This window comes from Tachysurus vachellii, chromosome 20, assembly GCF_030014155.1.
Source record: "Tachysurus vachellii isolate PV-2020 chromosome 20, HZAU_Pvac_v1, whole genome shotgun sequence".
Lineage (NCBI taxonomy): Eukaryota > Metazoa > Chordata > Actinopteri > Siluriformes > Bagridae > Tachysurus > Tachysurus vachellii.
Window position 1 is genome coordinate 6,184,291 of NC_083479.1, and position 144,179 is coordinate 6,328,469.

General features: G+C 38.1%; 8 protein-coding genes across 12 annotated transcripts in view; 4 read left to right on the forward strand and 4 right to left on the reverse strand.

Annotated features, from left to right (window-relative positions):
* pi4kaa (phosphatidylinositol 4-kinase, catalytic, alpha a) overlaps positions 1-6,378 on the forward strand; it is a 41,037-nt gene extending 34,659 nt beyond the window's left edge. For all 3 annotated transcript variants that reach the window (XM_060896767.1, XM_060896769.1, XM_060896768.1), the window contains exons 48-55: positions 486-595; positions 687-791; positions 1,026-1,151; positions 2,070-2,190; positions 3,418-3,577; positions 3,754-3,843; positions 4,663-4,746; positions 5,255-6,378. In XM_060896767.1, the coding sequence (XP_060752750.1) occupies positions 486-595; positions 687-791; positions 1,026-1,151; positions 2,070-2,190; positions 3,418-3,577; positions 3,754-3,843; positions 4,663-4,746; positions 5,255-5,306 (848 nt within the window). In that variant the 3' untranslated portion in view covers positions 5,307-6,378. The remainder of the gene's footprint in view (positions 1-485; positions 596-686; positions 792-1,025; positions 1,152-2,069; positions 2,191-3,417; positions 3,578-3,753; positions 3,844-4,662; positions 4,747-5,254) is intronic.
* A 4,898-nt stretch (positions 6,379-11,276) lies between these two features.
* hic2 (hypermethylated in cancer 2) lies at positions 11,277-23,378 on the reverse strand. Of its 2 annotated transcripts, none has more exons than XM_060896074.1 (2): positions 23,147-23,378; positions 11,277-18,154 (listed from the first exon to the last, which is right to left on the reverse strand). In XM_060896074.1, the coding sequence occupies exon 2, from the start codon at positions 18,124-18,126 to the stop codon at positions 16,435-16,437; it is 1,692 nt and encodes a 563-aa protein (XP_060752057.1). In that variant the 5' UTR covers positions 18,127-18,154; positions 23,147-23,378; the 3' UTR covers positions 11,277-16,434. The 2 variants fall into 2 exon arrangements, with proteins under 2 accessions (XP_060752057.1, XP_060752056.1); XM_060896073.1 differs by lacking the exon at positions 23,147-23,378 and adding an exon at positions 22,844-22,896.
* A 2,693-nt stretch (positions 23,379-26,071) lies between these two features.
* On the forward strand, positions 26,072-29,159 carry ube2l3a (ubiquitin-conjugating enzyme E2L 3a). The gene is made up of 4 exons (XM_060896249.1): positions 26,072-26,132; positions 27,264-27,359; positions 27,895-28,081; positions 28,261-29,159. Exons 1-4 carry the CDS (start codon positions 26,106-26,108, stop codon positions 28,413-28,415), a joined length of 465 nt encoding a protein of 154 aa, XP_060752232.1. The 5' UTR covers positions 26,072-26,105; the 3' UTR covers positions 28,416-29,159.
* Positions 29,160-35,282: 6,123 nt separating this feature from the next.
* rasgrf2a (Ras protein-specific guanine nucleotide-releasing factor 2a) lies at positions 35,283-66,591 on the reverse strand. 2 transcript variants are annotated; one of them, XM_060896101.1, is made up of 28 exons: positions 65,989-66,591; positions 60,368-60,474; positions 59,750-59,897; positions 59,468-59,557; positions 56,247-56,500; positions 56,003-56,082; positions 55,241-55,434; positions 55,050-55,159; positions 54,445-54,563; positions 54,122-54,282; positions 53,635-53,701; positions 53,234-53,370; positions 52,421-52,503; positions 51,600-51,848; positions 49,754-49,846; positions 48,977-49,377; positions 47,918-48,055; positions 47,682-47,777; positions 46,900-47,006; positions 45,502-45,614; positions 40,807-40,867; positions 40,402-40,505; positions 39,530-39,614; positions 39,234-39,431; positions 38,239-38,318; positions 38,020-38,137; positions 36,564-36,632; positions 35,283-36,443 (listed from the first exon to the last, which is right to left on the reverse strand). In XM_060896101.1, the coding sequence occupies exons 1-28, from the start codon at positions 66,265-66,267 to the stop codon at positions 36,345-36,347; spliced, it is 3,840 nt and encodes a 1,279-aa protein (XP_060752084.1). In that variant the 5' UTR covers positions 66,268-66,591; the 3' UTR covers positions 35,283-36,344. The 2 variants fall into 2 exon arrangements, with proteins under 2 accessions (XP_060752084.1, XP_060752083.1); XM_060896100.1 differs by lacking the exon at positions 47,682-47,777.
* Positions 66,592-73,914: 7,323 nt separating this feature from the next.
* On the forward strand, positions 73,915-82,970 carry ankrd34ba (ankyrin repeat domain 34Ba). Its single transcript, XM_060896710.1, has 3 exons — positions 73,915-74,005; positions 74,232-74,404; positions 78,406-82,970. The coding sequence occupies exon 3, from the start codon at positions 78,467-78,469 to the stop codon at positions 80,075-80,077; it is 1,611 nt and encodes a 536-aa protein (XP_060752693.1). The 5' UTR covers positions 73,915-74,005; positions 74,232-74,404; positions 78,406-78,466; the 3' UTR covers positions 80,078-82,970.
* A 5,152-nt stretch (positions 82,971-88,122) lies between these two features.
* Positions 88,123-107,024, reverse strand: zfyve16 (zinc finger, FYVE domain containing 16). The gene is made up of 18 exons (XM_060895420.1): positions 106,877-107,024; positions 106,142-106,240; positions 102,569-104,598; positions 100,727-100,823; positions 95,934-96,110; positions 95,641-95,786; positions 95,212-95,422; positions 94,597-94,719; positions 94,349-94,504; positions 94,013-94,237; positions 93,049-93,131; positions 91,717-91,821; positions 91,476-91,626; positions 91,294-91,374; positions 90,861-91,026; positions 90,024-90,129; positions 89,750-89,926; positions 88,123-89,522 (listed from the first exon to the last, which is right to left on the reverse strand). Exons 2-18 carry the CDS (start codon positions 106,209-106,211, stop codon positions 89,364-89,366), a joined length of 4,263 nt encoding a protein of 1,420 aa, XP_060751403.1. The 5' UTR covers positions 106,212-106,240; positions 106,877-107,024; the 3' UTR covers positions 88,123-89,363.
* Positions 107,025-111,769: 4,745 nt separating this feature from the next.
* On the forward strand, positions 111,770-130,956 carry LOC132863675 (MARVEL domain-containing protein 2-like). The gene is made up of 16 exons (XM_060896620.1): positions 111,770-112,014; positions 112,104-112,166; positions 113,632-114,809; positions 115,739-115,771; positions 115,867-116,015; positions 116,296-116,467; positions 117,165-117,215; positions 117,811-117,919; positions 124,712-124,766; positions 125,003-125,663; positions 125,836-126,003; positions 126,798-126,925; positions 127,526-127,708; positions 129,789-129,960; positions 130,113-130,154; positions 130,316-130,956. The coding sequence occupies exons 3-16, from the start codon at positions 113,649-113,651 to the stop codon at positions 130,412-130,414; spliced, it is 3,183 nt and encodes a 1,060-aa protein (XP_060752603.1). The 5' UTR covers positions 111,770-112,014; positions 112,104-112,166; positions 113,632-113,648; the 3' UTR covers positions 130,415-130,956.
* An 863-nt stretch (positions 130,957-131,819) lies between these two features.
* Positions 131,820-142,043, reverse strand: erap1a (endoplasmic reticulum aminopeptidase 1a). Its single transcript, XM_060896009.1, has 19 exons — positions 141,832-142,043; positions 141,163-141,700; positions 139,403-139,541; positions 139,137-139,271; positions 138,917-139,037; positions 138,566-138,720; positions 138,360-138,473; positions 137,954-138,085; positions 137,735-137,866; positions 137,376-137,459; positions 137,037-137,194; positions 136,872-136,951; positions 136,604-136,787; positions 136,357-136,513; positions 135,064-135,248; positions 134,808-134,969; positions 134,542-134,682; positions 132,589-132,670; positions 131,820-132,473 (listed from the first exon to the last, which is right to left on the reverse strand). The coding sequence occupies exons 1-19, from the start codon at positions 141,926-141,928 to the stop codon at positions 132,324-132,326; spliced, it is 2,946 nt and encodes a 981-aa protein (XP_060751992.1). The 5' UTR covers positions 141,929-142,043; the 3' UTR covers positions 131,820-132,323.
* Positions 142,044-144,179: the final 2,136 nt, after the last annotated feature.

Below are 144,179 nucleotides of genomic sequence, written 5' to 3' on the forward strand. Positions count from 1 at the left end.
TTTTTTTTGTGGAAAAAATGCCTTGGTTACCTTGTTTCAAGCCATTCTCGATTTGCGCCAGTTCTCATGAATATTCAAATGAGCTATGCTGCTTGGCTCCGATTGGCTAACCGATAGGAATGACTATTCATGACTATTCATTCACCCAGCACAATAAGTAGCCTAGGCTAGAGGAAATTTGTTTACGATCACCTTGAATTGCGGCAGAATGGCTTCTTCACAAGCCCGTTGACGTTCAGCCATCCTTGTTGTATATGAAACTCACTGAGCTACACGAATTCTGGGGGCGTGGTCTCACGACACAACACAAACACATATGGACCGAACACATATCAAAAAATACAAGTAAAAACGGTTTTGTGTGGAAGGGCACCTTTTAACATCAGACATTTTCTTCATTAAATGTAGTTAATAACACTCACACTCGCACTTTTCTGCTCGACTCGTTGATCACTGCCAGCATGCGTTTATCGTGATTATTCCAGGTCTGCGCTGCCCCAGCGATTCTGTAGAAGATGGCGATGAGAACTCCGAAGCCATCCAGAAAGTCTGCTGGCAGGCGGCCATCTTTAAAGTAGGAGACGACTGCAGACAGGTTAGTCATCGTCCAAAATATTTTCAAGCTCACAGCTCTTTGGTATACGATGAGGATGGTTTCGGATGATAAATCTTATCTGTTGTTCCAGGACATGCTGGCGCTGCAGATTATCGGGCTCTTTAAGAACATCTTCACACTGGTGGGACTCGACCTGTTCGTATTCCCGTACAGGGTTGTTGCCACGGCGCCTGGAGTGAGTTTTTCATTTTTCTAATTTTCTGTGAATGAGCGCTTATTTTTTTTATTGTCTGATTATAAAGTTCCCATGCAGCTGCAAATCAGGTGCAAGAATCAGTTTGTTCATGATTTTGTCATTTTACAGTCACAGTGCATTTTAAAGTCCCTTGTTGTCCTCCTGGAGGCAGTAAATAAATCAAAATAAAGATAATTTGTGTGTTAAAAAAAAATCTCTTTACGTCTCTTTCAGTGTGGTGTGATCGAGTGTATCCCAGACTGTAAGTCTCGTGATCAGCTGGGCAGGCAGACCGACTTTGGCATGTACGACTACTTCAGAAACAAATACGGCGACGAATCCACTCTGGCTTTCCAGAAGGTGACGTATTTCACAACGAACACTGATTTACTTTCATTTTAACCTTAACAACTGGTAGAAATCAAACACGACAGACCCGCTGTTGTTGGAAAATAATCCCTGGGATTGTGTGATGTCACTCTAAAGCTGATTAGTTTCCAAATACAGCATATTCCGTAGTGTTTTATTATTTATTGTGGAACGTCTCTGGGGGAAGGAAAAAAAAAGTCTTTTTCTGTTGGTACTGATGTCATAACAGAAACAGCTTTACAAAAATGTAGATTGTTACGTTACTAAGGAAAAAATAAAGAAATAAACTACAGTGATGCTAAACTACACTGTGATAGAAAATGAATCGGAACGTTCTAACCAATCAGAATGAGTATTCAGCATTACTGCTGTGGTGTAATAGATAAAATAATTCATAAAGCAGCATCACAGAAATCTGGCTAGAGATTTCAATTCTTCTTTAACGAGAAAGCCCAAGGCGACGGTGGTCCAAGGAAAACCTCCATGAGACGACCTGAGAACATCAGAAAAGAAACACTTTTTTTTCCCTAGCACACACCAGCGCAATAAGGAGTCATTTCGTATTGACTCTGAGTCACTACAGAGTCACCGAGTGCTACGTGTGAAACGTGTCATCGTAGCTTTGTGAGTAATGGTGTGTGATAACTGACAAGATTATTGTAGGATTAAATAACTGTCAGAAAGCTACTACTGGGCTCTTAATCCTCAACTCGCTTTATCAGCTATATCACCGGATCTTATTCTTGAGTCCCAAACAGCTTTCGGTGGAAAAAAAAAAGGCTTCTGTCAAGTGAATAGGTTTCAGCTGTAAAAACGGTTCAGTTGCATGCGTTCATGACTGATGTCTGTTCTCTTAAGCAGACAGCCAGGTGTCCTCTAATGCATTGCCTGTGCTCTTGTGTCCACCAGGCGCGGTATAATTTCATCCGCAGCATGGCAGCCTACAGCCTGCTTCTCTTCCTGCTGCAGATCAAAGACCGGCACAACGGCAACATCATGCTGGACAGCAAAGGCCATCTGATTCACATCGGTGCGTTTGTCTCTGTCGTCTTTTTTAAAGCACGGCAAGAAAAGTTAGGCCAAAAATCTTTTTTTTTTCTTTTCTTTTTTTTTTCTTTTTTTTTTTAAGAAAAAAATATAATAAAATAGTGCAAGAACAGATATAACTTGAAATATAACAGAATATAGACGTGGCATATATTGTGGAAGTTCCTGAAATATATAGAAATAATTCTGGATGCATTTTGCATCATTTTCTAAATGAACACAACAATTTGTCTTTACAAATTTTACTATTGACACTGAAATTAGAATCTATTAGAAATATTGACACGAGTTTCTCAGTATTTGATTCGTCCCCTTTTTTGACAGTGTGCCCCAAGCTGGCACGGACTCCACGAGTTTGTGTAAAACCTTATGATCCATTTTATATCAAAGCCATCAGAGTGTCGTCTGAACAAATGCTTCAGTAAAAGGAATTAGATGGCAGGAAATATTGACCTTTTGCACAAAGCAGTTAACACGGTCAATAACACACCTGCTGAGATTTAAACTGGAACCTGGAAATAGTGCAGAATCTTGAATATGAAAGATATTGAATTTTTACTTTCTTTGTTTTTAATATGTACAATTTTCACTGTGGGTGCAGATTTTTAGATCCCACTGTACTGTATATGTACTTAAGCATGCTGTGTATGTGTGTGTGTGCTCGTGTGTGTGTGTGTGTGTTACCATTTCAATTCATTTTAAAAGCTTAATTTCACATCGTCTCTAAAGAAATTTCAATATTTCAAGACTTTTTTTTTTTTTTAACTCCATAAAAGCACTGATTTGCTCAGAAGGTTGCTGATTAATTCTTGGTATGTTTTCCGTAACCAGTAAATCACAGGTTTATATTAATGAGTCATTATGAAACCAAGACTTAGTGTATAGCTCCATTGTCTAATAGCAATAACGTTTACTTTGCAAAGACGAACATAAAATTAAAGATCTAGGTTTTTCTGGAAGGAGTCTCCAGTTTTAGTACTTCAGTCACAGTTAAGAACTGTATAAAAGGAGACATCTGAGGCTATATATTTACAAATGTAGACCCTGGGTGTATAAATGTAACTACAAATGGCTAAAAATGGTGAATTGGTCTTTAATAAATAAGAAGAGAAGAAGGAAGAGGAGCATGTTGTTACATCTTTATATAGGTAACATCATCACAGCATGAAATCGTTGATTCATTTATTCTTATTATGTTTGTTGGCTGTAGATTTCGGCTTTATGTTCGAGAGCTCTCCTGGTGGAAACCTTGGCTGGGAGCCAGACATCAAGCTGACCGACGAGATGGTGATGATCATGGGGGGCAAAATGGAGGCCACTCCATTTAAGTGGTTCATGGAGATGTGTGTACGTGGATATCTTGCTGTAAGGTGAGACGTGCACCTCGTAAATATTTCACCATGAGGGATAAGGTGTAAGGCCAGGACACAAGGGTTAGAGTTCAGCCTGATTTTGAGGGAGCCTTGAGAAATCTATGTACAGCGCAATTCTTTCATATTTGCACTCTAACCTGTTTCTGTTCGTCTTCCGTTCTGAATATTCTAAGGCCGTATATGGACGCTGTGGTGTCTTTGGTGACCTTGATGCTGGATACTGGCCTTCCTTGCTTCAGAGGACAGACCATAAAACTGCTCAAGTATGTTGGGTCTCGTTTCACTTTTTTAACAGTAGACATTGTCACCATCATCATCATCATCATCTTCAAGCTGCACTCACTGGGTAGTGGGATTATAAATCATTGCCGTGTACAGGTCTAGAAGAGCATTAGAGCATTTTCACACTTGGGTTTCAAATCCTTGAGTCTCACCACAACATTGCTATTGTATACAATGTACAAGCTTCATCTATTTGCAGTTTTTTTTTGTCATTTTGGTGCCAGCATACAAGCTGAGGAGAAGAAGAACAAGAGCACCTTTTAGATATGTGGTGTGTCCTCGTGCAGGAAGGGATTTTCAGTATAAGTACATTGTGAATAAGTGTTCTGGACTGAGCACAAGACAAGTCTTTATAATTACAGCAGCAGGTCCAAATCTACAATATCCACTGATACAATCAGGAGTTTTGACCATAAACACTTCTTTAATCAGTCAATATTTCTTCTAAATAAAAAAGAAAAAACCACTACAAACTATTGTAGAAATTACATTATTTACTTTGACATTATTTACTGTCCAGTGTCACCTAAATGAGGATGAGGTTCCCTTCTGAGTCTGGTTCCTCTCAAGGTTTCTTCCTCATATCCTCTCCGGGAGTTTTTCCTCACCACTGTCACCTCAGGCTTGTTCATTAGGGAAAGATCTTAGAGATAAACTTTAACTTAATTTTTATACTTAAAAATGTTTTTATTACGTTTCTATATTTCTGTAAAGCTGCTTTGAAACAATGTCCGTTGTCAGAAGCGGCATTCAAATAAATTAAATTGAAATTGAATATTTTGTTGTTTGTGTAATTGCAGGCAAAGGTTCAACCCCAACATGAGTGAAAAGGAAGCTGCTGCATTTATGATTAAAGTCATCGAACGCTGCTTCCTCAGCAGCAGGTACAAGCTTATTATTATTATTATTATTATTATTATTAGTGTTTGTAGAGGTAGTTCATATTAAACCAGTCTGTCAGTATAGGAGACTTTCGGGTTTTGAAATAGTGAACGCTGGCTCATTCTAAACTCTGTGGTAATGGAGTCCTGGGATATCTTTTTTCACACTACTCACACTTTACCCGGGATTAACAGTTTTTTTTATGCTATATTATCAGACATGACTGGATAAATAGAGCAAGCAACCGCTTTTAAATAACGGCTTGTCTCGCACGCTGCCACATCAGTGAGGGGAGAAAAAAAAAAGTCACCATATCATTCCTTCTTTCTGTAGCTATGTAAAGTACACAACTGTGGTTGCTTCAAAAGCTTCACGGTTTTTGCGACAGCAGGTAGAAATATTACAAGAGCGAATCTGGCTTTATGAGAACATCAACACCGGTCAATTTTAGTAAGTGCAGTCGGTAGCCATGTTGCAGTTTGACTAACGAAACCCTTTTTTGTGTTTCAGGAGCAAAACCTACGACATGCTACAGTATTACCAAAACCAGATCCCGTACTGATGTCGCTCAACTTTATCTTCATTCACTCCCCACCTCCTACCTGTCCCTTTTTCCTCAGAGATTAATGAACGTTCATATACAAGAACAAGCACTTTACCTAATTCTTAGCTTCCTCATAGTGAATCGACGGTCATTTGTTTCCTGCGGAGCTACTGCAGTGTCCTCTGTAGTCCATCTGCTGTACAAAACGTTGCATGTGCAATGAGTCGGTTTTGATTTCCGTCATAACCCTTATGCTAACATCCCACTGTTGAATCTGCAGGACCAGCTACTCGGTTTGTTTACTAGCACAGAAGCCAGCTTTGTCACGTCGAGCCACATCGTACTGCAGTTTTGCTATCGTGCGGCACGTCTACCTGCAAAGTCTTGTGATTTAAATAGTGCACTGGATGTTTAATTATTCTCCAGATCAAACCACTACTGTTCTCTTTAAAGACTTAACAGGAGTGCATTTGCATTTTACCTTGCACTCAGATCTGTAAAGAATAGGCTTCGCTTTATTTATAATCGATTTCAGAGAATTTATTCGTTGCACTGTCCGGTTGAAAATCATCTGTTAAATGATTTTAATAGATTGTTTTAATAGGCATTATCCAGAGAACTGTTGTAGTATATGGAATGTAAAGGTCAACTTTATTTCATGTGTGTGTGTTTATAAAGTCTACTATACGTGTGGGGAAATGACGATCAATGGCTAAACGATGACCTAGAGTTTTATTTTTTATTTTTTTAAACCTTAATGTTCCCATTAGTACACTAATAGATTCTCACCCTCTGTACCTATCAGATATTTTATTCCTTTGGCGTTGATTTATTTTTAGTTTTTATTTTATTCAGCTGCACATTAACCCGCATGTTACTGTAGTATCGTTAAATGCTTGGTTGGAAAGGTAAAGCTGCGACGGTAAGCTCTTTTGTGGTGAGCTCAATAGGCTGAGTTGGCGTTTACACAGGCTGCATGGATGTGGAATGGGGATTAACTGAGCGCTTGGCAACCCTGATGTACAACGGTGTGTGTTTTAATTGTTTAAATATGTTCTTATGTCAAAGAATATAAACGGATTAAAAATAAGTGTGTTGTGTTTTTTTTCTTAAAGGTGGATCACTGTAAAAATGTTTTTTAAATGCATTTCTGATCGGAAATAATTCAATGCACCATATTTTTCACCGTAATGGAATTGAAAAGACATGAAGGAAATATAGTAAAAAAAATAAATAAATTTGAAAGCCTTATCTGGATGGCTGTTTGGCCATTCTGAGTCTTGCTTTCATTAATATTTGAGTAGTTGTAGTGGAACAGAAACACTGAGGTGATCCATGGAGAGCTTCGTGCTACTACATGCAGAAATTCAGGAGATCTCATTAATTCACCTCCAGCCTTCAGTATCTCCAAAGATCACCTTTTCTGTTCTGTTCTTTCCCTCTCCTTCTCTTTGTCCTTGAACCATCACACACACACACACACACACACACACACACACACACACACACACACACACACACACAGAGAGACAGCAGTTGTTCCAGCTCAAGATTGTAAGAATAAGGTAACAGTGTGTGAGTGTATCAGTTCGTTCTTCAGAAGCCCACTCTCTCTCTCTTGGAATTCCATGTCCATCCATACATTAGGCCAAATACAGCATTGCCATGGTAACTGGCTCCCTTGGTACAAAAGAGGGGGTGGGAGTGTTCAGATTGTGTGTGCAGCAGTAATTGGTATTGCCACAGACTACATACCCTAACACCCCCCACACACACCCCACCCCACCCCCTGAAACATGCCCATTCATTCACGGGAAGCAATTTTCAGAAAACATCCACTCCCCAAACCGTCAGCTTATCACGTAGCCTGCTATGTTTATGCAGCCCTGCAGAGTAGATGGGCCACCACAAGTTCCGACAGACAGCTTCAGCGCATCTTGACAAGTGCTTCGGAACTGTACTGGGCGAATGTTCGCCGTTCTGCTGTTTTGCAAACAGAGCGAGCTGTAGAACACATCTCTCTGAACTCTCCCTTAGGCATGCAACTGAGTTGAGATCTGGTGACTGTGTAGGCTCCGGCATGTGATTTACATTATTTTCATACTCAGTGAAGCATTCCATGTGGATAGCAGAACATCATACTGGAAGAAAGTGCTCTTCCATGAGAAATCCACATTTTTAGAAGTATTGTAATGTTGTAAGATAAAGAGGATCAGGTGATCAGAAGAACTTCATGTTGCCTTGAAGTGACACTTGAATGCCTCCAGAGCTATATACCCAACAACATTTCCAACATTTATCAGTCATGTTGGATTTTGTCAAGCCCTATTACCCCATCATACAGCAATGTTTCCCCACAATTGCTGTTGCATAAAAATGAGATAAAAATGTAAGTCGCTCTGGATACGGGCATCTGCTAAATGCTGTAAATGTAATACCTTTTAGCATTTTCCCTTTTACGCTTCCTTTCTTTTAATTCTAACTAGCTTGGCTTATATAAAACCTGACAAGTTATCTCAGGCTCAAAGACATGCCTGAACTTGCAAGCTGCAGCCAGACCCTCCTAAAGACCCTCCGTTTGACTGCATACAGTTCAAAGATCAAATAAATGATTTATAATCGCAGTCTCCGGTGTCAACCACATGAGGATAGGTTCCCTTTTTAAGTCTGGTTCCTCATAATGTCTCAGGCTTGCGCATTAGGGAAAGCTGTTTTGAGACAATGTCTGATGCTATTCAAATAAAATTGAACTAAATTCAAAATAAAGCCCCTAAAACTCCAGGTTTACTCTTCAGGGCACCTCAAAGTGAAAACATTTTATAGCTATAACAGATTAATAGCTACACTGTTTGAGATTCCTATTTTTTGTAGGTCGTTAAAAAGAATCTATAGAGTAGCTGGCGGCAGAAACGGATCTAAATGCTTTCTAAAAATAACAACCAGTTACATTGTTGATCCAATTGTGTGTTAGTAAACATGTTAATGAAGTGGGAGCTAGCTAGTATATTACTCTACCTCACATTAACCATAGTAAAGAATTTATAATGTGCCGTTCTCGCAGCTTAGTGTCTCTGCAGCAGAGGTAGACATGGAGAATCTCACCACGGATTGATTTTAGGAACAGAATCCAACTGTGTCCTGTGTGAAATAATATTTTGGGAATTTAAGCCATAGGGCATTTTCTTCTGGAACTTTCACATCAACACGTCATTAAATAAACACATCAGGTCCAAGTTGACATTATTATAGTTTTAATTGTTTTTTAGTTCCTATGTAAAATAAGCAGTCAAAAAGAAACAGAATAATGAGATGTTGATAAAAACCTTGTCTTATATGTACTGATGAAAAGAACAGTGATCCATCCAACCATCCATCCTACCTACCCTTCCCTCTGTCCTTCCATATCCTTTCTATTCATTCCCTCCATCCTTCCCTATCCATTCCTATCCTTTTCATTCCATCCCTTCCCTCCGTCCTTCCCCATCCTTTCCATTCATTCCCTCCGTCCTTCCCCATCACTTCCATCCCTTCCTCCATCCTTCCCCATCCTTTCCATTCATTCCCTCTGTCCTTCCCCATCACTTCCATTCCTTCCCTCTGTCCTTCCCTTCGGGGTAAAACTTTGAACCAAATTTAAAAAACTCAATAATGATATTTCTTAAATGAGCTTAAAGGTTGGGTTCATCCTGGGATACCATTCGCCTTAATGTACCTCAACACATTCATCTAATTTGCAGAAAAAAAACAAGTTATAAATCCATTAAAAAGAAGGATAATAATACAACTGAAATGCATCTGAAATGCTTATTAATCCTCTCAGGACTAATCTTACTCCAAAAGGTTATGATTAAAATATAAAAGGTGATCAGAACCAGTAGGTATGGTTTATTTTAGTTAGTAGTTCCAGTGTTGGTAAAAGAAGGCGCTATGGAGGACATGGGGGGAAAAAAAGAGAGAGAAGCAAAGGCTTGGGGTGGCACAGGTTTTATAGCATCCCCTGCTTTCTCTCTCACACACTTGGGGCTAATACAAGCTGACAGTGATGAATGGGCTTAAAGGGGATACTGAATTGGGATGCAGCACTGGTATATTTATGCATGTGGGTGCTGAGATCGTTTTTTGTTGTTGTTCTAATTCTGCATACACATAGCAGCTTGGTCTCAGTAACCCATTATGGTTAATCAAATACAGCTGACAATCTTTGAAAAAAATTTGTACCAGGAGAGTTCGCTTATTACCACTACACGGCACACCCTGAGATAGAGCGCCAAATTATACACTTAGAACATTTTTCTTATCTGGTTCTTATCGTTGCTTTGTTTCAGTTACTAGCTAATTAGTTTAGCTAACCAAAGTGAAGAGATTCTAAAAGTCTAAATTAATTGGACTTTCAGCCACTGCAACATATTCTTCCAATAAACATGTCTAGTGATGACCTGTAGAAATGTTTGGCATTGAAAAAGATGGTGGTGAAGGTAAAAAAACAAACAGATGTCAGATTTTACTTTGAATCTTTTTTTGGGGGGCCTAGTCTTTTGTGGCCTGGTCCAAAAAAGAAGCTTATTATGCCTAGTCCCAAAGCTTGCTTTTCTATAGTGCCATGGCACAGGGCAAATGGAGGGAGGAGTGCAGGCCCCTCTCTCTCTCTCTCTCTCTCTCTCTCACTCACATTCTCTATAAGCGAGCTGCTGTACTGTTCCATGTGAAAGGCTCAATATGCTAAATGTGCACCCTCCTTGTGCCAGCCACCTGTAGTGCCATTTCTTTTAGGCTGTGGCAGTCAGCATGGGCAGACTGGACCGTTACATTCAGCCCAGCGCAGAAGGGATGAAAGAAAAGAATAGAATAGCTTCAATGCTGCTGGACAGACTCGCATGTTAACCCCCTACCCCACCCCTCCTTTTTTTCTTTTTGAATTAATCCAGTGTTTGAGAGGCAGCTGCTGTACTGATGTAGCAGACACCTGGTGAAACACTGCGTGTTTTCAACAGAAAAAACAAATCACATTTTTTATGCAAGCTTAGAAATGTTGAAAAGGAATTGTGCCACTGTGTGTGCACACCAAAAGCTCCCAACATCAGGCGAAGGGAAAAAACAAATTTCTGTATGTGTCAATTCGTCAGCTATGGCACCTGGTTCGATTTGGTTGTTTTCAGATGCGTAGTGCAAATTTGCATTCGGCAGCAGATGCCATGTTTATAAAGAGAGAGAGAGAGAGAGAGAGAGAGAGAGAGAGAGAGAGAAACACAAAAATCATAGTCATCAAGGGCATCTGACAACTGAATTGCCTTTCATGCATTCAGCAGCTTCTTGCAAGATCTGCATGTGATTTGGCCCCCCTCGCAGATGTGACTATAGTTAATCTATACTTAGCAGATGGGAGGAGTGTAGGGAGGGGGACGCAGCATCAACATACTAGTCATTGTGCCTGAAACTGACCCCATTCAGGGTCATTTGGCATGTGACACCACTCGAGGCGGAGCTAAATGGCCCCATGGAATCAGGCACACAAGGGCCATAAAAATGCCAACCCTCTATTCCCCTGGGGTAGGGAGGTGCTCGCTGGCCTCTTGACACACACTGGCAAGCTTGAGAGGAGAGACAAAGGGAGAGGGCTGGCCTAAATGGGCCACAGAGGATGGAGGAAAATGGCGCACGCTAAGAATGAAGCTATGGAGAGCAGTGAAGTGTTGGCCCCTTCATTGGTGAAGCTTGGAGAGAGGCTCCCAGATGGCAGACGAAGGTTTGTGCCATGACTGGTTTGGGGCGGCTTCCCTCTCACCCGCTCGTCATCAATCACTGGTGACTCCCCAAACTGCCAGTTTGAGCCACATGCTACAGCAGAAAAGACTCCCGAGCCGCTGAGACAAGACTTCCCTCGTGAAGAGGAAAGAAGCATCACCCAAAAATAAATGAATAAACAAATAAATAAATAAAACAAACCACCACACACCCTCAGTCAGAAGAAAGAAAACGGGCCACACCGTATGGAGTATTTTGATCGAGATTTTAATGATTCTAAAATGACTTCTCATAGCTGTACATTAAGACTGTCGGGAGATAACATCACCTCTGTACATCGTTTTGTGTTCACATGACACAATTCGAGCTTCAAGCTTCGTGTAGCTCGGCCCTGAATACAAAGATCTCTGAGGAACTGAAACGTAAAACCGTGCTGTTGTCCGCAAGCCATGTTCAAGGCTAAAAAACGCTAATAGTGACAGAAATTGAACAAATAGTTGTAACCCTTGTGTGGGAATGTACACTCTCACACACCCATATATATATATATTATTATATATATATATCGATAAAGTCAAAGAGACACAGACAGTGGAATGCGCAGAGACTCGCTAATATACAGTGGACTAAATGGTCAACTAGGCAGCAGGAACACAGTATTAGGTGCAATATGGCCTCGAGCAAAAAAAAAAATAAAATAAAATTAGATTTTATTAAAATTTTAAAAAAAAAGTATATGGAAAATGCAGAGGCTTGTAAAGCTGGCTTTGGTTTACTTGGGGGTTGGTTTGGTATACTGAGGTCCGAGTGGTTGGGTAACATTTAGCAGTGTGACACTTGACAATACTACACAGGAAATACATAGCACTGCTGCAACAGGCTACAAATCATAGCAGCAAATCAAAGATCAATCTTTTTCAGTCTCCAAATGCTGATCGCATGATCGTTAAGATAACCGAGCAAGCTCTCTTGATTCTTAGGGGACGTGGGACCTTGCCGTCAAATCGCAAAGTGCATTTTTATAAAGCTTATTATATATTCCGTCTCAAACTGCACAACACATGTTGCATGCCACTTGCTGCTTTTTTTTTTTTTTTTGCTGATGGACTTAGTGAGGTGAAGGTGAGCAGAAAAGAGTAGAGTTCATTCTTTTTTTAAAAAGCTTTGGCTTTGTTGGTCATATGTAAATAGGACACCCCCACCACCACCACCACCACCACCACCACAACCTCTAAAGAAATAAAGGAAACGCAATCGACTAGGAGCCTTGAACCATGATAGCGTGACAACACCACGGCTTTCAATAAAGAACACAAACAAGACAAGAGTGCTTGTTCAATTAAAAAAAGTCCAATAGTGTATCAACAGACAGAAGCAAACAGGGAAAATGTTAAAACTAAAAAACAAAAACACAGCCTTCAAGTCTTTAGTACAAGAATAAAAAAAGAACACATGATCCAGAGCACATGCATGCCTTGAGTGAGAGAAGGATCAGGATGGAGCCAATCCAGCCTTGAACAGGAACACTTCATGGGACCACATACATTCCTCACGCCTCCAGCCTTGTGGGATTTGTTTTGTCGTCATATTAAGCAATAAAAAGTAAGACCCTGAAAACACCTTGTCTCACACAAAGTGAAATCTTTAACAAACGTGAAAACAGGATCAAAAAATAAATACATTCATCACTTGACAATAGATCTTTGATTAAAAAAAACAAACAAAAAAAAAAAACATATATATATTGAACACTGTCAATAAGTGTTTGCACCAATGTGGTTCAGAGGAGAGGCCAGTCGCATGGAAGCTGCTTCTTCTATGGTTTCAGCAAATGGCTCAGATTATTAAAAAAAAAAAACAACAACACACATTTGAATTTGAATAAAACAAAGATTAAACGGATAACAAGACTCCTCTCTCTAACAACCCCACTAAAAATGGTCTGAGGTAAAGTCGTGTTATGTAGCTTCTATTCATACTCATGTAGACATCTGAAAGCAGCAGAAACACAGAAACAACCGGATGCAATAACTGCAATAATACATTAAGTAAATACACACACACACACACACACACAAGGGTGGGATGGACATTGTAGACATTTTTTTCCCCCAGTTTAAGACATCTCTACAAAGAAGCATGCTCAAACTGGCCTCTCCTCTCCTGAGGTCGGAGACTGTAAGTGTTTATGTAAACAGCGAGATATACACAAGAATCATTACATCAGACAAGCTGTCAATCATTCGGTATGTGCTTTGGTTTAGGAAGAGTGTCTGAAATTTTGGGTATGAGCTTTATCGTATTTGTTTATACACTTTATGCTTAATAATTTTTTTTAGTTCTAAAACACTCTGTAACTTAAAAGTAAAACTTTCACGTACATCTCTGGCTTTTATCTTTTTTTTTCTTTCTTTTTTTTGCCTTTTTCTTTCATTTCCATATTTTTTTTTCTTTTTCTTTTTTACTGAAAGCATCGTTTGAAATGGGAACGCTCTTTAAAATCTATTTTGTAGGAAACTAGTGTTTTTTCATCATTAAAATACAGAAATTGACAATAGTATTGACACAGTCTTACAAATGTTGTTTCGAAAGTTCCACAGTTCCAAAATATGTAGAACTATCCCTGAAGTCTGAAGTAGAAACATTATTGTCACAGTTTGAAAATTTTGCCGTCCTTTTCGTGCTCTTTTGGACTACAGCTTGGAATACTTCGGCCACGCATCACATCTCTAAAGTGACGCTGATGTACTGCTTAAGTGCTGATAGGTACACAAGAGCTCAAATTGCAGCTTTTTCCTGGAATCCGCTGTGGTATATGGAAGTGACAAGGAAGACACAGTAAAGTCTCCCTGAGCTGATACATGTACTTCAACACCAGAATGTGTTTCCAAACATGTGTTGCCCAATGACTGAATTGTGTGTAATAAATTCTTAATTATTCCTACTTTACACCAAATGTAGCTTCCATAATGGGATGTAGGACCAAATGGGACAGGGCAAGATGTTATGAATTCAACAATGCCAATTAATTGTTTAAAAAAAAAACCTGGAAGTTTCTACCGTGTAAGAACTTTGATATGTTTGGTGTTTGGATTAAGTCTCTGGAAAGATGGTTCCCAGATTCCAGGAAAAAGGACGTCAGTGTACATTACTGTATAGTGTATGACGATAGCTGTACCTAATGATCATTAGTAAGCACTTGCACTGGGCTTTGGATTAAAAAAAATAAATAAATAAAGGAATGCCAGTAAAATGTGCATTGAGAAGGGTAAAATTTACACATGGAATGTGATGCACTGAAACTGGCTATAAATCAAAAAAATGTGTAAATAGAGGGTATTTTAAAAAATTCCACCGTAAAATAGGAATACTCCAACCACTGTGTGATCTGATAAGGTAACAGTGACCCCCTCGAGTCAGTAACCGAAGACGACAACTAGGGTTTTGGAATAAGTCGTCATTCATAATGCAAAGGATTTCTACAATACTTAGCAACTGAATAAATGACATTAGTTTGTGAGACCGAAAAAAAAAAGCCCAAGAGAATTTCTGTTAAATGTAGAGGCAATCCAGTGTATTGATTCCTCATTAAATGACCTTCTGCAAAATTGTGGCCATGTAACACCATCATCCAGATTCTACTTCTGCTGTCTTACTCCTTTCTTTCTTTTTTTTTTTTTGGTCTGAACTAAAATAAATTAGTCCTTCTACAGTCCTTCAATAAAGTCCGTCCGAAGACAAAATTAACGACAAACCAAATCAACTAATGTAAACTTCAAAATTGAAGAAAAAAAAAAAAAAAAAAAAACTGCCAGCCCACCAATCAGCAGAAGTTTTACAAAAGTTGTTCATTGGTTTTTAGTACAATGTCCAGTATAAACTAACATTCCCACATCATTCCTCTTATTACTGAGAACTAAAAGTAAAAAAAAAATCTTTATAATATTATTTCTCCTGAAATGTTATTTTTTGTATTTAATCTAAAAACTTTGGTAGTGACATTCTACAGAAAAAGGTTTGTTCATAAGCAATCATTTTCCCCAGTACTAGTTTTCTCTTTGGATTTCTTTACATAAAACTTAAATACATGCACCCAACAAGCTACGTTCTAATTTTACTATGTTAAAAACAAAAACAAAACCAAAAAAAACCCCAAAACATTAAACCTTTGTTGAGAGATGGGCAGGTTAGGACCATTCTGAAAACCTCAAATTTTATACAACCTTTTTGGGCAAGCTACATCTACACCCCCCTTCTTCCATCAATGAATGTACTGTTCTTAAGAATTAAGAGGTAGTAATGTGACAAGACTATAAAATAGGTTTTTAGAGAAGGAAAAACCTTAACAATCAAAACTGAACAACAGTACCGACAGAATGAACATTCAAAACTCAATAAAAACAAATCCTACCCATCACCCAAATCAATCCACCCCAAAGAAATATCAAAAGAACGTCCAGTTTAAACATTCACTAAAGCATGACAATAAGTTATCTAAAACAAGTACCATTACTTTTGGCTTTTTGTATCAAGAGTAAACCCCTATATATTATATGAGTAAACATTAGAGTTTAAAAGAACACAGAACCTCTTTTTTCTATACCCCCCATTTGCCCATGCCAAAGCACAGAAGGAGAACAGGGTACATCCAACTCTGCCTATTTTTTTCTGGCCACTTTTTGCCACAACTGAAATGGTTAGCCAACTAACAGGCCATTGAGAGGGCTAGCAAAAAAGAAGCTCTATTATGTCAGTTTGTTTCATGTAGCAATTACAATCCAAGCTGAATTAAACTGAGACTGTATGTGCTATGGTATAGAAATAGGCAATGGGCATATAGTACAGACTAAAGCTTGTGAACGTGTTTGGTCAGATGCACAAAGCTTTTAAGGAACACCATAAACATTTCTAAAAGCTCTCAATCATATATTTCAATCTATCTTTTTGGATGAAAAGAATAAAAAAGTTTCGTAACTATTAGTTAATCAATTAGTGTTTTACATATTCTGTGGTCCAGCTCCTGCCCTTGCTTTAAAGGACCCAAGGAAGTGAAATTGTATACTTAGGGACAATACCTAAGAGATGCAAATAAAGAAACCAATGCATAGGCTGGTCTGAAGTGATCTGGAGAGCCCAAGGAATTCTGAAAACAGCATTGGTACCCGAGGCATACATTTGCAGCATTAAGAAAGAAAAAAATGCCACAGAATCATACCAATTTTTGAAAAATGTTAGTCTTTTAACTGATGGGGTTTTAATATTTTGAACTTCTACACACATCACTCAAGCCGAGAGTGAATCCTCCATTGGATCGCCCACTCATAGCCGTCATCTTCACAGAATACAGGTGTGCAGTGTACTGAAATCTTTTTGCGCTAGGTATTCCATTCAAAGTGTCTTTGGCTTATGATGGGGAGGTATGCATTCGAAGGTGGCTGATGAGGTTACGCTGTTGGGTGAACTTGCCCCCGCAAAGCTGACATTCATAGGGCTTTTCCCCAGAGTGTACCCGCATGTGCTCGGTGAGTCGGTATTGGCGAGTGAAACGCATGCCGCACTCCTCACAGGCAAAGGGCTTCAGACCAAGGTGGCTGCGCATGTGCCGCGTCATGGTGCCGCGCTGCGTGAACATCTTTCCACAGATGTTGCAGGGAAAAGGCCTCGTAAGCCAGTGTGTCTTCTCATGCTGCCGAAGAGTGGCAGGATCTTTGTAGCTTTTATTGCACACTGTACAGCAAAAGCGTCGTGAATCTACGCCACGCACTTGGACCGTCTGTGATGACAGGTCCTCGGCTTCAGCCTCGTCTTCCTTTGGATAGGCATCGTCTTCCTCCTCTTTGATGTAAAGCTCTTCCTCTGTATGGGTCTCCACATGGGCATTTAGTTCCTCCGAGCTAGGGAAACCTTTACCGCAGGGAATACAGACATAAAGGTTGTCTCCGAGGGCAGGCTCAAAGCCTTCCTGCCGATACACGTAGTTGGCACTGTTGCGTCCACCTTCGTTCTCACTCTGGCCGCTCTCTTCGCTCTGCTCCTGGCCATTCTCCAGTCCTTCTTCCTCATCCTTACACTGGTAGGACAGATCAGAGTTTCCTACACCCGAGAGCCTTTCTCCAGCCACATTTAGCCTCTTGGCAACTCCGTTGGGCAAAGTAGACCTTTCCATTTCTTCACCTTTGTGAGCCTCACCCTTGGTTTGTCGCCTGGACCGCGATATCGGGCGTGTAATTTTTTGTTGGTCAGGGTCTGGAAAATGCTGGCTCTCGTCACATTCCTCGGCTTCACCTATGTCCATAGGCTCTCCAGTGGTTGGAGGGTTGGTGGGGAGATCATCAAACGAGGCACTGTTGGCTGTGGATTCTGAGGCAGACTGAGGTGATTCTTGTGGTATACTGCTTGGACTTACTTCTTCAGTGACTGTGCTTCCTGAAGGGCTTTTCTTAGAGAGATCCAGGCCAAGCTCCAAGAGGCCACCACTGCTGGTAATGAGGCCATTGCTCCCATTCTTACTAGTAGAGGGACTAAGAGAGTTGGCTGGGTTTGCACACTGGACATTCCTGACAAAAACCTCATCCTCTGACAACTCATCTTTGAGTAGCTCCTCATGTCTCTTTGTTTTTTCACTGTCCTTAAACCCTGAAACTTGGTTTGGAGTAACAGGTGTGGAGGACAACCTTTGGTTCCTAGTAGTTCTTCCATTGGTAGGAGTTGTGGGTTTGTTGTGGAGGGATCTGCCATTGCGTTTCAGCTTTTTTCTGCAGAGAGCAGCTAGGTCATGAAGTTGGAGGTAGCTTGCTGCCGTTAGGAGGGCATTAAAATTGTGGTCACTGACCTGATCCGAGGACAAAAGCTTGCCAGTGTAAATAAAGTCCAGTACCTGCCGAAAAATCGACGGGTTGACCATATCTGTGTCGAGGTTAATTAAGTTGTCATGAAGGATAAGGGACTTAAAGTAGATACTACTGGCTGCCAAAATGTTCTTGTGTGCCCGGAAGAGGGCATTTTCTACAACTATAATCACATCACACAGATAACCTTTGGCTCTTTGTTGGTTCAGCTGCAGCAGCAATTGTTTGGCATGATTTGGCAGTTCCATTTCCAGCTTTTTTTCTTCACCTAGAAACCTGTAAAGACACAAAGGAAGATCATGAACAAGAAAGAAACTGAAAGAAGACTCACGTCTCAATTTTCGGATATCACCGAATATGTATTTTGAACAAATCTAACCAACATGAATTAGCTCACAATTTTAGCTGAAATAAGAAAAATAACTGTAATTACCAGAAATTCCACAATTAATACACTTTCAAGCAGAAACCTGCACAACAAAAAACACCCTTCTTTCCAAATGTATCTTTTCCTGATACAAAAAAATTAAAAGCACACCAGTCCCAGTGCAAAGTAGATAATGTAGTGCAAGCAAAACTAACATTCAACATTTTTCTTGTTTTAAGCTTCTTAACGTTACTGCCACCACTCATTAATGCCAGCCTTCAGGGTCAGTCTCTTTGTTGAAAGATGGGGGTTGGGGAAAGGAGACCAGTGGATGTTTCTGGCTGGCTTGCATGAAGGACAACATGAAACTCGAGCCAGAGGGAACACCAAGGGTGTGGTGGGAACAGGTAAGCCTGCAGTCCCTCCACTGGATAAGCAGGCCCTGACTTGTAACAGAATCTTTGCAATTCCCAAAATAAAGGTTCAGTCATTCAGCAAGGAGTGCTGGTATTGTCTGTGGAATCTACTGAATATCACAACACTTGTCACCACTAATCAAACTGCTACAACAGTATTAATAGACCCAATTATATCTACTGTGTTTGTCTACCTTCTTCAAGAGTTCATACAATGCTTACATGTCTATGTTTACATGTGTAAATGACTTATAAGCCACTTAAATACCAGCCAAACACGTGGACATGTCTACACACAGACCATTGTTTTACATACTTTAGAATAATCCTAGAGGCAATAATAATAATAATAATAATAATAATAATAATAATAATAATAATAATATAGAATGATTATAATTAATACACTTTGCAGTAGCAAAAATACCATTAAAATGGCATTTGCTGTTTACCTTGCAAACGGAGTTCCCTCAAGTGTCAGGATTTTCGACATTTATTTAATTCTAAAAGAAACATGCTTGTACCTTGGGAGGAATTGATTTCAAATTTAAAAGGTTAATAAGATCAACATGCACAAGCTCTATAGCTTCATTATTTATGGCCTATTTGACAAGTATCAAATGAAAGCTTGTCCTTAAAAATTATCACCCATACATTCAATCAGGTGGCTCCAGATTTTTTTCCATATTGTTTGATTATCCTACAGATCGGCAGAAGCAGTACCGTAGGGGTTTTTTAAAAAACAACAACAACAAAAAAAAAAAAAAAACACAGCTACAAGGCTAACAAGTACATCCTTGTTATCATTAAGCAGTGGACTTCGTTTACATGGATCATGTGAATGGAGTGTTACTTTTAACAGCATCTCCACTTCAGACATATCTGAATTTAGACCCAGCAAGCCACAGCACTGTGGTTTAGAATGAAACCTCATTTAACACAACTGATTTATCTCACCTGCTCCTTAAAAAGGACTTCTATAGGTTGAATCCTTTCACACACACAATACAATACAATTCACAAATGACATTTTGTACTTCCAGGATTGCAGTCTGACACACCCGGTATCTCAGACCTCAGCAAGTGAGACATTTCCGTATGCCAAAGTAACTCTGGAACTGTACCAACACGTAATAGACTGATTTTATGATTCTCACCTCATTATAAATAGTTTTGTGTATTTATATTAAAAAGCAATATCCAGGTAAGCTTCTGGGAGGAGAACATAGTCTTTGCCAGTGTCTGCATCAATGCATGTAACATTGCTGTACAGAAAGAACTTTTGTTACTAGATTATGTAGAGGTTTTTGTAATTAGTTTACCACCAAGATCAAAGCCCACCCTAACAATAAATCTAGTCGGAGTGGTACCATCTCTCAAACGACGACAATAACGACCCATGATTGTCTGACCAAATGTCTACACCCCCAAGCTTGCAGCCCCTAAAAGAAAACCCACTGGCAGGAAAATAACTCAAAAGCAAAGGTAATTAGAGAAAAGAAGTTATCTGAATTGCATACATGGGTTGATAAGGTGCTGCTGACCCTTTTTATTGCACTGTAGACATTCCTATCCATGAACAGACCTGCGCCAGCACTGAGATGAAACAAGTGGCCTAATCAGCAAGATTGCTAGAAAAAGCCAAAGTGCAGAAAAAAAAGACTAGCTGTACTATGGATAACATTGCCTGTCAAACTCTAAACAATTTCTCTGGATGCCACAAACATTTCAGAACTTTAATTGTGTTTGTTCTAAATTATTTGGACAACTCTTTTATTACTAGAGATATGGCTAGTAATGCCTCCAACATATTTAGTCTCTCGCAACAAAACGTATTGCCCTCTGTATTACTAGACAAAATGCATCAAAACACAAACTTTAACAAAGACCTTTTATACAGTCATAATATCACCTTAACCACTGAATGACGGAGCACAGCAACATTCAAGGTGTGAAAATGTAAATAACGTCAGACCAGACCATTTGTTTCCCCAAAACATCGATACTGAAACCCACCACCGTTCTTTTAGAAACTTGCAAAGCATTCTGGAAGAATTTATCTTTTTCACACCCAGATTGATAATCTGCTCCTGACCCTTTTTACTTCTCTGGAGACATTCCTATCCATGAACAGACCTGCAGCAGGACAGAGATGAAACAACTGGTCTAATCAGACAGATTGCTACCTGAAGGGGGGGAAAAAATCCTAGAAAAAAACTAAATCTTATGTGGGATAATTTTATTGTGTTCAATAAAAAACACTATGATTAAGAAAGTATATCCTGGCTAGAAATGCAACTGATATTTACTATAACTGTGTAAATGGTTATTTAAATAATAATAGTAATAATAATAATAATAATAATAATAATAATAATAATAATAACTACACTATATAAGAGGATGTTGTTAATATTAAATGTATTTACAAGCAACCTTACAAGTTTCATTCCTATGACAAAAACACAGACTTGATTTGAAAAAAAAAATTAAAGCTCAATTTAATAAATTGAGGTAAAAATGTGCATTTAAAAAAACATATCTATCTTCAAAAGAGAAAAACATTTTCCCTAATCTGTTAAGCAGTTCAAAGACAGCAGTTTTCCCTCATTTCAAGAACACTAATTTAATCAAAATGCCAGTTAGAACCAAGCGCATGTTATCTCAAGAATGCAAGACATCCTCCTTTCACTGCCCAAACCCATTTTCCTTCCCTATGAGAGACAAATCTTGTTTTTTTGTTAAATCTAATCACAAGGGTTTCAAAGTTTTTAGTAAATTCCACTCAGATATGCAGAAGAGAGCTTACAGAACGTCGGGTCAACAGGTTGTCACAAACACGGCTGAGTTGATTGATGGCTACGATCGAGCCTCAGCTGGGTGTTTGTGGACACAGAATTAAGTCAGCTAATTAAAACACTAGCTGATGGAAATTACACGTTGGGTTTACTTCGTCCTCAGAGTGATACAGAGATCATTTTTTGAAACATGTGCCTGAGATTAACAAGGAAACTAAAACGCCTGAGTCAAGCTCTCTCCACTTTGAAAGCTGGCTGCTGGTGACAGGGATTATCATCACAACACTGTGGCAAAAAAAGAAACGTTTCAGAAGTAATTTGTTTCCATTGTGGACAAAATAATGACTCAAAATGAAACATATACGGCAAAAAAAAAAAGGAACAAATTCTAAAACGACTCAAAAAACTGAACGCAGTTCCTCAAACACCCACCCCCCACCCCCCAAAACAAGATACTGTTAAAACACACAAACATGCCAAGCAAGATTTCAGACACGGGCTGAACAGGGTTCCTGTTTCTTAAGATCACTGTGTTCTAAACACTTCACCAACCAAAAGACATCTCCAGCATCTTCATTTCTACAAGGAGTACATTTCATTTGACTTCGATTTAAAATCAATCATTTATCGTGCAATCTTTTCACCCATTCCTGTCAATGACATATGACACAACGTGTGCATATCCTTTGGCAGGAAACCTTATACATTAATGTAAGTGCAAGGGTGGCATGAAAAGCCCTTGGGATTGCACTCATTCAGGGAAACTGTCACACACATGAGGACCAGTTCCACCTTAACGACGTGGACTAGATGGTGCAGAAAGACCACTGTAAAACACCCCCTCCCCCAGTCATTAAAATAGATGAGATAAAAGATTCACACAAGAAAAACGGGTTCAAAATATAGATTTTAAAAGACACTATAGTAAATATTGGTAGGACTTTTTGTTGTAAAACTGTACACAGACCGGATAAGGCTAAAGCTCAAACTATTGTAAACGCAAAACAAACGCAGTTTCACATTTACACCTCAAACAACGTGAGATTCAAACACACCCGCATTCGGACTGATAAAACACACACTGGGTTACAAATAAATCTATACTATTAAAAAAAACCACACAAATCCTACTCATTCTCGATATTTGCCCCGACAGAACCCCAAATCGCGAATTTGCCCCGACACACACACACACACACACACACACACACACACACACACACACACACACACGAAACATCCAGCTAATCTAAAAGTCAAATAAAAGCTTTTTTTTCCCCTGCACTGCTTCAAAACAGGGCGATTTACCACGTTATTATTAACAAGAACAGAAGTGGTATATTACTATTGTTATTATTATATTAATGAAAGAAGCATATTTTACCTAAAAGCGAATAAATCCAGTGAATGAAGCACATTGCCTCTGGCTTGCCAAGCTTGTACTGGCGCTGTGGAGGAAAGCACTAAACAAGAGAAGCCCCCGTGGGCGCGCGCACGCGCGTACACACACACACACACACACACACACACACACACACACACACACACTCTCTCCCTCTCTCTCTCTCACACACACACACACACTAATATGTTTTCAGCAATCCGAGTTTCTTTTATGACCCCGATCGCATTAGCGTTAGCATTAGCAGCTTACTGCCTTTCCGCCAAGAGATAGAAGAAATGTTACCTCAGTAAATCGACCGAAGCTCTTCACACAGCCATCCTGTTTTCTCATCTCACAGCTCTGCGAGCGCCATCTTGCAAGCTTGTGACGTGAAGAATCCTCACCCCTGACCCAAATTTGAATAAAAGCCTGGACAAGAGGGGGTGAGAAAAGCGAAAGAAGGGGGTGAAACAGAGGGAGCCACCAATTCGCTTCAGTGCTCGAGGCATTTGGTTAAATTCAGCTACACGATCTAGTCTCACACACTCCAGAGCTGCCCACCTACTACTTCACTGTGAGCACAATTAATGCAGCAATAACAAATGAAGAAAAGGCCTAAGTATAGTCAATGCAACCTTTTAATAGTCAAGGTCTGGCCTATTAAACTACCTGAGCTAGCTATATATATATATATATATATATATATACACCATTATTATGAATGAATAATGTTCATAATATTATAATATGTGCTTTTGAATCTGCATGTTATTCACATTATTATGGCATATTGAATCCAATCAATATATATATATATATATATATATATATATATATATATATATATATATATATATATATTTTTTTTTTTTTTTATTTGAACAAATCATGTATATCATTTGTTTTCATCTGTTTTAAATGACTTTTAATACATTATATTTATTTATTTTGGACTCAACTATAAGAATGAATAAATTACAGATACTGTGTTAAGGAATAGTTTAAACCGATACTTAGCAACATTTACTTATATATACTTAGAATTATGAGTATGAAGATGATTTATATCCATATGCTATGGGTTTCATAGCCAAAAAACCCAACACAACAGAACACTTATGGAAGAGAAATGCTCTCTGAAACCATGATCAAAACACAAAATCTGGGTATATTATTTGGACGAATAAAAGTTGTTCAGTCATCTTGAGGTTGCCCAGCTTCTTAATAAAACACTTTATGTTGGTATTTATCAGACATAATTATAAATATGAATCAGAGAGAAAAAGAGAGTTTCTTTATTTACATTTCTGTGGATGATGACAGGTCAATTTCATTCCTCTTTTCTGGAGTGCACAGTGTACATGTTTTAGGGGTTTCCCTGTGTTTTAACACGCTTGATCCAACTTGTTAGGTAATTACACACACTTCATAAACAGAATCATGTGTTTGCCAGCACAGCTTTTCACCAGGACTGGAAGATTTCCAAGGATATCAGTGCTTGCCCGCCCACCTTGTTTTAACAACCCTGTCTGGAACTTTAACATGTTGAGAGAGAACTTCATGCTGTGTACTCCTGTGCCACCCAGAGGACATTGGGAAAAATGAATGTTTCCTTTCCTTAAAACTTTTCTCTTTCTATGTAAACGTATACTGAGGGGTTTCACCTATAATTAGTTATTTTATATCATCATATTATCAAATCAATCAAATTTTATTTGTCACGTACACATACATAGAAGTCTTCTTCTTCTTGTTCTTGTTCTTCTACTTCTTCTTCTTCTTCTTCTTCTTCTTCTTCTTCTTCTCATGACCCATTAATGATGGGCCAATGAATTGTTGTTGTTGTTGATGTTGTTGCTGCTGCTTCTGCTGCTGTTGTTACCCTTCGGCTGTTCCCTGTTCCAGGTTGCCATAGCAGACCATAAGATATGCGGTACATTTAATATGCCGCAGGTTTAAAGCCAGATCCTTTCTGAATAATGGCTACAATACAATGGTTTTGATCAGCATGTGTTAAAAACAACTCTCGTAAAAATGATTGTGCAGGTATCTGTACCACTAAGGTCTAGAAACAATCCTATAAAAGATCATACAGGTGCCTGTATTAGTAAGGTTTATAAACAACCATAAAGGTGCTACAGCTCTGAAGGACTGAAGGAAGAGCGTCTTTATATGCCTCTTGCATACACCTTTCACGCACTTAACACACGAAGAAGCTGTTGATGCTCACATTGTTGTCTATTCCTTCAATGTAAAGTATTAGGGATGACAAATCAGTATTTAAACATGTAATAAAGAATGACTGACATTTTAAAAATAAAAAACAAGTTGATTGAGATCTCACCACAATTATGACCAGATAAAAGAATGACAAATTAATTATTTCGAGTAGTCGTGGTGTGAAGGAGAGAAAAACGGGTGGTCATTTAGAACTGTATAAAAACAAGGGTCCTGACTGTACTTAAATTCAGATGATCTGCTGACACAACTTTGTTGTGTTTTTAATTAAGCCTGTATTTTTGACACACTAAAATGTCAAAAATACACAAAATATACAAAACCCAATGCTGAATACTGGGGGCACAGAGGCATAATGGTTAGCATGTTCTCCTGACACCTTGGAGCTGGGCGCTTGATATCTGTGTGGAGCAACCTTATGTTTTACGTTCCCTGGAACAAAGTAAGGCCGGTGGGATGCGGCCCAAATGTTTCAGTTGATTATTTTCCTATTACGGCATGTTTCGAAGTGCTTTGCTCCTTATACCACACTGATTATAAATGAATGCAGCTTGTCATGTTGGAGTTAATCCATAAACCAAAAACTCTTCTGTGTTTGAAAAGCAGCTCCTGTGGAGGAAAACTCGATACTCTAATAGTCTAAAGAATGTTTTTAAAGAAAGATTGATTATATCAATTATTGCACATCGTTTTTCTTTGCTGTAATTTGTAAATAGTATGTATTTTTCTTTCTTTTTTTTTCAGTAACCTTTTCTGTTGTCAGTGGTGAACTTCACACTGAACTATTGTTATGACTCACAATGAGATTTAACTGCACTGGGTTTTTTTTTACAAAAAAAAAAAAAGTAAACGTATAAATGTAGATTGTAGTGACGGTGTCATGTTATACAGCTTGCTACTCTATAGTTTTGTATTTCATGGTTTCATTTTTGCATTTCTGATGACATATGTGCTGAGGGGGGTTTCCAGAAGAATAGTTATATATGTCGCGGTGCACTGTGGGTAGTTAGTCAGCAAATCCAAGATGGCGGCAAGCAGGAGGCTGCATAAGGTAAATGCCCTAAGTAATCCCTAATTATTGTTGTTAAATAAGAATTATTCCGCTTTCTGCCTAGTCAGGTATATATTGTGCGTATAATAAGCTATTGTAAATTAAAAATGTCCTTTCCTCCTGGCTTATGTCTGAGAAACGTGATAATGGAGAAGCTAACAAGTTAGCCAGTTTCATCGTATTTAGCCAACAGTCTTGCTGAGTAGTTAGCCTGTTAGCCTGTTAGCCCGCTTGCTAGTGAAAAAGCGCTGTAATAGCGAATGAACACATTCGCTAGCTAAAGGCCGCCGGCAAAAAAAGAACCTAATGTACTTTGGGCTAAAGTGGTTTTAATGGCGGTCGTGTTTTATTTAATCGTAGTTCAAACAATGGTAAAGAAACCGAGTATTAGGCTTGTGTCAACTGTTTGAAATGGTTTTGAAGGGAAACTGTTAAAAGGTTTAGAAGAGATGAAGTCAGCTAGCCGAAGACTTGAATGGCCTAAGAGCAAATGAGCTAGTTGTGTGATCACTGATGGCTTGTCAACTTTGTAACCTTACTGCTGGGCAAAATGTTAACCAGCTAGTTAAGGTTATACCTATGTAGCTCTGACAGGAGGGTGATTTATTCACTATATAGCAGTTTTACCAGTGACCGTGAACCATTCGCATCCACCGATTTAAAATGAGTGTTAGTTGGACAGAAGCAGGAAGTCGGTGAGGTGTCGAGTGGGTGTAGCTTTGACTTTGAGTAGTTAAAATGTTCACAGTTCACAGACATGTTTTTGCTTGATAATCTCGAGACCTGTTTTGTATTAAATCCTAAACGTGATCCCCGGTTTATTCCCCTATTTTCTAATTTGCATTAGATTATATTTTAAACATTTATCCCGTCGATAGTGATTCAGACAGTAAAGAAGTCGTGACCTTTTTCTTATTAGCTTTTGTTTAAAGCTGGAAACGGAAACCTTGATCCCATCTATATGAATTATACATCAATTCATACAAAAGTGTTTATCTTATAATCTCTTGTTAAAGTGAAAGTGATTGACTGGTCTTTTGTGTGTTTGTATACATTGTTACTATATAATCCAGATGTTTGGACTGAACTCTCTGACAATCATATCTTGGATCTCTGTGATTGTTTTCACAGGAACTTGATGAAATCCGCAAGTCTGGAATGAAAAACTTCCGTAACATCCAAGTTGACGAGTCAAACATTTTGACTTGGCAGGGGCTTATCGTTCCTGTAAGTATAACGGTCCAGTTTCGTTATTGCCTTGTAAAGGCCTTACTTCAGTACATTCAGTGGATATTGCTACAACTTGTGTAATAAAATGCTTGTTTTTGTCTGGACCATCATTTTACTGACTTTGTCTTGGAGGTTACTAACAGAGAGCATGGTGAACTTACTAAAGGGTCTGACGGTGTCATTGTTTGAATAATGCTGCAGTTGTAGCGAAAAATACTGGCCTGCATTTCCACCCACCCCATGTATTCAGAAGACTTTAATGTAGCACTCAAAATATGACTGTAATCAGATTGAGTCTATGCTCTGAAGATAGACTTTTCTTAATGGATGGTGTAAACAGCAGGGCTTAGCCTTATCCACTGATCAAGATTCTAGTTATTTAAGCATTAAGGCATTTGGCAGTGTTGGTTGGTGCCTCAAAATACTAGTAGACCTTCCAGGCTGTATACAACTATAAGTGGTATTTTCTCTTCCAGAATGGTGATATTACACAGATGAGGTTAAAAAATTAAAAATGGATGTTTATTTTCAGGACAACCCTCCATACGATAAAGGCGCATTCCGGATTGAGATCATTTTCCCAGCTGAGTATCCATTTAAGCCACCCAAGATCACATTCAAAACAAAGATCTATCACCCGAACATAGATGAGAAAGGTCAGGTGTGCTTGCCAGTTATAAGTGCTGAAAACTGGAAACCTGCAACTAAAACTGATCAAGGTAAGGTGTCGGAGTCTGCATTAAGAACCGGTAAAGTAAATCTTGTAAATATGATTTATGTTGAATATTGTAAAAATTTATATGATTTTACCTCCTTTATAAATGTGTTGAATTTTCTCATCCAATGTATTATTTCCTTCTTCCTCATATTTTTTTTTCCCTCCCCTCCTGCAAATTAGTAATCCAGTCTCTCATCGCCCTTGTCAATGACCCTCAGCCAGAGCACCCGCTGAGGGCCGACCTAGCAGAGGAGTACTCAAAAGACCGTAAAAAATTCTTTAAGAATGCAGAAGAGTTTACAAAGAAACATGGCGAAAAGCGGCCGGTGGACTGATAAGACGAGTGTGACTCCCACTCTCTCCTTTGCCCACCACTCCAGATCTTTAAACCTCTGCCTCTACCTGTACCCTCACACCCAAACTCCCAGCACCCACTCCGAACTTGGAGCCGAGCATCCCAAAAAGCATTTCGATCACGCTACAGGACCTTTATGACTCCGTTCTACTTGCCCTCTGGGTGCCAACTGGATGGCTGGTTTTTCTAAAGTGTATAAAGCAAATGCGATCCAAATACGTGTGTAAACGGAAACTCGGACAAAACGGCAAGATATGGGTTGTGAGGGTGGGGGTCAGTGCTGTTTCTTTTAATTTGTTCTTAATTTGCACAGAGCTGTGTTACTGGTCATAAAACCTGCTGTGCAATGAATCTTGACCGTTCTCTTTTTTTTTTTTTTTTTTTCTTTTTTTTTTTTTAGTGTTTCTTTTTTCCTTCCCAGAGCAGATTACTACAGTGAAATTCATTATTTTATGTCTTTTCAGTCTTTCTCTTCCACAAATTTGTATTTGTTCTGGCAAAAATCCATTAACTAAATGGTAGGTGACACTTAATGTATCATGGTTCTAAAGGTGTGTGGCATACGTTTCTTTTTCATTTTTTTTGCTTAGGTTGCACTGTATTCTGTGGATCAAAGTGTTATGTTCGACATAACCTCTGTAATTCGTCCAATATTCAAAACTTCAGCTTAGTCACTGTTACCAATATAATGATTATGATGTTATAAAAAAGGAAAAAAACCCAACCATTTGTGTCTGATTTTAAGAATCAATGTAATATTTGCTTTATTTAGAATTTTAATTTAATATGATTTTATTAGAGATGTATGTTTTTTCTGGAAAAATCACCTAAGCAAAACTCCATTCTACATCTAGAATTGCTACTTCTTACAACCTTAAATCCACCATCAGAAAATCTAGGAGTTTTTTTATATTTTTATTTGGGGATTTATTAATTCAGCAGGTTACAGTAAGTCTGGTGTATTTTTATTTTCATTTTTTAAAAAAAATATAACCACAAGGTGGTTTTAACCACTATGAGAACCCACTTTCAAATTTAGTCAGGATATGAAGTGGGTTTCGGTTTCTTTGAAAGAACGATACCCAGACAATAACAGCATAGTGTTACTGTCTGACTGAACAATACCAAGTGTTCGTCAGCACTATACATTGACCTTATGGTCCTTTGTTCCAACAGTCCAAAGTTAAACCCTACACTGTTTCAGGATCTTATCATTAAATGTTCTCACTGAGCATGTTATTAGGAATACTACTAATACTGGCTTAATACAGCCTCGCTTCTTTGTGGTGTGGATTCTACAAGATGGAAACGTTTCTTTGAGATTTCTGTATGGTTTAAGTTGATCTGACCATCATATGAATACTGCAGATTTTTCAGGTGCACTTTCATGCAATGAATCCAGTTGTACTACCTCTGAAGATGTTCTACTGGATTTATATCTGGGGACCTGGAAGACCGTTTAAGAACGCCAAACTCCTTATCGCATTCATGAAACCAGTCTGAAAAAAGTTTTGCTTTGTGACATTAAAAGATGGTAAATTGTGGTCACGAAATGATGCATGATGGTCAGCAGCTATACTTAGACTGCGTTATTCCATCAATGAAACCGAAAGGTAAAAGGGCTGCTTGGTAAAAATGTTGATAAGATCCACATCATAAATTTGCAAGCTGGACCCCACACCCAAATGTGACCTTGTACAGTAAGTTATGTATACAATGCTGAGGTCCAGTCCTAATATTTTACATTAAGGCTGCTCGCAAATACGTAATAAACTTACAATGTGGCCAGTTTTTCACTTTATACATATTGCACCTAAAGAGACACCCTGCAGGACATCCACTGAGTCCTCAGGCAAATTTGTAACCCAATTGTTTTACGGAGCGAAGATTAGCTTTGTGTGATATACGTCACTAAGCAGCTCTGGGATAAGAAATTAGGCCCCCATGGATTAATTTGTCTAGGGACAGAAGCTTTAGTTACGATAAACACAGTCATTAAGAGAAGACAGTGTTATAGTTTACAATGATAGTTCTGCTCATCAGAAACACTTCATTTGAACCTCCTTTGAAATAAACCTGCATCATGTTGCATTTAAGGTTTACAGCTGGCACATTCTTAAACATGACATGAAATTGTAGAAAATATTCCGTGTTAAAAATCATTTGAAATAAAGATTTTTCAAACAGAAATTGTAAGACTGATTTTAAAGGTAAAAAAAAAAATACTGGCTTCCCATTTGGACAGAGTAGTTCTTAGCTTGTGACTGGTACATGTAAAATGGGTGGGGTGTGTGAGACATCATCTCTTAGGTGCACAGCATACAATCAAGAGGATGGAGTAGAATTCTGGTGTAAATACCATGCAGCCACATGTAGATCCTTAAATACTGCAAATATCAGTTACGCTCTATCAAATTTCAGAGATACTGTAGTCTTTCACTATACCGGAGCCTCCGCGCATCGGGGAAGTTCCTGGCCATCACTGCTGCAATGAGCAGGGGTGATACTGGCTTGTCATTGATGGAGTGTTTCTGATCCATTAATGATAACCAGTTGGTAGTGATTGTGCAAAGGCAACCCAAATACAGTGTATCCATTAGAATATGTAACCCAAAATAGCTATTCCAATAACAGATTATGGAGTGTGTGGTAAATCTGCATAGACTTGTAACTCTCTAAAAGGCTTTGGACCATCTATATTCTATGACGTCTAGTTACAGAGAAGAAAATTATGGAATCATGGCTCATCCACACACACATTAGCCATTTTGTGCAAGAAGCGTCCACTCAGGTCTGACTTCAGTCACATTATCCCTCTCCAGCCTGTTCTGAGCGTGAACAAACAAGTCTTAGATCCATTATGCTGTGGCCCATGGCTTGTGGCCATCCCTACACAGGATGGAAGGATGTACTCATCGTAGCAGTCACCTGCTTTAATATTAAATTAAAGAAAAGGCTGGAAACTGCACATGCAGAGGACTAATCAGAGGTTTTCTTGATATATAGATACAATTGTATTTTTCTACCCCTTAGATAAACTCATGACTATAATAACCTACATAACCTTGGATGTCCATGGTGGTTTAGGTGGCATAGATGGCTGTAGTCAGACCATAGGTCATAAAATCAGCATTGTTGGGATGCAACATAAAATATTGTGTCATTCTTGACTGCGGTGTTGAACTAAGTGATCAATTCTGAGCTGAATTCCAATTTATCTGCATTAGCTGAAGGAATAGTTTGGTGTTTTCCTCCTTTTATAAAGCTTAAATGCAGTATATTTCAGCAAAGACACAAATCAGAGCTTGTCATCGTAGACCCGTAGTCCACTGACTCATATAAAAACAAGAAGACAGTAAAGGGAATTCTCCAAAATCAGAAAGCAGTCTGTGAAAGCAGACAGACATTGAAGTATTGCCTGACCTCGCTGTAAGATAATCATCAGCGTAACAGATTCTGATAACAAAGAGAGACTTGTTGATTTAAAGGCAAAACAAAACTTAAAAGAAAGCATGATATAGAAAAAAACTACTGTATTGTAGTTGGAATTTAGAATAAAAAATAAGACTTCAAATGAAATCACAACAAAAAAGGTTAGAGATTTACATTGGATTAAATGTATCCATGAATCTAGTTCATAATAATTGGGATGTGTTTGGTCCTGGTTTAAGGTTTAGGTTATTTATCTCTCCCCAGAGTTTCTCTACACAAAATGTTTCCATTCTATTTGTTTAGTAAAGATTACTTTAATGACATAAAGCTACCTCCACCTATTGGCACCCTACATGATAATGAGGAAAACCATTTTTTTAACATAATGTTTGTTTTAAGGCCTTTTTCTTGACTTCCAGGGTGTTTTTCTTTGAAATGAGTGGAGTTTTCCCTTTTTCCAAGTACAAACAGCACATTCATCACATTATGACCCTAACTCTACATTACACTTTTGAGAGACACAAACAGCTGGAACCAAATTCCTTGTGTGTGTCAACACACTTGGCCAATAAACCTGATTCTGATTCATTAACCTCTAAAAGGTCGATGCTTTATCACTCTTTCCATACATTAGTCTTAATGAGGTTTTAAGGAAGTGAATTTAAATTTCATCTGAAAGGATTGCTCTAATCATTCTAATCATAACAACAACAATCTTCATGCAAACAGTAAGCAAGTGCCCACGTTGATTGTCTGTCAGTTCTATATAACTGGACGACATCTTAAAAACCGGATCTAGGTTAGTGAGTTTCCACAAAATGTGGAACAGTAATGGCAAAAAGTTGAGCCAGAAATTATTTCTGGCCAACAGTAACAACACTAAACCATGAGCTAACGCAATCGGTCACAGGTAGAATTAACAGATGGAAAAAGTTTAGAAGTATATAGCCTATGCAGCTGCAACAGCTTCCAAATAGAAGCTTTTTCAGGTGCATTTAGGACTGTACAAACATTATAGATGCTCTAAGGCAAACTGCACTCACATTTTAGTTGTTAGAGTTCACTTAAGAGATGGAATCTGTACTGGTAATATATCTGCTTATATAGTTACAGCCAGAATGGGACAGAGTATGTCTTTATGTCCTCTTTGTGTAGTAGTGCTTTGCCAATTGGTTTGGGTTGGACACATTAAACCAGGTGAAACTGTAAACCCTACCCAGTGAACAGTGTGATCTGATGATATCACACTAATGTTTCACTTGCAGCACACCTTTAAATGTGGATTTACTGGCTGTTGCAATGGCACCAACTAGACCCACACTTTGTTGGAATAGTGTGATGACAGACACTGGTGTCTAAAGGTAACCTGCTCCCTTAAGTGAATAGATTGTTGCTTCAGACAACAATCTACTGTCTCCTGAACCTCCTGATTATTTGAGTTAAATTAATAGACCCAGTGATTTAACACACTCCACTGGCTACTATTGTTTGTAGTGCTGTCTGCAGGATCTCTTACTCAAAGCATTTCATTAAGTACCAGGTACCATTAACTGCAAATGTATCGGATACAATCCTCATTCGCCAGTGTGTCAAAGGCTTTCTCAGCCCAGGGAGTTTGTCCAACCAAGTCCAAGTTCATGAGTAGTTTCATTAAATCAGCATGCCGGCATGTCAGCTCTTTTATATTCAGACTATATGCAGTGTGTATTTATCCGTGGAGCCTCATCAACCTTTATACTATTATTACAGCTAGCCTAGATAATAATTATGAACGCTTTGTGTTGTTAGCACCAATTGTGTTACAGGAAACCATCCTTTCTGACTGTTTTAACAACATAAGTCACACATGGGGAGAATATGTTTTCATGTTTAGACAACCAGAAGCAGATACAGATCATATGCCATTGTATGTGTTTGTATGTGCCACACCTGCGCTAAATTCCTTCAAACTCTATGACAACATCCAAAAAAAGGGGCCTTTCAGAACTGCTGTTTATAATGAACGTCATTAGTGTTTATAACATTAAGAAATAATGACCATAAATCAGAAATATATACTCATTGACTATTTTATCGGGAACACTTACTTGGACGTCTGCTCCTTAATACAATTTTCCAATCAGCTAATCATATGGCAGCAGCACAATGTATAAAATGAAGGCAGATACAGATCAAGAGCTGCAGTTAATGCTCAAATCAAACATCAGAACAAGGAAAGTGTGATCTTAGTGACTGTGGCGTGGTTGTTGGTGCCAGTGGGCAGGTTTGAGTATTTCAGAAACTGCTGATGTCCAGGGATTTTCGCACACAACTGTCTCTAGACCTAGACACTGAATGGTGTGAAAAATGATCAACACATAATATATTGCAGTTCTGTGGTAGCCAGATTAGTCACCAGTAGTCACCGATTCTGTGATACAGGACTGTTTCAGTGAACCTGAGCCCATTATATCCTCAGATTCCTGAATGGACTCAAGGTTCATTACAAAATATCCAGTTACGTGATTACGTGATTACCAAACACTTCCTGCAGCTCTAAACAGTCTAGCCATTCTCATATGACCTCTAATAAGTGCTTTTCTTCCAACAGAATTGCCTGGATGTTTATTTGTTTCTATGTAAGCTCTGCTGTCATGCTGTGACATGATTAGCTGATTGAATAATAACAGGTGTTCCTAATAAAGTGGCCAGTTGGTGTATACTGTATTCCACTACTCCACGATGCTTACTTAGCAAAGGGATATATACGCGTACAGATCATTTGAAACTAGAACCACAGTGATGTATGATGTATAAAAGTAAAAAATGAAATTTAGAATTGATTAAAGTTTGTAGTATTTCTACAAAACCTTTGAATTTTAGCAAGTGAACAAGGAATAAGCAAACAAAAATACCTTAATATAAATACACAGTTTTATATTAACGTACAAAACTAAAAAAGAAAAAAAGACACACAAATCAGACAATGGTCTCATGCAAAACTATTGTTCTGTCTAATATTACAAAAAAGGGATTTGTATACAGTAAACTACCAAATGTGGAAATCAAGCAAATAAATAATTACAGTAAAGCGGCATTTCTGTTTATTTTCTCTTATGTATCTATGCATTCACAAATAACTAAAGGTGCTATTTCAGGGTCGAACCCCTGCCACTGCATGATGTTTCACCGTCCTCAGTTAGGTGGCGCCATTGTTCACTGTCACACATTACAATGAACCACCTTCAGAGCTGTTTAAAAACAATAATCCGACCCTGTTTATAAAATTTCAATCGGTCATACCGTCAGTACCTTATTTCACTTATTTCAAGGCAATGTGTTTCAGCATCTCTACATCACATCCTGTTTTAGTATGTATTTCTTTTATAAACTTTTAAGAAATTCCACATCGTGTCTTTAAATAATAAAACAGACATTTCTGGAATTATACAGATATTTTGAATTCAGATAAAAAAGGCACAGTATGACCTGAGTATTCGAATAAAAAATATTCTAAATCTAACATTTTACAATTTCAGATAAATGTCACCTCATAAGAAAGATAAGAACAGTATTATAACATTGATTTATCTATGTGTAGTAGAAGCCAAAAGGTTACATACACCTAGGATAAAGCGTTCAAACTTTATACATTTCACGTTACTATACATTTCCTGTGTTAGGGCAATTTGTGTATATCTTTACTTTATATCCATAAGAGGTCATAGCACAGACAGATTTGTTACAACCGTTACTTACAGTAATCAGATTTTCTCAGTATCACCTACAAAACTTCAGTGTAGCTTTTTAATGACAGTCTTGGGGTAGACATTTTCTTCCTTGTACAGTAATGTAATGTAGATTTACCTACACTAATGCTATAAACTCCTCCACCAGCACTGATAGTTTGTTTATGCCTGATAGTTCATCTGTGCCTCATTCCTCTATAATACACTAATGTCAATAGGGAAAGCCTCTTGTGCAATCAGGGGTGTGATATAGGGGTGTGATATTCCGGTGTACATAAACCTTTGGCCATATAGTGTATCTACAGGAGTAAAGAAGAATCAGATTGTGGTGGTGTAAAATTATGTTGTTTTTTTTTGTGGACTTGGCAGAGTTGCACGGATTTTCTCACGCTATAGTATACAGCTGCTCTCACAGTCCTTAAATCAGTTTCTGGAATGTTCCATACTGTATAAAAAGACACTGAATTTATTGATCTGCTATCTAATCAAATGTTATACATTAAGCTCTAATATAAATAAAGTAGATGCCTTAATTGACTAAGAGATCCTAAGCCTAGACGTATTAAACTTTTGGCCTGAACTGTATAAAAAACGTGTGCTGACTTCCTAAAAAAAAAAATTTAGAGAAGATTAGGCTTTGTCATCATTTCCACATTCACTTAAGCATTCACTGATCTGCTGCCAAAGTCGGAAGTATTGTCCATATGCTGTGTTCCATCGTGACCTAGCAGACATGCTGAGACGTGTCTTTAGTTGGCAGAAGCGAGTCTTGGTTCAAGCCTTAGAGACAGATCGTACAGAGTGTCATCATCCATAACGAGCGATTTGTCAAGTAGGAACTGTGTCACCTGGTCAGAAAGAGTGTAAATTGCAAAATGTTTGGCAGAACACTTTCAGTCAGAAATGCTACAAAATAAAAAGTAATGTCTTTAATTTGGATTTGGTCCAATGCTCGTTAGTTAAAGTACCTTGGGTTGATGATCTATCCTGTAGGAGGCTTGCTGAAATTGTCGAATCTCTCTTATGATGAGAGAAATCTGTAGATTACAAACAGGGAGAAATACAGAATTATTTTGTCCATTACTGCTCACACTCACAATCCACATATAAAATAGCATCTATATCTACCAACATAAGTAAGTAAACCAAAAAAAGTTTGGATTGAACATAACAGAGAAGAATGATATACTTTTGTGACACTTATTTTCAATAAACAAAGTGCAGCAACAGCGATAATAGGAGTTTTATCCACAGACTCATTAGACATTTCCCAACCCACTTTTGTTCTGAATAATGACACACAACTTCATGCATTAGTATCGCTTATGCCACAAAACTTTACATTTGAAATATACTGTAACACTGGAATAAGTGTCGAATTTACCAAATGTATCACTGTCAAATTTACTTTACCATTCATTCATTCATTCATTCATTCATTCATTCATTCATTTTCTACCGCTTATCCGAAATACCTCGGGTCACTGTGCCTATCTCAGGAGCCTGTGCCTATCTCAGGCGTCATTGGGCATCAAGGCAGGATACACCCTGCACGGAGTGCGAACCCATCGCAGGGCACACACATACTCTCATTCACTCACGCAATCACACACTATGGACAATTTTCCAGAGATGTCAATCAACCTGCATGTCTTTGGACCGGGGGAGGAAACCGGAGTACCCAGAGGAAACCCCCGAGGCACGGGGAGAACATGCAAACTCCACACACACAATGCGGAGGCGGGTATCGAACCCCCACCCCTTGAGGTGTGAGGCGAATGTGCTAACCACTAAGCCACCGTGCCCCCCTTGACTTTACCAATAATATCTTAACCAACAAAGTGTTGTCTCTTTGTAATTCGGGTAATAACCTAATGCAGGCACCCTAATGGACATTACACATATGTCTATAGAAGAAGCAGCCTATTTTTTGTCACATATACATTGAAGCACAATAAAATTATTTCCTTGTATATCCCAGCTTTGGAAGGTGGGATCAGAGCACAGGGTTAGCCATAAAGCAGTGCCCCTGGATCAGAAAAGGTTAAGAGCCTTGCTCAGAGGCCTAACAATGGCACCTTGACAGTATTGATGCTTGAACCCCAGCCTTCTGATCAATAGCCCTAACCACTTGAGCTACCACTGGCTCTACTTTTAGTATTTCTAGTATGATAATAGTTAACCTGATGTTTAACTAGCAACTTTCTTAGGCTGTGTGTTTACACAGCAATTTAATTTAGCCTAATGTTTGATACCCTCAATCACGCTTGTTGGTTTACACAACACTGTACAATAACTGTTATTACATATTACTAATATATACAGTACTATGTGTATATTAGTCTGACCTACTAATATATACTATGTGTATATGTGTATATAAAAAGAAATGATTGTTGGGAAAAAAGCATTCTTTAAACTCACCATTCTCATTTTAGAGAAATTGACCAGCCCCTCTTCTGTGAAATTTGGTGTACCTTCTTCAATAAATGCCAAGTCTGTTAGGTACATGCCCAGATATGGTACACATGGAGGATTGCAGCTGTGGGTGATAAACAACAATGACAATAAAAATATAGTATAAACTATTCTAGAAAAATCGAAATTTATAAAAAAAAAATTAATAATAAATGACAAGCTTACTTTTTTAGGGTTTCTCTTAGGTTTTTAAATCTCCCTTCAGAAGACACTGTTTTCTGCAACCTGTCCATTACTGCTTTGGTCTATTGAAAAAAGAAATAAATAAAAAACGAAACAACTTTTCATTCACCTTTTTTTTTTTTAACAAAACAGAAGTCTATACAGACCAAACTGCATTATTTTTCACTGCTTTAAAATAAAATGCATTCAGCGACATCTTTTAAAACCCTTGTCATTTGTACAAATCACCAAATGCTTTCAAAACAGAACGTTGGCTGAATTCTTGCAGTAACCATATTGAAATATATGAAGTTTTTGGCACAGGTTTTACACCAGATGCCCTTCCAGGCACATTTTATCTGGGCTTGGGACCAACACTGAGAGTTAAACCTTCAGTGGCTGGGTTGGTTCCCATGTTTAAAAGTAATCATTCCCAATGTTAATTACAGTTAATTACAGTTTCACCCGAAAGCCCACTCAGGTGTCCTGTTTTTACTTTAGTCTTTCTCTGTAATCTTTTAGAAAAATGGTATGATTCTCTTTGGAAACATTGATCAAGGAAAACAGTAGGTGGGGAGAAGAGTTGCACAAAGAAGGATAATGATATATTTCCGTAAAGATATTCACAAAATAAAGGATATTTAATCAAATTGCAGCATTTCTGATTCATTGTTGTTACAGTATACATACTTTTAATAATCCAGTCAATACAATGAAAAGAAAATAATTTATGCAAAACAAAAAGACATGTATAAAGTGTTTTTTTTTTTTGTTGTTTTGGAGACAAACTGTTTGGAAGTGATTCATGTTGCCGGTGGAGACTTTTGAAAAAGCGTCTTCACTGTTGACTGATACTTGTTAACAGTTGAAAAGCTGTAATAGTCAAGACAGTTATATTCTTTCACAATGAACTAAACATCTAATGAGAAATAATTTCTCTACCTATTCCTAAAATGTACAAATTTAGGTTAATTGAGGTCAATTTCACGTTAGTGTACCTGCTTGCAGACTTTAGCCCAGGTCTTTTTCAGCCTGTATATGGCACTGCGATTGAGAGCAGATGTGATCTCCAGCACGCCGTTGTAGTTGTTGAGGCAGCGACAGATATCGGCTACTGCCAACCATTTCTCGATTGAGTTGGCACGGGAGCTCACCTCTGTGTGAGACATGATCTCAGATGCCACTAGATTACTCATCTGAGAGCGAGAGATCCAGAGAGAGAGAGAGAGAGAGGTATTAGCTGAAAGAACACAGTCAAACTTGCTTCAGTGCTTTTTTCCCCCTGCTTGCTTACATCATTGAAATGCTGACTAGTCTTCATGATGTATGGAGTTCTTTCATTTTTGTCCACTTTCATCCATCCTTGGCCAAGAAATTCCCTGATGAAAGCAACAGGCATATTACAATGGGCAGGGCTGTACAGTACAACATATACGTCTGTGATCTGTACGATTAATAGATTTACCACTGTAGCATGGGTGCGATACAGATTTGCATGTTCATAACACAGCTGCTTAATAGTGTGATTGTGCTTGTTTGTGTGAGTGTGTGTGAGATTGATGGAGCACTACTATTAAACTTGGTAGTTGTAGTCTATTGTATGCCAGTCTATTGTAGTCTATTGTAGTCTATTGTATCCCACAGTTCCTATAGTAACATGGCAATAATTTCTAGGCAGCTGCTAGTTGAGCAAGTTGAAGGGAAAATGAAGCAGTATTTTCGTCATCCACGAAAACCCCAAACAAGCCCACGAGGAAGAAACGTCAGAAGCAACTTTACCAAATAAAAGTAAGGGAAAAACAAAAAAGAAATTTTATAGATACAACCCTGAGTGTTTTATTTAGAGTTTTTATTTAGTGACGTCTGCCCACAGATCTGTTCTACTTTGATGTGTAATGTTAAGGTGTAAGAGGTGTTATAAAACTAAATAACGAGAGTTCCTGAGTTGAATTGGGTGTGTTAGATCAGCAGGACCTGCCATGCTCCTGTCACATTAACATCCTGGTGAAGAAAGCCCAGCATCCTCTTAGACACTTAAGGGATTTTATTCTGCCTTCTAATGTGCTAGAGAACTTGCACCATCAAGGGCGTGTATGCGTGAGTCACGCTATTCTTATGTACTTTGCATTTTCTACTGTTCAGCAGGTTCGACTGCAAGATACTCACTCATAGGGAATACTTCTGAACACAATATGGTCCAGTAAGGTGATCTGCTCAGCCAGCTCCATGGCAGACAGAGACTCAAAACACTCCATTTTGGAGTATTCAGCCTAGGAACCACATACAAACACATGAAATCTACAGCGGTATATTTCAGTGTTAGCTTACAGTTATCTCCCTACACTAATCAGGAAATACTAAGCTGTGGCTTGTATCTGTATAATTCTAATTATTTATCTGACTGATTTATGTAGTTGCTTACAGAAGAGATGAGATAGCAAGGAGAAACTAGCATTGATTCTTTATTAGATTGTGGCTTGGCTGACAAGGAAGAAAGCATTTTAGCTCAATAGTTCACTCTAAACAATCAATACACACTAATTCTGAGTGAGGCACACAGATCATGCTCACCATATAGAGGATATCTTTGATTTTAAGCTGCGTGTCATCTGGTTCTTCTTGAGAAATGGCACTGAAATAGAATAAAAAACAAGCAGGTTAGATGGATATTAGTCTTTATTTTCTGTCAGGATTAACACAGAGTGTTTATTTCATTCATTTTGTTTATTGTAGATGTAGATATAAAAAACATGCTGGTACACTGTGCAGGATATAATGGATGTGAATCATTGACATGTCAGGAAAAAAAAAAAAATCACACAAGAGAAGCTTGTGTGTTTTCGTATCTTAAGGATCTTCATGCAGGAGTTAATGGGAGGGGAAATGTGTTCACTGTTAAATATACAGTATCTTACTAAAGTGAGTACACCCCTCATTTTTTTGTAAATATTTTATTATATCTTTTAATGTGACAACACTGAAGAAATGTTATAATGTAAAGTAGTGAGTGTACAGCTTGTATAACAGTTTAAATTTGCTGTCCCCTCAAAATAACTCAACACACAGCCATTAATGTCTAAACCGCTGGCCACAAAAGTTGAGTACACCCCGAAGTACAAATGTGCAAATTGGGCCCAAAGTGTCAATATTTTGTGTGGCCACTATTATTTTCCAGCACTGCCTTAAGCCTCTTAGGCATGGAGTGTCACAGGTTGCCACTGGAGTCCTCTTCCACTCCACTTCCACTCCATGGCGACATCACTGAGCTGGTGGATTTTAGAGACCTTGCACTCCACCTTCAGTTTGTGGATGCCCCACAGATGCTCAATAGGGTTTAAGTCTTGAGACATGCTTGACCAGTCCATCACCTTTACCCTCAGCTTCTTTAGCAAGGCAGTGGCTGTCTTGGAGGTGTGTTTGGGGTCGTTATCATGTTGGAATACTGCCCTACAGCCCAGTCTCCGAAAGGAGGGGATCATGCTCTGCTTCAAGATGTCACAGTACATTTAATTCAGTTCAATTCAATTTATTTGTATAGCGCTTTTAACAATTTCCCATTGTCTCAAAGCAGCTTTACAGAAGTATGGAAACAGATGAGAGAAAAAGAAATAAATATATACTAAGAAAAAATAAGGATACAAATAAATAAATGAATATATACAATTAAAGTTTAAAATGAATTTAAAAAAGATTAAATTAAAATTTATGATAGTATATATCTATCCCTATCCCTAATGAGCAAGCCGGAGGCGACGGCGGCAAGGAAAAACTCCCTGAGATGATATGAGGAAGAAACCTTGAGAGGAACTAGGCTCAGAAGGGAACCATCATCATTTGTTGAGGAACTCCTGAGGAACTAATAGGTCATCGTCATCAGACAGCTGACTGACACAACGGTGTGGTTCAAAAGAAGGCATGACAGTCTCTGGGTGGCTTCATACACAAGAATCCCATGAGACACTGGCTGACCATGCAGATCAATCCCTGACAAGGTGACAACCGGGCAACGAGACTCCAGCCAGAGGTAGAACATCGACTGACGAAGTAGCTCCGTAAGAAGAGACAATGAGGCTAGGAACTCGGGAACACTGGGAGTGGCATATATAGCTCAACAGAGAGAGAGAAAAATTGTTAAGTATGACTGCACATAATTTACATTGTCCATAACCTGATTACAAAGTGCAGACAGGGACTCCGGCAAGATTAGCTATGACAGCATAAACTAAAAGGCTAGAGCCTGAAGGCATGACAGATATGAGGGTTTCCTGGGATGTAAAGTGTCCCACCACTCCACAGTCTGCAAACCCGACTTGCGAGGGTGGTAAGCCGACAGCATCCAGACATCCCTGTTCACCAAACACTCTATGCCCATGAACCACCCAGATCTACTCCTTTACCTAAGAAAAGCTATTCATAAAAAGCTAGACAAAACAAATGTGTTTTTAGCCTGGACTTAAATACTGAGACTGTGTCTGAGTCCCAAAAACTAATTGGAAGTCTGTTCCATAACTGCGGGGCTCTGTAAGAAAAAGCTCTGCCCCCTGCTGTAGCCTTTTGTACTTGAAGTAGGCATGAGGGATCATAAAAAGCCAAAAGATCTCTTAGGTACTGTGGTGGGACCATTAAGTGCTTTATAGGTTAATAATAGTAAGAGTATTTTATATATATATTGCAAAACTTGAATGGAAGCCAATGCATTGAGGATAAGATAGGGGTGATATGTTCATATCTTCTGGTTCTAGTTAGGACTCTAGCTGCTGTGTTCTGGACTAACTGCAGCTTGTTTATGCTCCTATTGGAACATCCAGACAGTAAAGCATTACAATAATCCAACCTAGAAGTAACAAATGCATGAACTAGTGTTTCTGCATCATGATGCATCATAAGGACATCTTTCTTATCTTAGCAATATTTCTGAGATGAAAGAAGGCTGCCCTTGTGGTATTAAGCTGGGCTTAATACCACAGGGCTTAATAACCAGCTGTGGTATTATCTTATTAAGCTGGTGACTCACATCTGACAGCTGAAACATATAGCTGTGTGTCATCAGCATAACAGTGAAAGTCAATACCATGTTTACGAATAATTGCACCAAGGGGTAGCATATATAGGGAGAAAAGCAATGGGCTTAAAACAGAACCTTGCAAAACACTGAACATTACCTTAGTTTGTTTACATGTTGGCATTCATGGTTCCCTCAATGAACTGTAGCTCCCCAGTGCCGGCAACATTCATGCAGCCCCAGACCATGACACTCCCACCACCATGCTTGACTGTAGGCAAGACACACTTGTCTTTGTACTCCTTACCTGGTTGCTGCCACACACGCTTGACACCATCTGAACCAAATAAGTTTATCTTGGTCTCATCAGACCACAGGACATGGTTCCAGTAATCCATGTCCTTAGTCTGCTTGTCTTCAGCAAACTGTTTTTCTTGTGCAGATTTTATTGTGCATCATCTTTAGAAGAGGCTTCCTTCTGGGACGACAGCCTCTGCAGTAATGCTGGCAGCATTCATACGTGTATTTCACCAAACACAACCTCTGGATTCGTGCACTCAACTTCTTTGGTCGATTATGGGCGAGGCCTGTTCTGAGTGGAACCTGTCCTGTTAAACCGCTGTATGGTCTTGGCCACAGTGCTGCAGCTCAGTTTCAGGGTCATTTTATAGCCTATGCCATCTTTATGTAGAGCAACAATTCTTTTTTTCAGATCCTCAGAGAGTTCTTTGCCATGAGGTGCCATGTTGAACTTCCAGTGACCAGTATGAGAGAGTTAAAGCGATAACACCAAATTTAACGCCCGTTCACACCTGAGACCTTGTAACGCTAACGAGTCACATGACACCGGGGAAAGAAAATGGCTAATTGGGCCCAATTTGGACAATTTCACTGAGGGGTGTACTCACTTTTGTGGCAAGCGGTTTAGACATGAATGGCTGTGTGCTGAGTTATTTTGTGGAGACAGCAAATTTACACTGTTATACAAGCTGTACACTCTCTAATTTTACAATGTAGAACAGTGCCATTTCTTCAGTGTTGTCACATGAAAAGATATAATCATTTTATTATCTGTTAGTAGATGTGAAGTTTAGTAATATTTAGTGTGTGCAGGTAAGCCATGTTTTTCATGATACAACTGAGCTAGTTTGGGCATCTGTCACATTAGCCTAGATACTTTTATGTACAACAGATTAAAAAACTTTTTAAAAATGCTTTTTCACTCCATTCTCGTCTAATACTGTGAGAACATGTGTTCAAAAGTCTAATACACCAATCAGGTATAGCATTCAAACCACTTATAGGTTAAGTGAATAACGGTGATTATCTCATTACAGTGGCATCTATTAAGGGGTGGGAAATAATATTCAGCAAGTGAACAGTCAGTTCTCAAAATAGATGAGTTAAAAGTAGGAAAAATGGCAACTGTAAGGATCTGACCACTCACGTTGTTTCATTGCCATCAAATAAGTTCAACGCCCAGCAACCACCAACCCCACACTCTCAGTCACAGGACTTTTGATTATGTTTACCTGTTCCAAATTTTGTAAGGTTGTCACTGTGTTTAGATGTTCACCGTGAGGCATACGCCCCTTTTTTGAGATCTGTGATGTTACTGAGCTGTAATTTTCCGTTTTTTTATTTTCTGTTTTCTATTTTTTTTTACTCTGTTTGACAGTTTTTTTCCTGCTTTCACAACATTTGTTGAAAAAGTCTGTATTTATTTATTGTCCTTTATGTGTCCATTACTTTGGATCACAGGAACAAAAAAAGTACATTAACTTCTCATTCTCAGACACAACAAAGTTCTTGCAATTTAAAGCTTAAAAAATTCTTTAAACAAGTGTTATGTGTTTTGGAAGTTTTGAATCTGTAATGATTCAGAAGTTCAGAATTCTCCCAATTTGCAAAAATTAATGGCCTCAGTGGCTCAAGATGATTTAATCTGTATATACAATCTAAGGCCTCATGAGGATTTTAATCTAGATTTATTATTTGTTTTGAATTTTACAATCAGGTAACAGTTATCATGACATACGCTACAAAATCTATATATGCTGATATAGTGTATATACAGAGGGCATTGGTGGCTCAAGTGATTAAGGTACTTGATTGGCGGTTTGGGGTTCATGCCCCAGCACTGCCAAGCTGTCATTGTTGGGCCTTTGCTCCAGGGGTGCTGTATAATGGTTGAACCTGTACAATGAAACCAGCCTTCAAAGTTGGGATATATGAAGAATGAGTTTGATGACTTCTGGTACAACCTTAGTATGTTGGTTATGGCTTTTCTTTCCTGAGGTAGCAGATCAGGATCCCTTAGCACTTCCTCTAGCAGAGTGATCACTCCAGCCTTCAGTTCCCTGTTCATATCAAAGTCCTGTGCAGGACACACACACACACACACACACACACGCACATTAAAAAATATTTGTTTACACTTAAGAGTAAAACAACAGCACGTTTATAACATATACAGGCAAGAACAAATAAAATGCTTCATTTTGAAATGGCTTCCTTTTGAAAAATCTCGAATAGTTTTTCACTATTTGTTCCTATCCAGTTCCCAGCTGTAACTTTAGGATCCAGATAGCCCTGGCAAGCTTGTTAAAGAGTCATGGCAAGCTTTATAGGTGTTTCCCTATCAGAAAGGTTTCCAAGAATACACCCTTGATGCTACTCCAGTCTATCACAATATACACATTACCTCACTTTTACAAGAAAAACCCCACACTTCATGGCAACACCCAGCCAGTTATTCTGATAAAAACAAAACGTGTCATGTCCTTTCTTGGCCCCTGACACTTATTGGGAGTGGAGGCAGTGATACAGAGCTGTAGGGGGCCTGCTGACATTTCACTGCAATCATTACCAATTGTGTGGAATAACTGTGATGAACAGAGCAACTCTGACAGAGGGATAAGTCATAGGAATCCAGAGAGCCAGCGAACAACACTTTAACAATAGTAGACTGTTTAGGTTTAACACACAAAGTTTGCAGTGAAACAGACAACATGTTGGGTTGTTTTAAGCATTCTTGAAACAGCTGCTTTTCCTGATCAAGAATACTTTATTCTTTGTTTCAAGACCTTGATCTTGTCCAATTGTACCATGAACCACTCAAGATTATTGTATTTCATTTACTTCATGAACGGTTATATTATTTCAGTAAGTGCTTTATCCTGGTCAGGATCGTGATGAATCCCAGGAATACTGGATGAGACACGAGTTCATGTGCATTATTCACATCTACATTCACACCTAGGGGCAATTCAGTGTCGTCAGTTTACCTACTGACAGCTTTTTCAGGAGGTCAATCTGGAAATTGGTGTATCATAAAACTCCACTCAGATGGTAAACCAAGCTAAGAATCAAACCCAAGACCCAAAACTCTAGGAACTCTACTAAGAATCTACCATTTACTATCGTCCTTACATTAGATTACTCAGGGATTCTCTTTAATTGTCTGACTTCTGTTATTTAGCTGCATTTTTTAATGACCTGCTTGAAATGTACCCAAAACTATATAAAATGCACTTGGTTTACTTCCGGGTTCAAAGTTACTAAAACTATACTGTAATAGAAAATGAAGTATTTAGCAGTAATTTTGTGTTGCCTGTAAAACGCATATACAATTGATATCCATAATATACTGTAGAACTGACCTGCGAATGCTTGGATACCCAGTGTCGCAGGACATTGAGAACCCTGTTTGTGGCGGCCCGGCGGATAAGAAACTCCTTGTCGTATGACTTCTCTGGGCTGGTGAAACCTAGTGAGAGTGAATAGCAAGTATTAGGCTATCATACATTATATGACCAAAGGTTTGTGGACATCTGACCATCACACCCACATGTGCTTTATGAACATCCCACTCTAAATTCTTTCCACTTTACTGTTCTAATATTCTCCACTGTCCTGGGAAGGCTTTTCTTTTTTGATCAGAAAAAATTCCCATTAAGGCACAACAGATGTAGTGAGATCAGACAGATCTGGGGTGCAGACTGCATTCCAGTTTATTCCAAAGCTGTCCAATGGGGATGAAGTCAGGACTCATTGTTGGCCAAAATACTTGATAAACATTGCTTTGATTTGTACACAGGAGCATTGTCATACAGGAACAGGGTTGAGCTTCTTAGTTCCAGTGAAGGGAATCTGTGATGTTACAGCATACAAAGACATCCTATAGAATTGTTTGCTTCCAGCTTTGTGGTAACAGTTTGTAAAAGAACCACATGAAGATGTGATGGTCTGCTGTCCACATACAGCATTTTTAGCCATATTAGTCGAGACATACTTCTCGACTAATCAAGATTCCAAGCATAAGAGAATGATTAATATCTCTCTATAAACCAAAACCAGCTGCCCTTTGGGACCTTGTCATGTTGGATATGGCCCAGGGAGAGCTTGATGATGAAGCTCTCATGGCTCATAAGTACTGTCTGACCTTGAAGGCCACTATGACTATGTCCAACTGCTGCTGTGGCAATGGCAATGGTGGAGGCAGGAGACACCTTACAGCGCAAATTCTCCATGGACTGACCTGTCAGATCCCGGGCAGGATATGATGATTGTTGGTAAACAGCAAAAAAACAAATATAACAGCACTGTGTATGGATCGGGTGCTGTTGTTGACGTTAGAAATGAGAGATGTGAGAAATTGGAGAAATCTAAAATCTTTACCTCCTGGCTGTCTGTAACGTGGGTGTCGTGGGGTGGAGGAAGGGGTAGAGGACAAGCTGCACAGAGATAAGTCTCCTGACTCAACAGAGGTAGGAGTCTCTGGGATGAACTTGTCAAATGACAAAGACTCTAAGAAATCTGTCAAGAAACAAAATAACTAATTACAAGCTAACACAAGCAAATATTTAACACAAGCAGCCTCAATTGCTGAAATGTTTCACAAAATATACATAATGTATGAAATGTTTCATAAGATCGTTAGGCAAGTTCTGATTTATAAGGTAAGTGTAAAATGTGAAAATATACACTTATCCTCCTGGTGGCAGCAGAGCAAATGGAACAGTGAGATAAAAATCTCTAATTAGGCTGCTTGCAATGTCTATAAATCCTGAAGCTTGAAATGAAGAAAAGGCAGCCATTGTGTACCAGAACCTGAGCCATCTAAATTTTAATTAGACATGATTTTCCTCTCAGGACAAAGATGATTCCCATTCCTTACACCATGTTAGATCACAGAAAAGCCCTTTCCTAAGCTGTTTTTAAGGATTCCTCTGTTTATATGCCTCTTTGTGTGTGTTTGAGAGATTTAGAGAGAGAGAGAGAGAGAGAGAGAGAGATTGTGGCTGAGTATTATAGTGGTTATTTTTTTATGATAATTAAGGAAGTCGATTAAAGTCATCTTGGTCTCATCTTTCAGGTTTGGTGTGAATTTATATGCATATTTCTAGCACACATGCAATTTTTAAATTAGAATTTTTCAGAAGATGTGATTATGTATTTAATTGTGGTTAGGATTATTTGAAAATGTAAATGATTATTTATGTGTCTAATGAGGCAATCCAGATTTTAATCTTTTCTAAGCCAGTGCAGGCTGGGTAACCAAAAGGCCAATCAAATAAGAAGATAAAGACAAAGTTAATCCAAGTAATTCTTCTATGTAGGATTTAAAAATAAATTCACACAGTTTGGTAATGCACTTTTACGCTGACATTGAAAATTAAATAATAACTCTAAGGTCATTGTATTTGAATGGGAAATAGAAAAAGTCACATCACTTACTCCGCCTAACACTCCTTAGCTTGCCGCATGTTGTGTCAGTACGTGGGAGTTCCCCACCTTCCTCTGGTGTGCTGGGGCCTAGCTCTGGGGAACTGGGGCCCTTGCTCAGGTCCAGTGGAACCTTAGGACAGTTGGGGGGTGGAGAAGAGATCATGGGGTTGTAGGTGGATGTGGGACTACTGACTGTCAAGGACGAGGCTGAGAGATCCAGAGCCATGGCTTTCACACCACTTACAGGTGAGCTGAGTGACAGTTTACGGCAATGCATGGGTGAAGATGTCCATGAAGGTATTGAAAGAGGAGGAGGTGTAGAGAACTTGCGTGACAGACGGGGGGACTTGTTGTTCTGTAGATCATTGCCCCACGGGCCTTGGTTAGTGGCAAAAAAGAGCTCTAGAGACCTGGGAGACCAGAAGAGGTGCAGAGGCGTAGAGATGGGGAGAGTAAGCCGAGAGATTAATAAATACATAGCAACACTGTTTTCACTGAAGCAAGAAGCATGGCGGATTTACTCGGAAAACAGCTTTCAAAACGACTTTACAGAGTCGAGGGAATCCCTGTGGTCCCCAGGAGTTTAACACTGGGTGTTATGGTTGCTGTGATGATGTAAGACATACACAGCGCTAAAATTAGTCTATAATTAACAGACTGAGATCATTAGCTATGATGCACAAAAAAGATAGAGAAGTGTGAATAAGAGGATGAAGATGAGTATGAGTATGAGAATGGGATGAGAGAGAGGATGAGAAGGACTTATAAAAGTCATGAGAGATTTACTTAGACTGGTCCAGGGCAAGCCTTGTGATCTTCAGGCTGTAGTCTGGACTGATGGAGGAGATGGACAAACGGTCAGTTGAGTGGTGCTGAATCCTGAAAATGGCAGTGATAGTGGAGCAGGGAGGAAGGTAGAGGGTTTGACGTACAGCTCAATTGACTGTACACACCATCATTACACAACAAACACAGAATGTTTTTTTTATGTATAGGTACAATGCATTGCATAAGTGTAAAACTATGAAAACCAAGAAGTTATCAAGACAAAACAGAGACAAAATATTGGTTACTATAAAATGCCCCAAAGATGGTACATCCTACAGAATGCCATTGAATCCTTTTCAAAAATGGAAATATTCTAGAGTCCATCTACCAAATCTCAGAGGCTGGGTAGGGAAGGCATTAGCAAGAGAAGCAAGTGAAAGGATCCAGGGTAAGTGTCATCATGATGCTGCTACCACCATGTTTTACTGTAAGAACAGTTTTCCAAGGGTGATAAGCACTGTTGTGTTTCAGCCAAATAGAGCATTTTGTGTCAAGGCCAGATAATTTTTCTATTCTATATTTATTCTACACCAGGGGTGGTGCCAGAGAATTTTGAACACAGGTGCTGAGGACATGCCAGTTTAAAGGGGAAGCCAAGCCAATACAAATAATATTTGCAAAATAAGTCTTGGGCTTATGTTTTTAATCATTTTTATTTTATATATTTTTTTTAATTTTATGAAATTAAAGAAGCACTCAGTTTACAAAATAAACTTGAATTCAATTTGAAATAATTGAAATGAAATGAAATAATTTGGCATAGACAATCATTGAACACTTCAGAATTTCAGTCAATGGTAATATAACAAACACCAATAGCACTAGGGTTATATATATTTACCAGATACTACTTAATAATAGTTACCAGTACGTATTTTGAGTCTCAAACCACCAGGACAGTGCAACTTAAATTTGATTATTATTTTATGAAATTAAAGAAGATGCTGTTTCTGCATCCGTGCAAAAATCTTCTTCAGATTGCTTCGTGTCCAAACAATCAACATCTGAACCATTTTGTACCTCAGGCTGAGGTATGTTTATATTCTCATTTTCACTAAAAGCAGAATCTGAATTAGAATTACGAGGCACAATATTATTTATTGAATATTAAACATTATTTAGCACAAGAAACCGCTCCATTTTTAAAATGAAATGTAATAATATTACACCTATGCCAGCGTAGCTGCAACTTTTCATGTGACGTTATGTTACACATGCGTAATATGTAAATGTTTTTACTTTATTTCATTTGTTCTGGGGTTGCTATGTGGGAGCTTTGTTCTTTCTTGGGGATGCTGAAGCACCCACTCTGTCACCACCTATGTTCTGCACCATACCATTTTTCAAACTTCAAAAAGAGTTTCATGTGGCTCAAGACCTTTTCATTAACCCCAGCTTTGTGGCATTTCTGGGCTCTAGTTATCATGTAAACAGTGTTTCTGATTGGAGCTGTTCATCTCCCCAGCTCCTTCAGAGTTACACTTGGACTCTTTGTTGAATCTTTAATTACCGCCCTCCATACCCAGTCAATGACCTTTCATGACCATTATCCTCTAGGCACAGTTATGTTTGTGCCATTTTCTTTTCATTATTTAGTAATGTTTCTCTGCAGGATGTTCACATTTAGGATATTTTTAATAACAAAACCCTGATTGATACTTTCCCATACTTTCTCATGAACATGTTTTGGCATCTTCTTGGACTTCAGAATGCTAAGTACATTATTGATGCTTTAATTGCCTACAGATAGGTGGGGAGTGAATACTTATGCAATCAAAAAACCTGTTTATTTGTGAGGCCTGACCTGACAGGTATGGAGGTAAATGGCCTCCTGTAGATGTCGTTCAACTTGTCCATGACCACAGCCGCAGTGGTAAAGATGCGGTATGTGTGCAGGAACGTGTTGAGGAAGTCGATGGAAAGAAAGCGCAGGTCAGTGAGACGCTCCAGAAGACGGTCAACGCTGGCATAGCGGATCTGTGGCACCTTGCATGAGTTGAGTGTCTTGCTGAAGCAAATATCCACATCATCGTTGTGTAACCTTGTATCTGACCTGAAGGGAACAGTGACTTTTGTGTTTCAGAATTTTGCTTCAAAAGGTATTTCAAGTGAATGGGCAAGTTAAAGTCAAACACTGACAGAAAGTTTTAAATCTCTGTTGATTTTGACAGTATATCCTTAAACATAGAAAAAAATGGTGTGTTTTGATATATAAAGCAATTATATATTTATATATATATAAATACATATTTATATATATAGATTCATTCTGTTATACTTTTACAGTACATGCTATCATGCACTCAACTTCCAGGAAATTGTATGTTGTTCTAATCAAAACGACATTATATACCATTAGAATTTATTACAGATGCGTCAATAAATTAGTAAAAAGAATGATTTTAACTAATTTAAAAATCGTAATCGTTGACAAGCTATAAAACAGGATGGATTGATAATAAAAAATAAAGAATTGTGTAATGATTATTATCTACTATGATAGAACTATAAAATGATACAGCCCTGAACGACCCACTTCAGTGTTCATTCGCTAGCCAGGTTCTTATTTCCTGAAAAGAAAGCCAGTGCATTGTAATAGATATTTAATTTCCTTGAAATTCTTACTTGAGCATGTGAGGCACAGTGACTTTGGAGTTCTCTTCAAAAACACTGGTCATAAGGCCATTGCAGCGAATGTTATCGATGCACTGTGAGAAGAACCCCCCAAAAAACAGGAAGAAAAAACAATTTATATTTAACCTTTTTTTCACTTCCTACTTACCGCTTCATTCTTCAAAAATGAAGACAATTCTTCAAAAAAAAGACAATTCTACAATGCTAAAAATATAAAAATGATGACAACAGAATACTGTAAAAATGTTTGTTTTAATGTGACAGAAGTCTGATGTGATAAAATTTGACATTTAAGATTTTACAGAATAAATTAGTTTTAAAGGCTACACCGAAGCAACTACTTAAAATAAAAAAGCAGTTTACTTTTGTTTTACTAATTAGTAACATTAGCAACTTTCTTTTTTTTTTTAAACTAGCTATATACTATATGTGGTATATCTGTATATTGCTATATGACATATTAGTATGGCTGAAGAAGCTGTGTGTTGTAGCCCCAGTGGGACTCTGCAGCTGACGGGAGGATCTGGAAACACCCTCAAGCCCGCAACAAAACAAGCAGCTTGGGCTCCCCAGAGCTTTAACCCCGTTTGCACTACAAAAACACACAGACCTCAAGAGATCCACCTGCTCGTGACTATGGTGCTGAGTTTTAAGAAAGCTTTTTTCTGTATTTGTGTATGCATACCAGTCCAACAGTCCAGTTCATTCAAAGATAAATGTATGTACTGTTTATACTTGGCAACAGTTACTTTGTTATGTGTTTGAAACTTAAAGTGAACCACAGGTGCACACACTGACGCCTACCTGGCTGATGTCGCTGGTCCAGGCAGCTTTCTCTTGGCGAGACGGTGCCATCAAGACTACTGCGAAGGCTGGCCCATCAGCTGGCTCGACCAGCAGCTTAAACTCTAAATGACTGAAGCCCTGGCCTGCAGAACTGTCTAAAATGCAACATAAAATTAATTTAAACATCAATACCTGGCTTTAGCTTTTCCAAGAAGCCTTAAAATGAATTTGATTTAATTTCAATTCCTAAAATTTTGTTGTATTTTCAGTAACAGCTGCTTGGACAATAATGCTGACTTTAACACAATTCACAGGTTTATTCACTTATTGTAATAATGTTTCTATAAAAACAGTTTGTCTTCCACAATGCCACAATGTCATTTGAATGAATCTGATATGAAGATTATCTGAGTACTTACAGTCTTCATCATTGGCATCCAGCTCTTCAATGAGTGTGCATTCTATAAGAGACAGAGTTCCTCCTTGCTATAAATTAAGAAGAAAAACGCTGTCATTATACTGCAAAACATTACATACTTTTAATCCTTAAACTCCCAGAACAGACCCTTTGACGTGTTCAGAATTAAAATCCACAGTATTATTAAAAAAATTACAGAGGATATAAAAAGTCTACACGCTCCTGTTAAAAATTGCACATTTCTATGATATACAGCTGAGGTCATGAGTTTACATAAACCTTATAGAATCTGCAAAAGTTCCATTTGTATGATCCTTTATTATTATTTTTTAATTATTGACATTTTGAAGACTCTCAGCAAACCATGTCAGATGTTTTTCCACCTTTAATGTGATATACTATTCAACAACATTCAAGTGCTGAACAAATAGAAACATTTGCAAGCTGCAAATAACCTGGTTGCATAAGCATGGTGATGAGTAACTCACTTTGAGCAGATGCAGCTTGCCGCTGGAGGTGCGGTTGCAGATCAGAAGGTGTTTGGTGAAGAGGAAACACTGGCGCTCACCCTCTTTGCGCAGAGACAGCGTGCCCAATCGCACTTTGCTTAGTTTGCCTCTTTCCACTGAAGGCAGCTGGATCAGAGAGCCTGAAAGATGGGGCTGGTTTATCGAGGAGAAGGAGAAACAGTACTGTATCTACTCTCAATCTAATAAGCTTCATTAGAAGACACTAGGTAATCATGGCTCATGCACCAACAAGCAAAGTAGTAGATACTTCAGAGGGGAAATAGTAGCTCTGTGTGACTCACCTTGTCGTACAAAGGTCTGACTGGTGTCTAAGAGGATATCGCAGCCTTCCACAATCATGCGCTCAATGGCAAGATTCTTACGGATGTTCTCTGTGTCACTTACTTCATCATGCATCATTCTGATAATGAACCCAATAAAAAAAACACTTCGGCTGTATAACTGAACAAACACATAATGGTTAAAAAAATACTGAAGGAATGTGTGACTGCTTAAAATCTGTGTGAAACCACATCATTTACACACAATTCCTATCACATTAGCTTATGGTACATGAGGGAATATGATATAAGAGTGAAGAATATTAACAGGATTCATTTGATTTCAGCTCAGTGAAATTGATCTATCTGTAATTTTGCACCACAGAGTAAAACATGATAGCTTAGTGTTATTAAGTGAACTTATTTCTTCTCTTTTACTCCAATTGTAATGACACATTTTGGATATTGATCTTAAGTTTTTTTTAAAAACAAACCTTAAAGTAATTCATTGTCTTGATGACTTGTGCGTTAAAACAAGTGTGTTTTTTCAAGCCAGTTTAAAGTAAATCACTGATGAAATACGTATTAAGAGTTTAGCAATCATACAGAAATATAAGTGTGCATACTTGGACAGCTCTTCTAGTTTAGATTTGGCAAAATCCAGACTCTTGCGTTCTACATGCTCATGGGGAGTATGGGCAAGCAGCTCATGCAGAGTGATGATATATCGAGGAATCTGGAACACAGTGAGATTTAATAGTTAAATCATATTTTAGGATAGGTCTTAAAAGACAATTCAAACGTTTCCTTTTGTCACCTGAAACATGGGGTAGGTCAGAAAGGTCTCCAGCATTCGACCCTCGCAGGCAGCATTGGCCTCGTACTGCTTGAGCAGCTTATCAAAATCACGGTTCTGCTTGCAGTTCGCTAGAACCTGAAGACTGTACTGGTGATTCCGCACATATTCTTGGTAGATGTTTAACATCGGCAGCAATATATCAAAGAGGTCGGCTAAAAAGTGACAAAGATAATAAGAGATATATTAACAATCAATTGAGTAAATCTTTAATCATGTTTAATAAAGAATGTCAATGTCCCAGAATTACAGTTTCATTACATAATTCCCTTCTGCTTATTTAATGTAATTCAATTTCAATTCAATTTACTTGTATAGCACTTTTAACAATTGTCGTTGACAAGTCACAGAAAGTGGCTTTGCTGAAGAGAATTGTTTATAACAAAAAATCCTTCTAAATATGTTTTGTTTGATCAGTATATAAATAAATGAGGTTGCATTGCTATTTCTGATTACTGGGGAGTTACCTCCCCATCTACCCGCTTGAAATATGCCCCTGATCAAGTATAAATTTCTAATATGACACAGTGTGAGAACATGGTGTATATGAGAGCTGCAGTAAAAATATATTTGTTCTTTATCAATACACACATTCCTGTTTTTGACTAATTTCATAGTTACTTTTAATTTGCTTAAATTCTTTTTACCTGTAGTGAACATTCAATATTATGTGATTGGGCTGCAAAAATAAATAAATAAATAAAACTAGCTTATGGCACTTACCTAAAACTAATCTTGGCCAGTTGGCAATTCTTGCTTTTAGGCCTTGGTGAAATATCTCATGAAGAAACATTATAGTTTCACTTGGGAGAAAAAAATAAGTTTAGATGAGAATTTTTTTTTCATTGTGACATCACTATCAACAGTGTCTTCTGAGAAGTGCAATAACAGTGCCAAGCTGTATTGAGTATAATATGAGAGCAGGATATTTTACCATTGCTGGGATATGGAATAGAAATATATATACCTATTGAGGAAAATGCTGCTAACATCATCATGGCCCATCGGAGGTTTTTTGGAACTGGCAGCCATCCTGAGTGGCCTCAGAAAGCAGTTAACCAGGATGGACAGCTGGAGCACATATTCAGTCTCAGCCTCCAACATGTTGAAGACAATCTGGTTCCTTTTCCTCATACTTTCAGCATGGGGTGAGCAGATATAGTCTTGAACAATGATCTTCCACTTTCTCCGGCAAAGCCAGCCACGCATGAAGCTTTGTATCTACAAGCACCATAAACTTCCTTAGCAGTCTTAAGGTCATTATGAATTTTACCTTTTACAATTTCTCATCTTTCAAATATATCTCATTCATACAACTAAGTGGTTAAGGGTTGAGGGCCTTGCTCAAGGGCTCAGCAATGGAAGCTTTACAGTGTTGGCTCTGGTGTTTGAACTCAAAATCTTCCAAGGCATTATAGAGCACATTAATCACTGAGCTATTTTATATTGCACTATACCACACTACTTACATTACTCTATACTATACTATTTTGTGCTACACTACAATACACTACACTATACTATTTTATAGAATAAAACACTGTACATTTTTATGCTCCATTCCACTATACTATACATTATTCCATATAATTTTACACCACACTACACTTTACTATTTTATTCTACACCTCACTATACTCCACTACACCATGTTTTACTCCACTCCACTAAGCTGCGCTTTACTACACTACACTTTAACATTTTACACTATACTACACTAGACTTCACTCCACTAAATCATTTTATAATCCACTCCACTATACTGTACTACACTACACTTTACCATTTTATACTATACTTCATACCACTATACTACACTACACAATAACAATTTATACTACACTCCACGCTGCTACACTACACAATAACATTTTAAACTATACTCCACTATACTACACAATAACATTTTAAACTATACTCCACTATACTACACAATAACATTTTAAACTATACTCCACTATACTACACAATAACATTTTATACTACACTCCACTATACTACACAATAACATTTTATACTTCACTCCACTATACTACACAACAATATTTTAAATACACTCCACTATACTACACAATAACATTTTATACTTCACTCCACTATACTACACAATAACATTTTATACTTCACTCCACTATACTACACAACAATATTTTAAATACACTCCACTATACTACACAATAACATTTTATACTTCACTCCACTATACTACACAATAACATTTTATACTACACTCCACTATACAACACAATAACATTTTATACTACACTCCACTATTCTACACAATAACATTTCATACTACACTCCTCTATACTACACAATAACAATTTATACTACATTCCACTCTGCTACACTACACAATAACATTTTAAACTATACTCCACTATACTACACAATAACATTTTATACTACACTCCACTATACCACACAATAGCATTTTATACTACACTCCACTATACTACACAATAACATTTTAAACTACACTCCACTATACAATAACATTTTATACTACACTCCACTATACTACACAATAACATTTTATACTTCACTCCACTATACTACACAATAACATTTTATACTACACTCCACTATACTACACAACAATATTTTAAATACACTCCACTATACTACACAATAACATTTTATACTTCACTCCACTATACTACACAATAACATTTTATACTACACTCCACTATACTACACAACAATATTTTAAATACACTCCACTATACTACACAATAACATTTTATACTTCACTCCACTATACTACACAATAACATTTTATACTTCACTCCACTATACTACACAATAACATTTTATACTTCACTCCACTATACTACACAATAACATTTTATACTTCACTCCACTATACTACACAATAACATTTTATACTTCACTCCACTATACTACACAATAACATTTTAAACTACACTCCACTATACAATAACATTTTATACTACACTCCACTATACTACACAATAACATTTTATACTTCACTCCACTATAATACACAATAACATTTTATACTACACTCCACTATACTACACAACAATATTTTAAATACACTCCACTATACTACACAATAACATTTTATACTTCACTCCACTATACTACACAATAACATTTTATACTTCACTCCACTATACTACACAATAACATTTTAAACTACACTCCACTATACTACACAATAACATTTTATACTTCACTCCACTATACTACACAATAACATTTTATACTACACTACACAATAACATTTTATACTACACTATACTACACTACACTATGCTACATGGTAACATTTTATACTTCACTCCACTATACTACACAATAACATTTTATACTACACTCCACTATACTACACAATAACATTTTATACTACATTCCACTGCACTACACTATATTTTATACTGCACTACACTTCAATACACTATAGTATACTACATGATAACATTTTATACTATACTACACTATAATGTACTACACCACACCATTTTATACTATACTTCACTACACTATACTACACTACACAGTAACATTTTATACTACACACCACTATAATACACTACACTACAGCATTTTACACTACACAACACTACACTATAGCATTTTACACTAAACTACACTACACTATACTACACAATAAAACTTTATACTACACTACATTATAATATACTACACTACTCTTATGCTGCACTATATTATACTACACTATATTATATTGCATCAAAGTGAAATTCTTCACCAAAACTAAATGCGACTCTGACTGATGACCTCTCTGATGTTATTATTAGATGTGCAGCCATTACCATTCAATAATAAATAAGTACTAAATAAATAACTAAATAACTGAACGATGATATACCTTATTCAGCATGTTAAAATTGTAAGAAATCAAGGCGGATGAAGGTTAAACTGCACAAATAAATAAATAAATAAATTCCACGTTATCCCACACTGGTTTAATAATGTTACCAGCACCTAAATAAACCATTAAGTGTTATAATATCTTTATCTTAAGTCTTTGAACAATTGCACTACATTCTGCACATTTGCATTAGCATGGTATAATTTAAATTTCGATGTAGAGTTATTCATCATTATGTTTGCACATTTTTCATGTACATTATTATTATGTAACTGATTATAGATCTATAATGCAGCCATGGAATCTCCAGAGATTTCAAACCTCACCTTCTTTATTTTCTTTATGTCAGGCTCATCCTCATCTTGAATGGAATGACAAGGTAACATTCTCTCCTTTGATTTGTTTAGAGCTAGAACCTGAAAACAATCAAGGTGAAATACTATTATGAAATACAAAATACTAAAATAAGAGGTGACTTATATATAGAAGTAATACAAAAATGCACAGTGAAGTGTAATCCCTATAAAGTCCAGTTGATAAGAGAACAGGTTGATGGGGTGAATATTTATGTACTAGAAATATGTTGATTTAATGCTGTTGACTTTGACCTCAGTCGTGAGTCGTTTGATCTCCGTGTCCTGGTCTTCGAGCTGTGTGCGGAGCTGATTGGCAGCCACCTTCTCCGTCTCCATGATCTGCACCAGGTGGATGTACTTTTGCATGAGAACCTCACGCTCGATGATGAGGTCAGAGTAGCTGGAAAAGAGACGGTGGCAGAGAGATGAAGTCAAATGGATGAGTGATTCAAAGTATAGCACAATTCTGCTTTTTTATATAGGAAACATTTTGTACATTTACAGCTTAATATTAAAAATGAATTATTCATTTCTAAAGTAACATATTAACATAAACGTTCTTGAGAGGTGACCTGAGAGTAGACCTATCTGCAGTGTGTACAATTTAAAGATGGTGCATTTGTGGGTTAAAAAAGGATTTGTATGTATGAAAGAGAAAAGCTTCTGTTTGTGCTTTTAAATTTTACAGCTTGAAGTTTGTTCCTTTTTTAAACACAGAAAACTGTAACCAGAGAAGTGACACATTTAATGAGAACATTCAGAGCTGCAGTATATCAGGAATGCTATTGTGTTCAGGCACTGCAACTTACATAAGTCGAAGGTGCTTCTTTCTCACAAAAATCAGTTAAATGCCTTCATTCGCTGCTGTACCTGGCTTGTTGAATGGCTTCCACCCACTCAGTGCAGTCTGCATCCTCTTCGGCCCGCAACTCCAGAGGTTTCTGTCCATCGTGGCCGAAGATGACCAGGAAATAGTGCTTAATAAGAGTCAGACAATTACATAATCAGGAAAATGCATTGTAAGGCCTTTTACATTCATACAGTGACGATGCAGATGGTATTTATTCTAAGTGCAAAAAAAAAAGACATAAACTGAGATAACTGAATGCAAAATCTGTTCGCTTGTAAGAGAATAAGCTCTCACAGCAGTCACGCTGTGGGCATTTTTCCCCATAGTACAAAGTGTTGGTAACAAGGAAGTGGTGTTAACACACGTAATTGAAAAGAGGAGAGCTTTTATTTAAATATTTTCTTTTCCATAAAAGGATTTTAGTGTGATTTGCAATCCAAAAGCCCAAAAGGGTGTTAATGCAGTAGGTCGTGAGTGAATGTGTCAGTGTGTGTACACGTGTGTTATTGGACCTAAGCTTAAGGGCTTTTTGTTTTCTCTCACTGCATAGCAGGTCATCTGGTGTGTGTGTGTGTGTGTGTGTGTGTGTGTGTGTGTGTGTGTGTGTGTGTGTGTGTGTGAGTGTGTGTGTGTGTATGTGCGCGCATATCTGCACTTATGTAACAGCCTTTGCTTCTCATCTCTGCTTTTAATGCACTCTCCTCAGCCCCGGGCCTTGTTTAAGCTGGAAGATAACAATAGAATCACTGTTTCCTTACGCACACTTTTCGAACTGCTTCACATCTACCACTCCAACTCATCACAACCATGTCTACTGATGGCACTTATTTATGTGTTAGACAAACAAAATTATATCTACTTACTTCATTATATTTGCTACCGTATATTTAAGACGGAAGTACTCTTTTTATTTCCTGTGTATGTTTAAATATATACAATGCACAAACACACCTCTACTTTCTTTTTTTCTTTTTTTCTTTTTATTTTTATTGAAATAGCTGCATTACTATCAGGAAGATTTCTGTTATTTCTGTTAAGGTCGTGGCGTCTTGACACACCTGCATGTGCACTTGTCTCTTAAGCTCAGCAGACTGTAACATTGTGTTTTTCAGAGCTCTGTATTATTAAAATCAGCAAACAGTTACAGAATATTCTAACACAACTCCATGCAAAGAATATAATTTATTATCTGAGGCCAGGGTTCGGTAGTGGGATGAAGGATGGGGGTTGAGGGGGTTAGGATATCTTGTGTAACATTTTGTGGTGAGTGTTTCTGGATTAATAATACAGTACCACTTCAGTATAACACGAAACCCGATTTCCATGGTAACCTGAGACATTTCACTTGTTCGCCATTCTGTCAAGTATGTTTCATTTGAAAACAAAATCTTTAGCAGGTACAACCAAATAGATGGATTGTCTTGATATCTAATAGCCAATTCTAAACCACCTTAAAAGCTTAACAGGGGTATTTTTGCCATCAAAAATCTCTACTTAGTTGCATGCGGTAATGAAAATGGGTCAGCTCTGCTTACAAAATACACTGATCTGATTTTTGTTTTCCAGATGAATGACGGTAGCTTGATGGACTTCATTATGAATCTTATAATGACTCTACAAACAACTGTTCTATGAATATGCAGAGCAGCTAGCACATATCAAAGGCCTCCTCGGTCCAGCTGGCCAACAAAACAAATTACAATGAGCCATTTGCTTTTAGAATGCCTGGTATTACTTTGAAGCTCTATTCTTTTGTAGTAGTTTGGAGCTTTATTGCGGACATGCTGCTGAGAAAAGCGTGAATGCCCATCAGAAATCTTTGTCAAAGGGTTTAATGTAACGCCATTTATAATTTTCCATAAAGATGTCGGGTCATGTTTATTACTGTCATATCCCAAGTTTATATCAAGTCCTGGCTGAGGTTTCCAGTGCTCCAGTCTATCAGATTACTAACAACCACCGCGGTCACTTAGCATCACCTGAGCATGTACATGAATCTGTTTTGATCTGATTTTAATAATACCTTTATACCTTTAATAATTTTTATTTTTATGTCTGGGACATAGAATTTTGTTATTCATTCAAATGGATAATACTAGCAGTTCCAACTGTACCATGAAATCAGTACAATAAAACCAGTAAGTCTACTGAACTTGCTTATATGAGATCTGGGTAGGAAGGGATAGTTAGCTTTCCATGACAATTCTGTGAATCTATACATGCTATGTCCACAGTAACATCCCCCACTGTGAATCCCCCACATTGTCAATCGAACACACTAAGCATACCCTAAATTTACACCCTGATAATTATAGCCAAACATGAGACGATCTTTTTCTATCATCAGTAGGGGATTACAACTGACTATTGCTATCAGGAAACATATTGGTTTCTAGTTAAGAAAGCACCTTCTACAAGTGGTTTCTCATCTTAGATAGCATGGAAAGTGGTGAAAGGTTACACTGCCTATCAGCTAGAATGAAACTAAAGCTCAGGCTAGATAGACTCATAAACATGTCAATAAATCAGAGCTTTTTCAAGAAAGGAAAGGTCAGTAAATAACCAATGTTTTACCAATGGCACTGCATTTACTAAAAAAATAAGTAAAGAGGTCACGGTAAATTTTTCGTTTTCATTATCCAACGTTTGTTCCAATGGGCCCCACTATCCACTCTGCTGAAACGTCTTCTACGCCTGCTATTTTTGCTTTCCAGCCACAAAGAAATTTCAGAAATCAGTTTATGGTCATAGCCATTTCCTCTGTTAATCCTAATTATTTTCTGTACAGTACAGTATGTGGCTAAAAAGGAAAACTAGTGTGAATGATCTAATATATCTTACAGTTGGTCTCAAATTTTTACTATGAGAACATTTAATTTATGGTTATTAAACAAGCAAGTATTTAAGAACTTATATTGGGCTAGTAAATAAACGACATAAATGCCTTGAGAAATTCATAGAAGAATTTTTTGCCTCCATATCAGTAAGCACTTAAGTATGAAACTATTCTTCCTGCCTAGAATGTGGATTTTCTGTTTGGCATTTCCAGGGATGTTTCTAGTGTTTGATAACTATTGGGGCACAAGCCTCTCAAGAATAATGTCATATATACAACATACAGCAAATCCACCATCAGTCTTTGAAACATCTGTAATTTTTTTTATCTGCCACCTTTTACCGCATTTTCAATACACCAGTCAAAAGAAACTCAAATAACCTTGGCTCAAGTTGCTTAATGGGCATTTAGTACAATAAAATAACATCTTTCATCATTTTGCTTTGGCACTCTGACTCAGCCCTTCAAATATTTAATTTTGCAATATTAATGTCAGTATAACCCTGTGTTCATGAAGTCTTGTGCAGCTTTCTGATCTGATGAGGTATTGGAAAACTGACAGCAGTCACAGAGTGGAGACTTTAGTGCTTCAGAACCAGTCACAGTCACACTTTCTGTGATTGAAATCTCTCTCTCTCTCTCTTTCTCTCTCTCACTCTCAATTTCTCTCTGGCTACAAGTTACTCCTGAGATACCAGTGATCCTGACTCCTTGTGCACTCCACACCTGTCTGATCCATACTGATGCCCACTTCTGTAGTGACCTGAAATTCACTTCCTGCTTCTACTGCTGCCTAAAGTCTAAAGATCAAGATGATATGACTGCGTTTTTTCCTCACCACCATAATCTCTGGCTTACTTATTATGCACAAGTTTTTATTTATATTTGAAATTTCTCTAAAGCTGCTTTGTGGCAATGTCCACTTTTAAAAGCACTAAACAAACAAAAATGAATTGAAAATCATGATGGCAGAGATCACCTCAGTCACCTGCATAAACAGTATATCACTTTAGAAATATTAGCCAGGGATGATGGTGTCTCAGCAAAATTCCTCAAGTATCAGACAAACATTTGGCCATTGGAAAAGGTAAGTATGCTTCTTCTTTTCCTCAGTATTTCCACAAGGAAACAAGTATTTCCTCAGTATTTCTACATGGATTTCTAGTATTTTCTTTCCCCCCTAAATGCAATAACAGTGAATAGCAGTACTAACAGCTAATGCTAACTGTGTAGCTATCATGCCCTAATCTGAGAGATTTTTGTTCTGCCATATTAATAATACTTATGGTTATTCACTGTTAAGGATAGGTATTATCAAACATGAGCTGACGATCTGACGTGGCTGAGAACTAGAGACATAAATATAACTACTAACAAATATAGTTAACATAAACTAACCTGTCAGGATTCTGAGAGAATTTGAAGTCATATTCATAAATGTACACCATGTACCCTGGTAATGCAAACTATTAGTTAACAACAAAAAAAATAAAAATAAAAAATACAAAAATACAAAAATAAAACAAAAAAAACAAATCTGTCTGGAATTCTGAGAGGATTTATTCGTCTTTATTTTTCTTGGCCAAAAAAAGACTGATAACAGTGGCTAGCTGTGACTGTAAGGTAAATTGATTTCTTATTTTGACAGACATCATTTAGATAAAAAGTAGATTCATACGTATTAATTAGTTTCATTAAATGTTTATTTAACAGTATGTCAGGACTTTTTCTTGGACATTCTCTGCGGAACATTAGGGGTTTATGTATCATGTTTTGCCGGTTCTAGACCTTGTGAATTTATGTTCTCTGTCTGTTTCTTTTGATAATTATTATTATACAATTGTTATCCCTGCGTTTTGTTTCTGCTTTTAGCCAGCAGCACTTTTACTTCAAGGCCTTTTAGCATGTTAGCTATCTAAGGTAGAGTATATTGCAGAGTGACTAATAATTATTTTTAATTAATTAATTTATTTTGTGCTAAACAGTATTATCTGCTATTTCGGAAGGAATAAATGCAAAGTAACTTCAATGTATGTCAGCATAAACAAAATAGACAGCATGCTGCTCAATGTGATGTGAGGTAGATACACTGAGAGCTAGGTCATGGGTAAGTGATAGTAGGGCAGTCAGAAACATCTGCTCTTATACACTACAGTGTGCATGCGTGCGGTGAGGTAGTTACAGGAATGGCTGTAATGCTGAGGTTTTTGATCCAGGCTGGACTTAATCTGACAAGTCTGCACTATACTCAAAGTCCAGACTTACTATATTTTTTCTACTTGATTATGATCATTGTGGTACTGAGGTCACCCCGAGCCCTTCACCTGACACACACACACAAACAAACAAACAAACAAACAAACAGAGAGCTGATGTCCATTGATATAATTATTACTGATGTGCATAAACCTAACCCTAACCTTGACCTCACTAACCAAAATAAAATATTTTTTTAGACTTTTTTTTTTTTTTTACTATTTTTTTCTGATTTTTCTTATTTAAGAAAAAAATCTTGAGCTTTTCTTATTTAAATTAAAACTATGAACTTTGGTAAGATATTTGTAGCCACTAATAAATAAAAACATGCTCTCTCTCTCTCTCTCTCTCTGTCTCTCTCCCATTCTCTCGCTCTCTCTCTCTCTCACACACACACACGCACGCACGCACGCACACAGAAGATAAAAATTATTGTGTGTGTGTGTGTGTGTGTGGTGTGTGTGCGCGCGTGTGTTTGTGGTGTGTGTGTGTGTGTGCGCGCGTGTGTGTGTGTACAATAAATAATGGTTGATATTAACAGAGCCATACCTGCTGCTTCTCTGAATTGTCTCTGCTGACTGTAGACACTTTGGGCGCAGAGACGCGCTCGCAGTTGCATCCTTCCAGTAAGTAAATCCCTGTCGGCCTGCTGCTCTGCTCGTTCTCAAAGTAAAACAAAATGTTTTGGTATAGAGCAAAGTATTTCTCGTTCCAGCGACTGTTATCAGTTGCTTTCTTGCTCAAGTATCCCCGCTTCGTTCCCTCTTTACGCGCGATCACAGAGAGATAAAATATGTGCCCCTCATTATAGCGCACACTTTTCTGCATTTTCCACCTCGACGTCTCACGCCGCTGTGCACGAGCCCATGACCATAAGAGACAGACCTTAAAAAAGTAAACAAAGTGGAAGAGATTTAAGAAAAGAGATAATCCAGTAATTTCCGATCCGGTGACAAAAGCACCAACAATCAGAACAGTAAATCCCCTGCGACCAAATGAGCCACACAGATCTCGTTAAACGCTTTTGGTGGTCTTGTGCACACAATAACATAAGTGTGAAAGACACGTGAAGAGACGCTAAAAGCAGAATCGACACTAATCGGCTTTGGTCGCAACTTAAAGAGACACAGCTCTGTTTCCTCAGCTGAAGTGCTGAAGATGCGCTACTGGATTCCCAGATACACTGAAAGGTGCTGCACTGTGGAACGCCAAAGGCTCAAAAACTCTCCTAATATCTGTAAACTGAACTAAAATGAACCTTTTACCTTTTTTTTAAGGAATTTCTAGAGACACATCGGTCTCCATTATTAATAATATTAAGCAGAGCAACATGAGACTATTTTCTATTTCCTTGCAGTTTTTTTTGTATTTAGTATACTTGCCTAACATCCTTGAATTTAATTTTAATTTTATTTTATTTGATTAGATCTACAGCAGAAATCTGTCTAATAGTAAATAAATAATTTAAATGTTTAATTTAAATGATGCCCTTTGAATAAAGTAGTAGTTTTAACACCATCTAGTGGTAATTTCTTTTAGGTTGCTTAGGATAAAGTCAGACCATTACCATCATTTCCTTCCCAGCTAATTCATAATAATAATAATAAAAATTAATGAAAATAATTTTCTATAGCATTTTTTTTATATAGCTCTAATTCTAAAGTGAAGAAAACTGACATTTCAGGAGGACACGTTGTTTCATTGTTTGTTGTTGTTTCATTAATCATTGTATCGTGATCAAGGTCTGGTGTATTTGGCCGCAAGGAAGGAGAATTCACCATGGATGGGACACCAGTCCATCACTGTACAGCACACACACACACACACACACACACACACACACACACAGTGGAAGGAAACTGGAAAACTCAGAGGAAACCCAGTCAAACATGGGGCTAGTATGAGAGACTCCACACAGACATAATCCCAAGTTTAAACAGCTTATACTGAATGAATTACTCATTAAATAAGGATAAAATATTGCAGAATGGTTTAACAGATTATTTATTATATTTAGATTGGGAACTGCATTCCGTTCTGATGATCTCAGACAAAAAACAAAGGCGTGTAAAACCAATGACCTTATTTCAAACTCACATCTCTCATGCGTCTTGTGATAACAGGCACTTTAAGGCATTTAAGTATAAGAATTGCTGATATATCAACCGCTCAGCAGACATTTCACTACAAAACGAATGATTCTGAAGTAATTACATAGTATAGTGATGTAACACAAACACACAAAAAGGAAAACAATGATAAACAAGATAACAGGACTAGGAAATAGGTTTGGCATTAAAGCAGCAGTCTCACTATACAATGAACTCTTCACTCATGGAAATAATACGAGAGTACGAGACGGTTCAGCATGCAAAAATTTATCTAACTTTGTAAGAGGAACATAGCAATGGGTTGCAATGCCCTGAATATAAATTTCATCAGTAATTTCAAAATATATATGTTTATATGTAAAAGAAAATCTAGCAACACTTTCAACACCACAAAAGTGTGGTGGTGAAAGCCATGGCAATTCCCGAGGGATTATGGAGGATTAATGCTATGTCTGTTACTCCCTCAAATAGCTACACTGGTAACCTTTGCTCTGTTTTATACGCTTACAAATGGTATAATTGTCTCTACAGTGGCACAAAATCATCATAATATGTGTTACATTGTGGTAAATGAATGTGTTGTCGCTCTGAATTTCTATTCTTCTCTATTTTTTTTTAAAACTACAGTTTTTCTTTACTACTGACTGCTCTCATTAAAGTCCAAGGCTTGTCTATGTAGTGGGAATTTATTATGGCTATTAATAGCTATTTACTTAGTTAGTTATTCATATTTATCTAATTGATTACTGTAAAAATATCTTACGTATCTATTTGCTGCAGTAGTGATTTGGAGTCTCTCTGTGTATCACTTTTTTATGCTAAAGTAACATCAGACACATACAGTTAGTATTAGCTAATACATTTATTATGTTACTACTTCGTACTTACAGACATTGCTGATACTTTTGTCAGAAATACAGAGAAAATATTTCCACGGTAGAATAAATTACAGTATCTAAATTTATTGTATGAATAAAGTACACGTACATGATTAAGTCTACAGTAATTAAATGGACCAAAGAACCAAAGCAGCTGCTGGGGTGTTAACTGTAAATGCGCAGGTCCCAAGCCTGTTCTATTGCCATGCGGGTTGGATGATCCACCGTGAACACCATGAACAGGGAGCAGTTGAATGACAACAACAACAAACAGATTGAATTTATGGAGCTCACAGAGACTTAGTGGTTAGAAAGTTTGTATCATAACCAGGGGTTACGTTTGATGGATACTCCGTTTCCTCCCAAGTCCATAGATGTGACAAAGGCGTGAGAGTGTGTGCTCTTGTGCCCTTGGTTGGCCTTGTGACCTCATCCATGATGTCCCCTGCCTTATGTCCCTAATCACCTGGGATAGACTCCAGGTTCCTCGCGTCACAGTGTACGATAAGTGGTACAAAAAACTGTATATTTGTCAAAACCTAATGTTTGAGTATGATTATATCCTGTGATGATCACAAGCCAGTGTTTACGAATGTCAGTGTTTGAGAATTGCTTTTGAGTCTCTATGGGATTCTTTCCATATTTACAGTCGAAAGACAAACATTTAACTACAATTAAGGATTTTTTATTGAGTATTGAAAGTTTGTACCATATCATTTTAATCTCCTAGTGAACACATATTGTAAAATTGAAAACGTTGTGTATCATTTTCCTGACTTGAGGTTATTTCATTTGAAGCGAATGTACTGTATATTGTATAGAATTTGATCAGAATGCTGTTCATATAGTGCCATCTTCTGGTATGTCATGCAAATGACAACGGGATTGTGTCATAAGGTTCTTTAAATCAAAATACAGAAAGCTAGCAGTACAGTGGGCACAGCAGATAGTGTTGATGCTTCACAGCTCCAGAAGCCCCAGTTAAATTCTGACCTCAGGTTGAAGTCTGTGTGGAGTTTCTCTTTTCCTTCTCCTTCTGTTTTGGTTTCCTCCAGAATATATTTCCTCCTAGCATCCCATCCAAGTCATGTTTCTGCCTCAGACTCATGATACATTCTGTTATTTATATCCAGCTGTTAAAATTGTATATATTTTTAATGTTATTATTGTGAAAGTAATACAATTAACATTTCACAGTATCATCACAATATCAGCTACAGTCTCAGTTATATGTTTCCTCCACTTGTACTCCCACAAATCCCTATTGCTGGTTAGACTAATATACGTGCAGAAGTTTGGTTTTTTGGCCAAACGCTATGAGCAACATTCCACTACAAGCATGTACAGATTCTTCTCTGATATCCAAATCATGCTGTTTTTTATTTCTCCCAACAAACTTATATTTAGTCAAGTTTGTCTGCATGAGGATGCTCACTGTTAAAAATATCCATTCACTATTTAATTGCTATGATCTTGTTCTAAATGGCCAACAGAGCTCATGCCATCTGTGTGGCAGAGATACAGGGATTCGGATCCATGTCCATGATGTATCTTATATTTTATGCTCTGTGCAATGTTTTATTCTGCTTGAGTCCATAATGGGTCTTCATGGCACCATTATATGCAACATCCTGATTGCTGATCACACATCATTTGTGACTGGTGTTTTGTGTGTTGCACATTTACCAGAACTGGAAAACATCTGCAGAGTGGACAGGAGAACAGCATCAATGTTATTCGGTTGGATTACAGAACATTTTGGGACACAAACATTGAAGAGAGCTGTCGCTGCCCACTTCTGCACAGGCACAGCACATTGGGTAGCGAGGATGCCGCCCACTCTGTACTCTGCATGTGTCAATGCCACATGTTGCAAAATGTGAGTAACCAAGTTTATCAATTTGATTGCAGTCTTAAGGATATTTCAACTATAATTCCAATTTCACAAACAATAAACCTAATTTAAATATATTTTTGAACATTTTTTCGCACTGATAAAAGCACCCACAAACAAAAAGACCTTAAATATAGGCAGTCTGCACAGGTTGTATTTTTTTTTCTTCTTATACTATAATTATAAAGAATATAATTATCAATACATAACCTTTCCAATAGTATTGGTACAAACAAGGCCAATTCTTTTGTTTGTTGCTATACAATGAAGAGGATTAGGTTTGAGATAAAAATCTGAATATAAGCCAGTAGAGCAGAATTACAGCTTTAATTTCCTGGTATTTACATCTAGATTTGCTAAACAACTTAGAACATTGCACCTTTTGTTGAACCTACCCATATTTCAAGTTATCAAAAAAAAAACCCAACTGGAACATGTCACTGACAGGTGTTAAACAAATAATAGCTCTATTGGTTTTGAGCCCAGAGTGCTGTCTATGAGAGAAAACAAAACTATTTTGAAGCTGAGAAAAAAGGAAAATCTATCAATTACACAAGTATGGGGCATAACCAACACCAATACCAATACCAACCAATTCCTTTTTTTCAATTTGGAATGTCCTAAAAAAGAAAGAAACCACTGGTATACTATCGGCCAGATATTAAACAGGTCAGCCGAGAAAAACAACAGCAGTGGATGACAGAAACATTGTGAGAGCTGTGAAGTAATTCCTCATAATAATAGATGGTGACATCGCCAACAACCTCCACTGAGCGGGAGTAAAGCTATCACAATCCACTTTTTAATGATGCACCTTGTTGGGATAGATCTGCATGGACAACCCGTGACCCATTGGATTTCTATGAATAGAACCACTCAGAGATCATCACACAGTGCTCAGGTCTTCCACCAGTGAACATTTGAAGACGTCGGCAGGAAGGAATCACAACGACCTCAGAAATTATGCTGACCTTTTCGTTTTTTCAGACAAATTTCACACGACTATAAACTGTTGTACAAATGACATTTACATTATTTATTGTCCAGTGTCACCCAAATTTGTATGAGATTCCATTCTAAGTCTGGTTCCTTTAAAGGATTCTTACTCATATCATCTCAGGGAGTTTTTCCTCACCACCATCAGGCTTACTCATAAGGGATAGATGTTAGAAATTTAAAAAAATAGCAATTTAATTGTAAACTTTAAAATCTTTATTCTTTTTTCATACTTATTAAAGCTGCTTTGATACAGTGACAATTGCTATAGAAATAAATAGAATTGAATTGAATTTAACTGAATACCACAGGATGCAAAGCACTCATCAGCAGTCAGTAGCGTCAGAAGACCAGATTGGAATTCACAAAGAAAATACAAAGGTGAACCACAAAAGTTCCGGATCCAAGATGAACCTCTAAAAAAGTGATCCATAACGTACACGCTCATCAAGCATGGATGATGTAACTCATCATGTTAGCAGCAGAATTAATTCAGAAGTTTTTAGAAACATTATGTCTGCCAATTTACAATCTAATTTGGAGTAACTTTATCTTGTAGTAACACAAAGAACCAAACCAGTGGAAAGTTTTAGACTGGCGAGTCAACAACCCGAACTTAACCTAAATAAGCAGCATTTCACCTCCCGAAGACGAGAATGAAGGGAGAAACAACAAAAGAAGGGACAAAAACTCAAAGAAGTTGTAGTACTGTATGTAGTACTGTAGTCAGCATCACACTACAACAAACTAAACAATGGCGCCCTCTAGCTGTTAGATACAGTACAGTTTTTAACCTTGTTTCGTCCAATTTAATTGGATAGAGAAAGCAAACGTAGACATTTTAATTTGAAAATATTTTGCCAGAGATAATTTAAAATAAGTGTAGCACATAGCACAGTGAACTAAAATATTAAGCTTGTTGGTTAAATGTACACAATAATACACTGACTATTTACTAGAACCATATTTCTTGTTTTATTTAACGAAAAAAAATCTCGGATTCTGTGCTTCATGTGTACTGAACACAGCTTTGGCTTTAACTCTAGTTTACCAACTTAAAATGACAAGGTATGGCACAATCAGTGCTGTATAATTCTTTCTGTGGAAGTTACAGTTATAGATTGACTAATATATTCTAATTATATAAAACACAGTGTCCACTGAGCTCAATGATTGTGCTGCTGTCCACATGGCCATTTACACAGTTATCCAATCAGCCAATCATGTGGCAGCAGCACAAGAGATAAAACCATTTACAGGTCTAGAACATTAGTTAATGTTCAAAACATTAGAATGAAGAAAGACATGAAAAATCTCTGTGACTTTTGCTGTGCCGTTTTTCATTTATAGCATTTGGCAGATTTCCTTATCCATGACTTACATTTTATTTCACTTTATACAACTGAGCAATTACAGGCCTTGCTCAAGAGGCCCAGCAGTGGCAGCTTGTTGGACCTGGGCTCTGAGCTCTCAACCTTCCAATCAGTAGTTCAAGCCCTTAGCCACTAGGCTACCACATCCCCGATGGTGGCATAGTGGTGGTGCAAGAAGGTCTAGTTTGAGTATTTCATCTGGGATTTTCACTCACATCTGTCTCTAGGATTTGCACAGTATAGTGTGAATACTAAAAAAAACTTTAAGTTTTCTGGGTGGAAATGTATTGCTGATAAGAAGGGGTCAGAGGAAAATAGCAGATTTACACATTTGTATATTTGAGTGCATAATTGATTATGTGTGAATAACAATTGTTAGTAAATGTAAAAATTAACGCATGGGGTGAACTAAAGCAATCATTTATTCTTCTGCCACATTTATAACTTTTTTTTTGTAGCCTATTTTCTTCTAAAATGTTTCTGAGAGTGGAAAAGACATGATTCTTCTTAGTTTCATTATAACAAAAACCTGCTGTTTTAACATGGATGTGTAGATGATTTATATCTGTTGTAGCTACAGATTAAAGTCTGTGATGTGCAAAGAAACCTGGTGAACATTACAGTATATGTATTGTGTCTTATTTCATTAAATTATTTAATTTCTAGTTGTTATAATGTTTTTGCCAATTGAACCAACCTTTTCTAATCGCTGATAAAAAATGGCCCTGAAACCAAACGTTTGCTATAAAATGCAGCAGCTTATTATGTCTAAAATAATCCCTTGGTTCTTTGTGCACAACCCACAATAAAAAGCAGAATTGCTATGGGTGGTTGTCATAGTGATGGCATTGCGAAGTTCATCAAAACTACAGCTCACCTTCCCATCAGCCTGATGAATATATACTAAATGTTCATTCCTTTTCAGGGCTTATAAGCGTACATACATCTGAAATAAGTAAGTAAATAAATAAATAAATAGAAAGAACTGAATGTTGCTTTGTTATTTAGTGCATGCACAAAAATACACCTGCTGGTTTTATCATCTTTTTGGATGATAAACGTTTAAATCCTTATATTTGGAAGAATCTCTTATATAAAGCACCAGATGGCAAATGAGGCAAAATCAAAGCTGAGCAGTTGAGGGTTAAGTGCCTTGTTGAAAGACTCAGCAGGGGCTCTCTGGTTCTTTGGTACTCTTGGGATTTGAACTCACAGCCATTCAATCACTAGCAAAGAATGACTTAATGACTGAGCCACCATCATTTTTTGGACCCAGAGCGTATGAAGAACACCCACACTTATGAATCAGATAGGGTAATGATTTTCAGTCTAATCTCTAAAACCATTACAGATCAACATTTTCTACTTATTTTTAAGCTAATATATGTATTACTGTATTTGTCTAGAGGTGGTGTAGAAACATAATATTTACAAGAGATGAAGCATAAGGTAAATTAAATTAACAGTGTGCTTAAACTAGAAAATTCTTCATGCATCGTGGTCCTTTCTCTGTTCTTTTTCATCTCTCCCTCCCAAACAGCTCTCTTGTGTGTGAGTAATCTCCACATTGTCACTCAGATCTGACCAACGTCACACCTGCTATCTACGCACCCACTTGCATTAACTCGACAGTCAGGCAACCAGCCTGGCCAACTGGCATTAACACAGCTAATAGAGCATCAACAAGGCAACATTTCTTCACAAAATTTCAGGGTGAGTGCTCATGCCTTTTTTACTTTTGCTATCATTTTCAGTCAGAAATACATTTCCCCCCTCTTTTGATTATTAGAATATTAGAAACCGTATTTGAAGCCAAACAGTCTGTGCAAGATGTTGTTAATTTATACTTGCAACCTTTCTGTTAGCTGAGCATGTGGAGAGAGAGTACCGAAAAGCTGTACCTTGATGAGAATAGAAACACTAGACGACCTCTTCAGAACCTCAAGTGGAAAATGAATATGCATTTTTAACACATTATGCATACCCAGCACATGGCTTCTCCAAATACAGGCTCGCTTGTCTTGTATACAACATGCAGCCTCCAAATTCTTTACGTTTGACCCAAAAAATCTGGGGATAAAATTGGGAGGGCTGCAGAAGGCCACTTGGCTCTTTACTTATGGAACACTGGCCTATGTGACTTTCAGACTCCCCACAAGAATGAAGCCTACAAGCAAAGCCTTTTCCCTTGGAGCACAGCTGAACATTGCTGACAGGGAAAGAAGTTACTGCTACACTCATGCAATGCACATGTGCACCATAGTGACTGTGCACTCACTGCTAACAGCAACGCTTTCCTTTAGCTGTCATGCCTCCGGCTTTTCCATTGCATTTCACAATAATGAGATCTTTTGAGGCCTAGAGTGGCTACTTCCCACACCTCATTTACAGCTTGTTCTATTTAACCGACATACAAAAGGTTCTACATACACGTACATGCTTACATACATACTGTATGTTATTAGATCCATGTATATCATGACTAAATCTTGGACTTAATATAACACAAAGGGCTTTAATTTATTGCTTCATTTTTAATCTGCAGTCCATACATTGTGAAAAAAAAAAGATTTTTAGGTTTAATAATCATGCACTGTGTTTATACACAATCCTGTGGTTTCCTCATATCATCTCAGAGTTTTTCTTTGCCACTGTCGCCTCACTAGGGGTAGATGTTAGAGATAAAGAGTAAGATCATTTTAAACTTAAAAATTGTTTTTAAAAAAATAGTTTTTTTATAAAGCAACTTTGAGACAATGTTAATTGTTAAAAGCACTGTACAAATAAATTGAATTGAATTGGTTGCAGAAAGAACAACAAAAGCACTAAGCCATGGGTGTCATGTGAAAGAAGGCAACCAATGCTGATTGTTTGATAAGGGCAGCTGTAAAAAATAAAATAAAATTACAAAAAATTATAAAAAAATAAAATAAAATTTATAGTTCATGTAAAAAGAATAAAGCTATAAAAATGTGTTGTTTAATTCGAAGTTTTTGTGATAAAATTGAACCTAAGTGTATATCTTGTATGACAAATGATCTCCTTGATTGTGGGTCCTCTGTAATAAGAATGCAGGACCATGTTCACCAAGCAGATGACTAAATTGGTAGTTGTCAAAAAGGCTGTATCTGTTCTGCAAGATAGCTTTAGGTATGACTTCCCAAAATTTCTTTCCTTCTTGACATCTTTCCATCTTGATCTTAGACATGATGTTATGCAGTACTCAGAGAGGATCTGTGAGGTAAACCGCTACAATAGGCTTTCGAGTGAAAAGATTCAAGGTTTCTACCTAAGGCTACTGAATGAACAGCCTCTCTAGCAAGAACTTAACTGCAGAGAAACGTGAACTGAAAGTCCCAAATCTTCCTGAATCTGTTTATATATAATAATACGGATAATTTTGTTAGATTTCTGTCCTAAAAAAGTTACCTAAAATGATTAGGATTTATATGGATTGATATCTATGTGTCAGGTTAGCGTAGCTTTTAACAAACCCATTTTTAATTTTTATATTAATATAGAAATCTATATACATTATGACCAAAGGTATTTGGACACCTCACCAATCAAATCTATATCTACTAGTTGAACATTCCATTCCAGATTTAGTCCCCTCTATGCTGTTATTTGAACCTCTTCTCTTCTGGACAAACTTTCCACTTGGAAACATTTTTGCCCATTCGACCATAAGAGTCAGGTACTGCTGTTAGAAGAAAAAGCCTTGTGTGCAGTCAACATTCCATTTCATCCCAAAGGTGATCAGTAGGGTTGAGGTCAGGGCTCTGTGCAGTCCAGTCTGGTTCTTCCTTAGTAAATGGACTTTAGGGTAAATGTCTTTAGGGACCTTTAGGTTTTGTTGGAACATGTTTCGGACGCTCCAGTTCCAGTAAAGAAGAAATCTTACAGCACATAAAGACATTATAGACAATTGTGTGTTTCAAACATTTTGGCAACAGTATATGGATGAACCTCATATCTGTATACACTCACAGAGTGTATGGTCAGATTTCCACATACTTTAGAACTTATGTAGCCTGTGTAGTCTGATAAACTGCACAATGTCATTCGATAACAATTTATTCTTTGCACATTCCCCTAACACAGTTGGAGTGGAACAAAGTAGATCTGAAAATAGATGTTGGACCAGCATTTATACCCAGCATATGCTTAAGCCTCAAGATTAGACTGCTCTGACCACCAACCAGCCACAAATAGCAGCAATAAAAAAATTGCTGCATGTTTAGATGTTTAGTAAATTACATTTTTACTTTTTTCTTAGTTTATTAAACGTAAACTTTAATACGGTCATGCGGTCATGTGTGTGCCCTGTGATGGGTTGGCACTCCTTCCAGGGTGTATCCTGCCTTGGTGCCCGATGACGCCTGAGATAGGCACAGGCTCCCCGTGACCCGAGGTAGTTCGGATAAGCGGTAGAAAATGAATGAATGAATGAGTGAATGAATGAATGAATGAATGAATGAACATGTCAATTTCTGATCTTGTTTTAATTTGTACCTGTAGATAAATTCATTTCAACAAAAATTAGTATTTCAACTGAGGAAAATGTTAGGACACCCGATGCCCTAATAGCTAGTATTTCCCCCTTTGGCTGAAATAACCTCAATGAGTTGTTTCCTGTAGCCATCTACCAGTTTCTGACATCAACTGGAGGAAAGTTACCCAAACTCATCTATGCAGAATTCTTTTAGCTGTGTGATGTTTGAGGGGTTTCTTACATTCACAGTCCATTCTAATTAAAGTTGTGCAGTCTCTTTCTGATTGTAGATTCATGCATTTTAACATAAACTGTATCAAGAGTCGGGGGGCACGGTGGCTTAGTGGCTTAGTGGTTAGCACGTTCGCCTCACACCTCCAGGGTCGGGGTTCGATTCCCGCCTCCACCTTGTGTGTGTGGAGTTTGCATGTTCTCCCCGTGCCTCGGGGAGTTTCCTCCGGATACTCCGGTTTCCTCCCCCGGTCCAAAGACATGCATGGTAGGTTGATTGGCATCTCTGGAAAATTGTCCCTAGTGTGTGATTGTGTGAGTGAATGAGAGTGTGTGTGTGTGTGTGTGTGTGCCCTGCAATGGGTTGGCACTCCGTCCAGGGTGTATCCTGCCTTGATGCCCAATGACGCCTGAGATAGGCACAGGCTCCCCGTGACCCGAGGTAGTTCGGATAAGCGGTAGAAAATGAATGAATGAATGAATGTATCAAGAGTTTGCTGTAGGTCCCGTGATGATATTTTAGGGTTTTTGAAGACTTCTTAAAGCATCTTGCAGAGTCTGCTCTTGGGGTGAATTTGTTTGGACAGTCTGACCTGGCCATGTTGGCAGTTGTTTTAAATGTCCTCCACTTGCAAATGATTTTCAGACAGTGGAATGGTTGATTAGAAATTAGATAGATTATTAAAGCTGATTAGAGATCTTATTAACTACCTTACAAGACTCGTAAGTATCAACAACATTCTTTTTGAAGGCTTCAGCGAGCTCTATGGATCTCACCATGGTGCTATCAGACAATAGATGTATATATCAGACAATTTGGTATGTAAAATAAAAGAAAATGTTATAATGTTATAAAATGTTATAAAAATATAGAAAGCCCCAGTCAGTCCGGTTTGGTAAAAACAAACATTATTCATTTATGATGAAAAATGAAGTAATGCAAATATCTGTAAATAAACTGTATATCTCTCTATCTGTATTCTCACAGGCTTTGCAATGGCAATCTCATTGTCTGTTGGAAGGTGTGAGAAACAGTAAAAGCAGCAAAGATGAACAGTGTGCAGAGCGTTCACACAGACAGTAACTCTCTGCTCAAAGCAGTCTATTTGGGTCGTCTCCGCCTGACACGCCTCCTTCTAGAGGGCGGAGCTTACGTAAATGAGAGCAATGAGAAGGGTGAGACACCCCTGATGATTGCCTGTAAAAGCAGATACTCTGACACCCAGGGGGTTCCAAAGGCAAAGATGGTGGGATATCTTCTAGAGAGTGGTGCTGATCCAAACATACAGGACAAAAGTGGCAAGACTTCTCTGATGCATGCCTGCCTTGAGCAAGCAGGACCTGAAGTTGTGTCCCTACTCCTGGATAATGGGGCAGATCCCTGTCTGGAGGACCATGTAGGCTCCTCTGCTCTGATCCATGCCATTAATTCCAGTGATGAGGAAACACTGAAACTGCTAATGGATGCTTTCAAGGCCAAAGGTAAAGAGGTCATCATCATCACCACAGACAGACTTGTCTGCGGAAGTCAAGTGGCCAAACAGTATCTTAAAATTCCTTCACTAGACCAGTGGGATAAGTCTCATTCCTCCTCGATACCATGTGCTTCTCCTTCTGAGATTCACCTCAGTACATCACCTCAGGAGACATTTTCCTCCGGCCTCTCAGAGCAAATGTTCTCTTTCCAGGACCTGCAGACTATGACCTGCTCTCAGACAACCATTCCCTCTAACCAGCCACCTTTGGTAAACAGGAGACTGAACAAACTCCACCATCTGCAGAGACTACACTCAGAACCATGGCTGAAGATCCCTCAGTCCTTTCTATCAGAACAACATGTCAAAGGTAACTCTCAAATGGAAAAACTGCCTGACATAACACCTGAAGAAGAATGTGCTTTCAGCATTGACAGACGGCTGCCTTTTAATCCTCAGGTCAGCACTGACATAAAAAAAACAACTAGTCAGTCTCAGCTTCATGAAAACAACACAAGCAATCGTGGAAATCTAAGAGCAGATGGAGCAATGCCTCGCAACATGTCCTTCAATGGTTTATCTTCACTGTACTCGCTCTCCCACCCAGATCTTCACTCCGACAACAGTGAATTCTTATCATCAGAGAATGACTCCGAAAAGTTACTCCCTAACCTGGCAGTGTCCAGTCTAATCAACATTATCCAGCGTCGAAAGCTTGGAATGGATCACTATAGCTCTGATTCACAGCTTTCAGTGTCAGGCAACTTCCCAGCAGAAGGTAAAAAACAGCTTGACAGCAGGCAACTTCCGACTTCACGATCATCCACTTTGATAAGCACGCAGGAGTCAATTGAGAGCACTTTACTGGGAAATATACACAAGAGACACCCAACCAATCTAGAAAGGAGGGGATCAGGGGCTCTTCTCACAGATCTACCTTTCAACCCTCGACCAGGTTTTCTACCACCACTGAGCCATCATGCTTCAATCCAACAAACTTCTGGAGCAAGCAGCTCCAGCAACAAGCCAACATGTGGCTTGGTGACAGGAATGAAGCAGTATCTCCCATCAGCTCCTGCTGGATTACCAAAGGATCTCAAGACCAGAAGATTTCTGATGAGAAGGCACTCCATGCAGCCCGAACAAATTAAACAGCTAGGTGACTTTAAGGAGATCTTCGGTTAATGATGATGAAATGCAGTGTATTGGTTAAATAGACGGGAATATACAAAAACATCTTAAAAATCTATCATTTGCTAAATAAATTGGGGTATGTGTGGAAGGGGGTTCATAATACAGCACACATTTAAGATTTATTTTCCATAGGTTTGATCCTTTCATTTTTCAGTTTCACTACTCAATAGTGAATTTATGAAAATTGCTTAATATAGTAAAGTTTACCTCTGTAAGTATTAATTAATATACCACTCAGGGTAAATTGAAGTTTAAACCCCACCATACATAATATATACACAGCTACCAGTAACTCGGTTTTGTGAATAAAATATATTTGATTTGGCATGATTTTGAATTCTTTAGGCAAAGGGCAATAACACCCTCTTAAGAAAAGATCTTAAATAATTCCTTGGTACTTAAGGGTTTGTACTCAGCATTAACTTATTATTAACATACTATTATTAATATTATTATTAACAGCATTAAATGAGTAGTTGTGTCAGAGTGATAGTTCACCTTTGGAATGCTACTGTCAATTTAAGGTAGGTTTTCTTTGCCACCTTACCTTAAGGTACGGGTTTTTTGTTAACTATGCATCATCCATTGGTTCTAATGGCAGTGTACATGAAACTGCTGGGCACCATGTCCGATGTCCCTGTAGGAACATCCTTTCACATTTGGAGACATTCTGTGCCCTCAGACATTTTGGAGTTTGGAGACATTTTGTGCCCTCTGGAAATGTTCCGGCCAGTTTTTTGCACTCCTAATGGCCATCTGTCCAACAGAAAATGCTGCCATGTGCATCTTAATGTAGACCCAGAAAGAGACAATTCTAGCTGACTCTACCATCTGGCTGCAGAAAAAATATCATAGATAAGGGGTTCAAGCCTAGTGTTTTGTCATAGTGAATAAACTTTATGTTTGCTTTATGCTGCCCTTTTGAACATGCTACAAGGGACCAGACCTATGATTTCAAGGTGTATGTGATCTGATGAGGCACTGTGACATAGGGCACTCGGTTCAGCAGGTCTGGTTTGACGGTTAGTGAGCAAGATGAGCTTGTGACTAAAATGAATCATAGTCTGTTCTGTCAGAATGTTTGTTTTTTTCTAAGACATGGCCAATGGTACCCCAAAGGAAAAAAAGTGATGAGTCTCTGGCCAGTGTGGGAACCATAATGGTCTGACAAACCTCCACTGTGCTATCTGTGTTCCTGTACAGTTAAACCACTGTGAGTTCTTGTGCCAACTGAACACAGGACTGCTGTGGAAGTGAGTGAGATATTTGATTGCACTGCAGAACACTTTACATCTAGACTGCCTGTAGTTTTTACAAAAATTTGCATGGCTAGAGATTTGCATCGCTAGTTTCACTCTTTTTGCATAAGTGACTAAGCTAAACGAATGTATGGATCCGTACCATGAAATGAATTTAATGAATTAATTGTGAGTTCAGTCTAAGTTGGTGTCCTTTCAGTTTCAGCAGGAGATTCTGGTTCAAGTTCTGGTTTCCAAAAACACCTGTCAAGCTGCTTCAAATTCTGCTTCTACAAGAGACATTGATCAGAACCTTAGCACCTCTGTATCTGCTGGTTCAATATTCTTCTTCTTTTGTACCAGCTTCGATAAGCTTTCAGCACAGCAGACTGGTTATGACTTTGAACTACTGATCAAGAGGTTGTGAATTTAAATCTCAGTGCTACTGCAGGGTGCTTGATCATAGTAAATAACTGATGTTGGGCATCAGTTGCTTGGGTGACTATAAATAAATGGGTCATTTGCCCAGCTGTGCTGAACTACACTGATGCATCAGGCTCTTATCTTTAGAATGCTCCAGTCCCAGGACTCACATCAGCTATATCAATGTCTGTCTCTGTATGAAATGCAGCTGTACTGAGCTCCAACAAGTTCACTAACAGCGCTTGATTTAGTTCACTGCCTTCTAGCATAGTACAAGAGCTCATGCTTCCCGTTCCAGGGAGCTTTGCATTCGTGCCTTTTTCACGTTTGTGTTCCAGCCGTGACAGTGCAGAAAAGCCTTTAATTCAATAATAATAAGTAAGTAGTATCCTCATAGATTGCAAACTTCTTATGTTGCAATCAGCATTACGCTTCAATTATCCTAGTCAAGACAAAACCTGCATGTGAGTGATTGTGATTTTCTTTTGCTACCTGTGATGGTCCACACATGGACCTTCCACAATAACAGTTGTAGAAGGGGAATTAGTTATAATCACACTGTCCGGTGTCACCCAGATGAGGATGGGTTGCCTTTTGAGTCTGGTCCTTATCAAGCTTTCTTAATAACATGTCATTGAGTATTTTTCTTTCCACCTTCACATCTGGCTTGCTCATTAGGGATAAAATTTATATCCTGAATTTACATATTTCTGTAAAGCTTGTTGCGACAATGTCTTTTGTGCTATACAAATAAAATTGAATTGAAATTAAATGCTGAACATTCAATGTCCCAAACAATTTGGATATTGATATTGGACATTGTCCATCATCCATCAGAACTGGGCAGAACAGAAGCTTGCTTTACATCCTGCCCAGAATGTTCAGAAGTTAGGAATTGTTCATTCATTCATCTTCTACCGCTTATCCGAACTATCTCGGGTCACGGGGAGCCTGTGCCTATCTCAGGCGTCATTGGGCATCAAGGCAGGATACACCCTGGACGGAGTGCCAACCCATCACAGGGCACACACACTCTCATACTACAGACAATTTTCCAGAGATGCCAATCAACCTACCATGCATGTCTTTGGACCGGGGGAGGAAACCGAAGTACCCGGAGGAAACCCCCGAGGCACGGGGAGAACATGCAAACTCCATACACACAAGGTGGAGGCGGGAATCGAACCCCGACCCTGGAGGTGTGAGGCAAACGTGCTAACCACTAAGCCTTAGGAATTGTTAACAATCAAAATTAAAACATTTCATGAAATCAAATTGATCAAATTATAAAATGAGTTGCTTTGTAAAAACAGCACTCAATTAAACAGGCATTAATACATTTCCATTTTTTATCAGTGATTCCTGATCCTAGTGCAAAGGAATCTGAGTTACATTTAGCCCCAGATAATTAAAAAAAATCAGAAATGTGTGCTGCAAAGAAAATGCATATTACACCTATGTTTCATTAGTAGTGAAGACTACTGACTGTAGTCCTGAATAAGACCCCATGATATAACATACACCAATCAGCCATAACGTTAAAACCACCTGCCTAGTATAGTGTAGGTCATCCTTGTGCCACCAAAATAGCTGTGACGTGTCAACAAGGTGTGCTGTTGTATCTGGCACTTAAAAGTTAACAGCAGATGCTGTAAGTCCTGTAAGCTGTGAGATGGCGTCTCCATGGATCTGAATTGTTTGTCCAACATATCCCATAGATGCTTGATTGGATTAAGATCTGAGGAATTTGGAGGCCAATTCAACTGTCCAAGTAACTGTTGTGACTGTTCATATTATAAACAACTCTTTTATGGGAGAGGGATAAAAAAATAAACAGTATAATAAAAGAAAATGAAACAGAATAAAAAAAGAACGTAAAATAAGGTAATAAATAAGGTGTGTGTGTGTGTGTGTGTGTGTGTATATATATATATACGTATATATATATATATATATATATATATATATATATATATATATATATATATATATATATACGTATATATATACACACATATATATACCTTATTTTACTTTCTTTTCTTTTCTTTTGTTTCATTTTCTTTAGTTAAGAAAAGTGTAAATGAACCATAGTCAATCTGGAAGAATCAATCAAAAAATTAGTTTTCTGTATTATTTTGAGGCATTTATTAATCTTACCATTAACACATTCATGCGAGTGATTTTTTTTCTGTGCTTGCTTTCTCTGAAATAAATGTTTGCAAATGCTGCTTTGAGATCAACATGCAGTTCCAACTATTAACTTAAACACAGATTCTCTTGAGAGCCTTTAAGAGTTAGCACAGGTGATGGAAAAAAACACTGCACAGTGGACTGTTTTGGATACCAGTAACAGAAATATCTAACAGGCCCACTGCACTATGACATGATCTCACTAGGTAAATGTGCGCTACAAACACAAAACATCTGCAATATTTTATTTAAAATATTTATTTATGCTTGATGCGTTATTGACAGTTGACAATTGAAAGTCAACAAAAATAAAATAATAAAAATCTCATGATATACTTTAAAACTGTATTAAACGGTATTAAAAACATGCACTCATATTTACTTAATCATAAAGACAAGACAAAGAATAAAGCTCTTGTTATTGCTGCATTTTTTCTATTTGTTATTTTTTCCCCTGTATATATATATACTGCATATTTATATACATTATTATATAATATATATATAAACTGTATATACAATAGTATACAATAATATACAGTAATGTGGAAAAAGAAAAAGAAAGTACCCCTATCACTTTCAATTCCTAAATAGCAAGAAGTGATTGTATGTTAGATTTTATTAGATAAAAATAAAAAATCGGTTAATTCTATGAATCAGTAACATGTAGAACCAATTTAACAACAATAACATGAGATAAATGTTTTCTGTGTAGTATGTGAATGGATGTGTGTCAGTAATTGTGCCCTGCCATGCGTTGGCACCCCATCTTGTGTCCCCTGCCTTGTTCCCAAGTCCTTTATGATAATCTCCAGGCTCCCCAGGACCCTGTGAAAAATAAGAACTACAAAAAATGGATGGATGAATGTTTTCTCTAGTCTCTCACATCATTTTGGGGAAATTCTGGCCCTGTACCTTTAATTACATTGCTTAAGTTCATTGATGCTTTAGGGCATTTGCTTATTGACTGCCTTATGTGCTTAGGATCCCACCAGAGCATCTCATTGGGGTTGAGGTCTGGGGTTGGATATTGATTCTTTCTCTTTTTTTCTCATTCAGATGTCAAATCGCTGGTGTCCTTGGGATCATTGTCTTGACCCAATAAATTACTGCCTTCAAACATCAATGAAAAGTCTATGGTGTGAGGTTATTTGTTTGTTTAGTGGCTGGTGAATTGTTGTTCAGGCATTTGTCCAACCATTTCTTTCTAGACATCATATTATGCCACGTCATGCTGGAACAATAAATGGCCCCAAATTGTTGCCATGATATTGGACCTCCATCAACTGTTGGCACAATGAATATAAGTGTCTTGGCATTCACCAAAGATTTGTCCATCAGGCTGCCAGATAGTGAAGAGTGATTTATCATCTCTCAACAGGGAACACGTTTCAACAGCTCCAGTGAGCTTGCACGGTCTATTGCTTCATGGCTGAATTCCTAGAAGCTTCCACTTCACATACTTACAATTGACAGATCTAACAGAGGTAAAATTCCATGAACTGCTTTGTGGCATCTAAAAGTGCCATATTTAAAGTCACTGAACAAACCCAGTGCTTCTTTCAGTGAAAGCGACCCACTTTTATGAATGATGATGTTTTACGACCCCTCACCATGTGGTTGTGTTTAAATAAAGAATGCAAGGTGGTCCAGTCATGTCAGAGAAGGTCTGAAACAAATTTTAACCATAGGTCCAATTCTGTACATGAAATCTCTCCATATCCAATCAGCTGTCCAGCTAGAATGACTGCTAAGCCCATGTGACTTCTTCCAATCAGTAGTCATATAAGCTGACAACAGCATGTACGTGATTTCATGCACCTGTTAGCAAACAGTGTGTCTGAAACACAGGTGTCCACATATAGCTATATAACGTGCATAATATGCACAAAAATACAGTTATGTATTTTTGTACGGTTACATTCTGGCACACATTCACCGTGCTATCATTTGTATAAGCTTATGCAATGTCACAACATTTATTTCCATTTAGAGTTGCAATCATTTCTCTCAAAAGATCTTGTATCGAAGATGGGTGAGTCGGACCGCATCGTAAAGTCATCTCCAGCACATCTCAAAGATTCTAAATGGGGTGTTATGTTCTGAACTCTTCTTATGCGGTGGCCAGTCCATGTGTGAAAATGATGTCTCCTGCTCCCTGAACCACTCTTGGAACACGCCTGTGCCATCAGGGAAGGAAAACATTAATTAATTATATTCAGGTAGTCAAGGCTGAACGTAAACCTGACCAATCGAAGCAACCCTATTTCATTACACTGCCCCCACAGGTTTGTACAGAAGGCTCTAGGAATGACGGATGGGCCACTTCGACCATTTCTCTTCTTACCCTGATGCACCTATCACTCTGGAACAGGGTAAATCTGGACTCCACATGACCTTTTCCATTGATCCATAAAGCATTGAAGCCTTTTTTTTCCGATTAGCCTCACCTATAAGTGCTTTCTTAAAGCTCCCAAACTCTTGAGTTCTCCTTGTATTATGCATGTGGAAATGCTCTTACTCTCAATATTAAACATACTATGATTTGATTTCACCAAACTTTTAAACGATCTCCGATCACAAATCATTCAAGATTTTTGTTGACCGATCCTTTCAGAATTTAATAATTTTTTAAATTCTTAACCCAATTTTAATAGCTTCAGCAATCGCCTCAGTTGCTTTCCTTGCTTGATTCAGGCAAATAATTTGACCTTTCTGAAACAGAGTAAGATCTTTTTACCCACAACCACGAGATGCAGTGGTGCTTAAAGGTTTGTTGAACCCTTTAGAATTTGCTTTCAGTAGATCCTTGTTCTTTAAATGAAATAGGGTACTCACTGACACCTGACTGTCATCATACTGATCGAAATAATTTGGCCTACAAATGAACTGTTAATCCTAGAGGTTCGCATATATTTGCCACTCACAGATATCTATCATTTTGGATCATTTTTGCAAATAAATAAATTACAAAGTATAGTACTTTGTCTGCTTTTATGACTTGAGGTTTAGGGTTATATTAATATAGTCTTATTTTCTAAAGGGTTCACAAACCTTCATGCTCCATCAAATATCTTCGTGGTTATTAAAGAAATGAGAAGCTACTCACTGCATCAGTTACGGTTGACTTGACTTGACTTCTTGGTTGAATAACTTGATGCCAACTGAAAATATATATATAACTGCAGTAATTTGCTTAGTTAAATCCGTGTTGTTACATGTGAAACATCACTAAACAGATAGACATTGAGCATTTGTTTTTGCAAGTTCTAAAAAAATGTATCTGTTTATTGATGATTTAGCAATTAAATCAACATTGTACAAGGTGAGAATAAAAATAATTTAAACCACCCCAAACTGAACCTCCAGATAGAAACGAGCACAACGTCATACGAGATGAAACACATCTCCTCTTTATCTGCCCAGAAAAAATGATCTGCATTTACATACTGTATTTAGTAGTAACTTTGCTTGTATATTGTTTACAGGATGCTGACAAACCCGTATTATGAACAAAAGAGAAAAATGAAACAAAACACAATCTTTCCCAAGTAACCCACCAAAAAAAAATATAAATAAAACATTTTTTTTTTAAATATAATAGATACACACACAGTTTAATTATTTCATTTGGCAGGCTTTTTTATATGGTTTCTTGAAGAGAGACTATGATGTATGTAGCATTATACATCATCTAATCACAATCATCTTCAGGCAAGAAAAATAAAGCACAAACTGAAAATGCAGTATACACACGACATGAAATCTAATAACATACAATCACTTCTTGGTCATTAAGTTCATGTTTATGAAAGTGCATATTCTGTATTTTGGAACCTGTCAATGGCTGGCATCCAAGAACTTCATTGTTGCTGGTTTTCAAGAACATGTTTCACCTTTCTTTGCGCTTACTCAATAAACGAGTTTTCAGAATGTAAATGAATCGCTTTTCTCCGTAATCCACCACAGAAATTGGCAGAACACATTAAAAAAAAAAACACGCTCACACTTTTATTAAGATTCCCCCAATGTTATTGGTGTCTATTGATTTTTCATTCACTCGGTAACCCAAATAAAGGTGTGATGCATTGTTTTGCTTAGCACGTGTCGCTTGCGCTTGTTCGCACGTGCACGCACCCTAAATCGATCTGCTGCATTAAAAATTATTTCATTGGATGTCACTGTTTGTTTATCTGTCAGTGCTTATGGAATAAGATGCCATTCAAGGTTCTTTGCAAAACAATTATTCTCATACTTACACATGCCATAATCAATTTTAGGCTGCTTAAGCATCTGGCAAGATGGCGTAAGACAACAAAAATGATTCTGATTGATTGAGGAATTATATAGTGGAATAATATAGTAATACTGTGATGATGGGAGATAAAGAAAAAGAAAATGTAGTATATATTATAAAGTCAGAGAGGTCTTAAAAGATCAGACCGGAGGATTAGTGCTGGCTACATTATTCGTCATTTGAACTGATATCAAGTCACATACATATTCACTAAAAAAACCCAACTGATATTAAAACAGCCTTGATGGAAAAAAAATATGATTTTTTTTTAAATTTAATACATTAAAACATTGGCGGTTTGTAGTGTTATGGTATGGAGTTGGTTTGGAAAAGTTTGTAGCCTACTCTTAAATATAATTCTACTTCAATATATTTGCAATTAAGCAAATTCTGCGATTTTATTAATGTTATTATAATGATTATTTAATGCTTTCTCAAATATGTAATGGATGAGTATGTCAAAGTTATGGTCCTCAAAGGACTTAAGTTCAGCTCTTTTTGCAATGAGACTGCAAAACTAACATGATGGCCTATCAAAAATATAATCTTTATTTAACATGTGAAATTATTGCAAAAATAGTCTTTAAGCTTAATAAAAGCTTAACAGAACTGAGAGATGAATCCATGTACAAATTTTGGAAAATATTTAAGAGCTCAATAGCCCCTGTGTAGTAAAGGAGTGATCACATGTATTTAAAGAAATGATAAACGTTCTTCATACAGAACACGGGATGAAATGAAGCTTCTTCCAAGAGTAACATCAAGAATGTACAAATGAAAAAAAAAAAAAAATCATACTGCAGATTTAAAAGCTACTGTCTCGAAAATCCTTCTTAATAAAGAACGCAGTGCCTTTCGTTCTGTTTAATCTCATAGAAAATACTATTGAGTTTATGTGTCCATAAAACCTTAACCAACTGCATCCAGTAGAGACTCAGTAAACTCCCTTCTTTAGCTCTATGATATCAATTATAGGCAGTTTCTACAAGTTGCACCCTTTCCATACCTTGTCAGAGTTTACCATGTCTGCTCAGTTATTTGGCTGTTTATCCAGCTTTGCTTTTAATTGGTTTAAAGGAGGGACATCATCCCTGTTAATGGAAGGCTCTGTTTTCGTGTTTCACACTCAATGGGTTTGTGTAATAAAGAAGAACAACTCCATGTCCATGGCTTGGTGTGGGACGCAGGAGCTTCCACCGTGAATAACAGGTATCAGTGCTCCATCCAACTCATTCATATATTTCTGAGGCAGAAGGCTTCCGCCTGACCCGGCCTGATACTCAACCTGGACGGGGGAAAAAAAACCACGGTGCGATAAAATATAAATTAAAACGAATAATCAGGGCTGATTAATAGTTTGTTGGTGGTAATGTTAAACATAGATTGTCAAACTAACGTACAATCTATATCCTAGAAAATCAGTCCACACTACTATAACAATCCGTTGTTGCAGCAACGCTGTATCTGTGTTTGTTTAAGGTAAGTTTACAGTTTACTTAAGGCAACAGTTACCATGTCTGTGTCAGTCGATACTCGAAGTGCAAGATGGTTAATTCCATTTGCGACGAGGACAGAGAGGTGAGGACACAGCGCTGCACAGCTGGCAGTGGCAATCTCTCTCTGGAACTGAGTGCAGGAGGAAAGAACGGCAGAGAGGGTGCAGTCTGGGGTCTTCAGAAGGTAGAAAACCTTGTGGGAATAAGTGGGGAAAAAGAACGGGTTAAAAAAAAAAGGGACAATGAATTTTTTTTTTCCCCTCATATGAGAAAATTCTATGAGAACACACCTCTGTGCACTTTATAGTCCTCCCATCCATCTCAAACTCAGAGTCCTGCTGGATGTGGATACTGGACACCCCCTCTAGAGACTTGCCGTCTATGGGGCTGACCATGCTGAAAATACACCACAAGCACAGGTGAGGGTCAAATTAAGTTGGCAAACCAGTGGCACCTGTTATGGGATGGGGAAACATTCTTCTGGATTCATTTGTACCCATAGATTGGGGTGCCCAATTCCTGATGGCGTGGGTGCAGGTTTACATTCCAACCAAGCAGAAGACAGCTGAGTCTACTGTATGCCAATATCAATGATTAAACAGGAATCAGGTGGGACTCCTGCTTGAATGGAATAAGAATCTGCTCCCACAACGGTCCTTTGTATACAAGACTGGACTCCACTGCCTTAGATTGAAGCATCACTGCTAACCAGGATTATTATTACATTATGATTTCTATACAGGACAGGAGATGTTTTTTTACACTGAGAATTCAGTGGTCACTGAATAATTTATTGAAATGGTTGATGATATGAAGTAAATTATATGCCAAGTTCTTCTGGATCGCAACCCATGAACACCACTGAAGTGGACAACACAACATGTTTTAGATAACACAATATCTATCAGAATATTTACTGTAAGAAAGGTTCTCATCTCTTTTAGTGCCATTTCAGAGATTTGTATAAAGTACAATGAAGTAAAGTAAATTTCTATTTTAAATAAATCTGTGCAAGCAAACATGCTCTTGAAGCTGATATTAAAAGTCATTCAAACACTCAAAGTGTATTTACCACAGCTCTCAATTAGTATTGATCAGCCTGAAATTTAGCAGAGCATTTGCATTACCCTGTATTGACGGGAGCCGTCCAGTCCACCCAGCGAATGTTGACGTTTTCTCTGTCCTCTGGCGCTGTGTCAGTTTTTCCACAGGTGATTCGAAAGTCTGTTTGATCCCGTAGGGCCTGGCGCAGAGCCTCCATTGTCTCCGGGGGGATTTGCACCATTAACCCATCTGAAGGATTTCCAGACAGAGAAACAGCTATTCAATAGCTATACGTGGCTAAAACTCTATATACTAAAGACACTTAAATCAATTCCAGATTAACAATTCAATAAAAAACATTTTAAAATGAATCCTCATAATAAAAGCAACACAAATTCTGTCCATAAGACTAAACAGGACACCATACATTAGCTAAAGTCTGCATTTGTTTAGCTCTTTGTTGTGCACGTGTATTTAAAGCTAGACAAACTTAGTGTCAAGAGGCTTTGACAGTACCTTCTACAATGCTAGATTTGGCAATAAATCCTGAAGAGGCCTTCAGAGCACCATTAAAAACCACAAAGCTTGCACCAGTTACTAAAAAAGAAAGCATTAAATAAAGAAGGTGGAATTACAATAATATGTTAGCTTTGGAAAAGACAAATCGTTAATACAGAGAAGTATTAAAACCATCTAACCTCTTCTGGGTTTTCCCTGAATGCTGTTGGCTTGCGTCTGGTAGCTTCCGTCCTCATTTTGAACACAGATCAAGTGCGAGTCTGCTTCACTACTGAAGCAAGCTCCAACACTTATTACATGCTCGTTGGAAGAATTCACCACTTTCAGCATCTGCAAGTGATACATGGTTTTAACTTGACAATCAACAACCCAGGGATATTTTAGAAGGATGTGAATGTGTAAACGTATTTGGGAAATCACTTCATTAAACTTTGACTTGGGTATGTCAATATAGCTGTTGCCCACTTCCATGTGGATCCTCAGGTTGTCTACTACAGGTACACTGTACTGGTAATTCCTCAGGTCCTGCAATAAAATAAAGAAGCGTTCAATTTCTAGGCGGTGTGCCTACGCCTGACAGTCCGACAAATTTCACTTAATTAGCCTTTCATGTACGATATGCTGTGCATTATTATGTGCACCATTAGGATGGAAGAGATAGATTAGGTCTGAGAAATATGAAGAATGGAGAAAAGCAGGGGCGGTTCTAGACCTTTTTTAGGGTGGCTCCAGCCCCCTGTCTGTGATCTCAGCCACCCTAAAACTATAAATATAATTTTTACTTTCAAAAATAAAAAATAAAAATTACGTTAAAATGCAGGACATGTCGTCGATGGGAAAGAAAATTATTTATCAGTTTGATCCAAGAGAGATTTTTTTACTTTGCTTTTACGCGCGTGAGTTGTAGTCTTTCAAAAGTGCATCATCAGCAGAGCTGGAGGCGTTTATCTATAACGTTAATCGGCGGAAAACCGCAAAGACGCAAACCAAAAGCAGTGAAATTTCACTATTCTTATTACCAGTGTTGATAGCACAAACAAAATAGTAATGCAAACAATCCATTCAATACTAAATAAAAATAACATTTATTGATTTGGTCTTTGTCTTGTGAATATTTTTTTTTTATTAATGACTGCATTCATTGGACACTGTTTGTAGAGAATGCACAAATACATGATCTGATTCAAGACTGGCATCATTACATCATGCATAACATTCTGGTGTCCACTTTTGCCATTTTAAATAATACCATAACTTTTGGCTTACTATGTAGTCATATAATATATAATATAAAACTCTTCTTGTTTTAAATTCTCACTGAGGGCTAAGCCCCCCGAAGATGAAATCCTAGAACCGCCCCTGGAGAAAAGGATCAACAATCTTGAAGGCTTAAATTAGGGCAGAGAGGCAATTTACTGAGTAGCCATTTAATCAGAGAATCACAGCATGTGAGGTCAATAAAAAAAAATAAAGAAATCCATAAGAAGCTATAAATCAGCACTAACCTAATCATGGGGATGAGCTGTCCTGGGCTGAACTTAAGTCTATATTAATACTTATATACTTAATCATAATTACCAGGCACACAAAATTATTATAAAGAGTAGGTATATAGACTAACGTGGCTAAAATCTTTAATGGCTTTATGCTGGAAATGTGAGGCATGTTATATGAAAGGCTGTATTGTATGACTTGTGTCTCAGCAGATGAAAAGGATTTAAGGTAGAATAAAAGTAAAAAGGTGGCACTTACTGCAAGCAGGTTCATGATGGTATGTCCTGTCTCTTTAAATACAGATTCACGGAACCGGACACTAACCAAAGGACAGGGATACACTGGACAAAACAAACAAACAAACAAACAAAATGTGGGGAAGAAGGTAAAAGATAATTGGTTTAATTTTGCTCAGAAAAATGGAGAAACATTGCACTGAATTAAGAAGTAAAGTAATATAATTATCGAGTGATACCCTAATAATAAAAATCATTCTCTTATTGTCTGAAAAGCCACTTGGGTAAACAGGCAGTGTTGGTAAATGCAAAACAATATTCATTCAGCTATAAGCAGTTGTGCCATTTGCTGCCACCAACCACCATCCCAGCACTTCCTGAAGAAGTGCAATGTGTCCAAACATATTGTTCAAAACACACAGAATGATCAGAATGAATGTATATAGCATAATTATAGTGTGCTGCGTTTTTCTGTGTTGTTTGTGATGGGGAATTAGTTAAAGGTCTAAATCCATTTTATTACCCCAAAGAAACCTCAAACACATCCCAGATCGGTTACATTACTTTGAGTAATTTATTTAGACACAGCTCCTAGAATGGGTTCTGCTGTAACTGAAAATACGTAAAAATCGCAATCTGAACTCTGGAGCCTTACACATGAAACTGAAGAAATTGAGAAGTATTTCATATCTATCCAATATTAGAAGAAATCTATTTCTATTTCCCTCTCATAACTACTGTATCTAGTGTTCATGAAGTGACTATTACTGTATATTGTTCATAATAATGTGAACGAAAGCACATTTAATGTTTGAATACTGTATGGAATTTTCATAGCATGGTGACTGTCACTGTACATATTGTTAATAGGAGTGACTGTTATAATGACGTGTGCACTGTATATAGTGTTTAAAGCAAACTGTAGTGTGTGCATAACTTTGCAGAAGTGATCTAAGACGTGGGCTAATTTTAAATGCCAGACTCACCATTACACTCTGCTCCCATACCGAGTACTAAGCGGAGGGGAAACACTTTTGCCCAGGGTACCTCCAATTTATGAATAAGGACCCCAAACAAGAAGGAGCTGTGAGGCAGGTCAAGACCCTCCAGAGGCTGAAAGCTCAGAGAAAAAAAGAGGAAGCCACCGTGTTCCTTACTTCCCAAAAAACTGTCCGCAAATGTCACGTTGCCGAGTTCCTCAATATATTTCCCTGTAGTCAAAAAAGGCCAGCAAAAGGCAAAATTCAGTAAGAGCACAGAACCTGTAGAATCGACATGACCGTGACACATTCTTTATTCTCTTACAAATGGCAATAACATACCTTTCTGTGCATCTTGGAATATGTTTATGTAAAGGCTGAAGACATCTTTAGGCAGACTGTTCTCCTCGGGGAGACGCTCAATAATGAACGCCAGTTCTCTCTGACCGACTCCCTGAAGACCGTTAGAGCTCAAACACCAACACTTCTTCCCACAATCTAAAACACAAGTAAATTAAAAGAACGAGTGTCACAAAACCAATGGTGTGTTCAGAGCTATATTTCATTAATTAATTGATCAAAAGACATACATGTAGTCAGCTTCACATTGACCAAGAGGTTAGCGTTCAGCACAAACGTCAAAGGTTTTGGACCTCCTTCCTCTAAAAGCAGCATAATCTGACAGGCAGCAGGTCGTTCCTCCACTAACAACTCTGCAAAACAGAGCAATGTTACATAATACCATGTAGTGTGTAGTTCTTAGTGTTTACAAAAACCTTTTCTTATCTAATCAGTGTTTGTTCATTTCCACTTTACTTTTTGTAAAACTAAGGCTTATCTTATCTTATGGTTTATTTTGTTATTCGTTCAGATATATAGTATGCTTATAAGACTATTCATCTCTCACAACACATTCCAACACAATGAGGTGTGATTCTAATAGAGATGCATTAATATTATTTTGGAAAATAACTAATATCACTTATTCATAATTAATAAATGTTCTGAGCAAAAGACTTGTGAAAGCAAATGCCTTGTGAAAGTTTGTAACATACGCTTTGTGTACATAATCATGCTTATGAACAAACAGTGTTCATAAGCATGATTTGAGCCACATGGGAGGAAGAAGAAGAGGAAGGACACGGTGTAATCCATATAATACTAACATTTCAATTACAAATGGATTCAAATTGAGCCGCCCTCACCTCCACCATCTTCCTCTCCTGTGGTGATGAGCAGTGGTGGCAGACCATCATCATCATCAGGCAGGAGACTCAGAGCCCGCTGCACACAGCTTCCCAGGCCACAGAGTAACGCATAGTCCCAGGGCCCACTGGGTGCCTTCCTTGGTGCCTCTGAACCAGTCTCAGAGCTGTGTGCTGAACCCTCACTTCCTTCTGGGATTTTGCTAGTAGGCTAAAGATGACACAGGCAGTTCAACTTAACATCTTCCACTCTGCTGCTGGCGTGACCAGAAAAGTGTTTGTGATTTAATAGTCTCTATTTATAAAGCTTTCTAAACCAATGTTACTTAGAATCTGAAAAACTGCACAGAATAAACTAGTGTTTCTTCCAGTAATACGCATCAGCGAGAGTACAAAACTATGACAACTTTTATAATTAGCTTGCTTTACCCATACTGTTGGAGGGTCTGGTGTAACCGGACTGGAGTCCTGAGAGGATCTCCGTGGCTTTACAGAAAGCCTAGTGGTATCAGCAACCTCGCCATTCGGGAGTATTCCATCGGCGAACCAGACATGCTTCTGTTCTTTTGGAAATCCTAGCAAATAAATGACAATGTACAAAGACATTTAGCCAACCACGTATTGCCAAAAGTGAATGCTTCGACCTGATCGTAGCCACAATTTTAACGAAATGTTTCTCCTCGTACTGAGATGGTGAGCGTCAGATGAGGTCGTGTGCTTACCATCATTGCCAGGATGTTTGAGAACAGAAACTGGCACCATGACAGTAGGGGGCGGGGAGTTGAGGGTGCCTGCTGCTCGAGCCTGCTGCATGGGAGGAATCGTGGAGCAGTACTCGGATGGGATGTTAGGATTTGGACTAGGCCCGGTAGGGCTCATCATTCTCTCAAGGGCCTGAGCTACAAAAACAACAATCAAATCATCAAACAAAAGCACACTCTGGAGATGCACAATCCCACCTGTCTTTATATATGTTTATTTATTTATATGACATACTAATACCAGTTGCTTATGCTAAACATTACACGAGTGACAGCAGGATGCTTTAAGATAATCTTTGTGATCACGGTTGTGTGCACGTTCATGTCCTCACATTTACGTGCATGACGTGTTATATCAGTATAGATTCATGGCACAAACATTAACAATGAACAGAATCAGAAAGGGGAATCAAATCATTTATGTTTACAACCCAAGGACTTTCATTATCTTAAATAACATTCATTTTAAATAAAAAAAATATCTGTGCAGAAGAATAATGTTTGATGTTTGGCTAAAAAAAGAGAACTGACATTGATATACATATATTGACAGAATTCTACAAACAGGGCGATAAACAGAGTTAAACATGGTTTAATGAAGATCTTTTACTTGGACATGAATATTTTAAACAAAGGAATTAATTTAAACACAGTAAAAGACATTATGTTCAACTGGAAAACCACAGCAGACCACGAGAGTTGATTATGCATTAAGGTAAGTAAAAGTTACTTCTGAGATCTAGTGCCAGATGTGGCATTCATATCTGCTGAGTCCAACCAAAGTGCTGAGTAAGCCTCGCCTTGCGGTATATTGATTAAGCATCATAGAACCTCATCGACTCGATTACGCTGGCACTGGTTCTGATGAGAACGGACATGTAAACAGGCAGTATAAACAGAAAACACAGCACAACAAAGGCACTCGAATGACTCAGGATGATGATGGCAACCTATGTCAGACACACTGTGTGTCCTTCAACCACGCTGTAAATCTAATTGTCCTGAGCACAAGCAGTGCCGAAAAGACGCTTTGCTAGTGTCAAGGAGACTTCAAGGAACTTGTGTAATAAAGCCTAGTCAGTATTTAACAATCTGCTTGCATTGTATTTGGAGTAGCAAATTATCTTACCTTAACTATGAACCTGAATTTCCTTCCATCTTAGTCATGGTGCGTGTGTTCAGTTCAATCTCCCTGGAGCATTTCAGCCTGAACCCAGCAAGGGTTGAGAACGAGAGAGAGAGGGCAGACATCCTTTCGCCTTACAGCCTCTTTCCAGACAGTGAGCGGCCCACTTTCACGCGATCATGCCGTGCTCCTATCTGTCCTGGGTCTAACCTCCACAATAACAATCACAGTCCCACCTTCCTCTCTCCATCAAATGCCTGCTAAGATGGACGAGTCTGTATTAAATGGCTGTCCTGGACTGAGAAACGACCGAAAGGAACAGAGGGAGGTGACGTATGCTTTCCTGTCCTGACGCTGAAGAGGAGGGTGTGTGTATGTGTGTGTCTGAATCTCTGCCCAAAGCTGAAGCAGAGAGTCTGAGAGCATTGAGCGTCCCAGGTGGATCTATGCCACACACATTCAAGGACAACCAGTGCCCAGAGGCACGAACCAGCAAATAAGTCTCACTGCTTTTTTGTTTTGCTCTCCCTCATGTGCCGACACTGATGATTAATGTTCTTTTTAATGTGCAAATGGACCTGCGCCAATAGACACCTTTTTTCCACCAGAGCTCATCAAAAACAAAAACAGTCTTATTCACAATTACATCTTCACTCTACACAATAAAAGCTGGCAAAAAAAGAAGGATATGTGGATATGGATGGATCGAATCTGTCACTTAGCAAAAAAGCCAACTAACAAATTAGCACCGGCTAAGACAGCATATGCTTTCTTAATGCTTCTTGTATGTAAATTAATGACTCATTCTAGTTGTTACATATCTCACTAAAATAGGGCTTGGAAATCCATGCTGCATTATAGGATCATTCTGCTATCTTTGTAGGTTCTTGTTTACACACACACACGCGCGCGCACACGCACGCGCATGCACACACACGCACGCACCCGCACAGACGCATACACACACAAACTGTTTGAGCCAGAATTGCTGGTGTGGATCTATACAAAGCAGAGTAATGATCTAGATATGATATCTCCTCTTACATTTCCAAACACTTTATTTCATACACCTGTTGTGTATATTAAATGTCTAATCTTTTTCCCAATTTCAAAATTTCAAGTCCATGTGTGGGATGAATTAGTACAAAGACCTGCAGATCTAAAAGTAGTCCATTCCTGTTAACTAATGTACGGAGCTAACAGCTACTGTGACCTCATTTCTTAATGTGGCCCTAATGTACGACTGACATTAAAAATAAACAAATAAACAAACAAATAAATGAATATAGTATATATGTATATTTAAGCATTAAATTAACAAATATACGATCAGAAGAGTGTAGGATTGTGTGTCGTTAACCTTTTGCTGCTAGTAAAACAGTGAAATATTAAGATCAATTGATGGCTCATGAATGACAGTAACAGTTTATAAGACCAAACACATTGTGATTTTGGGTTACACACTGTGAAATCTGTATTTGGGGTGTAGTTTTTACAACTTTGCACTATTAGGCATTCCCATAAAACAAACAAACAAAAAAAAACACTGGAAGGTGTATGGAATATTGTTCTCCTGCTGTTACTGATACGTTAATTCTCTTGTTTTTAGGTTATATATCATATTTATGTCATAATTAGGATTAGGATACAAGCTCTGTGAAGTGTTAAGTATCATGTATCAACAGTAGATGGTGCAAGTGCACCAAAAGAACGAAAGAACTAAAAGCAGAAATGCAACTCTCGCTCTCAGGGAAACATAAGATTTGTTGTCATCTTTCTGACTTTTGTTTTGCTTTAAAGTCTAATGTCTGTCGGTTAACAGAAATATACGTCTACACAGTAATCTGAGGTGCTGAAGCAAATAAACAACAACATTAGAATATGATATACATTAGATATAATGGAATATCTAGGAGAAGAAGGTTATACTAAGGATATACAAGTTTTTTTTTTTTTGTTTGTTTTTTTAAACTTCCACAAAAAACATCAGTCAGGAAAACACCAAATGGTTTATGAAGAAATATAATAACTATCATACACTTTAGTTCAGATTCATTTTATAACATGTGGTCACGGATATTTAGCTCAAATGTTTTTAAAATATCTTCACACAAGACTCTTAAATGACCGTATACTTACGAAGCATTTCACACCAGTAGGAGGAAATGAGAACCCGGAGGAAATCACAGACAATAACCCATGCTTAAGATCAATCTCAGGGACCTGCTGTGGTTTCTTTTGTGGCCTTTATCAACTAAAAGTCAGACTTTACGCCAAGCATTACTCCTAATATGCAGATGATTCATGGAGGAAACTTCTGAGTACAGTAGTGTGCAATATAGGATTTACCCACAGTGTTAGAGAACATGGCTGCAAATGAATTCCCTTCCTTTTTGTCATCAAGGCCGTTCAAATCCCTGCTTGTTTCACTGCTGTACTACAGATTCAGCAATTAGACACACATTTGTACTGTATGCACCCAGTTCTCTGCATTTAATCTACACTTGTTTCCACAGAACAAAGATTTGATCTAACAACATTTGTTAATTTTTACTTGCTAAAAACAAGCCAAAATAAAACACAATATTCATGCCATATTTGTTCAGTGTAAGCTAGTCATATAAACTGTACTGTATTTCAGCTTGCAGTCACACTTCTGCCTTCGTCTTTTAACATGTCTTGAAAGTTCTAAGTACCACTGAGCACATCTCTGTGTTAACAAATGCATGTTCAAAATCATCGGGGATATGTGTGTAATGTGTCCTTTTTGTAATCACAGCGTTTGCTGCCCACATTGATGCAAATACATTGTGCCAAAAAAACACGAAGTGTTCGTGCAAGTTGGAATATTTACATTTTTACTTTAATATCCCTATTTAATATCCATAATTTAGCATTTGGCTGTTTTCTAGTATTTGTCCTGCAGATTCATTGTAGCCCTGCACAAAATTAAGCGTATTCTGACTCTAGTACAAATAATAATAAATAATATTACATTAAGAACTTTAGGTTTACTTAAGAACACTACTGAGTAGTGAACAGCCTCAGAGGTCAGTGTGAAAATCACTTGTGCTTCAAAGACACTTTATATTACATTTAAAAGTGACACCAATATGCCCCACAGCTACAAAATGACCCTGACCACAAACCTCATTCTAACCTAATCATCCTTTTGTCTTACAGACTATTAATTCACTCCAGAAAAGGATTTACATGCGATCTCTTACCCCCAGAGCTTGAAAGCTGTTACACAAATCTTCATTACATCAATCTTCAACTGTAAAGATCACGTCTGTTTTCATTGATTTTGTGTAAAAGTGGGAATGATAAATGGATGGATTGAGTAGGACCTTGAGAGTAGACCAGTACTAACCAGCAGCAACCCAAAGATTTCCCACTTACTCCATATACAGCTTCAAACAACCTAATCGGGCAATTAAAGAGAAACCACTTTGCTATCGGTCTCAAACCTTTACAACAGCAGATCGAGTTGCATCTCACCAGATCTCACCAATTTACATGGTCACTTTCATAAGCTCTTTCACTTCACCATGGTTTTGCAGCTGTGTGCCAAATGTTGTACAGCATTCAATGTGAATGGTGATGGCAAGGAAAAAAAACCACTTACCTCTTTGTATAGTTTCATAACAGACCACACAAACTCTGGCCTCTTTCTCCATGTATTTCAGTTTGCATTTACGGTTGCAGCAATTGGCACAATATACCTACAACCAGACATATCAGTCAGAAAAAGCTTAAAACAGTGGAAATAAATTGTTTCAGGTATTATGAACAACTGTAAATTGTCTAGAAAAGTGTCATAAATAATACCTACTGAGTCATCAAATCTACTGTCAAATAAGAGAGAAAAACAACATACATTTAGAAGACACTAGAACAGCTTTAATGCGCCTTGATATCAATACTAGTGCCTAACTTCAGTGAGCTGTGGATGTTAGTCCTGTCTCATCAACAATCATCAATCCCATTAGGACAGAAAGGTTTCCTTCCTTCCTTACCCTCAACACACCTGGCCTTTGTCATTCATTAAGGGCTTAACATGTAGGTGATCGGTCGAATCAGATGTGTTACAGAATGGAAAAACTTTTAGACTTGTCGAGAACAGGATAAAGGCTGACTCAGCTGATCATATCAATTTTTCCTCACCTCCGTAGAGGTCTGTTTTATCTCCCTATACAGTGCATGGACGTCTTACTGACAGTCAGGATAAGGATGTGTTGCTGATCAGGTCCTAAACTGAAATTCTCAGTCACATGAAGAGACCTGTTTTTCTTTACACACATAATTGCACTAATGAGTATGCATCACTGTCACTTTTGGCCAGCCCAGTACGGCTTTAAGGGTAATTACCTTTCCTATTAAAACGCTGTGTCCAAATAAAGAAAACCATTTAGTCACTTGCCATCATGACCCAAAACTGAGGTCAACTGGGCCTGCTTAGGATTTACACACGTCACAAAGTGAAGGTATGTAGTAACTGCTTAATTACTTGAGGCAGAAGTAACGTCTGGAGGTCCTACTTATTTGTTTCTACACTGTTATTCAGGTTTTCCATTAACTTGTCACTTGGGTGCATTTACAGCACAGTACAGCACATTATGGCAACATATCTGAAGAGGAATATGCACCACCTGCTTGTGTCTGTGCTTTAAACAAGGGTGTCAAATGCATTTTAATTACACTTATCCCAATGTCAAGTGGGTCAACTGGGATTATATGTTAAATTTTCAGCTTGCTACTGAAGAAATCCATCTCATTAGCACATTTTGTCAATAGATGAGTTTAGTGCACTGAAGCGCTTGTGACTTTTGTGTCCCAAATGAGGTCCTATACACTTACATTATGCATTATGTACTTTACTGTTTAGTGTATGGATTTTTAGAAAGATCTCAAATCCAACGTATTTTACTAACCAGAAGTATAAGCCTTTTTGTAATTAATGGCATCTGATGTTAAACGCACATATTGTGATGGCACTAGCTTTAGCAGAATGTGGCGTATGGAATATATTTTTTTATTGTGGAAATAAATCACAACACTGGCTGAAAGAAATTTGTAAGATGTTTTGTAAGACGCTTGTCCTTGGCCATCTTGAAAATAGTTTCTCACCCAGTGTCAGTGCCTTGTCGCTCTGCCCCTACTATGTAAGCAAAGATGGGCGTTTAGTGCACGAGTGTCCAAATCCTAGTTTTTTCGAGTGAATAAGTGCATCATCCGGGTTCTTGAAGTGCACTTGTTCTTGCTGGAACGTTCAGTGTGAACACACTGAACTCACTGTACTCACACTGTTTATACTACAAAATGACTTGGAACAATGGTATTTGGGACACATCTTGAGTTTATTGCTCTATTTTGGCCCTTGGTGGAATATCACAGACAAGCTATCATAATACAACCCACAATGTCCAGTTAAGGCTACAACAAAATGAAAGCTAAGAATATGACTTACTTTGCCACAGGCTCTGCAGTGATGTCTCCTCTTGGTAAAGGTGAACCTTTGCCCACATTTCATGCAATTAGGCGCCTCTGAATCAGGGACCCAGGGTGGCTGCCTCCAGCCGAGGCCTCTATCTTCTGTTCCTGACTGATCGACTGCTTCTCCTGAAACCTCTCCTGGGTAAGGAGGTGGCTCTGAAAGTTCTTCATGACCATATATGTGATCATTGCTGTCACTATGACTGGTAGCTTCAAAGTTACCAACGCTGTGATTGGAAGCCTGACTCACAATGGGAGATGCAGGGGAGATATTCTCCTCCTCAGAAGTTGAAACATTCTCCTCGGATTGACCATTTTGTCCGTCTTGTGGTAGAAATGGTCTTATGTTTTGGCTGGATAGCTGCTTTGGTCGGGCTCCACCATAACATGGAGACTGGTTTGCACTGCAGACCGACCGAATCGCAGTGGAACTCAGCGTGTCGTCCGTATTATTATCCGTTTGTGTGGTGTCTGGTTTCAAGGGACTACTTTCCTGAGATGAGGAAGAAACATTGGAACCTTCACTCTCGTCTAAAAAGCGAAGAGATCGGTCACTTTCAGGTGAGGCGAATGAATCAACTGGGCAGCTTCGTAACTCTCCCTCTAAATCCCCGTTAAATTCTGAAAAGCCTTCATCCACAAATTTCTCGGCTGATACGTCAGAGTTGTTTCTCTGTGCCTCACCCATCAGGTATGCATCTAGTTCTTCATCGGTTACCATCATATTTTGCTCACTTTCAGGAAGGAAATCACCGGTAAAATCAAATTCTATCGGGTAATTGGGGCTCTGTGCATTGCTGGGAGCTTGGCTACTCTCAGGCAAATCTCCAGCAATGAGATTCTCTGAAAAAGGTAAGTTGCATTCAAACGTTCTGTTATATAGAGAGGATGGAAGTGTTGACGCTTCTGGGTTTGACATTATTTGGACCAGTTCAGGATCATCCTCAGGTGAGGAATCTGGCTGGCTAATACATAGGGAGGTCTCAACTTCGGCAAATGTAACAATTACGTTTCCGGTCTCTTCACTGACCGGACTCTCTTTAGATTCAGAAGGAGGGATTTCTGTGCTGTCTTTGGCTTCACTCACCATAGTCTCCTGGATTGAAGAGGCCACAAGAGATCCACACATGGATACAGCCATGGGGAGGCAGTATAGAGAAGACTCCCTTTCACTGGTGGGAATGGCTGTGGTAATTTCATGGTCCCTGTCACCACTGTCCACAGAGTGTTCATCATCTGGTACTTTAGGCAGACTTGTACTGAAATCAGCAGTTGCTGTAGTGTTCTCCTCTGTTACACTTGAAGATATCAGGTTATTGGGAGTTACTTCAGATTCTAAAGTGCACTGGGAGTTGTTTTGGAGTTCAGATGAATTTGACACCTCTGGACAGCTACTTTGAGGCAACTGAACCTTATTATTATCCAAAGGCTCTAAGCTGTTTGAATATTTCTGCAGTTCAGCTGTCCTCTCCACAGCCATGGGTAATATAACATCCAGCAAACTAAAACAGTTTGAGGGACCATCAAAATGGCCACCAGTGTCCAGTCCTTGTAAATCGTCATGGCTGGGCTTTACATTCTCTGGATATATAACAGCTGGACTATCAAAATCTACCAGTAGCTCCTCCTCAAGCTGTTTCTCAGCAACCTCTAGCTCTTTGAAAGCATCATGACTGTTTGTGCATGGGAGACTGGCCGATCCTGTATCATTAACAAGGTCACATACAGGTTTCAAAGATCTATCTGGACAAGGAGGAGTCAAGCTTTTGGAAGTTCTACTGACAACAGAGGATATGAGGTCAACACCAGTCAACACCCTCCCTTTTGTATCTAGATCTCTTTGGTCAGGGGCATTAATAGGTGCAGTTGGACCATAATGCAAGGAATTAACATCAGGGACAGTTTGTGATACTGTGGATGGCTCAGATATAAAGCATTGGGAGTAGAGGTTTGGGTTCTGGCATGCAAAATTTGTGAAAGTCGTAGACGTGTTCTCAGCCTCCTCTGGAATGAAAAGAAAAATGTAGTTTATTATATGAATTGATATGCAATCATACAACCATGTGATACATTAATAAGATACATTCATAAGATCCAATGGTTTACGATCGCATCTATTGTGCTGTGGTAAAAAGTGCTAGTTCTTGTGGTAAAAGTGTGATTTTTACAGAGGATTTGGGTCTCTTGAAAGAAAGTTAGGATGAAGTGCATCACAGACCATGTTAAGCTTTGATGCATTTACAGCAGTGATGCTCAGTCTCTTCCATACTCTAAAACTCTGCTCTGAGTAGGAAGGATTCACATCCCTTACATTACACCTACAGTATTACATATTTAAAATAAACTCCTAATCATAGACTTTTGAAAACAAGTATATGGCAACTTTGACACATACTTCAAGTACACAACCAGTCTAGTCAGGGCAAGATATGCTTGAGCTCAAATAAGTCTGCATTAAGAATTACATTTTAAGCAAAATAAACGACAGAATTGCAAATCACTCTGCTAAAGACCAGTTCCTAAACTGATTTTGATGTGGCTGCATGGTGTTTATTTCTCTCTTGGCATTCTTTTATAAGTGCAGCTTCTTTTTGAGAAAGATCAGCTGGTTTCGATAGTTCCTCTTCTGAGAGTGACTGCTCACTAACCCGCCTGCAATTTTTCTGGCTTTTGTCACATTTTCATGGAAATTTCTCTTGCTGATTAAAACATCCTCTAATGTTTGCTGCTTAAGTAAAGCATTTTCTTGATTGACCAGTGTGGACTTGTCAAATCAAATGTTTTCTTTTTAGATCTTTTTAAAAGTGATTTATTAAAACTCACCACAGATCTTTAGCAGATTTGTGCCAAGATGTGTTGTGTAACATCATTACACATCACATCCCCCTTTTTTTTTTTTTTTTAAATCTTCAGCGTTTGCTTTTTCTGCAATTTCTCTGCTGGATTTCTAATCAATATAACGTTGATTGTTGCTAGAAAATGCGTGAACCCACTTCCAATTCAGATCAGCATATAACCATTAATACTAAAGCAATTTTATTGCTGCAAGTCTGTAGTAACAACATTTTTTAGCGAGTCTCGGAACTAGTCTTCCAAATCAGTTATTTTGCTGCTTAAAGGAAACATTCTGCAGGGAAATAGTTTACGTATAAAATTCACCAGTGTATATACAGTACACATAATACGACTAACTGAATTCGTTCCATGTTTGCATAAAGTTAAACTTTTCTTATCGTTGTCACATAGCTGGACACACCCACATCTTGTCACCAACATTCAATGTCGCTCATGTCATGTCACAGAAATCCATTAACTATTGATCGCCTGTGTTGCTTCTCCCAGGAATAACAAAAAAATATATTTGTGTGTCTTTTTTTCCATTTCAATAGCTATTATAAAAATAGGGCTACTATAAAATGAACCGAAAGTACAACTGATCCTTGAATAAAAACAAATAGGGAACAAAAGCAGTAAGATATCTCCAAGCTTCTCCACTTCAGATGAGGCTACAGTATAAAGCGTAAACACACAGCATGAACACTCTAACCTGTGTTTGATTCAAAGTCATCCAGGAGTTTGTCCAAGTCACATACAGCAGCTTTGAAGTAATTGTCCATCCTAGAGAAGGAATATGCTTTGTTTAGCCCTGTGGAAACAATTAAAAAAAGTCCATTTAGAGATGGGCCTATATTCAAATTCACTGTCCAGAACATTATCCATACCATTTAGTAAGTATAATCCCGGATAATCAGTTAGACAAAGCTGACTGTTAGAAGTCATCAGTTTTGAACAGTTGAAGAAAAAAAAAATTCACTGAAAACATCAACTGTTTATTTGTCATTGGGGGAAAACTGGACTATAAACCGACGTGAATAACAAGCTTATACACAGATGAATAAGATCTTAACCCGTCTCTTTTCGCTAATAACAGAAGTTACACATTAACATCGATGTTTAACATTATGACCGTTTCTGAATCATCACCTAGCAGCAACATTTAACTAGCGAGTTGGTTGTTTTGCTACTATCTGTGTACTCAATAAACAGCATAGAATAGGCTGTGTTTATAAAACTTATAACCTAAACATTTTACAATCTTGTTATCTAAAACATGGAATGTCAGCTAACCAGCTAAAGAGCTTATGCATAGTTACTCGAAGCTTTTGAAAGCTCGCTAGCTACTCAGTCCGTTTACGCGTTAGCTGGCTAGCTATCCATTTACTGACACAAACAAATCCCAATAACATGACTAGTCACGTCTCTGTTTCGGAGACTTAGCTACCGTAAAATGCTTCATAGTCCCAATCCTCGTCTTTCGGGGAGTAACTCTGTTTTGTCCTACAAGGGATTCAGTATTGAGACCAAGCAACCTATTAATAATTCCACATAAATTCCACAGTGAGACCATTTCCACCGCCGGTGTATGGAGCAGGAAAAACTCTCTTAAAGGCACAGTGCACCTTTTTCACTGAGCCTCAGCAGATTCATCTGTTTATACATTGGATTTTATTTTATTTCTCTAAATGATTACAAACGTACTGTTTACGTGCTGTCTCTTTCTGGCTGTCTGATTTTTCTGTCCTTTACCTGTTTTCATTACCATCCAACCAAGTTGGGAGACACCAGGGTACCAACCCATGTCTATGTGTGTGTGTGTGTGTGTGTGTGTGTGTGTGTGTGTGTCTCTCTCTCTCTCTCTCTCTCTCTCTCTCTGTCCTTTACCTGTTTTCATTACCCTCCAACCAAGTTGGGAGACACACAGGGTACCAATCCCATCTCTCTCTCTCTCTCTGTCTCACTCACTCACTCACTCACTCACTCACTCACTCACTCTCTCTCTCTCTCTCTCTCTCTCTCTCTCTCTCTCTATATATATATATATATGTATATATATATATATATATATATATATATATATATGTATATATATATATATATGTATATATATATATATATATATATATATATATATATATATATATACATATATATATATATATATACACGTATATATATATATACGTGTATATATATATATATATATATATATATATATATATATATATATATATATACACACACACACACACACACACACACTAAAATAAATACCAGTCATACTACAGATCAAAACCAAAGTACCCAGAGGAAACTCATGAAGCACAATGTACACATTTGAGGTGCAGACAGAAAAACCTGTCAGTTTGCATTTCCTAGTCTTATTTTTTCATCTTGCATAAGTATTAAAAAAAGGGCAGCAAAACATTGTAACCTCAGGTTCATATCACGGTATGCAGATGTATGCATGTATTGCTATATGGAATAAAAACACGTTGGGGCAAGCTGTTGCTGGGAAAATAACCAATAACCAGATGGTGTGATGTGACCTGACACGAAGCAGAATTACTGTGGATTTTTTCCAACAGCATTTTCTGTCTTCTGTATTCTGAAGACTCTCCTGCAGCTGAACACTTTACAAAGACATTTACTTTACATTACAAAGCCCTCGCACTGGAGACTCCTTTTATAGACACTAGTTAAACCTTTACCATATCAACAATAACAAGGGTTTTTTTTGTTAGAAGTTAAACAATTTTTAATTCATTTATTTGATTAAGTCGCTTTGCTAGCACCTCTATGTAAGTGCTACTGCTATAGAAAATGAATGAACACTTTCTTTCTTACTGATCTGGTTTGGGAAATAAACAACAATTAGGTGATAATATACATACATAGCTTGGGTGCCTAATGCTGCATAAAATCTAAATAAATTCCTGACTAGATACTCGTTATATGACTCTTAGGTTACTTATTAATTAATGTATACTGAGAAAAGAAGTAAACAATTTGTAAAATCCTGTTATAATTATTTTTCTCTTTTTAGTATGGTGTTAAACACAGAAGATTGTACCCTACTGTATATGACCTGTATATGACGATTAAAGAATAAAAAGGTCATATACAGTAGGGTACAATCTTCTGTGTTTAACACCATACTAAAAAGAGAAAAATAATGATAGCTTCTCTCTTTCTACCCATCCCGAGGCATCAAGAAATTGTACCAGCTCGGATCATCTTTCGTGCGATGAAGATTTTGGACCTCCACTGAGACGAGGCCGACTCTGAGAATCCTGAGGCATCTAGAGATCTACCAGCTCCAGTTGGACTCTGCGATACTATAGAAGAGATGTGATCTTTTGCATAAATACAACATTTGTCAGACTGTATATTAATAATCACACCTCCAGTGTCACCCATATGAGGATGAGTTGCCCATTGAGTCTGGTTCCTCTCAAGGTTTCTTCCTTACCGTCTAAGGGAGTTTTTCCTTGCCACTGCTGCCTGAGTCACCTCAGACTGGCTCATTGTGGATAAATACAAACACATCTAAATATATCTAATATTAATCTCAAATTTTGTATTCTATTAATCTTTATATGTCAATTGTAAAAAGCACTATACTGTACAAATAAACTTGAATTGAATTGAATTGTTTTATATGAAAAGCACAGGATTCTTCTTTTAAGCTACTCCTTGTGAAGACACATGGAATTTCTTTCTATGGTAACTGCATTAATATTTAATGAATGTCAATCGTAGAGTGCTTTGATCGATGCATCTTGGCCCAAATCTGTAATAATTAGAAAAAATTCTAACTTTAACTCTAAACTTATTTAACATATGCCTCTAAACCTGAGATCAGAATCTGTATATTCACACATAATAATTTCTAGAACAGAATCGAACGACTCAGTAAAAGCCTAATTACAGTATCGTTGATGATATTACATTGTTATAAATCCATACACCTTCAAGCAACCCGTGATGTATATCTTTAGAATGTTTTATTGGAAAACAGTAAGCCGAAACTCCTCACTTAACTATGCACTAATGACTGCAGAGCTAAAATCTTTAAGCTAAAAGAATTTCAGACAACACCGTTTATAGCACATTTATATCCAGGCAATAAAATAATAACCAAATTAATTCCAAACACACTGCCACACAGAGTGAAATTACAAATGGGTTAATTGAGGAGACACTGAGGACCTTGAGCTCATGTAAAGTAGCAAAAGAAACATGACACAGATAGGGTGCAGACTGTCCAGGAAAAAAAAACAGACTGTTATCAGAAAATAATGTTGTCTAGGCCAATGCTTTGTCCACAGATATCAGAGAATGAAGTAAAACTATGAAAGAAAAAAACCCCAAACTGCCAGTTTAAACTATCCAGATTAAATGTGACATTTGTATAACAAACCTGGTATAATTCTTATGCTTAATGGTTAAGAAGAGGAAAATTCACCACTACCCACTACACAGCACTGACTCTTTCTCCAACACCCACTACCTCAACTGACTCTTTACACAGCACTGACACTTTCTACAAAACCATGACCTCAACTGACTCTTTACACAGCACTGACTCTTTCTACAAAACCACTACCTCATCTGACTCTTTACACAGCACTGACTCTTTCTACAACACCCACTACCTCAACTGACTCTTTACACAGCACTGACTCTTTCTACAAAACCACAACCTCATCTGACTCTTTACACAGCACTGACTCTTTCTACAACTCACTACCTCAACTGACTCTTTACACAGCACTGACTCTTTCTACAACACCCACTACCTCAACTGACTCTTTACACAGCACTGACTCTTTCAACAACACCCACTACCTCAACTGACTCTTTACACAGCACTGACTCTTTCTACAACACCCACTACCTCAACTGACTCTTTACACAGCACTGACACTTTCTACAAAACCATGACCTCAACTGACTCTTTACACAGCACTGACTCTTTCTACAAAACCACAGCCTCATCTGACTCTTTACACAGCACTGACTCTTTCTACAACACTCACTACCTCAACTGACTCTTTACACAGCACTGACTCTTTCTACAACACCCACTACCTCAACTGACTCTTTACACAGCACTGACTCTTTCTACAACACCCACTACCTCAACTGACTCTTTACACATCACTGACTCTTTCTACAACACCCAATACCTCAACCTACAAAGCCAAAAATGGACCAGCTCCCTCTTACCTCAAAGCCCTCATCACTCCGTGCACTGCACCCCGCACCCTCCGATCTACCAGCACTGCTCGACTGGTTCCACCATCTCTCAGGGTAAGAGACAAGCATACTACAAGACTCTTCTCTGTCTGGGAGTCACTGGCTATTTTCAAGCGGCGGTTGAAGACCTACTTATTCAGGAAACACTTCAACTAGCACTTCTTTCCTTATCTTTTGCATTTAAAAAAAAAAAAAAAAAAAAAAAAAAGCACAGCTTGACTAGCCATCTTCTTGAACAGCCTGGTTGTGATCGTTAAAATTTGAATTGAATTGAACTGAATTGAATAGAAGTATTACAATTACCACATATACACACCTAGGGCAATATAGCATTGCCAATCAACAGTGTTTTGTGAGAGGGGAGGAAACTGGAGAACCATGCAGTAAGCCACAGAAACATACAATACCTGTTGCACCATTGTGTCAATATCACTTTAAACAGGCAGTCTATATAGCTACGTAAATATAAACCAGATAGATGGTGTTCATCTTGAAAAGCGTTGATAGTGGCTTGACAACGCCAGCTTGAAAGTTCAAAACTGCTTCATAAGCTTCCTAAGAAAGAAAGAAAGAAAGAAACTGGTAAAAAAAAAAAAAAAAAAATAGATGACAAATAGAGTGCAAAAAGTGAGTAGGTACAAAGTGGGATGAAGTAAGAGAGTGTTATTAGTAGAAAGACAGAATGAGTGAGATATACAGATAGATTTATAGACTGATGGATGGAACATCATGAAGGTGTTAATTAATACAGTGACATTAAGAAGAAGGTCTTAGTGCCCAGGTATAAGTGTCCATGGTGTCCCCCTATTGTGCCCCTGTGATAGGCTACAGGTACCACGTGACCCTGTAAATAATAAGAACAGAACAAGGATGGAAGGATGAACGGATACCTGAAACATACCCGTGTATTCACGAGGCTCATTTTCACTATCTGTACGTTAAATTGCCATCTACTTTACAAGACAGTAAGTTTCAACACTCGGCTGCACAGTTATATCACTTGTTCTGTACTGTCTCTGAGCTGTAAAAGTGTTCGGCGCGTGACGTCACGGGCTGGGATAGGCTGGTCACGTGGTGTGAGTTTCCAAACCGCTGGGTTCAGGAAAAAAACTGCGAAGGCGCAAAAAAGTACATAAATGTAGCTTGAGAGCGAAAAGGTAGGAGAGTTTACGTTTCGTTTCGTACTCTGGTTAACATTAGAAATGTCTTTGACTCTATTGTTTTAGTTAATATCTCTGGAATAGACCTGTTAGTCAACACTACTCACTGCTACCTGGTAACTTGTTTATTATGGCGCGTGCAGCATGATGACCCTAACAAGTATGGCTTTATTACTACACAACCATGTTTATTATTGCTATTTGCATGCATTTGGTTTCCCTTTTAATCGTTGTTTATGTGATTAACAGTGTAACCTGCATTGCTGAATTCAAGGAGCAAAAGGGCAGTTCCACTTACTTCAGCAATAACATGTAGGCAAGCTGTCTCACCTACCCATATATATCATTATCAGTGTCACCTGGTCTATGTTCAGCTTTTTTTGTAATTCATTTGGTCTTTTTTTGTGCGAGGACATTGTGTTTGGAAGTTTAGGAGACTCCCGAAACTTGATATTTTATAGCTTTATAACAGTTTTTTGTCCTTACAGGTCTGTATGTTAATTAATGTGAGTCAGTATATTATGGTCATGGTATGTGTGAGAGAGTGTGTGAAAGATAGATAGATAGATAGATAGATAGATAGATAGATACTACCAAAGTTTAGAAAAATAATAATTCCGTTTAGTCTATTTTAACATGTAAATTGGACTTAGTTAACGAGATATAATGGTAAATAATCTCTTAAAACTAAATACATACTTAAAAATATTAGATCCCATATAACTAGAAAATGCCTGCTTTCTGCTTTGGTGAATGGATTTGGTGAATTTAGTTTAGATCAAAAATCTGCCTTCACCGTATACCTTGAAGCCGAGCTCAGGCACCCCAGACTTTTTCTCCGCAAATGAGCGACAGGGTTTGGTTACAGTAGTATCAGAGCTGTGTTCATGTTACACAGCTTGACTATCCATCTACTTGAACAGCCCCGTCTACAGGATTGTCTTACTGCTGATCCTCAGCTCTTATTCGTTAATACTCATTAGATCGTGTGGACACTGTATATATAGTGTTTTATTTCCCGACATCCCAAGATCCCTTATCATGCCTTGATCTGACTTTTAGAAGCGACACACGGGAAATAAAACAAATGATCATAAAATAATGCAAAGTGAAGTTCTCTTTTCTATATAGAGGAACTTACTTCTAAAGAGTTTTTGAACTTCCCTTCAACACACTAAATACACAGTCACAGATTAGCAGTTATAAACCTGAGCATTTGAGGATCTATTGAAGGTTGTATTTTACTCCACTGCCACCCGGTTACCTCTGTTTTATCCTGGTGTCTTTTATGTCTAATCCATTATCTTTTCCCTCGTGAACTTTGAATTATGAGCAAGTTTCAACTTCCTGTCTGGGGATTTGTAAAGCATGCTTGAAGTAAATCTTTATTACGTCTTTCCAAATAAGAGTGTGTGGCATGTTGTCAGCGGTTAACTGAAAAAACAAATAAACACCAGTAATTTTCAGTGCTAAGCATTACTGAGTATAATAGGTTAAGGTAACTAATGAATATTGTTCTTAACGTAATCCAGCCTTGCTATTCTTGTTGTTTTCATGGGATTTCTTTTAAAATACCTCACAGAACTACTCATCATGAGCACATGTAAACTACAATTGTCAAAAGATGTAAATAAAATGCCAGAAACACAGTTACTGTGGGAGAAATCTGTTTAAACTTTAGCTGGAGTAAAATGATCCATCCTTTCATCTTTCTTGTGTCATTTTTATTTCTTATTATGTCTAATTTTCTTTGTTCACTAATTTTATGTCTGTCTAGGTCAAACTGCATTTCCGATGTCCTCTAGTGGTGGTTCTCCTGGCCGCTTTGGGCGTGCCCGAAATGCACCTCACTATAAAGATGAACCTCTAGGCTCATTACAGAAGAGTAATGGCCTTTCTAGTTTGCAACATCAGAGATCATCGGATTTGGCTCTGAGCTTAGACCCTCTCCCTCCTCCTCCTCTCCCTGACGAGCCTCCGATTGGGCCGGAGTCCGACCTTGGCGATAGTGAAAACGGTGAAAATCCATCAGTTGACCTCAAACCTGTCCACCGCTTTATTCCTGACTCCTGGAAGAACTTTTTTAGTGGAAGCAACAGAAGCAGCAATAGCTCAGCGCCTGTATCCAGTAATTTGAACACCACAACAAAGGGCATTAGATGCTCTCCACCTCATTCGCCTTCAGGCTCAGGGTCATATCATGATAAGTTCGGAGGCTCTGGAGGCAGCTACCATTCCCACAAAGAGCGTGAAGCTATGTTAGGAGAGAATCCAGACTCGATGGATGGTCGCACTGCACATACCACTGCACACACCACTCTGACTTACAGTGAAAGAGTTGAGGATTACCACCAGCGTTATGCCTACATGAAGTCCTGGTCAGGGCTGCTAAGAATTCTTGGTTGCATCGAGTTGCTTTTAGGGGCAGCTGTTTTTGCCTGTGTCTGTGCATACATTCACAAAGACAATGAGTGGTACAATATGTTTGGTTACTCGCAGCCCCAAATGTACGGCGGATATGGAGGTGCGTATGGCATGTATGGAGACACTTATTACACAGGGCCCAAGACACCTTTTGTCCTTGTTGTGGCCGGCCTGGCATGGATAGTGACCGTGATCATACTGGTGATGGGCTTGACCATGTACTACCGTGCAATCCTTTTAGATTCAAACTGGTGGCCTCTTACAGAATTTGCGATCAACCTGGTGCTTGCTATACTTTACATGGCTGCTGGTATTGTGTATGTAAGGGACACGACGCGAGGCGGACTTTGCTATTACCCTGTTTTCAACAATGGCATTAACGCGGCTTTCTGCCGCGTTGAAGCTGGGCAAACGGCAGCTATCATTTTTCTCTTTGTGGCCATGCTGGTGTACCTGATAGGAGCCATTGTGTGCCTGAAACTATGGAGACACGAAGCCGCACGGCGCTACAAAGAGAAGTACGGCCATGAGGTGAGACTGTTGGCTCTGGGGTACACTATTTGGTTTGTGAACACCTGACCATCACACGTATACGTAGAAAAAGTATCTATAGCTGTCTTTTACACGTGTAATACACAAATTGTACAGTCCTTAGGATACAACATAGCTCATTTTATACACATGAGCAATTGAGGGTTAAGGGCCTTGATCAGGGGCCCAGCAGTGGCGGCTTGGCGGACCTGGGATTAAAACTAACAACCTTCCGGTTCGTGGTCCAACACCGTAAGCACTAGGCTATAATCCCAACTAGCGCAAAAAAATACTCAGGCATTGTAATCCTGGTACTAACGGCATCTAGTGAACTGCTGGTGTTTAGATGATACAAAAGGCTATCTTCCAGTGGAATCTAATAATCTGGAAATCTCTATCTGTGATTTCTGTATAAATCTTTATTCATCTAACCATCCTCCTCACTGTGCATGCGGGCAAAATAGACTTGTGTTAACATTTGTAATTAAGTTTCATTCATTTGTTCAGTCACTTTTACTCATGTAACACCATTATGACTAAACATTTGGTGCGGGCACATCATATTTTCAGGTTTTTGAAATATTAAACATTAAAAAAAACAGAATTCCTTAGTTTGTGGAAATCTACAGTACGTACAAAGAGACCGATGACTGTGGACTTCGATTGATCAGAGAAGATTGTTAATTTGATACAAATTTAGTGTGAAACTCGTCAGTACCAATACACAGTAATGTCTTTATATGAGGAAGTCAAATTTCAGCCATTCTTTGCATTTTAGTGACATCACCATAGTGCTGGTTTACAAGGTCACTAGTTGAAGAAGAAGGTAGAGCTTTACAGTTTATTGCTTGGCTTCCTGTGTAATCTTATCAGCACCTGTGATGTAGACTTTCATCCTCATTCTCATTCATTCTCATGTTCTTCCCCAGATGCAGACAGATTTCCCTGTGACTCAGTCTATGGTAAGTAATACTTACCTTCTCGCTTCTGAGCATCATCTTTTCCTGGTGATCACCTAGAATCTTTTTGTTTCTTGTTTGAATCTTCCCTCTGGTAGGTAAGACCGAGGATCTCTGAGCCTGTCCTAATCTCCTCTACTGCACCTGTTCAGACAGACGCTTCTGCACCTTCCAAGGCAAAAGTGGTTAAAGGACATATACCACCTGGACACATTCCCAAACCTGTGATTGTTCCTGACTACTTATCGTGTGTACTTTTTACTTTGTACTCTCTAATACGTGCGTACATGCCTGTGTGTGTGTGTGTTTCAGAGATGGGGGACTCGAGTCATATGACTTGACTCGAGTCAGACTTAAGGCGCAAAATTTGAGACTTGAGACTTGCTTGACAAATATTAAAAAAAGACTCGACTTGACTTTGACTTGACATTCGTGACTTGAGACTTACTTGTGACTTGCACATGTGTGACTTACTCCCATCTCTGGTGTGTTTGGATTTGAACTGTGTGTTTTTTGTTACTTTGCAGTAAATACCCAGCAATTCACACTGACGAAGAGCGGGACCAGTACAAAGCTGTCTTTAATGACCAGTACTCTGAGTATAAAGAGCTGCACACAGAGGTTCATGCAACACTGAAAAAGTTTGATGAGTTGGATATCATGATGCGCAACCTGCCTCGAAACCTGTCCAGTCAGGAGGTCTGTCATTGTCTAATAATTCTCCTTGCATTGTGTTTTTTTTTTTTTTTATTTTTTTTATTTTTTTTTTTTGTAAGAACACTTGAAGTAGATTTATATTTAATACAAATGACACGAAAAGCCCGAAATATTTTTCTGCTTGTTGCATACTTTGACCCAATTTAGCAGGACGTAATATATTTCCTTAAAAACAAAATGGACAAAAAGTTTCTGTTCCTAATCAGATAAGAGCTGTCAAAATGTCTGCAGTGAAATGCAAACTTCTCCTGTAAACATATAAAAATGCTATAACCTCTGAGTTGATGTATGTACAAAAGGAAAAAGCATATTTTAGGTTTCAGGGCAGTGGTGGCTCAATCAGTTAAAGCTCTGGGTTGTTGTTCAGAAGGTCAGGGTTCAAGCCCAGGCACTGACAAGCTGCTACTGCTGGGTCATTGAGCAAACTTGCCCTGAGGATTCTGTATCATGGCTGACCCAGTGCTCTGACCCCAACCTGGGATATGCACAGAAAACCAATTTCCGTGTGCTATAATATGACAGATAAAGGCTTCTTCTTCTTCTAAAATTTCACCAAAACACATCTTATGACAAATTTCTTTATTTTAATTGAAATATTAACCTGTTCTATATATCTTCTGTACACACACACACACACACACACAAAAGCAAACTGAAACCAATGTATCTGTTCCTTCAGGAATACGACCGCACAAACCGAATCCTTCAGGCATATCAGCAAAAGAAAAATGTAAGTTCAATGCATTTTTACACAGCAATCCTAATTCCTGTTTACTGGGTGTACAGTGCTATTCGCTGGTCTGCGTAGGTTTTCGTCACAGAAGCATGAAGGAGGAAAGAGGGGTGGGAGGGAAAGGGCCAGGCTCAATTGTTTTTCCGGAAAGGAAATACCAGTTGACTCTTCAGACAAAGGGGGGGGATTTTTATTTTATTTTTATTTTTAATTCCTTAAATACAAACAAACTTAAATATTAAATTGCCTGGATGTCTAATGCACAAAAAAACAAAAACTATAAAAGTAAAAAATAACTACAACTGCATAAGCATTTATAAAATATTATATTATATTATATGATAATGTTTATAGACATCATGATCTGATATTCAATTGCTTAAGCCATCATTTGTTTAAAATATACATTAACGTTTCACTTGTTTTAAACCTTCTTCTTTTTAATATGAATAATTAATGTTAACAAATCGATTTTAGTATGAATCCTAGAAAATCCCTGTGTGTGGATCTTTGCAGTTTGCCTATGGATCAGTATGGATAATAAACTGTTTACTTGTTTGTCTTGCTTTTATTTTACTTTTTTTAATTAAAGGATCCTTCATTTCTTGAGAAAAAGGAACGATGCGAATACCTCAAAAACAAACTCTCTCACATCAAGCATCGCATTCAAGAATACGATAAGGTCATGACATGGAATGATGGCTACAGATGAATGTTTTCCTGACTTCCTGACATTACATGCTGGAAAGGTCCTTCATTTCCTTGTAATACTGCACAAACCAGCCATAAAATATGAAATGATCCAAGACTTCAGACAATTAAGCCAAAGGAAAGTCTGAACGTAATTTATGAATATTTGCATAAATGCAGTATTGAATGGGGGGAAACCGTAGCTATGATATTAGGTCATTCATTTCCTCCTTTTGGTTTTATTAGTCTCATCTTGTTTATAACTACTGTTTGATTTGTGATGTTCTTTAAAATAGTTTCCACACTGTGACTTGTTTGACTGTTAAATTCGGAAATGTGTGTTGTTAATTTCCTATAAAAAAAAAGCACTTATGTTTTTATATTCAAATGTTTTTGGTTATTGTCCAGGTATGTTCAGTTCCGAATACACAATTTCGTTGTGTACACATATATAGACAGAGTGGATATACATTTATTTATGCACTGAATGACATTCATACAAAAAAGTTTTACTCTTTCTGTTCTGCAGGTTTTAATGTGGAATGTATTAACAGTATTTCCTAAAACTTTTTGTTCATTAAAAAAAGCAAACAAACTTAAGTGTATAGATTTGATTATTATTGATTGTTTATAAAGCATATACAGTGGGGGAAAAAAGTATTTAGTCAACCAATTGTGCAAGTTCTCCCACTTAAAAAGATGAGAGAGGCCTGTAATTTTCATCATAGGTACACTTCAACTATGAGAGACAAAATGAGAAAAAAAAATCCAGAAAATCACATTGTCTGATTTTTAAAGAATTTATTTGCAAATTATTGTGAAAAATAAGTATTTGGTCAATAACAAAAGTTCATCTCAATGCTTTGTTATATACACTTTGTTGGCAATGACAGAGGTCAAACATTTTCTGTAAGTCTCCAGGTTTTTACACACTGTTGCTGGTAGTTTGGCCTATTCCTCCATGCAGATCTCCTCAACACGGATTTTCATCTCCCTCCAAAGATTTTCTATAGGGTTGAGATCTGGAGACTGGCTAGGCCACTCCAGGACCTTGAAATGTTTCTTACGAAGCCAGACCTTCATTGCCCAGGCAGTGTGTTTGGGATCATGGTCATGCTGAAAGACCCAGCCACGTTTCATCTTCAATGCCCTTGTTGATGGATGGAGGTTTTTACTCAAAATCTCACGATACATGACCCCATTCATTCTTTCCTTTACACGGATCAGTCAATGTTTGCACCCCCATGCTTCACAGTAGGTATGGTGTTCTTAGGATGCAACTCTTAGCATTCTTTCTCCTCCAAACACGACAAGTTGAGTTTTTACCAAAAAGTTCTATTTTGGATTCATCTGACCATGTGACATTCTCCCAATCCTCAATTCAATTCAATTCAAGTTTATTTGTATAGCGCTTTTTACAATGGACATTGTCACAAAGCAGCTTTACAGAACATAAACATAAAACAAAAGATAAACATAAGGAGAAGTATAAAGAATTAATATAATAAAAATTCAAGATATATACAGTTCACAGTGTGTATGTATGTATGTATGTGTGTATGTGTATTTGTCCCCAATGAGCAAGTCTGAGGGCTCAGGCAACAGTGGCAAGGAAAAACTCCCTTAGATTGGTAAAGGAAGAAACCTTGAGAGGAACCAGACTCATGGGGAACCCATCCTCATATGGGTGACACTAGATGGTGTGGTTACAAATATACAAGTATCACAGAGTCCAACTGGAGCCGGTAGATCTGTAGATGTCTCAGGGTTCTCACAGAGTCAGCCTTGTCTCAGTGGAGGTCCAGAAATTTCAACGCACGGAAGACGATCTTAGCATGGGTGTCTCGGCATGGGTAGAAAAAGAGAAGAGAAGAGCAGTGCAGAGGGATTAACATATCTGCTGTTCATAAGAATGTGCAAGTCTAGTGTGATGGTGCACAATATTTATTTATGGGATGTATTATGTGTGTGTACGCCTGACTAAAGAGATGAGTTTTCAATCTACATTTAAACTGTGAAAGTGTGTCTGAGCCCCGAACACTATCAGGAAGACTATTCCAAAGTTTGGGAGCTAAATAAGAGAACGCTCTTCCGCCTTTAGTAGACTTAGATATTCTGGGGACTACCAGAAGTCCTGAGTTTTGTGATCTCAGAGAGCGTGAAGGATTGTAACGTGTTAGAAGACTAGTTAGATACATGGGAGCTAAACCATTAAGAGCCTTGTACGTAAGTAGCAGCAGTTTGTAATCAATTCTAAACTTAACAGGTAGCCAGTGTAGAGATGATAAAATTGGGGTTATATGGTCATACTTTCTTGTCCTAGTGAGAACTCTGGCTGCTGCATTTTGGACTAACTGTAGCCTATTTATTAAAGATGCAGGACAACCACCTAGTAATGCATTACAATAGTCCAGTCTAGAGGTCATGAAAGCGTGAACTAGCTTCTCAGCATCAGATACAGACAGGATGTTTCTCAGCTTGGCAATATTTCTGAGGTGGAAGAAAGCTGTTTTTGTGGTTTGCGCGACGTGATTTTCAAAAGACAAGTTACTGTCTAATATAACACCCAGGTCTTTCACTGTCGAGCTACTAGTAACAGTACATCCCTCTAAATGGAAATTAAGTTGTGAGAGTTTCTGTGTACTAGTTTTTGGGCCTATAAGTAGTGTTTCTGTCTTATCAGAGTTTAACAACAGAAAGTTACAGCTCATCCAGTCTTTTATCTCTCTAAGGCATTGAGTTAATTTCGACAATTTAGTTATTTCATCTGGTTTTGAGGAGATGTATAACTGTGTGTCGTCGGCATAGCAATGGAAGCTAATCCCATGTCTTCTAATAATGTTCCCTAATGGAAGCATGTATATCGAGAAAAGCAGAGGTCCTAGAACTGATCCTTGAGGGACCCCATAATTAACTGGTAATAAGCTGGAGGAAATCAATGGAAGAATCCTCTTCTGGATCATCCAAATGCTCTCTAGCAAACTTCAGACGGGCCCGGACATGTACTGGCTTAAGCAGGGGGACACGTCTGGCACTGCAGGATTTGAGTCCCTGGAGGCGTAGTGTGTTACTGATGGTAGCCTTTGTTACTTTGATCCCAGCTCTCCGCAGGTCATTCCCTAGGTCCCCACAGGTGGTTCTGGGATTTTTGCTTACCGTTATTGTGATCATTTTGACCCCACGGGGTGAGATCTTGCGTAGAGCCCCAGATCGAGGGAGATTATCAGTGGTCTTATATGTCGTCCATTTTCTAATAACTGCACCCACAGCTGATTTCTTCACACCAAGCTGCTTACCTATTGCAGATTCAGTCTTCCTAGCCTGGTGCAGGTCTACAATTTTGTTTCTGGTGTCCTTTGACAGCGCTTTGGTCTTGGTCATAGTGGAGTTTGGAGTCTGACTGTTTAAGGTTGTGGACAGATGTCTGATACTGACAACGAGTTCAAACAGGTGCCATTAATACAGGAGTGGAGAACAGATGAGACTCTTAAAGAAGAAGTTACAGGTCTGTGAGAGCCAGAAATCTTGCTTTTTTGTAGGTGACCAAATACTGATTTTACCGAGGAATTTACCAATTAATTCATTAAAAATCCTACAATGTGATTTCCTGGATTCTTTCCCCCATTCTGTCTCTCATAGGTGAAGTGTACCTATGATGAAAATTACAGGCCTCTCTCATCCTTTTAAGTGGGAGAACTTGCAGAATTGGTTGCTGACTAAATACTTTTTTTGCCCAACTGTATACAGCGACACATTACTAGGAACTAAATGCATTACACTTTATTAGGAACACCTGTACACCCACACATTCAGTTATCTAATCAGCCAATCATGTGGCAGGAAATTCAAAAAATCTGACTTAGTCTTTTTCCTGTCTCAACTGTCCATTATCTGTGATTCTGTGACCATGCTTGTTTCAGATTCTTGTTTAGATTACATGAATAGACAGGTTTTAGGATTTGAGGCTGCCTTTATCTCCAAGATGTTTGGAACAACCTACCTGCTGAGTTCCTTAAATACTGTGCAAGTGTACCTTGAAGAATTGATGATGGTCATACCAAATTTGCTTTGGATCTTCTGTCCATCTACTTTCCATTTTGTTAATTGAAATAAACTATTAACACTTTCTATATTGGACAGCATTCTTACTTTACTGCATTGTATTTGATTAATCTGTTAAAGAAATAAGTATTTTACTTATTCATAACTGTGTAGTGCTATATATATGTGGACCAATCACATATCAGGAGTTAAGGTCATTTTCTCTCAGGCCTGAAACTATATTTGTGTGGGTTTTTTTTTCTAACCTTTAACATGTTGTTTACTGATATTTATATTTCTGGCATTTAGCAGACACCCTTACCCAGAGTGACCTACATTTTTATTTCAATTTATACAACTGAGCAATTGAGGGTTAAGGGCCTTGCTCAGGAGCCCAGCAGTGGAACCTTGCTGTACCTGGGACTTAAACTCACAACCTTCTGATCAGTAGTCCAACACCTTAACAGGGCTCTCAAGTGTCACACATTGAGCCTGACAGTCACTCATTTGGGTCTTTTGTCATGCTCTCCCACCACACATTGTATTTCTCACACAGAAAAACGTACTATTTATCATATATTTAATATGCTGCAGTGCCCAAAATGTATCTGTCCGCACCGCTCTCTCTATGGAATCAAGCGCGTCTCCCCTGGAGTTCTTAGTCGAGCCTGACACTTATCAGCCAATCAAATAAATGAGGCTACACAATAGCCAATCAGAAAATAGCACTATTGTATCTGGGTAAGATTTAACGCAACAACCAATGAAAAAAAACGCATCACTTTGAGCACAGAGTAAGTCATAATCTCCTGTTGTAATGTTACAACAAATTCACAACTTGTTTGACACAAACAATGACATTTGGACTGCTGTTAGAGATGTTTCCCAGATAATCAGCATCAGTTTTTCACGAGTGTCTGTAATTTAGCCAACATTTTTACAGCCGGTTCACTGACAACACCAGCTCAGAACAAGTGGTCTAGGCCAGCGGTTCTCAAACTGGGGGCCCTGAGATGGTGCCAGGGGGCCCCGGTTTTATGACATTGTATAAAATAATGAATTTATCATAAATTCTGTGTAATTAAATCTCAGAAAAATAAGGCTACTCCCATTGTTGTGTTTGGGTGAAGGGTTGGAGATGTCACTCTTGCCTGTCTTCAAAACTTGAGAGCCCTGCCTTAACCCCACTAGGCTACCACACACACACACACACACACACACACACACACACACACACACACACACACACACACACACACACACACACACACACACACATATATATAGGGGGGCACGGTGGCTTAGTGGTTAGCACGTTCGCCTCACACCTCCAGGGTCGGGGTTCGATTCCCGCCTCCACCTTGTGTGTGTGGAGTTTGCATGTTCTCCCCGTGCCTCGGGGGTTTCCTCCGGGTACTCCGGTTTCCTCCCCCGGTCCAAAGACATGCATGGTAGGTTGATTGGCATCTCTGGAAAATTGTCCCTAGTGTGTGATTGTGCGAGTGAATGAGTGTGTGTGTGCCCTGCGATGGGTTGGCACTCCGTCCAGGGTGTATCCTGCCTTGATGCCCGATGACGCCTGAGATAGGCACAGGCTCCCCGTGACCCGAGGTAGTTCGGATAAGCGGTAGAAGATGAATGAATGAATATATATATGTATATATATATATATATATATATATATATATATATACACACACACACACACACACTGTATAAAGGCTTATATATTACTGACAAATAAAGGCTTCTTCTTTTATATGCCAGTTTGGAGTATACTGCTGTCTGTTAATTTGAGCAGGTTTGTTATGACTACAAGTCTGGACTTGTGAGACTGCTTGACATTCTACATCTAGTTTGACAGCCTGAGGGTTTGAGGGAACAGTGTATATATAAATATAGATCTATATATATATATATGTATGTGTATATATATATATATATATATATATATATATATATGTATATATATATATATATATATATATATATATATATATATATATATACACATACATACACATATATATATATATATATATATGACAGGAAAAGCACCTTCGTTTCTGAGATTGTAGTAAATAAACTTATTTATTTATTATTATTGATAAGATTCTTTTTTCCCTTGTATTTTTGTGTTCTTTTTTTTTAAATAAATATATTTAAAAAAATAATAAAAAAGGCTAACCCTGGTTTATGTTTAAGTCATTTTGATAAAAGTGCTAGTGTTCATGACAAGAGTTTCCTTCATCTTGAGTTCAGCTAGAAAACTCACCTGTCACCGCTCGTGGTTAAAAGAGCCAATCAGACAAGCCCTACGGCTTCTGGCGTCATTCCAGGCTGTGTGTGGGCGGAGCTTAGATTACCTTCACAGCGGCGCAAAAGCTATCAGTGAGTTTCCTATTAGCGTGAGGAGGAGCGTTCAGTAAACAACAGGTGCGTTTCTTTTACCTTTGTCTTTATACCAACATTGTTATTGGTGTTCCAGCTCATATTCTGTACGTTATACTCTAAAATATTCTTTTTTTTTGTGCGTCCCGGAGGCTTTAGTCTTCAAAAACATTGTGTATTAAACGTATTAAACACGTTTTTTTAGCCTTCAATGGAATTTATTTGTTGTTGTTTTTTTCCGGGTCTGTTTGGGTTACAATTTATAACGAACATACTTCTAGTTTACTTTATTTAATGAAATCACACAAGTAGTCGAGATTGAATTGAGTTGAATCGAATTTTTACAGATTTCTATTCTACTGCAGAGTAAACAATGTCTTTCCATCCGAATGGGAGTCCACCTCCCTATGAGTCCGAACATGAATAGTAAGTGCATATAACTTTTAATATACTTGGTTTACACCCAGGGATTGATTTTATTTATTTGTTTGTTTGTTTGTTTGTTTGTTTGTTTGTTTAGATTTTGTTGATTTCTTACGTACCTGATTTTTGACGTTGTGTGTTTAATAGTTTCTGGTTTAGGCCTTTTGTAGTCAAATCCAATGAATACATTGAAGTGACTCTTTGTTTCTTAAAAAAATGTTCGATTTCACCACCCACAGTGACATTGTACCACAACCTGCACACTCCTATTATGCGGATGATGAGATCCAACACTTCCATCGGTGGAACTCGCCACCAGGTATCATCAAAATCATGTCGGTCATCTGCATCTTCCTGGCTGTCGGGGTTTTTGCATGTGTGGCGTCCACTTTAGCCTGGGACACCTCTGGAAGTGTGACAGGATTTTCAGGCGCCTACGGTGGAGGTGGAGGCGGAGGCTATGGTGGAGGCTACGGTGGAGGCTACGCTGGAAACTACGGTGGCACTTCCTTCGGTGGAGGTTTTGGGGGTGGACAATTTGCCTATGGCATTTTGGGCTCACAAAACGATCCGAGACAAGCAAAGGCATTTATGATTACAATGGCCATCATTACCTTTCTAAGTGTGATGGCCATCTTTATCATGCTCGTCTCCCATCAGCACTTTGCACAAAGCCGGAAGTTCTTTCTGATTGTCATCATTGTTACAGCCATCCTGGCTCTGTTCATGCTTGTGGCCACAATAGTTTACTTGGTTGCAGTAAACCCCATGGCACAAGCATCAGGCTCTGTGCAGTATTACCAGGTTCAGTCCCTGTGTGCCCAGTACCAGGGTTATCAGCCTACAGAGCTAATGGTCAACCAGTACCTGTATCATTACTGTGTGGTGGATCCACAGGAGGTGAGCATGTTGCTTGGCTGTAGTTTCTCTTTGAACCTAATTAAACTAAAACAGCTTATTGTTTTGGAATGTGTAACTGAATACATCAACCAATTTTGCCAGAATCAATATTTTTTTACAGTACTAATATTCACATTTACTTTAACTTTAAATCTGACCTCCACTTTTGCAGGCAGTCGCCATTGTCTTTGGCTTCCTGATCCTCGCTTGCCTTATTATCATCATGGTTTTTGCCATTAAGACCCGCCAGAAGATTAACGTTTTCGGGAAACAGAATATCCTATGGCACAAGGAGAAACCAGTTGAAGAGCTTAACCCACCTCAAGATGTAGAGGATTGGGTAATGGTTTTTTTTTCCCCCCAAAAAAAGAAAAACTATCTTGATACAGAAAAATGTTTAATTGTATTTGTTTTTTAAATCGTCATATGGTTTTTACTGTTAGATGGTTTTTAAATCTACTTGTAAGTCAAGACATTCTTATGTACAGTTGAATTGTTTAGAAATAAAACAGTCTATTCTTGTCTGTTTTTGAATCATGAGGCTAAGGTGAGAGTAGGAGGTCGCTTTAGTTTCTGTATTTTTTTTTAACACAATGAATTCAGTCTCAGCAGCTGAGGTAATTTCATTTGCTCTTAGCTAACATGATGCAGGTGGAAAGACTGGTTTGTCTGTAAAGTAGATGGAGGGGGAAGGGAAATGTCAGACCTGGTTTCTGGGTGTGGTTTGTATTACCAGTTTCACCGTGATGCTTTCTGGAACATGCTGAGAGATACAAGTTACTTAGTCACTAAAGCAACTCATTTATTTCTTTTGAAGTGTTTCTGTGACCTGATCGTTAAAAGACAGATTTAAAGGTTTAATATGACTTTTTTATGCCACACAGTACTTTTTGCATGAGTATTTGAATATTATATAATAAGTGTATGTGTTATTGTGTGTGTTTGTGCATATGGATGCGTGCTTGGGTGTGCACGTGTGCATGCTTCAGGTGCCTTTTTTATATATGAGAGTCCCAACTTGTATTTTACTGCACTGGCACAAAACCAAATATTCCAGGATTTGTGTTTTATCTTCATTTTGATGTATATCAGTCAATTCAAAGAAACTTTTCTGTTGTGGCTCTCTTTCTCCAGGTAAATAATGTTAACGGTGATGTAGACCTAGTAAATAGTGATTTTCCTCAGAAGTTTAGAGGTTCAATGGAATACCTGGATGACAACAGTACAAGCTATGACAAACCTCCTGTCAGTGAAAGCCTTGTGTAAGTATATTTCTTTCATATCTCCTGTTGTGCTTGCTTTTGTGCATGTCTCTGGTTGCTTATTTGTATGCACTTTAACAAAGAAATTAAATGAGGTGGCTGTATATCTCTGCCATTTAGTTGCGTAAATGAACAGCATTATGATGGATTGTGATTTTTCTTTTGTAGTTTTTTTTTTTTTTTAGGTTCTTATATATAGTACATAATGAATTAAAAGCAGAGCAAATGAGAGTGATAACTCTCTCTCTGAGATTCTATGGTTCTTCTGTGTTTTTTTTTACGTCTCATTAAGCCTCTCTGGTTCCCTTCTCTGTTTACGTTTTATTAGCGAGACATGAATTTCGACTTGCTCTCAATGCCCACTAAATTAGAAACACTTGCACATCCATCTGTTTATCTAATCAGCCAATCATTTAGCAGCAGCACAATGCAGAAAATCAGGTCAAGAGCTTCAAATACTATAACTCGTTTAGTCATTCTTAACAATCACACGGAGCAGAAAAGCATCTCGAGATGCACAAAACATCTCGTTTAGGTTTTCAGCTATAGTATGTGGTATGAAAGCTACAGTAAGTTAATTGTTATTTGTGTGTGCTTCAGTGGTGTGGAGCACAATATTCCAGTTCAGAATTCAGTTCCTTACTACAGCAGTTCAGAAGTGGGCAGCTCGGCAAGCAGGCCTAAGAAAAAGCGTGCAGGACGCCCCCGTCATACTGACGGTAAAGACTACGAAACGGACTACGGATCTTCTGGAGACGAACTTGATGATCATGATTTCTCCAAGTAAGCTAGCTTGTACACTAAGGCTACAATAAACAGGGCACAGGCACTTTGAAGGCAGGAAAAACAACCAAACTGAGGCAACTGTGTGCTGCTTTTTAGTTCCAAGTCCTGCTCTCTGCCTCCCAATGCAGTTATTTAACATGCCTTTTTCCCTCAGCATTTTAAAGCTTGATTCCTTAAGATGGGTTCTGCAGTTTACTAGATTTTTCAGTCATATGCCAGTCATATTAGGACATTAGGACAAAGGAAGCTGTTCCTTTCTTAATCTAAAACTCGGTAACTTAAAAATAAGCGTTGGGTTATAGAAGCTTTAATAATTTAGCTTGAACTTGCTTAGGAACAGTATGTTAGTACTTTTTTACTGCTAGTTCCAATCTACAAACTTTGATTCTTCACCGAATGCACAGTTATTGGTGTACACAGTGTATATGGTCAAAGTTAGTCGGACACTCGACAAATCACACCTGACCATACTGTTATAAAATTAAGATTCCCTCTGCTGCAATAATAATCTCCACTCTTCTGGGTGGACGCTCCATTAGATTTTGCAGTGTGGTTGTGAGGATATTTGCTCATTCAGCCACAATGGCATTCGCGGGTTTTGCCTCGAGTGCCAAGGTTACATCTGTTAATAATAAAAGGAGGTTTCAGAATCAGAAAAATTAACTTCTCTACCAAATAATCCCCTGCAAAAGGCTTCAGAGCGAAAGGTGACTGAGAGAACGGATCAGATATTCAGCTAGAATTACAATCTATGACTGACAAGCATTTCTTGTTGCCCAGATATGCCTTGTAAGACCAATTGATAATTTAAACAATTAATAGCTCTGAATGTCTGTGCTTGGTTCAAACCCAGGGTTTCACCTGTGAATAAATACTATGTTGTTTTGTTAAAGATAAACTGGCTAAAGCCTAGAGAGCTGTCTGTGATACATAACCAATACAAGAAGTTAGAATGTCCTGAAAAAGAACAAAACTACTACTTTGTCTTTTCCTACACTTTCAGAAGAGACTATATTGTAACTGCTATACTGCTCTGGCATTCTGAGCTTGTGCTAAATCAGTTTCAGAAAAGATTGCATGACAGTGTTTGCAGTAAATTCCACTGTCGCACATCACCACATGACTTTGTTTGTGCACAAACAGATAAAAATATATCAAGTCGATTCTCGCTTTCCTTGGCAGTTAGCCAAGGTTAAAAAAAGTTGCATAACTAAACGGTTACTATAACAAAACTGATGCATGTTAGTAATGAAAGAGTTTCCTGTCTGCAGAAAAAACCTTGAAGAGGCCACGTGCACTTTGTCAATAGGTCATTTTCTTTTTCCTTGAAAAGCCTTAGTTCTGTGATGTTTTATGTAGCTTTGTGTCTTTACGTAGCACCAGCATCAGGAGGAACGGTATTTCATTTCACTGTGTACTGCATCGACTACATACGGTCGAAATGCCAATAAAAGCCTATTGACTTGAGGTCATAAAACAATTTGTGTGCGGCAGTATTTATAGTACTATTGAAATGGCTGTAAACATGGCATAAGGATTCTTGTATAATTAAATCCCTGAAGCTCTCCTTCTGAACTGCTTGAACATCTTTGTAGGTAACGTGACTGTAACTCTCACCATCAGATCAACAACTTGAACCATTTACATTTTAATCTGTTACTGTTACTGATGTTACTGATGTTGATGATATAACCTTACATTAATGCTAACTTCCCATGATGACTAAAGGTCAAGACCTTTAAAATATCTTTCCCTCTCTGATAAAGCACTTATTAACCAGCAAGACACTAAAACATGTTAAACGCAACCAAATAATCGATTAAGAACGAGTCAAGGGAGAAATAAATCACCAGATGTCACAGTGACTAATAGGATTTTCCCCAAGGGGAAATACTGAAGGGAAGTTGGCATGGGTTGGTTAAGAATAATGATGAAACTCGAACCTGGCTCTAGGATCCTCTTGTGCTGGCGGTGTTTGCCGCATAAAAAAATAATTGGGGCAACGCTGTAACACAAAGAAAAGATTTCCTTTTCCATTTCTTTGGATTTTGACATGTTTATATTTCTGTTGGTTCAGTGAATTCCCCCCCATTGCTGATGACCATGAAAGGGAGAATTATAAGCACATATTTGACCAAGATCACCAAGAGTACAAGAGTCTGCAGGCCGAGCTGGATGAAATTAACAAGCGGCTTGCCGAGGTCGACCGCGAGCTTGACGAGCATCAGGAAGGATCTCCGCAGTACCAGGTAAATATCCGTACTACATTAAGCTAATACATTAAACTACATTAAGCTAATACAATCATTGCTGTTGGGTGTTTTAAAGCCAGGAGTGTTATAAGAAATAGGGATACATTTCGGATACTTGTTTTCTGACCTGTTATATTATACTGAAACAGGAGGCCATGGACGAATACAATGCACTGAAGGACAAAAAGCGGGTAAGAGTTCAAACATTTGAGAGACGCTAGTCCTGTTTTTTTTTTTTTTTCCTTTTTTCATTGAAACAATTATTGGACGGGATGATAATGGTGATGATAAAGAGACTTTAATGCTAGAACTGTAGATTAATTTGCCATTTTATTTACGTCTTTTATTCAAGAGCGTTGATTACCGGAGGAAGAAGAAGAAATGCAAGGACCTGAAGGCGAAGCTGAGCCACATCAAGCGGATGGTCAGTGATTACAACAGTAGAAGGTAAAAGAGACTCTGAAGAATCAGGCCAGACTCCGTCTGCTGTCTGGCATCTACACATGAAGTATGGGAGACGATCGCTCTTACTAGATAGCACGAAATTCAAGAGGATTTTCTATAAGCTTTTTTTTTTTTTTTTTTTTTTTAAACCTGAATTCTATGATAAACTCAGCTGTCTAATGATTTTTAGCTCTTCTTTGTTTGTAGTGGTGAAGAATTTTAAAGAGCCATGTATCACCTTTTTTTACCTGGTCACGTAAGCTGTACCAACTTCCTCTGTTAAGTTATTTATACATTATTCTGTCTGTTTTATTTTTTTCTTTTTTCCTTTGGGTGAAAATGGCCACAACGGCTTTGTGTTGTTATGGGACTGTAAGTGTTGTAACTTCATATCATTACATGTAAAATGTTTATCTGTAAATATACAATTGATCAGTTTACTGATTTTACTTTTTTTTTTAGATAAATAAACACTCTGTAAACAAATTGGATTTTACAGAATTTTTACATTGAAAAAATAAATGTTTTCTTCAACATTTTTTGCAGAAATACGGCTTGAGTTTCTCATTGTTTCACTCTAACAGAATGTTACCAAAAGAGCAACGCGTTTGTGTCCGTGCCCGTGTGTGTGCACGTCTGTGTCCGTGCCCGTGTGTGTGCACGTCTGTGTGTGTGCACGTCTGTGTCCGTGCCCGTGTGTGCACGTCTGTGTCCGTGCCCGTGTGTGCACGTCTGTGTCCGTGCCCGTGTGTGCACGTCTGTGTCCGTGCCCGTGTGTGCACGTCTGTGTCCGTGCCCGTGTGTGCACGTCTGTGTCCGTGCCCGTGTGTGCACGTCTGTGTCCGTGCCCGTGTGTGCACGTCTGTGTCCGTGCCCGTGTGTGCACGTCTGTGTCCGTGCCCGTGTGTGCACGTCTGTGTCCGTGCCCGTGTGTGCACGTCTGTGTCCGTGCCCGTGTGTGCACGTCTGTGTCCGTGCCCGTGTGTGCACGTCTGTGTCCGTGCCCGTGTGTGCACGTCTGTGTCCGTGCCCGTGTGTGCACGTCTGTGTCCGTGCCCGTGTGCGCTGTGTGTCCTGTCTTTGATGGACTAACTTCCCATCAAAGGCGTATTCTCAACTTTCGCACATCACGTCTTGTTTGGCAAACTGGATTTGTGTGAATGTGTTTGTAAATCAAGAGCACAAACCCAAAAAGTATGGAGTTCCGAAACATTTTACTAAGAGCTCCTGTGTGTAAATTTAAGTAAGAGAATGAATTAAATGATGAACTGGTTAATAATAACAAAATTACTTGACAACATTCCTCTGAGTTTGAAGCTAAAATAAAACTTAGGAGTCGATTCATTTTAATTAAATGTAATGGAACACAAATCGATAAAAAAAAGACAAATCAAATTATCCATTAGGGCAAATTCACATCGTCCCAAAGCTTTTATTTTTAAAATGTAATTTGATTCAAGTGAACATTTACATAAAGGCCTTCTTGTTTATGAGGTATTTATTTAAGTGACCAATTAAGCCACTAATAACAAAGAAGCCAATAATAAATGGAATATGTTGTTAACAGTAGGTTGATTGGTTAAATGAAGCCCAAAGACAAAGTGGTTAATGAAGATGAAATCATTTTAAAATATTATTTAAAAAAAAATATAGCTTATACTTTTTAATTATTTCAAGTATAAATTATTTTTTCTTAAACAACACAACTTATACCAACAGATTAAAAAGGTGTTTTATGGAATATCTGACCTTTTAAGTTAAGCTTTGTTCCTCAATTAAACCTGATTTTGTTCGAACTGGATTTGTGTATTTAGAGATGGGGAAAAGAAACGTTTTGAATGTCCACTGAGAAGAATTGAGTGATCTAGGTTCTTTCTCTCTCTCACACTCTCACTCTCACACACACACACACACACTCATCCACTGTGGCTGTTCAGCCAGTCGTTAAGAAGAGGAATATTTCTATCCATCCAGCGAATATTCTCCTGGATACTCTCCAGCGCCTGCTGGATGCTACGCAGTCCTGCCCCCATGTCTACCTGCAGCGCACTGAAGAAAGAGCGTACCTGTAGGAAATCAGAATCAGGAAAAAAAAGAAAAGAATCTTGTCAGTGTGTTCAGTTGCTTTTGAAATATTAGTGCAGGAAACGTTTTTATATGATGTCGCTATTCTGCACGCACCTCCTCAAGCATCTCCTTGGTCGAATACTGATCGGTTACTCCGATAACCATACGTGAGACTGAAGAGGAACCAAGATCAAACCTGGAAGAAAACAACTAAGTTCAACACTTCAGTACTCTGTATGCTGGTAAGAAAGAGATCATTTGAGAAGAAAGGAAATTATTTCTTAACTCTGAGGAAGGCTTCCCTTTTGAGTTTGGTTCCTCTCAAGGTTTGCTTATTAGGTATAAATATAAATGACAACTTTATTATTCTTAATGTTTAAACTCCTTTAAAGCTGCTTTACAGTATGTCCATTGTTAAAAGTTCTTATACAAATAAAATTGAATTGAAATAAATTTTTCTGATGCTTTACCCTTAAAATATTCAATTTCATTTAAGTTCTAGGGCACTTTTAACAACGGATATTGTCACAAAGCAGCTTTACAGGAATATAGAAATTCAGAATATAAATAATACATTTTTAAAATGTAAATTTATGTTTAATGAGCAAGCCAGAGACTAGACTGGCAAGAAAAAAATGCAGATACGAGTCAAGAGCTTGACATTAAACATCAAAGTGTGATCTCTGGATTTAACCATGGCATGGTTGGTGATGCCAGATGGGCTGGTTTGAGTATTTCAGGAACTGCTAGAGTTCAGAGGCTCTGCAGACTGACCAGCTTGATCTGAACTGACTATCTCTGAATCCTCAAAACTCTCAACACATCAAACTGTGAGGTGGATGAGCTACAACGGCAGAAGACCACATTAGGTTCTACTCCTTTATCAACCTTTCACGAACATTAAAGGTGTGTAAATGTTTGAGAAAGCTAAATTTTCCGGAAAAGTACAGATTAAATTTTCCGGAAAAGTACCAGTGTGTGTATACTTTCAAGATTGCATGAAAGAGGGAAGCATGAAACAAGGGTAAAATCTAAAAAAAAAAACCCAGAAGCGGTAGTTACAGTATTTTGACTCAACAATTAATAAAGAAAGCAAAAGCTAAAAGGCAAAAGTAGAAGTTATTTTAAGTCATTGCTATATATATTTAAATAGACTGCATATAATATTTATACTAATAAGAGAGCACTCACTCCGGATAAGGCTGTCTGTATACGTAACAAAAATATACAATTTAGGCTCAACGGTATGATTTTGAGAAGAAGAAACCAATCATGGAAAGTTTTTACATTAGGCAGTAAATTTATGAGTAAAATCAGCTTAATAAATAAGGCCTGTTGTGTTTGACGTTTTTTTTCTGGAAAGCACATAACCAATGTAACTTTTGTTCTATCCAAAGCCTGCTTCCAGAACCGTTATTTCTGTCACTGACTATGATGTTGTTTAAAATAGGAGTAAAACTCATTTAAATATTATAAGGCTACAGCTTTGTGTTTCATTTATTCATTTCCAGGAGGCATTTTATCCTGGTCAGGGTTGTTGTTCTTGTAGATCAGAAGCTTATCCATTAACACTGAGTGTGAGAGGAGAACGTACACCAAGTGGGATGCCACTCCGTCACAGAGCCCCATGGACACATACCTTCACACAAGGGAAAAAGGAGAACCTGGAGGAAACCTAAGTCTATGAGAAACACCACACCGTCCAAGCTCAGAATCAAAGTGACCCTGAAGCAATGAGGCAGCACCACAACTCACTGTCACCATGCTTTCCATAAGACCCAGTTGATTAAATCCAAATAATAATCAAGTACCAGATATAAGGCAGTGATTTTTTAACAGTTGTGACCAGGTCGAGTCTTACACAGCTCTAAGATTCTGCTCTCTGCTGGAGGTCTATTCTGCTTCACTTTAATATTGCTTATCTCTGGGTTCTCTGGTTTCCTCAGATCTCCTCAAAACATGTCTAGGACCTTGACCAGGATAGAGCAAACTGAAAATGAATGAATGAATAATACAATCTACAGTAAGTAACACACAATATGGTTGTGGGTCATACTTTGTACTTACTTCTTAACCAGTTCTTGCCAGTTTGCTCTCAGGAAATTCCAGGCCAGTTTATACGCTTTTGGGTTTTTACTGACACTAATGAGAAGTGATGGCAGCTCATGGGTTTTCACAACATCTCCTACAAGACCCTGCTTCATTAGCCTGGGTTTAGAGAGCAAGAGAAAATCACAACGTTATGAGTAGCGTCTCACTATTATTGTTAATATGTGATGATTGTTTTTTTTTTATTCATTAATTTGCATTCAGAGCATCAAATTTGTACCAACCACTCTAGCTTGTGAGCCAGTGGGCTGTAGGACAGTGCTGCTTTAATCTGACTCTTCTCCGACGGATACATCGTGTAACGGTACATTTCCATAAGGAAGTCCCAACCTTCTTCTGTTTGAGCACCCTCAGTGTATACAACCAAGCGAATATCAGCAGGCAACCTGCAGTTTCAAAGCATAAGGCATGAATAATCAGTGCATTTTTTTTGTACTAGAGATACAAGGAATTAATTTCTTGTTATTAGTGATAACTGACCTCATGTTGCCACCTGACTCCTTCCACTTGAGGAAAAGATCCTGAGCAGTGCTAACGCATGGCGCGTAACGGCGCACACAGGCAAAGAGAAGCAAATAATTCCGCAAGATCCTTTCTGACACTGAGCCCTCATCACTCCAAGTCTGGGTATCAATCAGTCCCTGGAATAGGTTCACTAAGTAGGCCTTTAAACAAAAGTTTAACAGTCTTTATTTCAAAATGCTAAGATTTTTGAATTGTATGTTTAATGGTCTGTATTAGGTTTGATTAAATAAAAAAAATAATAAAAATGTTGCTGTCCAGCAGCTTCTTCCTTTTCAAGGTTGCATCAGTGGATCATCTGATCCACATGTTTAATTTTGGCAACGAGAGTTAAACCCTCAGTGCCTGTGTTGTTTCCTGCCTGGTAATTGATCCCAGGCCACAGTGGTGAGCGCACGGGTGCTATGGGTCAAACTGTTACTCCCTCTCCCAACCACCAGAGGTAACCTTTGATGGAGCACTGAGCACTTCCAGGTTTTGGGCATTTAAACAGATTGCTCACCATGCTATAAAGCGAAGTATTGCCTCTCGTGCAGAACAAGCCTTCTGTCTGATTGCTACTCTATGTTCTCTTGGATTGCGTATTTGGGATTATTTACCTCACAGACTGATTGTTCTGGTCATTGGATAACTGCCTGTTTTTTGGCAAATAAAATCTGCTTATGGATTCTTCTCATCCATCTATATACTATAATACTACAGTAATACTGACAGTAGTAGTAGTGGTAGTGTTTGTAGCACTAAAGAAGTAGTGGTGGTAGAAATCATGGTAGGAGGACAATAGAAGTGGTGGTAATAGTGGTACTAGTACAACAGGAATTCCTGTGGTGCTGTGGCTTTGTTGGTTAAAGTGCCTGGCTAGTAAACAGGAGATACTGGGTTCAAATCCAAGCAGTGCCTGACTTGGCTGGTGGTGTAAAAACAACGCCTTTAATCCCTTTTTTTAGGGCAGTCGTGGCTCAAGTGGTTAAGGCTCTGTGATGTTGATTGGAGGATCTGGGTTTGAACCTCAACATTGCCAAGGTGCACCTGTTTGGCCCATAAGCAAGCTCCAGGTGGCACTGTATCATGGATGACCCTGTGCTCTGACCCCAACCTCCAAAAGAAAGAATTTCACTGTGCTGTAATGTATATGTGACGAAATAAAAGGCTGCTTCTGTTCTATTCTAAAGGTAATAGTGGTTGTGGATGTTGTAGGAAGTAGTAGTAGATGAACTTTAGTGCTATAGTAGCACTAAACAAATACCCCACCTTCAGCTGGTACTCCAGAGCTGCCATGTTTCTCTTTTCCATGAGTTTATAAAGCGGGACGAGTTCACTGAAGCCCTGCGTCACTGGCATTACCTCAGTCTCATGCTTCAGGTACAGACTCAGACTCAGTGCCTTATCCAGGGGAACTTTTCCAATTCTGAGACAAATAAAATCTTTATAAGTCCACAGTTGCAATGCCTTTCAATGGAAGCTAACGCTAAAACTGAAAAGAAAAAATCGCTCTCACTTCACCAGCTGGAAGATGTCGTGAATGAGGCTTGCTCTGTCGTTCCCACTTAAAGCTGTGTGATTACGCTGAAGCAGCCTGATTAAAGCTTCCCAGCCCATAGCGTCGTAATGGACAATATAATAACCTCTCATGTCCACATTGAATTTGATCCACTCCACTTCTGCTGGCAAGTACAATACATCTGGAGAAAAAGGTGACATGTTTAAACATTAATGAAAACGGAAATTGTTTTGTTAATTAATTATACCAATAAAACGGCACCTACCGTTTCTATTTTTCAGAAGAAAACGCTGGACAGAGCTGGAGCTGCTGGTGATGTAGGTCAAAGGCACTTGCCAAAGGAAGCTTGTTTAAGACAAAACAATCCATTTGGTTATGACATCGAACCAATTTAAATTATAATGAAAAAGAAAAAGAAAGTACATCTTACCTTGAATTCTTTGATGTATCGTCCCCTTTAAGGAACCTCTCCTGGTTTAGTTTGACCTCTCGACCGTTAACCTCCACAGTGATAATAGGGAAACCCTCCTGCAGTGTCCAGGTATCCATGATAGCTTTCACATTCAGGTCATCCTCCGTGTACCATTTCTATTCATACAGTTAAAATTCTATGATAAGACCAAGATGTGTATATAATTCATAATAAATACATATTTAATAGTTATGAGGCTCTGGCAGCTACAACGATACTAACATAGTAGATAAAAGAGCTCAGTGGGTAAATATAAGCTATTATAAGATTATCAAGAGCCACTTCACAATGACATACAGATGCGGAAGATCTGGACTTGCTGTCAGTGCAGAATCCATCTGTGTTGACTGTCCCAAAGTCAAAATCATCTGAGTCACAGATCTGAAAAAGCCACATATAAACACCAATAAAAAAGATTTGGTGTATCTCTCTCTATATATGTGCCTAACATTACTGAAGTACTTAGAAGCTCAGCTTTGTAAAAATTTGTATGTTTAGCCTTAGATATATGGGGGTTTCTAAAGGCAAGACTTCAGCTTCACCATGTCTATGTTAATGTCATAGAAACATCCACCAGCAGCAAGCAGAGGCTACGTGGCAGAATACAGTGACAAAATAAGCAAAAGTCTGCAATGAGCATCAAACAATAAACTTACGTTTGTTAGACTGTCCCAGAGATCAGCATTCACTGTATTCTGGAAGCTGTGTTTCTTCAGGTAACGTATAATCCCAAGATTAAACACTTCTGGGGTCAGAAAATCTCTCAGCATGTTCAAAACACAAGCCCCCTGACAGCATATACAACAAGGAACAAAGTAATATTTGACAGAAGGTTAAACATTGATATGAAAAGAATATATCAGCTGTTTGTATACCTTCTGATAGGAGACATCATCAAACATTTCTCGGATCTCTGCTGGATTTTCTACCGGGGTAGAGATGGGGTGCGAGGAGCTTAAAGAATCTACAGCCATGGCGGTGAAACACTTCTCTAAGAAGTAGTCATTCTGAAGCAGATACACAATCGATGAAACAGTAAGAATAAACCAATGACACTGTAACATACTGTTTATCATTCACTTAGGATTGGAGTGGATCAGAAGCCTTATAATCTTGAATATTGCCTCTTACTCTAAAGGTGTGATCAGGTTGGATGAAAAGTCATTTGCATGACTGGCAACCTGTATTCAAGATTGTTGCCCATTTGCCAGGTTTTACTACTGTGTGAGCTTCAGTTCCTTGAATATTAATAATGTAGAGATGAAAACCACTCAGCCTCACCACTTGCAGCTCAGGATAAGTGATGTTGGTGGATACAAATTCCATGAACTTGGCAAAGCCCTCATTTAACCACAAGTCATTCCACCACTGCATCGTCACCAAGTTACCAAACCACTGAGGAGAAGCCGTGTTCAAAGCAGTTTAGCGTTGACCAACAGAGCAATGATTTTACTACAAAATGAAGAAAAAAAAATTAAATCTGCAACCTGATGAGCAAGCTCGTGGGCAATAACCTTTGTGATGCCCAGTTTGGTAGACGTAGAAGACCTTTCAGGGTCAAAGAGGAGCCCGGATTCTCTATACGTGGTCAAGCCCCAGTTCTCCATAGCACCGGACTGAAAATCTGGAATTGCTGCAAGATCTGAAAATAACAGTGCAATGCTTTACTTGATAAGAAATAATATAATCAAACCAGAGTCTGAACGAGTCAATCAGAAACTAGTGAATTAATCAATCAATTACAAGTGTGTTAGACCTCAAAAATCACCAACCTGGCTTTTACAACCTGAGTTAAGCTCCTCTATGATATAGTAACCTGATACAAAATGAACGTTCACCTTGTTTGGGAAGTGGATACGAGATGCCAAAGAAATCATCATAAAAATCAAGTAGTGTTACTGCCGTGTTGAGGGCATATTCTGCCTGGTTAATCTTCTCTGGAACAGTGTACACAGATATCTGCATAAAAAAAAACAAAAACATGGCCATTAGAAAGAAGAGCAAAAATATTCACTCAGCAGTGGAAGGTGATAAAAGAAGCAAGTATCACTGACTGACCTGAACACCATGCTGACTTCTCTTACTGATAGAGACAAAGTCACAAACAATAAAGGCCACTAGATAAGTGCTCATCTTCACACTCATGTCATAGTGGTCCTCCAGCAAGTCTGCTGCGAGTGACACCGTTTTCAACTTAAAAAAAAAAAAAGAAATGATCATTGATGCATTGTAGACATAAATACAAGGGAACAAATTTATGGCAAAAAAAAAGTAAAAATTAATTAATCTGTGATGGGATGGCTACACACAGCCACATTCTGTACCTTGGGCATGTTTGAAATGGAAATGTGCCTTGGCTCCCGGCGTATACGAATAGAAAAGTTGGCTTTAAAGGCAGGTTCATCAAAGCATGGGAAAGCAGCACGAGCATGTGTGGGCTCGAACTGGGTGGATGCCAAAGCCCTGACAAACACAAATCAACAAATCATTTGTACTTCAAAGTACAACAAACTGATAAACTGTTAGTTTTCTGTCAGCAAATTAAGAATTAAACTAAATTCAACATAACATCTAAATTCACAGTGTGATACCAGTTGAATTTACGCTTCAAACTTGTCACTTAAGTTAAAGAAGTATAATAGATATTTACTTAAAACACAGAAATTAGGAAAACCAAATGCTTGGTTTTGGTTATTGATGGTAAGTTTATGCCCTTTTTGGCCAAGAAACTAAGGCACCCATGGTGGTGGTGAGAAGGAATCGATGGGTGGACTTTATCTCATAGTAACAATATTCCTAATCTCTCACATTAGCCAGAATGATATTAACTGTGATGATTCAAACGAGCTAAATGCTAATAGTTATCTGTCACGATGCCAGCTGATGGATATTAAGTCGGGTCCTTTTGTTGAGATGAAGAAATGTACCTTTAGAAGAAGAAGCCTTTATTGTGTCGCATAAACATTACAGCACAGTGAAATTCTTTCTTTGCATATCCCAACTTTGGATATTGTGGTCAGAGCACAGGGTCAGCCATGATACAGCACCCCTGGAGCAGAGAGAGTTAACGGCCTTGCTCAAGTGCACAACAGTAGCAGCTTGCAGTGCTGGGGCTTGAACCCTTCAATCAGCAGCCCAGAGCCTTAAACACTTGAGCCACCACTGAGTTTGAGTGGTGAGGGCCTTAAAATCAACATAAACGCTGAGGATGAGAAGGATTATCCTCGCTAGATTTCACCTTCCTTCTCATTTTGAGCCCAAAAAAAACTTGAATAAAGAACAGATACTTAAAAACTGGACTTAAGTACAATAATTGTATTGTATTACTTCCCATTGCTGTTTAACAATAATTCCCTTGAATACTGACTAAAATTTACTAATTAATTTATTTATCTTTCTGGTCAGGGTTCAGTTCAATTCAATTCTATAGTATTTTATTTGTATAGCACTTTTTACAATGGACATTGTCTCGAAGCAGCTTTACAGAAATAAACAAATTTAGACGAAAACGACAAAGTTAAAATAGATGAAGACGATTTGAAGAAGACACCATGAGAAGAACCAGACTCAAAAGAGAAACCATTCTCATCTGGGTGACACCAGAATGTGTGGTTAGAAATCATTTCCTTTCTATAATTGAAAAGTACTTAGGAATTGTGTTTTTGAGATTTTGATCAGTGTAATTTCTGAATTAATTTAGATTTTACAAGAATTCCTTACTTGTAGTGCATACTAGGAAAACTAGGAACAAAGTGGGTATACGCTTAGACAGGGACACCAGTCCATCACAGGACACCCTTTACACACACGATCATTCACACCTAAAGAAATTTAATGCAGCCAATCTATTTTCTGGCATGCTGGGAGCTGGGAAGAAACCGCTAGCCCTAAAGGAAACGTCTCATATCCAACATGGATATGAGAAGAACATCCACAGAAGCTTCACACCATCTATAATCTGAACTCAGGACTGAATCGAGGACCCTGGATCTGTGTGACAGCAACCTGGTGTAAAACCGTGCCTTAAATAAGATTCATATCATACATAAGACATTCATAAAACCTTAATAAAATGCATTTGTACCTGACATCACCACTCCGTGTGGTGTATGAGCCTTTATAAAAGCCATGAAAACTGTTGGACAGGTTCGCCGAGAAATCTAATTGGATAAGGTGGATGCCTTTTCTAAACGTAAAGTCCTGAGAAAACAATGCAATCTGCTCAAAGGGTTCAGACTCGTAGACGTGAAGAAGACGAGCATTATCAGACAGCACAACAGCTGCTTTGGAGATGTGAAGGTTTTTGCTGTGAAGAAGAATGAGCTCGGTGTCCTGCTGGACGTCCAGCTGAATCTGGACACTTCCAGTAAAGTTAAGGAAAGTCAGGTTGGGGTGGATTAGTAAATTGTAATGTATTGGCTTTACACTTTCTGGTAATCTCAGTTTCCATGGAAACCTGGAATGGTTTGTAACATATGTGGTGTTTTTTGAGTCTCTGGATTCAGTAGACGGGACGAGAGAAAGGGAAATGAAGAGAAAGCAGATCTGTAGCATCATGTTGTTGTTGCTTGAGAAATAATTTATCTCAGGAGGAAGTAAGAACTTGAGCTTTGTCTGCAGATCTATTGGAAAAAGGGCAATAACAGGGTTTATATGAGCTCGAATTATATTCAAACGACGACCAAACTTTAATCAAATATCAGTTAGATGTATGCATTAAAATGAAATAATAAAAAAAAAATAATGAACACACCTGAATGTTGATATCCCTGACAGCCATGCCGTGGAAACCGAAAGTGAAAGAAATTTACGCCAGACTTTCCTGAGTAAAAGCCGGAAACGAAGGTCATGTGTTTACACTGCTATCATAACATAACGCCACATTCACTTATACTGTATATATATCACGTGTGGAGGAGAACTCAGTAATGACAGTCCTGTGTTTAACCCCCGAACTGGACACAAAACACCACCATTTACACAAAACAGCGCCCTCTTCTGTTAAAAGGGAATATTTTACTGTTTAACAGCTTGTGCTACAAGGCTGCAGCAACGGCGGCCATCTTTATTAGTGCCCTATATAAATAAACCATAAGTGCAAAACACAAACTAATGAAAAATACTAACCAAGTTAAAATGGCAGTTAAGCAAACAACAGGACTTTGGGATGCAAATGAAGGCAACAAAAAGGAACTGAGTGTCATGTGACTGATCATGTGACAGTGTTTGTGGTCATACATCATGGGAAATGGAGTCCAAAGCCAACTCAAGTCAAAAAGCTTTTATTGTCATTTCAACCATATATAGCTGCTGCAGTACACAGTGAAATGAGACAACGTTTCTCCAGGATCACGGTGCTACATAAACAAAGACAGAGCTATAAGGACTTAGTAAGTAGTCCTAGATACATAAATGCATCTGTGTGACCTGGGGCAAACAGTGCAGGACAAGACAGAAAGACAATGCAGGACAAAAAATACAAGACATTACACAAAAGACAATACACAAAAACAACGCCGACCAGTGTAAATACTGCATAAATAATGTATATATTGATATGTCCAATCAATATTGCGTGTGCAGAAATACTGGAATGAACACAGTATTATAGCAGCAGTTACATGAGGTATTGTAAAGTATTGTGCAAAACAGCAATCAACTGAAATGTGATGTAGAAAGTGAATGTGCAAAGAGCAAAAAACAGTGTGTAAACAGTTTGATATGTATATTTGGATGTACATTGGAAGAGTGTGTATTTGGTGTAGGACTGTTAGTCCATACAGCTGATGTGCGTGTGTGTTGTACTCGTTACAGTTCCTTTCAGTTATTAAGCAAAATTAAACAGTCTTGAAAATCGTTGAAAATAGAAGCTGTGAAGCTGTGACTTATGACTTTTCAAACTAATCATTTACTACAGATGCAAATTACTGTTTAACCCCTTACTAGAGCACCACCCCAATAGAGTCACTGGGTCTGCAGAACCATCGAACCCAAGTCATGCTTCACATGCATGGGTTAGCAAGTCAAAATACATGTATGCACTACATACTGCATATTATAGCACAGTATTATCACTAGTGCTAAGTATTTAGACTTAATAGCATAATTACTACTCCCACAATTGCTATTAATTACTCTAGCCTTATTATTAGCCTTAGAGGCTTTTCACATATGGTCTGTTTCAGTGTTTCAATTCGTCCCAGATTGATGATGAAGGGTTTTCTGTACATGCACAGGAAACATTCACATACCTGTGATAACAATAAAGCCCTGACTTAATAAGCATAAAATACAAAACATATGAGCAACAAAATATACCTAAAGGAAATTTTACTGCTAGGCTTTGTGTACCATTTCAGGGGAAAAACTTTTAGATTTATTTTGTTGTTTAACCCCAATTATTAAGTTCCTATTTTTAAAACAATATATTATTGGACTTAATTTATAATTAATACAATAATTTATAACCTGGATTTATATATTCCCGTAAAGCTGCTTAGTGACAGCGTACACTGTTAAAAGCCCTATACAAATAAAACTGAATTGAACTGAATGGATTTATGCTGGATATGACATGCATTGACAGGTGTAAATAGGCTATGTAAACAATTCTGTTTTCAGTATTATGCTACCTACCTTCAGAATCCTCTAAAATAAAATTATTGCTGATTCATTAAAAAAGCAAAAACATCTTGGTAAGATCTTCTGACTTGGCATTTGACTTGAAATTAACTGCAGACTACAACACTGGTGAAATATCTTGTGCTTTTTGAACAGGCCAGTCTTACTGTTCTGAATATCAATTGACTACATTTAAAAAATAATAACAGCTTTGTGTTTCTGGAATGAAATCAACGTGAGTAATGTTGGTCAACAGGGAGCAGGTTGCTATACATCAGTGCCACTAGCGTAAATCCCAGTGAGTAACACCATAACAACCTCCATGCTGAGATTTTTCCAGGAAGCTTGCCAGCTGTACAGGAGATCTAACATCTTGGGAAAATGTGTAGTAAATAGTTATGTCTCCTGCTGCTACCTTCAACCACATATTATTCAGCCTGTATTAATACAAACATTACATATTGTAACACAATGGTGTAA

Bases quoted from the DNA above. Each gene is read 5' to 3' on its own strand.
- hic2 (XM_060896074.1), bottom strand. From the start codon at position 18,126: ATGGAACTGCCAAATCATGCCAAACAATTGCTGCTGCAGCTGAACCAA.
- ube2l3a (XM_060896249.1), top strand. From the start codon at position 26,106: ATGGCGGCAAGCAGGAGGCTGCATAAG. The intron at 27,360-27,894 runs GTAAGTATAACG...GTTTATTTTCAG, and splicing joins GGCAGGGGCTTATCGTTCCT to GACAACCCTCCATACGATAA. The intron at 28,082-28,260 runs GTAAGGTGTCGG...CCTGCAAATTAG, and splicing joins TGCAACTAAAACTGATCAAG to TAATCCAGTCTCTCATCGCC.
- rasgrf2a (XM_060896101.1), bottom strand. From the start codon at position 66,267: ATGCAGAAAAGTGTGCGCTATAATGAGGGGCACATATTTTATCTCTCT. The intron at 49,847-51,599 runs GTCAGGCCTCAC...TGCCATTTTCAG, and splicing joins TTTACCTCCATACCTGTCAG to GATTCAGCACCACTCAACTG. The intron at 36,633-38,019 runs GTGAGTTTAAAG...TGTAATCTACAG, and splicing joins ATTTCTCTAAAATGAGAATG to ATTTCTCTCATCATAAGAGA.
- ankrd34ba (XM_060896710.1), top strand. From the start codon at position 78,467: ATGAACAGTGTGCAGAGCGTTCACACAGACAGTAACTCTCTGCTCAAA.
- zfyve16 (XM_060895420.1), bottom strand. From the start codon at position 106,211: ATGGACAATTACTTCAAAGCTGCTGTATGTGACTTGGACAAACTCCTG. The intron at 104,599-106,141 runs GTTAGAGTGTTC...TTTTCATTCCAG, and splicing joins TGACTTTGAATCAAACACAG to AGGAGGCTGAGAACACGTCT. The intron at 93,132-94,012 runs GTGAGTCTGGCA...TGTTTTGTCCAG, and splicing joins TATGGGAGCAGAGTGTAATG to TGTATCCCTGTCCTTTGGTT.
- LOC132863675 (XM_060896620.1), top strand. From the start codon at position 113,649: ATGTCCTCTAGTGGTGGTTCTCCTGGCCGCTTTGGGCGTGCCCGAAAT. The intron at 114,810-115,738 runs GTGAGACTGTTG...GTTCTTCCCCAG, and splicing joins AAGAGAAGTACGGCCATGAG to ATGCAGACAGATTTCCCTGT. The intron at 124,767-125,002 runs GTAAGTGCATAT...CACCACCCACAG, and splicing joins TATGAGTCCGAACATGAATA to TGACATTGTACCACAACCTG.
- erap1a (XM_060896009.1), bottom strand. From the start codon at position 141,928: ATGACCTTCGTTTCCGGCTTTTACTCAGGAAAGTCTGGCGTAAATTTC. The intron at 138,474-138,565 runs GTTGCAGATTTA...GCTTCTCCTCAG, and splicing joins CCCACGAGCTTGCTCATCAG to TGGTTTGGTAACTTGGTGAC. The intron at 135,249-136,356 runs GTGGGGTATTTG...TTTTGTTTAAAG, and splicing joins CTCTGGAGTACCAGCTGAAG to GCCTACTTAGTGAACCTATT.